The 144,179-nt window shown below is 39.7% G+C and overlaps 3 protein-coding genes, 1 long non-coding RNA gene and 1 pseudogene across 6 annotated transcripts; 1 reads left to right on the forward strand and 4 right to left on the reverse strand.

Annotated features, from left to right (window-relative positions):
• Positions 1-20,065: 20,065 nt before the first annotated feature.
• On the reverse strand, positions 20,066-23,394 carry LOC145444588 (cysteine-rich motor neuron 1 protein-like). The gene is made up of 3 exons (XM_080322601.1): positions 23,211-23,394; positions 21,290-21,458; positions 20,066-20,218 (listed from the first exon to the last, which is right to left on the reverse strand). The coding sequence occupies exons 1-3, from the start codon at positions 23,351-23,353 to the stop codon at positions 20,138-20,140; spliced, it is 393 nt and encodes a 130-aa protein (XP_080178727.1). The 5' UTR covers positions 23,354-23,394; the 3' UTR covers positions 20,066-20,137.
• Positions 23,395-36,003: 12,609 nt separating this feature from the next.
• Positions 36,004-42,223, forward strand: LOC145444583 (uncharacterized). Its single transcript, XM_080322592.1, has 3 exons — positions 36,004-36,191; positions 41,194-41,383; positions 42,057-42,223. The coding sequence occupies exons 1-3, from the start codon at positions 36,049-36,051 to the stop codon at positions 42,129-42,131; spliced, it is 408 nt and encodes a 135-aa protein (XP_080178718.1). The 5' UTR covers positions 36,004-36,048; the 3' UTR covers positions 42,132-42,223.
• A 4,369-nt stretch (positions 42,224-46,592) lies between these two features.
• On the reverse strand, positions 46,593-52,268 carry LOC145444658 (uncharacterized). Its single transcript, XR_013916742.1, has 3 exons — positions 50,978-52,268; positions 50,468-50,597; positions 46,593-47,908 (listed from the first exon to the last, which is right to left on the reverse strand). It is a non-coding gene; the product is annotated as an uncharacterized LOC145444658 (long non-coding RNA).
• Positions 52,269-61,673: 9,405 nt separating this feature from the next.
• Positions 61,674-102,215, reverse strand: LOC145444637 (uncharacterized). 3 transcript variants are annotated; one of them, XM_080322665.1, is made up of 5 exons: positions 101,496-102,215; positions 96,006-96,129; positions 69,256-81,457; positions 66,405-66,534; positions 61,674-64,516 (listed from the first exon to the last, which is right to left on the reverse strand). In XM_080322665.1, the coding sequence occupies exons 1-3, from the start codon at positions 101,606-101,608 to the stop codon at positions 81,389-81,391; spliced, it is 306 nt and encodes a 101-aa protein (XP_080178791.1). In that variant the 5' UTR covers positions 101,609-102,215; the 3' UTR covers positions 61,674-64,516; positions 66,405-66,534; positions 69,256-81,388. The 3 variants fall into 3 exon arrangements, 2 of the variants coding, with proteins under 2 accessions (XP_080178791.1, XP_080178783.1); XR_013916739.1 differs by lacking the exon at positions 96,006-96,129; XM_080322657.1 differs by lacking the exons at positions 96,006-96,129; positions 101,496-102,215 and having other exon boundaries at positions 69,256-71,214.
• A 3,623-nt stretch (positions 102,216-105,838) lies between these two features.
• Positions 105,839-107,601, reverse strand: LOC145438258 (guanine nucleotide-binding protein G(q) subunit alpha pseudogene; annotated as a pseudogene).
• Positions 107,602-144,179: the final 36,578 nt, after the last annotated feature.

A 144,179-nucleotide genomic window follows, 5' to 3' on the forward strand; every position in this document is an offset into this window, starting at 1 on the left:
AAGACCATGGGCGAATATCCAAAATCGTCCTGCCCGAGCTATTTTTACAAAGCACTGACATTTTTAGGCGTATCTGCAAAGCAACCGACTATCGCTCAATGCGCAATTTTAGAAGTCAGCACATTAAAACTATGGGATTTTTAAAGGAACAGTGAAACCGATAAAAGTCTTCTATCCTCCGTCAATTGACATGCAGCTGCATAACATAAGTGACCAGATGGGATGCTAAAATTCCACTTCTAGTATGTTACGTCTGGCCTACTCTCTGTTGAAGATATAATTGTCTTACTTTGCTTAGCATACATTAGTTGAAGCTCTATCTTCTGATTCATGTGCTGTGTCTATCTGAATTGGATCGCAGTGAAGGCTGGATGAGTGGATATCTCTAATAAATATACCCACATTGCCCACGCATAGGTGAAACCTGCGATGACCGCGATGCGAATATTGGCCAAGAGGTCCATGTAAAATACGAAAACTTATTATATGGGATTTCATGTCTCAATCGCCTGCATATATAATGTTTGTTGAGGTAAAATTCCGGATTGGTCCATCTAAAAATGCAGATTTCGACCTAATGGTCTGAGGTTTCTGTTGGCGTGATTTGAGGTAGCCCGCACGCACAGTTAGGGACAAATCTTTCTTGAAATAACGCTCAACTGTCGGATAGAACCGGGGACAGACTCTGGCTCCAGCGACAGGCTCCGACAAAATTGCGATTTTGAAGTTCTTACTAATTACTACAGCACGTTTCTGCAACTTTTGATACTTTTTACAGCTTCCGGCAGCCTCCTAAATACTCAGAAGTTATGTAGCATGGTATTTTAGGCAGTTTGAAGAAATCTTATATTGCAATTTTTTGGAACTTGTCTCCATTTTTGTTCATGCAACTTTTTGAAGCTTTTTTGATTTTTCGTGCAGTTTTTTGTAACTTTTTCTCTTTCTCCTGCTCCTTTTGGCAACTTTTTTCGATTTTTCATGTAACCAACTTTTTACAGGAAATAATTGGCTTGATCGCTGTCGTTTAAATTTGAGGTCCTTGCTGATTTAACATACATTCAGGCGAGACCGCGGAAAATTATATTTTGACTTGGTATATTTTTCCAGGCTATTGATTGTGTTGAAGTCGCGAGCAGTGAGTTTTGATACAGTGCCTTGCATACAGATCCATTCAAGTGTCTCATACCCTAATAATTTCAAGGAACCTGCCAATAAATGCGACTTTTTAGTGCAAATTTCGGGAAAAATAAATGCAATTTCTTACTGCAGGTCTTGTGAAAAATAAGTGCAGCTTTCCCCGCATTTGACTGCAACAAATACTTGCCCAACTAATTACGCTTCATTGCCTCAAACGATTGCTGTGTCACTACTCACTCCATCTAGTAGCCCATATATATACACCATTGGAAGGGTGTAGTTGGCTATATCAATAGGGTATTTTACCAGTACCAGTTTCTTGAGCCCACGAACTTACAATAGGTAATTTTCGATGAAGTAATCAAACTAGGTCAAAGTTTTTTTTTTTGTATTTTGTCAGCGTGTGTCGTATATCAGGTGACTTATCGATAATGTCTCAGAAAAGTACCGCGAAGCAATTTTGATTGCCAAGTTTTCTATTGCGCAAACAACACGGGAAGCCGTATTCAATTCGTAATATCTACTCGAAAGATGACGCATCGTGCCTCAGGAGACTGAGCTGACAATTCAAAGTGATATACTGACACGAAACTCACCAAGCGAGATTTAATATTTTTACGAAATATCGCAACGCTACGAAATCAATCGTACAAAGCGAATACCGTTTCCAGGTATTTCATTTGATGCTGAATTCGAGATGGTTAATTCACCGCCAACGACACGATAATCTCGGCTGTAGGACGTTTCGCAGGTATATTTTGGCTAATACTCGCTTGACTCAGCGTTCATACCGTGACTTTAAAAGGGAGCCATGAGAAAGACCACTCGAAAGGCACATATAGAGAAGGAGAACGGAAGTGTCAAAATGAGAGACTACCGCAATTATCGGACAATGTGACTGGACATTACTGTTACATACATTTAGGCAAGGAGAGATAAATACATTGCGAGACTCCGCATTGTCGTTTCAACATCCTCCTATATCCCTTCCTTTCATAACAATGTGTAATATGAACTGCAATCTTCATTGTGTGTACAGAGCAGATAAAATCAATATTGTATTACAATGCCTTTCGACATGTGGATGGGACGCACTTGCACGAATAAAAAAATGTAGTGCGGATGGTAACCGTGGTGCGAGTGAGTGCGGATGAAAATAGAGTTTATGTCTACATTTTTGAAGCGCGATAAATCAAATATTCTTAACATGATATAAGGTACAATGACTCTCTAACTTATGTCAGTGCGAAGAATTTGTAAAAACCTTAATTTTGTGTCGCAATATAGTCGGAGTGAATTAATATTGGCGAAATATTAATATCGAGTAATAAAATGTCGACATGCCTCGAAACCCATAACCATCCCAACACAAGAATCTCTAGTACAAAACCTCACAATCTAATATTTGGCTCAAGTGCACTATAGTTGACGTAATAACGAGGAAAGGTGTTGTGTTCCAAATTATACACGTGATGACCTAATACAGGGCGCTTTGTAGCAAACAGTTGCGTGTAACTGGTTTTAACTTTTGGGAAATATTCAGCAAAAACTAAGTTTCATTGATAAACCGTTAGACTATATTTGTTGGACATTTTTATAAAGAAAGTGTTAACTCTCTTCCTTATATTTTTGTGTGATAACTTTCGGGTGGTTCATGCGTATGAAATTTTTGCGGTTGGTTCTCAAAAATGCTGAAAAGCACGGTTGTATTGTAGACATGTGTTATAACTACGGCGAGACCGATAAGACAGAACTAACACCACCACCGACAAACCCAGATATAAATAAATATATATTTTATCTGAAGGCGTATTTCTGAACTTGAGAACATATATTTGAGCATCTTCAGGTCATTTCATTGCTATAGTTGAAAATGAAATCTACTGTAGACTAGGGTTACCATATTTTTGTAATCTCAATTCCGGACGCTCTTGAGCGCCCACTAGCGGATTTCAAAATGAGGTTGATCAATATGACGTCACACAGGCAAAGCTTTGTCTATCGACTAGAGGTGGTAACGATCCGGTTCAGGTTGTGTGTTGTAAGTTGTGACCAGGGCTGAAGCTACATTTTTTCAGCCCCCTATCGCCCAAATAAACACTGATCTTGAGCCCACCGTAGGGTAATCGATGCAACTTCTGGGGGCTTACTATATGCATCTGGTCGTTAAATGATTTAAATGAATTATGTCAATAATATTGATTCTTCCATATATTATTATATAATTTGATCCTCTCTCCACCTACGTGATCAGCGTTAGCGGAAGAGCTGGTGGAAAATGATGACTTCGAAAATACAAGGAGCGTAATTGTACATCGTTAGGTCATGACCAAACGGCCTGAACCGACTCTATGAATATACGGTTATCTTGTATAATTGCGATAACAACGAGACTTTATTTCTGTAACTGAATGTTATTTTTATTTATTTTTGAACGCAGTTTGCGAGGGCAGTAGTCCCCTTATTAAAACCAACTAAATCGATAATGCGAATTAGTTAATTGGCATTTCAAAAGGACGGGATTTCTAGTTATAAATGAGAAACTCTCTGGCTACGCACATGGGATTTTTATGCCGGCAACGTGCTGGTAATATCAGGTCGGGGCCTACGGTCTACGTAGGCCCCGATCAGTCGGTCGAATTTGATCGTAAAATGGTGCGCTTTTAATTATCCAAGTGTTATTGCAGTAAGAGCAATATGGGCGCATGCCGATACCTTATCAATAGAAATACATATCCAATAGGTTTGAAATTCGATCCGCGATATGGTTGCGCTTGATAGAATCCGCCCAGCAATGAAGTTTATTGGGACATAGAAGGTTCCCGTTCACACTAATCGAATAAATTCATAATTTGCGCCACCGAGAATCTCGTGTTGCATCAATTTTGACAACGTAATTCAACGCCGTGCACTGCACAATGCGCAGTATTAATAACAAATCAAACGCGGACAAGTGACACCGAGGGAATACGAGTCTATAAGGCAGACAAGTAGCCTACAGATCATAGCAAACGAGAAAGCGCGCGTCTAATCAGTAACTTGGGTACAGCACAATCGGGTTCCAAGTCTGACATCGCGACAATTGTTTGCTCATTATAACGACGTATGAGCTGCGTTGTTGCATTCCCCGATAAAAATTGGCATAGCCCTGTTAGAGTAATGAATATGCGCAATGCGCACTTTGCGCAGGAATGACTTTCAATTCGCCATCGTACACAAACACACTGTCCTATTTCGCGATCCAAGCCTCCAATTACAGAAACTATCACGTAATTAACTCAAGAATTCTTTTGCAAACGATTATGGGCGCAAATAAAATTTAATTAGGAGTAAGGGGAACGTGAATTCGCTCGTCTGGTCGAGGAAGAAGACGGTGTTTCTCAGCCCATGCGTGTCGAAATCGACGTCGTAAACGAGATTGCTTCGATTTTCTGATTACTAATCGCGGATTACAATTTATCGGGGCGTTTTAAGCACTATAGTTCGTCGTCGCCAACGAAGCTGCGTATTCAGTTATTCGCGCCCGTATCAGTTAATGGTAAATAATTTGTATTTACGCGATATCATGGACTCGCTAATTCACAGCGCTGAAGATTTGAAATCGCAGACGGCGGGCGTTTGATTTGTTGTATGGGGTGCGCCGCCCAGCCACTCCGTAACCCGGCGCCTATGAATGTGATACTAAACCGCGCAGAGCGCGAAGAAAAATTTCATGTGGCATAAATGTGCCCCAAAATAATATTATTTCTGTCGATTTAGGTAAAAATTATGAGCTTACTTCAAAATTCCGGACATTTAGGCATATTTTAGAAATTCCTCCCGGACGCAGTTTTAACAGTGAAATTCCGGACATGTCCGGGAAATTCCGGACGTTAGGCAACCCTACTGTAGACTGCATCTGGACACCATGCAGTTTAAGATTACTGAGCGAACTTTTCATGCTCTGTACACGATTTCACCTTTTGATCAATAAAATTCTCTACGAGAATCTCAAACTATAACTCGAATAAGGATCAAATCTCGACACTCATGTTGCCCAATTCTGAACATAATCGTGAGATTATTTTTTTCCGATTGAGCAATATTAAAAATGTATCTTATATCATTACGCGTCGACAATGTTACGTTCCCGGTAGAATGCATGTCAGCAGTCAAGGTCGTCTATGCGGCCACTATTTTGTATTTTGGCGTGGTATTGAGTTCTGAATTGAGCTCTTCCTGACTTCAACGGTCTAGAGCCGATAAAGTCAGAAGTGAAATAAGTTCTGTGTAGAAGCAGTATATTCTAGGTTCCAGTAGAAATCAAACTAATCAATGCCACTAGAAAGATACCAATGCAAATGACTCGACAGTTTCATTCTAGTACAACAATCAGCGCAAATCACTCCAACCGAAATAATTTACTTTAATCCTCAGCCTATGCCGCTAATAATATTACTAATCATTCATAGGAAATGATGTAGTGGATTAATGAGTCAACCATGCTAAATTAAGGTGAATGTAATTACCACGGATCAGCGCCTTGCGAAATTCCCACACCGCAATCCTCATCGAATATTACTCGCATTTTATGTATACGTTCAAGTGGTAGTATCAGTACGAAGCTGGTTTTATAAACAACGCGGTCGAAATGTAATTACACATTTGCTGATCGTGTTATCATCGCGCTTGTACCGGCATTTCTTTCGAAGTTGGTTGGGAGAAAATCATTTTCGACAGTTCTCATTTCCATTCGGAAGTAATGGTGAGAAGGCGTGACGAGAGCGCAAATTTCAAATTCATTCAATATATACAGAATACAGCACAGCAATCATTGGAGATAAGTTGGGTTCATTACCTGATCAGCTAATAGAATGCCGCCGATACTTGATGATGAACAGAACGGTCAAGCACTGGCGAACTTTCAGTTTGCTTTATCGGAAGATATTGTGGTACGAGTATGCGTTATGTAGATGTGGTGGTCAGGTCATACAACTTACTGGTTATGGTTAAGTAGCTCTCCGATGCCATGTATGTAACTACCCGCATTTTATTTATTGGTAGTTGGTTACTGGTTAGTTTACTGTTCAACCCAGTGATCTACCTTGTAACCAATAACTATTATTTTTGATGTAGGGTTGTGTTGCAAACATGTTTTTATTGTTTTTTTCTAAGCCATGACGTCATAGGGTAAATACAGCTCCTTTGACGAAATAAGATTCCAACCTCTATCAGACCAAAAATATCTTTCATCAGGACTACTCAGTCTTGCAGCATTTTTACGGTCGGCGGTCATCATCATCAAAACATTCATTCCGTACCAACGATCTATATCTACGTACGGTAGATGTTGAACCGACTATTTCGCGGGTTCCAACCACGCCATATCGCATACGTCGGCTATATCGAGTGGTAATCGTCATCTTTAGGCTCATGCAACATGTCTCTGGAAAGAATTTACTAAATTATGGCAGAATTATACAACATAAAAAACACAATTTGATTTTTTCAAAAAGGCCTTTGTTTAAAACACTGTTTAAAACATGTTTTAGATAAAGTGTTTTAAACAACTGTTTGTTTTGAATGCAACCCTTAAAACTGGTCTACAAATTTCGAAAAAATATACGCGTCAAAAGTTTTAACGATTGAGTTATGCTAATTCAATGTTGTTGAATTCTGTGCTCAGAATTTCTCTATCACGTCAGATTTTTTCCGTATGGATTTTTTTTTCATTTTTATAATGCTATCAAATTTTGGCTTTCGTTAGTGACATCACGGTTAGCATACAACAGCAACAGATCAAAGATTGTTATTGAAATCATCCATCATGAAAACTGGATTGTTGTAGTACAGAATGATTGAGTTCTCGGTGCACTTGAATAAAGTGATTCTCTATTTTCGTTCGATCAGAAGCTCTTTTCGTCCCAAAAAATTACACTAGTCAACAAATTTAAAAACACTTTTGTCCCCAAAATTTTAATGATTTATAGACGCTAATATTTGGTTACTGAATCCGATACTGTGCTCAGAAATGCTCTGTCCCGTGAGCGTACAACAGCAACTGATCAGATATTGTTATTGAAATCATCTGTGATGATGAAACCTAGGTTGTTGTAGAACAGAGTAACTGAGCTTTCGGTGAACTTGAATCCAGTGGTTTCCTATCTTCTTTCAATCAGGACCTCTTTTCGACCCATAAATTTATATGTGGATGCAACTATTTTTAGTCGTTAGCAGTTACCAGCATTATCTAACCCCCTTCGTTTAAAGATTGTGATTATTAGCTTTGTACTTAATTTAGTACCATACATAATCTATCTTTATACATCTGTCCTGCACACTTAATCTGTCAATGCATTTTGTGACAGCATACTCCTCTTTCATAAAACGTAAAAGTTTGCTAACAACAAACATTGTATTGTTGGTATATTATATAGAAGAGAATTGTTCACTCTGGTACATGACCGATATGTGTGGCCCTTTAAGGGCTTTTGAAACATTAAAAGAAACAGGATGTCTCCTTTTCCAAAGAAAAAGAGCTTATCATGCTAACTTAAAACAAATTATCATCATTAATCCCTATCTATACTTATCACACTAATTCTTCTTCTAGAGCAGAGGTCTTCAACTCAAATGTGCTCGCGGGCCAATTTTCTGGTATTCGATGACGTGGCCGGCAGCAGCACTAATATTAGGGGTATTAAATGTATTTCCGAGTAGGCCTTATTTGACGGGACCTTGCAGACTGGCATTCCACATACATCGTGAAAACTTGATTTACAATTGTGAATTCACGCCTGGCACGTGAAAAACACATTTTTAAATATTTGAATAAACATGTTGTACTTGGTATAGTTTGTCAAAATAAATATAGTTATAGACATCATGCGATCATACAAATGCATCTTGACATCGTACGAGCCTATAATTTTGCAGCTAGCGGACATTTGACGTGTCACAATTATAGGTAGAATATCTTAGAATTTAACAAAGATTGATCTGATATCAGAGCATTAGAGCAGCACAGCCTAGTCCAGGGTTTCGGGCATACTCCTGATAACTAGGCTATTGATCATGTCATTACCAAAGTCTAATTTAAAAAGTAACCCAACCGTTAACATCGCTGGTCAGCCCGTTTTCAACACAGATAATGCAAATATCTCGGGGTTTTATTGGACTCGGACATGTCCTGGAAGAGTCATATTCAGTCCCTAGACACTAAATTATCACCGTAGTGCGGCCTGTTCTGCAGCCTTGGACTAGGGTTGCCATACGTCCGGAATTTCCCGGACATGTCCGGAATTTCATTGTAAAAACTGCGTCCGGGAGGAATTTCTAAAATATTCCTAAATGTCCGGAATTTTGAAGGCTTGAAGTAATGCTCATAATATTTTCATAAATCAACATAAACAAGATTATTTTTGGGAAGATATATGCTACATGAAATTTTTCTCCGCGCTCCGCGCGATTCAGCATCATATATATTGGTTTTAATAGGGGGACTATCACCCTCGCAAAAACGGCGATCAGAAATAAATAAAAAATACCATTCATTTACAAAAATAAGTGTGATTGCAATCATGTAATGGAAATTACAAGATAACGGAAAATTCATAGAGGCGGTGTAGGACAGGCCGTTTGGATGATATATTCAAAGATGGTGGTTCTAGACCTGAGGGGGATTGCCTTTTATCTAGGATTCGCGAAGATGTCCAATATAGGCCGTGAGTGAGTCTGGGCAAATGTACCTACCTTTAATTAGTAATCAGCTCATTTTAGCTGGGCCACGGCACATTTTCAAATTGGAAATGGAGTCGCGACCAAAAAAAGGTTGGAAACCACCGGATGTGCGGTGTTTATATAGCTCAGTGGTGCAGTGCGCACCGGCATTAGGCTGATAAATAATTTCATCGGCGTGACATGAACATGACTTGACGATGTACAATTACGCTCCTAGCATTTTCGAAGTCCTCGTCCTCCACCAGCTTTACCCCGCTAACTCTGATCACGTGGGCGGAGAGACGATCAAAATCATACAGTAATATATGGAAGAACCAATAATATTGACACAATTCATTCAAATCATTTAAAGACCAGATGCATATAGTAAGCCCCCAGAAGTTGCATCGAATACCCTACGGCGGGCCCAAGATCAGTGTTTATTTCTGCAGGAGGGGGCTGAAAAATGTGGCTTCGGCACTGGTTACCACTTACAATACACAGCCACGTACTCCTGAACCGGATCGTGACCACCTCTAGTCATTAGACAAAGCGTTTCTGGTGTGACGTCATATTGATCGACAATGATCTCACACCTCATTTTGAAATCCGCTAGTGGGCGCTGAAAAGCGTCCGGAATTTGTAAAACAAAAATATGGCAACCCTACCTGGGACGCGTCTTCTAATACTCTTTAAATCCTTAATCTAATCGAAGTTAAAATATGGCATCCTCTGTTGGGAGGCAGCCAGTAAAACTGCACTCGAGCCACTGCAAAAACTACAGCATAAAGTACTCCGTATCATAGCTATAGGGCCCCACAGGGGCCTGGCTGTCCATCCAAAATGTCGCTGCTGAAGAGATTCGGTGTCCTAAACATAGATGATATGCCGAAACAAGAAATCGCCAAGTTTATGTATCAGTTACACTGCGGTCGTTGCAGTGTTGGGATGACTCGAGTCATGACTTGACTCGAGTCAGACTCGAGTCACTTTTTCGTATGACTTGACTTGACTCGAGTCACTTTGCAAAAATGACCTGACCTGACTTGACTTGACTCGGTGCTTCAAAAATGCGGATTGACTCGTGACTCGGAGCAAAATTTACGAGTCAATTTCAAGTCATCAAGTAAACGATATCAATCAAATCAGTGTATTTTGTGCATATGTTCGTATTGTTCGCGATACGCTTGTGTCACTTGTGAGAGTAACCAGGCATTCACTGAATGCACGTTTGAATGATCCTCCATTATTGCATCACAAATATATTGACCACAAACGAATTGATCACAGGTTACATTGTCGTAGTAGTAGTAGTAGAAGAAGAAGAAGAAAAATGCAATAGCAATTAACGTATCTATGTTTCTTGGACAGCTCAGTGCTAACATTGCGCAGTGATCACCTTTATCAACCCTCTTATATGATTCAAATCCATAGCAATTTGTTACAACTTCTCGAGGCTTCGTATTCGATCCTATTGGTTGATATAATAACAGACTGCTGCATAGTTATACAGTTAGTCGCGTATTTTATTTGCGGTTCTACGTGTGCGTGATAGACGCCTTCTTGCATGCCCATTAAACTTTATATAAGTAATTTGAAGCAAGATAAATGGCAAATTATTCTGTCTTTCACACAGCTAGCAAAATGTAATGACTTTGAATCGTCGCTGATACTTCGAAAATTCAATTTGACTTGAATTGTGACTTGACTCGTGACTCGACTTGACTTGACTTGACTTGACTCGAGTCACATCCAAAAAACGAGTGACTTGACTTGACTCGAGTCATCTTCGAAAATCGGTTGACTTGACTTGACTCGAGTCAAAATGGGCAATGACTCGAGATGACTCGTGACTCGAAGGTAGTGACTTGATTTCAACACTGGGTCGTTGTCCCGAATATTTCAATGACTTTTTTACCTCGGAATCAAAAGCGCACAAGTACAACACACGCACGTCCACGTCGTCCAAATATCATATGATCGACCGAAAAGATCATCGCTCCATCGACTGACCTATCGATCTCGCATTCCATGACATGCCATCCCATTTGTTGCTACTTGCTTTTTCTATACTATCTTCTTTACTTTTCATTCAGTATGCATGGCTGCATGCCTCCTTGTTACATTGCCTAGACCAAGGTGGGTGTCTAATTCAATAGACTACTCCAAGTCGCTTCGACACCTTCCTATCTTTTGATTGTATCGCATGTTTGTGGTGTATTGAACTGATAAAATTGCTAATAAACCAATGATGATGATGATGATGAAACATGTATGGCTCTATGGGAGCTACAATTGATAATACTGGGTCAACATGACTCTTCGCTAAGAAAGGTTCCCGAACCCTGCTTTACATAATCATACTCGTGGAAACCGCCACGATAACTCAGAAATTTTGAATTGGTACTTCCTGCCAGATGCTCATAAATAGCATAATGTACATAATTGCAGGGGCGTAGCCAGGGGGTTGAGTTCGAAAAGTAGTTGAGTCTGATTAGTATTTAACACCTCCATAACGTTGCAGCCTTGCTCATTCTCATTTCTAATAGGCCATGGCCCCCGAACCTGTGGACGTACGGCCGCATAGACCAGTAAAAACGTATTATAACTATACGGCCGTTCACACATATTTATATTAACGTGTGTTGGCGGCAATCAATTCGACTTGAAAGTGCCTCACTGTTATGTTCGTGCATTTTACGTTGGTATCGTTTGTCTCTCATTTGTCTAGGACAGTGGTTGCCAACCTGTGGTACGCGTACCACTGGTCGTACGCTAAGGTCTTCACGGTGGTACGCGAGTAGATTCTGATTTCTTTCGACCGAAGGGAGTTATTAGTTCAGTTGGGGTTGATTTTGAGTTTTTTGAAGCCACGATCGTGGTGGGCAGGCGTAATCCCACCAATGGCGGCCTGCGGGGAAGAGATCTAGTCGTGAAGAATTGGGATTCTTACCTAACCAAATTACGTTTTAATATATTTGACCGCAATAATTCCAAATAAAACCACTACAGAAATCATATACTGTGCCTAAAAACGGGCAGTTTATGTTCCGTTTCGCTGACTTTGGCAGCTCAACATCATGGAAACATTTTGACCGCCTTCGGCGCGCGTAACTTGTGTAGGTGGTACGCGAACACTGCATAAAACCTCGAAAGGGTACGTGGGTGGAAAAAGGTTGGGAAGTGGAAGGTTGAAGGTGGAATGTTGGCTTCTGTTGTCTACGGGTCATTTTCGGTTAACTCAGTGGTTATTAACGTTTTTCTCTCCAGCGCCTCCTTTCAATAATCATCGTTTTTCAGCGCCCCCACCCCATACTGCAAGGACTGTGATAAAGACAATGATTTAGAGGGAGAACCGTCACAGCACTTCGTCAGCCCCCTAAAAAACGACTGTCTTGCGCACCCATAGCGTGATAAACCAAACCTCGTGAGGGCTTCGCCCCCGAAAACCCTTTGGCATGATTTCGATGGTCAGCAAAGTTTGTGTGGCCTGGTCGCCCTAGGTGCCAACATTTTTAATAATGCATGAATGGATAGCTGGTAATTGCATATATATGTCGCTATAAACTTTTTATCCTCTTATCCAACGTAATCAGATTTACCAGTAGCGCCGAGTGAACTGTTCTGTAGGAAAATGAAGGTCACGTAATCAATAATTGAACATATTCAGGCGTGCCCGCTGGTACATTTAATTCGTTACATGTTGTTATTTTGTTACCTGTTGTCCGCTTAATAGTCAAAACATATTGAAACGCATAAACGCACACGATTCCAAATTAGTATTTCTTCACTGGCAAATAATTTCCTCTGATGGATGTTATTTGCCCAGTGGGGTGCAGATTGCGACGACATGTTAATTCGGCACGAGCGATTTAAGCACCTATGGACAATGGACTTATATACATCGTAGTTTACGGTCAACATATGGGCAATCCTCTTCGGCTGAGGTTTTCTCGCTGACGATCTTTTTGACACACTTCTCGGAGTCCCATATTGATTCGTGCATCGTGGCGTGGTAATGGCCGACGCCGAAATGCCAATTTCTATTTTGTATATTTATGCGTATTCTTCCCTGGGGAGTCGTCAAAACATGATGTGTCATTTATGCTCATTCACCGAAATAATTTAGGGCACCCTTCGAGCTCACCGATTGGGGGTTTGGGTTGCAGCAGTTTCGGTCCTGGTATAAGGTCTTCGCGGGACTTTGGTATTGGAAATATTTCGCGCTTTAACCGAATGGCAACGGCTGCAATTTTCGAAAAATTTTACTTCAATTATCAAAATCGAAAAACTGTGCCTTAATGGGATTGGAGCCCGGTAAACAAGGTAGCGTTCGATTCAGAATTTCAACGCGGATCCGATTGCGCCACTCAAATCATTTCGAGCTCTGTGTCTGGCCACTTATATCAAGAGCAAGCCGTGAAAACGTTGGTTGGAAACAGAAATGCTAAATTGCGGACCTTATGAACCTTAGTATAGGTATTCGACGACCATACAGTCTGGTGTATTGTATATGCTCAAAATTCATCGTTCTAGACTCTAGAGAGCCCTGAGTCGACGGTCTACGTCTAGCAGGCGCTAATTTCTAATCAAAACAATGCCGACCGTTTTAGTCAGCTCGCGGCAGACCGCCGAGAGAGTGAGTCATGGCGCGTCATTCGCGCGCGTATGGTAACTTCGAAGGCTTCTAACTCCAACTGTTGTGACCCTATATTAGTCATTTTAGTGTTCGTAGACGGATATTTACAGTCCTTACCATAATGATTTACTGCAAATGCTTATCATTACTACAACGTAAGATATATATCGATGTACGACAGCTCTTTGTATACCCAGACGCACGCTTTTGCGTAGGTATAATGGCTGAGTAATATTGTATGTATTCCGAATTATACTTTACCATTAGCCGTTATTTAGAATCATATAGACAACAACAATTCACAGACACAATCTATGAAGGTGTATGCCTATTAGAACACGATATATTTCACGTTATGTGACGGGTATTCAGCCATGTGCTTGAGGCTGGTACGGTAGTCTGACGGAATTCGCTTCCCGGTTTTCAAATGAAACCTTGAGCGGTATAGAACTAACTAGTATCGTTGCTTTAGCACAATATAAACAGAAACTGACACTCGCTATTCATAGCAACAAACTACAGCTGGTTATGACGAATAAAATCAACTAAACGACGTGTATATGGCGGGTATGAGGAACGCGCGTGTCTGCGAAATGATGCTTCGGCGGATATTTTTGTCACGCGGCCTATCACATAGCTTTTGATCAGCTTAGATGTAACTAATATCAGATACGAAGATATGTGTGGACTTGTATGGACACTAGCTATTGACATAATGAAACAACTATGCCCGAAGGCGGCTAGAACGAAACATACAGAACGTTATCTGATTGTGGTCAATGACGCGCGAATTGCCGACACAGTGCATTTTGCAACATAATTATCCACGGTGTTTGATATACGATTTTGACGTCTTCGATATAATAAATATCAAATAACAAGGTATCAATGAACTTGTACGAACAATATCTATTCACAGAAATGAACAACAACGACCTAGCACGATTAATATGTAATATATCGTGGTTTCAATTACGGCACCTTTCTCTCGCACCGGCATGTCGAAAAATAGACACGCCGGTGCGAAACGGTTAATCGCGCTCGAGGACTATGCGAGTATAATAAACCGTATAATAACTGTGTGTGGTATATTCAGTGTCAAATCAAGGTTGGTATAACAGCAATCGGATACGGTCACATACCCTGTGATTCGAACCATCCCGAATTCACATCTGCGATTAGCAATACGGGTAAATTATTGGTGTTGGATTTTGTCTCAGTGCTTTGTGTAACTATGATAAGTCAACTGCGAATGGGATGCATACCTATATCTGCTAACATTGAATTTAGCACCGTACCCAGTTATTAATGTTAACATGAATGTATTCCAAACAAAGCAACACATATTATATAACGTTCCTGTGAGGTTGTGAACCACAAAACTAGATAGTATCATCCTTTATGATACGATGAATAAATATTCTGTCGATGTAATTTTGTAGCTCTCAAATACAAGTATATTTAGTTATTCATTTCCTGCACAAAGCTTCAAAAGTTATTTTATGTACCAGGAGCTCTCACTCTCAAAAGTGATGTACAGTGCCTCCAATTTCGATTTTCACACGCTGTGCGGTGCGGGATATAATCCCGAATTCTTAACATTTTGTTGGAAATGACCCTAGCAAGCGTGTCGGCATTGTTTTAATGGGAAATCGGCGATCTAAAAGTACGCGAAAGTCGTTTTACATGAATTATAATAACCTACTACATTCATGGAAACATGTAGCAAACATCGTCGCGTAGCGCGACCAAAAATTTCGGGATTTGACATGTTTTGTGGAATGTTAATTTGCTCTAAATACTTCTTAAGGATATGTCCTACTACCACATCATCTACTGCGAAGCCATTTTTCTTCAGCGCCCCTCATATCGCCCCCTGAGCCCAGCGCCGCCCATATCGCCCCCTGAGTGTTTCCGCCCCCTTCAAGATCAACAGCGCCCATTGGAGGGCGCTGGAGGCAAGGTTAAGAACCACTGGTTTAACTGCACTCAGGATTATGTCGCCTGTCATGAAGTTGTTCTGCTGATGATATACTGATTTCATATTGCAACCTCGTCGTATGAGGTATTTGTTCAAACAAGATCACGAACATAACACTCACCAGTCATGAACCTCACCGCACGTCACTGAGATCTGGTTTTCAGCTAGTAATGTGTCTCGCTAGACTCAATATCAATTACCTAGTCGCTGAAATGCGTTGTGAGGTGTCGTGCGCAAACCATTGTCCAAAGTAAAATGAAGTTTATGATCATAATACTTGTTATTTATTTGCATTTATTTGGTGATATATCACTTCTTTTGTGGTAACTGTGCCCATCGCCTATGTTAGAGTGCACAGCGTTGCACATATGTTAATATTTAAAACCGTAATTGAAAGGCGGCCGTGGATATCAAAAACATCCCAGGATTAAGGACTTACTACGAAATTGGTGTATAATATGGTCAGGTGTACGAGTTTTTAGTAAACGTTAAAAGGGTGTACCAAGACGACAAAGTTTGAAGAGCACCGCTGGGGACGAAGCTGTGTCCGTGAAGTTGTAATGGCTTTTGTATTGTTGCTTTGAGAATATGATATAGTCCTTGCAAAGATACTCATATATAATAATATTTCCTAAAAATGGAGGCAATACTGCACCTAACATTCCAATGCACTATTCATCTTTTCCAAACAAAACAACCATCATCGCGGTTTGGGATGACTCGATATTTCCTAAAAATGGAGGCAATACTGCACCTAACATTCCAATGCACTATTCATCTTTTCCAAACAAAACAACCATCATCGCGGTTTGGGATGACTGGAGCTCAAGCTTCGAGTTTTAATATATTTTTGATATGAAAATATTATTAGAATGCATATTAAAGTCATTTATAATGACATGACTTGACTGTAGCCGCTGTGCGAACATGACTTGACATCTCCCAGCCACTTCGAAAATTTGCCGAACTTGACTTGACTCAAGTCAATTTGCGGCGACACGAAGTCACTTCTGACTCGGGCGAGTGACTTAATCCCTACCTTGACCCATGTTATGTAATTTTTATAAGCAGTGAGTTGCGCAACTAATTAATCTGAATCCTTGTTTTTTTAGAGAGATGAAGAAATGATTATTGTTGATACATTTCGAACAGGTCGCAACGAAAAATCTGGCCAGTTGATATTGTTGAACACGATTATTAATCTTTCACCGATTGGAATTGCTCTGAAAGCACAGTTTACTACCACCAGATGGTACTCGCTGGCCAAATTTGCACCCTTCGTCAACATGGAAACCCGAATTGAATTGATTCAGAAGACGCCGATAATGATCACTGATCACCTATCATGGTGTATACATATGTAGAATTGTACACATTCCCAGAGGTGGTCAAAGTAGTCAAGAAAGCTACTCAAGTAGAAGTACCGACGAAAAAATCTACTCAAGTACTAGTAGAAGTACTTTTTTCATAAGCAACCTAAAACTACTTGAAGTAGAAGTAGAATTGACGGATTTTAAATCTACTCAAGTAAGCAGGGCATGGTATGGTATGGTATGGAACGAGAATTTTCCATACTCCATACTTGCCTTACTCTCTCCATACCATACTTGCAATTTTCCATACCATACCCACATTGTTTCATACCATACTTGATACATATTCCATACTTTCAAATACTTCAATATCATAAGTATAGTATAGGCCTACCTTTTCTAGCACCTATATTATTGATATTTCGGATGTCATTATTGTTTAAACTAGCCATGATGCGAATCTAACTCCTGGTAAAAGTTTCAAAGTGTCTGTTTTGGTGAGGTTTAGTTCACATTGGTGAGGTACCGTGTACCTCTACTCTACAGCTTCCGCGAGCAAATTGAGATAGTCAGCAAATTGTTATCTAGGACCGTCCATAAATGGGACTGGCAACATACGGCCCGCAACGAGATTTTGTCCGGCCCGCGGACAGTTTCCCGTCTAACATGATAATGTTGCCCGCGGCCCCAGTCTGCCGAGATTCCCCACTACTTGCCTAAACGTCAAATTTTAGTGACCGCATGTTATTACATAGGTCTGCGCACTGCGCAGCGTGCGAGAGTGGAGCTTACGCGTAAGTTCTTCGAAGCGAGAAGACTTGCATTATCGGCATTTACGATGTACTCAATCCTAATGAATTGACATATTGGTAAATTTTGGGTAAAGGGGCTGATCAAACGCTTTGAAATCTTAATTAAGAATTGCACCGTGTGTTAGTGGATCAAAGAGAAGCAGACATGGCGGGGCCTGTATGACAATGCTGTTCTCGAATCTACATTGTATTTTCATTATCGCCGAGAAATAGCTTTGAAGTGACATTGCTGTCGATAAAATACATTCAATAAATACGATTTATTCCTTGTATATATGGGCGAATAATTTATCCATTCAGCAATCCGGCCCTCCCCTGCTCCATAAGAATATCATCACATTTCCGGTACATTGGCATGAGGCACATGCAAGTTTGAAGTAAATACTCGCAAAATAATTTATAATATAGACGCACTCATAAAATATCCCAGCTGCAGGTGATCAATACTGCAGCGATCTGCGTGATTATTAATACAGTATTTGGTTGGGGTTTTAGTGTGGCGTACCCCACTCCCTGATCTATAATCCTAATACCTGAGCGTTTGAAATATGACTGATGAGATATCTCGGTATGTAAATAGTATAAATGTGCGGATAATGTTTAAGAAGAAATTTAATTATCAATCACATTGAGCATTAAGTAAGTTGCATCATGATTGCTTGTAAGCTCTCGTCACTCAAGGAATGAGGTAGTTGGAGTAGCCAACATTACCAATTATTGCGTCACATGATAGACTATGCTCGGAGACGTCATGTCTAGACTCAATAGAATATCGGATCAACATTACTGTTGTCATTATTACATCACAAAATCATGCCATTCCAAGTGCTCCGTTACACAAGCGTGTATTTGATCCTACACAGCGTTCAATAGTTCACGTTCACACATAACAAAAGCGATCGTAATCCGTGAACAGCGAACAACGTACGCTTCATGAAGATCACGATAAAATGTATAAAATACCAAAGTATGGAAGTATGGAAATGTCGTTCCATACCATAGATTGAAATCTTCCATTCCATACCATACTTGCATTGTTCCATATTCCATACCAAAATATCGATCCATACCATACCATACCATACTTCCATACCATACCATACCATGCCCTGCAAGTAAGTAAGTAGTTCTGAAAACGATCCTATTTCGTTCACATGGATTGTCAAAAGCTACAAATTTAACTATGCGAAAGGTGCCGAGCTCGATTCCTATTGATGCATACCAGAAGGCATCCAATTTTCGACAGCATAAGCCTTCGTCCGCATCATGGGATGAAAATGTTAGTATTGAAATGGAAATGCGATATTAATCCTCTGTTTCCTCGAATAGCACGTTTTGGAAAATATCATGGTATGGCGCCCTCCCCCATATTATAAGGCCTGTAGTTTAGTCGAAGAGCAATACGGAGAAGTTGTATAGGATACGGTGTAAACACTTTGCGCGATTAGTAAACGGTAATAAAAAATATGGTGGACCGTAAAATGCCATATTGTGTAGTTTCATTTCCGGAAATTACAGGCATTACTACACTTGATTTTATACTTCAACAATCAACATGTATGTTATCTCGACAAAAGAACTGATGTTAATTAGAACTCAAAGTATATGATACTGGGAATTGAAAGTGCAATATAATTATACCACTTCTAAAAGCGGAACATGAATTTCATGTCTTTAGTCCAGAAAGTTTCAAAGGTGGTGTGCTAAAACAGCTCTAAAATTAAAAAAAAAAGTCAGAGTCCACTTCCCCAGAATAGAACTCGTCATGGACGTGCCAGATTACGATATGATAAGTAGCCTAAATGCTTGCTAGTTTCCAACGTAGTGATGAGCCATATATACTGTCATAAAATATTTCATATTAGTGAAGAGCGACAATGTGGTGTGAACGGAACAACGCCAACCCACAACCTAAATTATATTCCCCGATACTTCTGTTAAATCATACTGGTGACTCCGTATCCACTGCGCGCGAAGCGCGACGAAAATTCTGGGCTTTTCTCAACTTTTGTGAAAATTAAATGTTAATACTCCGTGAAAACAGCTTCGAAATTTTTCAGGCTATCTTCCCGACTGGAGGATTGAACTACTTCCACTTTACAAACTGAATATAGCGAAAAGTAAGTAAGTAGATCACAAAATAATACGAAAAAGACGTAGAAGTAGAGAGAATCAGATCTACTTGAGCAAGTACCAGAAGTAGAGGAAAACTACTTGAGTGCTTCGAAAAAGTAGAAGTACTTCGTTACTGACCACCTCTTTGCACTCCCACTAATAATCTGGTATTTCCGCATCGTGACCTCATGACGCATGAATGTTGATACAATAAGGTCTCTATATACGTTCTGCCTCTTTCCTTATGGAGATCTATACCTCACGGCCCAAAGCGATGATACTACTTTACACAGCCGTCAAGTGCAGAAGTAGAATTGCGGAAATGATCAATCCCTCTGATTAGATGCATAGAAAAGTGAATTTCCACGAATTGCAGATAGACTTTCTTTATTATTTAAATCAGTCATTTGTACGCTGTATCCATTTTACGTGTTTCATTTTATTAGTCGATCCTAAAGAATGGAGGCGTTTTTGGCTTCGGACAGACCATTCCGGGTAGTTTGCAAAGTTTTTCCACGATGCCCTGAAAATAGATTGAAGACTTAAATTCTGCGCATATATACTATTACATAAATCGATATTTCACAAGACCGCTTGTGTATTGTAGCCTACTTGTTTTGAAATTATCATTTACATGCACATCGCATACTAATATTCACCGATGGCAACATTAGGGCATAACGACCGTTGGCGAAAGGGAGCATATACACCGACGTAACAGCTGAATGAAGTGTTACAGCCAGTAACTCTTGAATACATTCGACCATAATACTTATTCAAATTTTCAATTCAATAGTTTTTACAAATGGCAACTTTCAAAATTCCAAGATGAATCTTCATATTCAACGCGAAGCACTGATGACACTAGAAATAGCAGCAATTTCCTAAAATATATTTAGTGATCGTAATATGAGGTTACATCGCGCAGTTTTGACGATAAAACTGCACCCATAAGAGTGACGCAAAGTTATTTCAAAACTACCTCATTATATTTGAAAACTGGAGGGATAAAATTAGGAATCTTTGCCTAAAAAACTGCCACAGTACAAACTGGAAGGAGTCTCAAGATACCACAACTTGAGTAAATGGGAGCTGAACTTTGATCTAAGTCAAATGATAATTTGAAAATACTGTATACAATAATCAATTTCTAAATCCGAGTTCACTTTGGATGAAGCTGTGATTCATAATTTAAGCCAACTTCCATCAAAATCTTTGGATCTGAATTAGAATCAATGACCACTTGACCAGGTAGTCAATATGCTGAATTCAAACATAATTTATACATCGGGCACATAATATGGTACCAACCATACAATGCTACTATACGCAGCAGCAATAGGCAGGTATGTTACGTGGCTGGAACGGCCGTAACATTTCCACAGCGAGGGACATAATGCCTGGGTAATTTAATTATCTAGAGAATTCCGAGCGTAGATATTGGCAATTTTCCGACATAATTACAGTCTTTACTAAAATTGCATTCAAATTAATGAGGGTAATAATTACAGGTTACATATTTAGCTACTGGAGGATGCGCAGCGCAGATTTGTTTTCATGCAACTGACAATGCATTGAACTGGCTGAGACTAACCACGTCTCTCTTCCTCAGGCAATATCCATTAGCGGGGAACATGACCGAATCTTCGTCGCAAATTGGCTTCTCTACGCAAACCAGGCGTCTTTTGGGATCGCACGTACCGACGATACCGAAGGGCCCGCCGCATTTCTGGTAGAGTTGTTTCGAGCATACGTCACAGCATCTAACAGGAACAAAAATTGAATAGTTACATGAGTTGTAACATGAATGACAATTGTTGCAACGTACATACTTTTCTTATAATTGTGTCGCAAACTCGCGATAAGCGGCTTATGAGTAGACTTCGAAATTTTGAAGAAGCATGCTTGAACAAAACTAATTTCAGATTCAAGATTCAAATTAAATATCATCAACCATCTAATTAAATCATCACCCGAAGCATCGAAGACTCGTGTGGTACATTACTTATTTTGGTTACAAAATCGATAAAAACAAATCGAGGCTAAAATAAGCCATCAACTTGTATTTGCATTTTACTTGTGTGCGTGAGCATAACCAACTAAGACGTGTCCGGTATAATTAACGCACAACGCTCTCTAATAATAGGTTTAAATGCAAACCGTATAAGTTATGTGCATAAAATGCATGTCATAGTGCAGCCATACACACAAGTCGTGATATTCTTGTCGGTTAAGTGAGTTGCGTGGTTTCTCCAGGTTAGTATGCGTGCTTTCGAAGAACGCTCATTTAGTTCTTGTGCATGTTTGTCTATGACTATTTAGCTATAATAACAAGGGCAGTGGTTCACAGCCTTTTTGACCTCACGGAACCCTCTCATAGGGGTAAAAAGGTCACCAACCTGCGTCATGTCAGTGTTCAGCGACCGGCGAAAAAGGTGAACAACTTCTGCCGCATCTCAAGATCACGGACGACTGCCCGACTGTTGACATTTTGCTTAGTTATCACACTCTCAAATGCTACTTGCGTACTAGCGTATCCCCACCATCGACGGCGGAGGCCTCCGTTTGGTACATATCGGTAGCTAGTTCCAAAGCGTCAAAAGGTTTATCTGAGATTCTTCTCCCCTACATTGCTGTGCTCACAGCGTCTTTGCAGTGAGAATCCCAGAGAAAGACTCGCTTAAGGACAAATCCAAAAAAAATGAAAAGAGCGATGAAGCCTAAAAGAGATAAATAGAGATCGTGCACCGACATTAAGCTAATGGGTGTGCCAAACTGGTCATTTCGACATCCTTGTATCTGTATATTGATCGGATAGTACATTGTGCGTTCTGAGCAGGTAAAAATAATACAACGACCTATTGTGTCACACTCAGATTTTGGATTCCCTGATTTTGTTTTACTTCGATCTTGTTCACCGGAATTGCTTGCAGCACCCCTGCGCAGTCCAACTTATAAGCCGGTTGAGAACCACTGATCCAGGGATATGCTTCAATCAACGACGACTACAAACAAGACGTTGTGTTGGAGGTCTGTCTATAGGCTCCTCATCATCACGGGATCCACGTGAGCTGTGTTTTACAAAAGCCTAAAACGAAAGTGGGCCGTGCTACAAGTCAATAAATTAGGAATGTCGGTCAGTTGCAAATGTCGAAGCACCATGAATGTCAACGACAGGACGGTTAGAAGTACCCTAAGCGCTACTTCATCTTACCCCAAAGTCATTTTGGAATAGTCGCATATGGATTCACCCAACATTTAACCTGCTACGTTATAGTCAGTGACTTACTACATCTCAAGCTCTACTCAATTTACTTTACTACTGTATTGCAATTGGGCATATCTGTCTAAAAATCTCTCAGGATACAGTCGTTCACTATGAGTTTTTTTAGAGATTTTATTCTTTACTTTTTACGTTTTAGTAATCAAAAGTTATCGTTAAGCCGCCTGGATTCGAAGCGGAAAATGGCGCACTCATTAAATCCAATGCCCGTCGAAAACTTTTGCGTTCTCACCTGCACGCATCTTTAACTATGGTCACCCTCTTGCGACACTTGGGCTTTGGGCAAGGATAGGTGCCACATTCCAAGCAGCTCAGTGCAGACGTGAGAGCCGCGCAATACGCCAGCAACAACACGATGTACAATATTTTCGCCATATCTATATCAGATATGCTGCCAAGTCAAAAAATAGCATGAATATGGCTCGTTCCATCGAATCATCAAAAATTAGGTATGAAGATGCCGATACCAGTCTATCTTCACGTCCGTAGAAGTCTTGCGGTACAATTACGAGAAGTACTGTTTTTTCAACTTATTTTATAGGCCTCAAGGTGATAACCTCATTTTTTCGAATTGCGTCAGTCACAAATATCTCGTTTTTGTTCGAAACGCTTAATTGCAACAGTCTCTTGAGATATCCATGTTTTATTAATCAGGTAATTTACATATACATCTGCAGTTATCGGAAATTCAATCATTCGCATTCGCCGCGAAGTGACGTTTTTCTATACCGATCGACGCCACACTTGAGAAATTGCTAGCGCGTCAGGTGTGAATGTGTCGATCGTTCAAACCAGAATGTATCGAAACAGGCTAATGTGTGAGACACTATACTCTCCATGCATCGTCATTGTTATACTCGCTGTTTTGACACTTACAAACATGCCGGAATACCGCAACAAATGTGCCGCAACCAGATATGTTCAGTAACGCAATACTGCTGTATTTCAAAGTACTCGAGTGCGTTTTCTCTGCTTGCACCACTTGCTCATGTGGTTCTGTTCGGAATACCTCCACTTCTACTAGAGAGGTTCTTTGGGAAAACTACAGACATTTCACTAGGGAAGGTCAGTGTGGTGAATTCTTGTGCGCGATTGTCTCGTCCTTTACATTTAGTTAAACCAATTATTACTTGATTACCTGTCTTCTCCTCTATATATTGTCTCGCTCCTAATTTGTCATTTCTTGGTTCCTTATAGTTGCTGGCCTAGCTGTGCTACGTATAGTGCTCGTTTTCAATTATTAAAAGCCTTGGTTACTCTGTGAAATAAAGGTCATCACAATCAGTACCTATACCTTTGCTTCAAGTAGATTCTAGACACTTACGCTACGTTATGTTTCAAACTACTGCTACTTCATCTTGACAGTTTTTTTTTTAATTTTTTAGCCCTAGAATGCGTGGCGAGATAGCGTGATGGTACTTGCCACATCTGTTACACCAATGGGTTGCGGGTTCGAGTCCGACCGAGGACAACTTCATGTTTCCTATCTAATTGTCGGAGGTTTACCTAGGCTCCTCCTCGTCACATGATCAGCGTGTGCGGTGTCTTAAAAAAGCCTAGAAGTGGGCCCTGATATAAGTCGGAAAATACGGAAACATAATAAAGATTATGGGCCTGGTGTAAAATGGCCAATGTCGTCGAAACACCATGAATATGAGTATTATGAGTAAAAGCATCATAAAAATCCTACGAACTAGCCACCGAGCCGAACGAGATAGGGTAATGGTGGTACGTCCGGCTTCTTGATCGAGGTCATGGTGGGTCCGATCTCCAACCAAAGACTCAAAAACTGGTATTCGCGGCTATTCTGCTAGGCGTTCAGCCTCCACGGATCGCACGGAGGAGAAAAAACGGGGATGCAGACTAGGTGATCTTACGGCCGTATCGCTCCTCCGTCGTCAAAGCATTTCGATGGTGCAGGTGAAATCGAATACCGCCGTTCTCTCTCACACTGTTTCACGGTAACTAAATACGTATTTTGGGCTAACACCTATTTGTAATGTCATTAGTCAGTTTGCTTTATTCAGGCAGATACATATTGCAAATTCGAAATTAGGCACCGGTTGCGATTGACTGCTACATGCTGATTTACTCTCGACGAGCAAATCTCTCCGACAGACCAACTCACATCATATTGCAGGAAGAACGTCGTTATTAATTCAATCACTCATGTAATCGATGCATCCATTTTATCTGTTCAGTTTTTTTCGATTCGATAGAGAAACTGCGTGCGGTGTGCCGGACAGACCGTTCCACGCAGTTTGCCAAGTTATTGTACGATGCTCTGAAAACAGATTGAATACTGTCACAAAGTCACCTACGCACCTATATTCCAAACAAAGGCATGTAGGCTGTACTAGCCGAACACATTACATTGTGATCGAATTCAAACGATGAGGTGAATTACTTTTTAACAAATAAAGTTTTTGTGACTCCATTCCATTGCGTTGCACGGGGTAGATATTTGTTTCGTTTAAAAAGATGGGATCCACTATTATTCAGTTCACTAAACCCAGTTTATGTCAGCACAGAGGGTTTACGTATAAGTTATAGCTCTCCCATTAGTTTCCATTGTTTTGTGTATGTTGTCCGTCGTTATTTTGCCTGTAATGTAGATATTATTATTGACATACTTGAAACTGTATTGTCGGCATTGTTACAATGCCAATTCCATGGGCTGCAACATTGATTGTTACGTCATACTTTTTCATATTTGTCTTACTCTGAATCTGTTCGAATCCCTTTAGTGCAGTGGTTCCCAAACATTTTTTAGACACGGGCACTTTTATTTACAGTAAAAAATTCACGCACCCCTAATCGTCATATCACAAAATGCAACCAGAATGATAGCAATCCCAACGGATAGTTTGATGGCATGGAAGGTTATAGCTGTTGATGAGACAATTCTCAAATATGAATTTCGGACTATACGCAGAGCAATAACTATGAATTGAAGGTAAATCGCGCAGCTTCGCGCCACCCTTCATATGCTTTCACACCCTCCAGGGTGACGCCCCTTAGCTTGAGAACCACTGCTTTAGTGCGTGAATAACTCATGATGAGAGGCACCCGAACTGTCTTCGACTTCAAATATATCTATATTGTTGCAATAGATATCCGAGTTTACACTTTTGGTTAAAAGATTGTGTATACACAACCGTGTGCAACCCATGATATTCGGGTGTGAACCTGCCGTACACAAAACTGGAACCTAGCTCAGACTTGCACCACGGTACAAAGAAAACAAAACATATTATTCCGACTGATTTTTGCACGTAGGAACACAAGCAAAGCCGTATATGGGTATATCATACCCTGATTCAATCCTGATAATAATCTATCCAAACCTTTGTCAGTGATGTACGCATAGCAGCAATATGGAGTTATCTTGCGTGCATCAAACTGCGTCAACATTTCGATATCGAAGTACTTACTGCCTAAAATGACTGGTAATTATTGTCTCTGGGCCAGAGTTCATCAAGCTAATCTTCAAAATTTTCAGAAATAATTACGGCTTTTGCCAACGCCGTTCGCATCATCGAAAATATTAATTGTATGTTACATTTTAAGTGCGGAGATGCGGTCAAAGCGGTCAGAATTTCTAAGTTGAATCAACGCCGTAAATATATTATCGATGACAAGAGAAAATGGTAATATCAACTAATGTCAAAACTACTTCAAGTAAAAGTAGAGCATGAAGATAGGCAAAGCACACATGTAAGTAGTTGAAAAAAGTAGATTCGGTTGCTGGGTCGACTAACGCATAATCACTGATGACACGATAGATACGTGCAATCTTCGAAAACATATTCAGTTACCGCGTTTGCAAGCACAGCCCACAAACATCTTCTACGTCGAAAAATCAAAAGACCAAAAAGTGATTTATGATGCCTGAAAAGTGTAAAAGTAAAAGTAATCTAAAAATTTGAAGACTCGGCAAATGTTACGACTAAGGTAAAACTACTTGATTACTTACAAAATAGGCAACTACAGTGCTGACCACATCTGCATTTGCAATGGACGACGCAGTGGCAAGATAGCGCGGTGGTATAATCCACATATGCATCACCAATGGGTTGTGGATTCGCGTCCAGAATTACTAACCTAGTGCTGGAGGCTAATCTTAGGCTCCTCGACACCATCTGATCCGCGTAAGCGATGTCTTAAAAAAAGCCCAGAAGTGGGCCCTGCTAAAATTCAGTCGGCAAATACGGAATGAGAAATTGGGAATATTGGCCTGGTTTAAATGACCATCGTAGTTGACAAACACAATGTATGCGACAAACTCCATGAATACCACAAACAACAACAATAGGCAACGCGGATATGCTTTCATCTAACCTACATGACATTGAACTGTCCAAAACTCACCACGTCTCTCCTTCTCAAGCAATATTCGTGAATGGGATACAATAACAGAATCTTCATCGCCAATCGGTTTCTGCACGCAGACCAAGCGCTTTTTTAGATCACATATACCGTACATTAGCCAGGATACGGCGCATTTTTGGTAGAGTTGTTTTGAGCAGCGGTCGGGTCGGGTGTCAATTTAAAGCAGGAAATGCTTTAGAAGCAGCATTTCTAGCAGCGAACACAGGTTTCTTAGAACTGTAATGACAAAGGCAGCGGTCAAAGTGTTTCACGGGATTGTAATGACTCGGGTGGGGATTTTCGGTGACTCGACTCATGTTATTCACGAAAAACAAGCAAAAGACTCTACTCGACTTGAATCAATCTGTCTATTGACTTGACTGGCTCGACTCATTGCGCATAACTCGGTCCAAGTTGTGTGAATCGATATTAGAAAGGACAAGACCGACATTTCAATGCAATTTTAAAGTATAGTAAAGTTACCAAACTAGTATTCCATCTATTTATACTGGTAGTTAGAAATGCGAGCAGGAATCGTTAAAAGTGAGGAACCTTAGTACATTGTGTTTGCTAAGCGTTCGATATCACCCACAAGATTTTAACTGGAAACTAAACACTCAACAATGTGACTCGGACTTGACCGTCTGCGGACGAAGTTGGACTCAGATTAACTCGGTGGTGAATTTAAAATGACTCGAAAAGACTCGGAGTCACTCAAGACTATAAATGTGAGATTGACTTGTGACTCGGAACCTTGCGAATTGGTGACAACCATGGCAACAACCCAAGTTTTAGAGCCACTATCTTTGAATAAAGCATCCAAAGGGCCTCTATAATAAATAATAAATACCGTTATGTTGTAATTGCGATCACAATTACACTCATTTCTGTAAATGAATGCTATTTTATTATTATTTATCGCAGTTTCTGCGAGGGCGGTAGTCCCCATATTAAAACCAATACATGTGATGCTAAGTCGCACGCATCGCGAAGAAAATTTCATGTAGTTAGCCTAAATCGGCCCAAAATAATATTGTTTATCTTGATTTACGAGAAAATTATGAGCTTACTTCAAGCCGTTCAAATTCCGGACATTTAGGCATATTTTAGAAATTCCCCTGGACGTAGTCTTTACAGTGAAATTCCGGACATGTCCGGAAATTCCGGACGTATGGCAACCCTAATATTAGGCATTCTTTCGAATCGCACCAGTAACAAACATTTCGTTCTTCTTCCAAACACTTGATTGCAACAGTTTCGAAATATCGAAAATAAAAATAGCAAGTCACTTGGAAAATACGGAGTGGCGATTTTAAAAGCCTTGTTGATATTAGACTCACTGTCGCAATATGTTCTGTACTAACACATGGTTGTCGATGTGGCTGCACGGATGCAAAAATATGCCTAAAGGCGTCATATTGTATGGAGACCAAAACGGGGTATTTTTAGGCCGGGGATATCACTCTGAGCTTCCCGTGAAAAGGTGTTTAGAAAAAATAGAACATATATGTATACTTTTGAATGTAAAGACGTGGACAAAAACAGTACTGAATGAAGTAAGCCGAAAATACTTAATGTTGAAACCTGAATATATGTGCACCGTTACTGTTATTGACTTCGTGTTCGTGGTGTTTCTACTGCATTGGACATATTACACTAGGCCAATATTCATTTTCATGATTCCTGAACAACACACTATTGGCAAAGCCCACTTTCAGTCTTGGCTGGTGGCGAGGCGGGGCCAGGATAAACCTCCAAGACTTCGGTAGGAGTTCGGTCAGGACCGGGACTAACAACCCATTGCTGCCGTATCTTTGGAAAGTACCACTATGCTATCTCGCAACGATTTGTGTATCGTGTTTACGTACGTCGTGTGCGTAATCCAGATTAAAATTGTATAAACAACATAACAAAGCATGCCGTACAAGAGATTGTCACAGATAATGTAATTCGCAATGTGACAATGACATGGCAACAGACAATTTTGGAACTAGGAATTTTTCGTGTAGTTGAATACAACAAATACACACATAAATACATACAGAGGCTACATACATAAAATACTGATGTGAGATTTGCATGTTATAAAATAAAAAATTAATCGGCAACATTTGTATTTGTCAACCCCTAGGGGTCCGCGAAACGTCCAAATTTGGAACATGGTTAATAACCTAATTTGTATTCCTTTAGTGTAATTAGAGAAATCACGAGGCGGTTACGCTTCATAACTGTTAAATCTTCAGCACTCACATAAACAGAATGGCTTTCTGAGACGCAATATCAACTTGTGCTAACAGATTTTAATAATACCTATAGCGTACTGATGCAAGCATTGCTGTTTAGAGATGTTTTATTGGGGTTTGGAAAAGATTTGTTTGCAAAAATTCATTTTCTCATGTCATATAAATAACCGCTATTCCAGAAGAACTCCAATATGAGATGCTAGATAGAAAAGATTATAGGCTGGGCGTTATATGTTCATTAAAAATATGTTTCTCAAATTTCGTGCAATATCCGTTGCGATCATTCCCAAGAGCAGGGGTGGGCAATTATTTTCCTCCGCGGGCCAAATTAAAAGTAGAAACTACGTTGGCGGGCCGAGTGAAAATTTTTAGGTATATTCTCCAGCATATTTTAACTTTATTTCTAAATTACATTGTTAATAAATGTTGCTCAGTGAATGTGTTGATGTTCGGGAATGAGAAATCGACGGTTAATTAAAAATATATCCATTTGCCGTCATGATTCGAAACAATGTTACATACGGTACATTTTAACTCTCTGTAAACACCTATCCACGTTCTTTTATTAAGACTCTAAAACAGCGGTTCTCAAACTTTTTTAGGCACGCCTCTCTGTATGATAGTGAAAAATTTCGAGCACCCCTCATCATGATATCACAAAATATTAAAAAGTGCAACCAGAATGCTAGCAGCCCCAATGGATAATTTGCTGACATGGACGGTAATGGCTGTGGATGAGTGAAGTCTGAAATATCAAAGTCTGCCAATACACAGAGCAAGAACTATAAGCTGGCGGTAAATCGCGTGGGAGCGCTAAAGATTTTTTCAATAAACTTCAACTTCGCGCCCCCTTCTGATTCTTTCACGACCCCAATTCAAGAGCCACTGCACAGAAATGTATATGCAATGGTACAAAGCATATTTTATTGGTCGCTGCCTTCCGAGCAGTGTGCTGCTTAAATAGCCTTGATATCGAGCGAAGCTTGCAGTTCTTCTGAACCTCGCCCTCCCTAGCTTGACCGAGTGATTCGTGCTTTTGTTACAAGAACGACGTTAATTAAAATCCTTAATTTCGGCGATATGCTGGGTAAAAACTAAAAGGACTCCAGTATACAAATATTTAGTGCTCTAAAGTCTAAACCGTCTTTGAATTGAGTTTTTGGCTTTCTTTTTTTGACATGCTCGTTAATCCGTTATGGGTGATAACCAGGCCTGTTTATTTTTGGATTTCTCCAGAAATAACAAAAATAGCTTATTTTTGGATGTTTTCAAATTTTATTTTTGGAGGATCTCCAAAAATAAGAATTGAAGGTGTTTTGAGCCCTATTACTTCTGAAAAAATCCACCAAAAGTATGTTATTATCATGTATTCAAGTCCTCCAACACATAGATATCATCAGTGATCTTGATCTAACTTTCCAATACATTCTTCACAAATTTAGTCTTTGGCCAGGAGGATGCCTTCTAGAGAATATTAATCACTGCGAGACGCCCCCCCCCTTGATTTTCGAGATATCGGCCTCGGACGTCGCAATTGTGGCAAACATCGGGGTTAGGGCTCCAGAAATCGAGGAATGTCTAACTCTTCAAACTTTCCAATCTTCCAGGCCTTTGCTCCTGAGAAGCGCTCGTCAGTAATGCGCTTGAAACCTCTGATCCTCCACGAAGTTGCGTGCCTCATTGAACTTGACATCCCAACACCCTCTGACCAGAAAACCTTCCTTGTGGCGGTCCTCGTCCCAGTCCTCACCTGGACACAGGCGTTCGACCAGGCGCATGAGCTCCTGCTGCTCCATGATCAGAACATCAAGACCATGAAGCTTCGTGACGGTGGTGCTCAGCTATGTGCGAGCGTGACCATGCGATCGAGAACGATCAGGTGGATCCACCACAGCAGCGAAGTTGAACACGTCGGACTGTTTTCGTCCATAACATCAAGGAGTTTGGTACGGTTTCCAGTCAACCAAGAGGCCACCCTCTTCATTGACAATAAACGAGCGTCAACAAACTTGGGTCACACGCTTTCCATCTACACTGGATCAAGTTGTGTTGCCGTCTGAAGCATCAGCAGATGAGTCCCGTCATCGTGTGGGCGAAGTGATTGCGACAGAGGTGGCTGTATATGATTTCGCCGTTCCCTTTGCCTCACTCAAGCTGCCTTCCCGTCTTCTCCACGTGTCGCACTGTGAAACTTATAGGAGTACAAAGGCGGAGGGGCGGGCAGGCAGGCAAGGTCAGCAGAAACGTGAAGTGGATTGAATGGAAGTAATTTTAGCGTTTCGGTGACCCCTTCCCTCACATAGGTGCTGTTTTGTGTGTTCTATGAGTTTTCTGGTCGTTTGCATCGCTCTGACTTGTATATTTCACTGAAAAACATCATCCAAAAAAATCTTATTTTTGGATGTTTTCAAATCTTATTTTTGGAGAATCTCCAAAAATAAAACCCATTATCCAAAAATAAACAGGCCTGGTGATAACTGATAGATATGGTGAGTGATATAGTAATTGCGAGCACTGATTGACTTGTTTTACGAATTAAGGATTTGGAAACGTATCACATAACAATTTGAAGCACATGTCGTATAATGCGTAATGTGATAATGGCAATAAAGAAGGTTTGAACTAAACTATATGGAAAAAATGATTTCTTGTGACTTTAATTACTACTCAGACTTTACCATATTACCTTTATTTTGAATCTGGATTACGCGTAATCGTGGCATATTAATGAACATGCTTCAAAGTAAACGAATTTCGTGTTCAGTTGATACAGCCTATGATTTTAGTCATTCAAAAAGCAAATTTTATGTTTTGAATTCTAAGCAACCTTTCGCGGGCCGCACAGAATAGCTTCGCGGGCCGCACTTTGCCCAGGTCTTCCCAAGGGTAACGTTGGGCGCGTTACGAGTTCTCATTGCATTGCACCTATCACTGTGGAAATGGATTTCGGCATTCGTTCATATCAAATCAAATACGCTGATTTTCAAGACACGATAGTGTATTTCAAGAAATTCAGCTACAGAATTTCATTTAATATCATAAAATACTCCCCAATATCCACATAAATCGTATGATGTTATTTTTGAGTGAAGTCATTTAGTTGCTGTTTATCACTAGCCTGTACAGGTAATATTTGCATAAGACAGATAACGTTTGCACGATAATTTTGCTTACCTGGAACTAAATCTTGAGAGGTCCGCGGGGTACGTGACGGTCCAAACGGGGTCCTCGAAGAAAAAACGTCGAGAGCCACTGGACTAAAGTTTTGGCACGATCCTTCACGACATTTTCCCTTCTGATTTTGCCCCTTGGATAAAATAAATTTAGTGAAAGAACGGTGAAAAAAAGCCAGCCTGAAAACTAGGACGAATCAATTCGATTTTGTGAGATAATTTAATTAGCGCATAAACTAGTGTGATAGCTCTCAGCTCGTCCCGTCCACAATGGACCATATTCCGCTGCACGTTTGGTAACGATGGAATGGAATGAAATAGGCCTACACGAACTATTGCGGATGTTGATAGTTTTCACGGTGAGGGAGAGCAACGACAAAGTGCTTTGAATTAGAAAACAAACACATGACGATGACTCTATCTAGGCATTTCATCTGATGTGTTTGACTGCACTCACCGCAATTGATCGAGCATTTTACCGTCTTCCGATTATCTCTAGGCCGCAGGTACAGGTCGATTTAGCACACAATTTGTCTCTGTAATATGAGATGCATCTTTTTTTCCAACGGCAGCGAAGCTATTTGTTTGTTCCTAAGCATGGCAGGTGGAGGTGGCTTGGTGACGATATTGAATACGTCAATAGTCATCGTGGTTGTTGACGATAGCTAACAATGTAAAAATTATCCCTCTACTTCTTTCTCTTTCATACACCGCACAAACACTGAATACGGCGTCCACCTGATGGATATTCTGTGACGTCATAGTGGAAAACCATCCGTTCCAGACTCATCTCAAAATTACACCAAACAACAACTACATATTATTGGTGTATTGAATATATGCTTCAAGACCCACATCAGTAGCGAACGTCAGTAATACGGTGACTCAAACTCGAAATGTGGGGAATACTTTTTCAGTATCACGTAATAATATCGAAAACAGCCAACTAGTAGACATCACAACGAACACTATGATCAATTGTTCCATTTACCATATTATTCGACTAATAATTTTCGACTGACTCTTATCAGGAGCGAATGTCTGTAAAGGAGGTTAACCAATATTCATTTCTGTCGAAAAGGTCCGAAGGTACTAAACGTAACATTATCAACATATTTTTTGTGGCGATATTCAAATTTAGTACTTCTAAAGCAGGAGTGGCCAACCTTTTTGCTATTCAGGGCCACATTTCGGTTACCCATGTAGCCTACGGCCGCATTCCAGGGCATAGTCGTAATGAATTAGCTCGACGCCAATTATGCATGATAAATTGTCCATGTCCAATTGGCCATTACCGGTCAACTCCGAACTAATCTATTGATTTATAGCGGCTTACAATACGCACCGAAATCACGAGTTTATGGGATTCGTTATGGTCACGCGAAGCGCGAGAAGCTTTCAGAATATCGTCAATAATATAAGTAGTCTCACATGTCCAACATTTATCCTCACCAAGCCTACGTGGTCCGATCCACCGATAGAGTTGAAGGAGGCTGTGTTTTCGGAAATGTAGCTCACGTTTTAAATGATGATGGATCTTCGGATGGGCAAAGTGTTATTAGTCATTGTGTTGCTAGCTGTTATTTTTTGACCTCCCATCAAGATTTTCGGTATAGTGGAAATATATCCGAATCACCCAAATGTACCAAAAACCAATTTATTCTGTGACGAACACACGATTCCAAGTTGCTGTTGTATATTGGACGCATCATTTCCCTGTGCAGTCCAGCGCAAATCTGTTCTGTGGGGCTCAGATTGCAAAGGTCGATCCTATACTAAATTTGAAAAATGAAGTTACATTGAATCGCGCGCGAAGAAAATTTCAAGATTAATTAAAATCTCTCAAACGTTCGAGGGTCGGCTCAACTTGCATATCGTCGGCCTCCAACACATACATACTCCACATACATACTCCACAGCTGCAGATTGGACAACCATGACTAATACCTTGTATCCTACTCATCGATAATCCATTTATAGGGTGGTTACAGATTCTATGTATTGCTTAGGCTTGTATGCATTAGAAGTTTAGTAGAACTTTAGAAGTGTGTACCATTATGAAAAAGTCTAGACAAGTACTGATGAATAGTATTGCGGCATGTTAGGCCACCATATGTATTCTTTCTGAAAAATCCTAAAAATCTTTTCTCTACGTTGTCATCACACGATATGTTCTAGTCTGCCAGCATAAGACAGTGTCATGGAATTAAATTTTCGCGGAAGATGTCGATCGCCGTATGGTCCGTCGTTCTCTTGCTAATATACCTTCCCGTGCGCCATATGCCATTATATCCGGACATGCGTTATTCTAGAATAGGCGCATCAAAATCGGAGCAGGCTGCACCATATTGCATTCGCGCTGCGTAAGAGCCGTATAAAGACTTGAAATGTGCCTCTCGCAATTTAGTCTGCGATTATAGGCGACAGTGAAAACTCTTAGCAATAGAGGTAAATATTCAGCAATATGTTCAACAATATACTGCTGCGAAAATATGTCAATCTCCAAGTTGCCGCCTGGCACAGGTTTACAGGAGTTTTAGACGCCATTATTGCTACATGCCACAGATAATTCATTCTGCCCGCGATATCGTGATAGTATCGCGGGAAAAGTTGTCGTAAGAATACAACAGTAGGGATGGTGTGAACGTGAGGTTCTGTATGTGAATCTTAGAAATTTAGAAATTGACGTTCGCAAACGAACCTTTGCTGGTTCATCACTGTGAACCTTTCTCATATACTACAATTTTCCACGTCAATATAACATCTTTGTTTGGAATTATTTGCATTTCAACTTCAGGCCACTCTATGCACGACGCTGGCAGCATAAAAAAAACTTTCAAAATTTTACTTGCTTTGTTACAAAAGTTTGCTCGAAATATCCAGCTTTCCATTCTTGAATATTTTGTGTCTCTCAGCTGTGAGCTTGACCCGTAATCACACAACACCAAGAGTGAATTCCCCTACATATAAGTATAGTCAGCGATTGATCCTTATTCATCCAATCAATGAAATTAATAAAGAATACGCTGTATATTGTAAAAAAATCGAACAGGTGTAAGGGATCAATCTTGATTTTATCTACAATTAAACTCGATTAAGAAGTCCGGTGAACTAGAGGTACAACTAGTATTGATTCAGTTTTCACTCACTGGGCGTAATGGCGCAATATTGTGATATAGTTCACAATGCTGTTAGTTTTAGTAATTTGATCACTGACTGATCACTGTCCCAGTGATATGACATTAAACTTACCTTTTTTACAATAGATAAAGTGATCGGTAAAATGAATAGCTTCACAGTAAGTCTCATAGCAGTATTAGCGTGTGCTGTCGGTGTATCGGCACTCAGCTGTTTGCCCTGTCACAAGGTTACTTGCAGGAAACCGATGTGCAAAGCCGGCGTTACTGTTATCAAGGGTATATGCGGGTAAGGATTGTAGGAGATTATATTATTAAGGTGTTCCTTCCTGTTAAGTCTTAAACCGAGTAGTATGTTATATATGACGGATGGAATTTCGTACGTGTTGATATTGATTGTGAGATGAAATATGCGTATACCCCTCTAGTAGTATGGTTATATATTCTGTGAAAGACAAGTAACGAAAAATGAGATAATATACTTTCACATCCGGTGATCTATTTATAACGACACGTTTTTAAAATGTTAAATATCAAATATATCGCGTCAGGCCGATATTCCATAACTGGTTGCCTTTCTACATATACTGATGTTTGCCTGTCCGTATTAATCAACGCCAGTTTGGCATGTATAATGACTTTGAATTCGTGGTTCATTCGAGGTAAGTCCGCGATAGAACTTTTAATGCGATACCATCGGTAATCCATGAAGTATACCGTTATCGAAAATTTGGAATGCGCATGAATGTTAAACTGGTGATGTTTAACTTGTTACAAAAAACGATACTATTCTACTTAAACATTCTCCTAATCAGGAATTCACAATCTCAGTTTAGGCCCCATTAGTCGAACATTGGTAGCATTAAGATTTGGATATATCCCATAGGTAGTTTGTACCTTATAAAGTTCACCACGGTGTGTCATATAGTCGGGCAACTGCTTTATTCGGCCATAATGATCGAGAATGCGAAAAAAGCAAGAGTTACATAGATAAAACTCAGTTAATTCGGAATACTATCTGCTCAATTCAGGGGCTAGCAATTGCTATCGTTAGGTTATGTCGAAATACAGGACTTGGTTCGTCTAACCCAGGGATTCCCAAACTGGGGTGGCGACCCTAATGGGATCGTTTGCGTATTCTCTGGGGCCTCGGAGACAAAAATTAAATACTAATGATTATTACATGAATGACAATTAATAGCTATCAGCAGCTCATTTCTGTATATTTAAATTCAATTGAATAGTATATTCATATTGAAATGAACCCGAATATTTTCGACTGACACTCGTCAGGGGTAATCGTCAGCAACTAGTAGAGAATTCAAAAGAACAGCGTGTATCAACAATCGCAACACAAAATATGACGTCACCGGCACGAAATGTCGAATACGAGAGCGTTCAATGTACTATTTTTATTCGACATTTCGTGCTGGTGACGTCATATATTGTGTTACGATTGTTGATATACGCTGTTCTTTTTAATTCTCTACTAGTTGCTGACGATTACCCCTGACGAGTGTCAGCCGAAAATATTCGGGTTAATTTCAATATTAATATACTATTCAATTGTATATTGAAGTTCTGTACATCCAAGAAGCTGTTCAAATATTTCATTTCATTTTTCAAAATAGAGGACAACACTGTTTCTGAGGAATGCGAACCCGGCAAACAAGGTTTCAGATCAGTCGAAGTGTCATTTTAAATCACCCCCTGCTGTGACTTACAGTTGATGTCTGGCAATCCATGAAGAATAAAGCGTTGGGAGCGTAATAAAAATTAACGAGACGGAATTTTTCCTTGCAGGCAAACTACAAGTGACCAGAATTGTTATGTGTTAACAGTATGATAAATACACACACGTTCGGCACAGCCCGATAACTTTTAGATCGTCGTCTGTATTTCGCGGGATGCAGTATTTTGCGTAGCATTTATTGACTATACATCGATTGGATGAAGATAGAAATCGTTCCAGAAGACCTATATACATTGCTATAGTCTTTATAGAGTTTTTAATCTATAGAACGGAGGTTAAAAAGTTATTAATTGCTCTTATTGCGCACGAAAACGCCAGTTTCGCACATTGGCATAGGTTTGGCGAGGGTGCTGACCATTTTTCAGTAAACTGCACGCCAAATTGAGATGTGGGGTCGCGCAACATTTTCGAATCGAAATGTTTGCGAACCCTTGGTCTAGCGCAAGATGAGGAACTATGGTGAAACAATGACGATGCATTTAGTACCAATCCACTACGAAGTCATGTAAGGCCGTGCATGTTTCAAAGTCGCTTTTATGTCGATACAAGTGTGTCCAGAATGGTAAAGAAAAAGCCGTTTCAATCATTGTTTCATGGCTTAGTACTATGCTTGAAAATCACTTTATTATTCCCGGGTTGTCAGATTGGCCCGCTTGGGGCCAAATTCTATAAATTTGTCCCTTTTTAGCGGCAGTTGGCCCCTCAAAATACTGTTTGGCCCCTTGACCATTTATTTTCAATATTTGGCACTTTTCGAAATTAGTTGACACATGTTATCAAATAATATATTTAAATAAATCTCTGTCCGAAATCGAGCTGACAATGCTGACAATGTTTATGCCAATGCAAAAGATTCGAGTGGAAACACTGTGTGAAGATTTTGAGGCACAATATGAAGATTTGGAATTGTTGTTGTAGAATGTAGTCACTGTTGCAATTGTAGATACAGATTGGTGAGCATGTGGTCGAAAAAATCTCTAAAATGACTTGCGGCAAAGTAGCAGAAAAAATAACTGAAAAGGAGTATCCTGATAGTACTCAATGATTGGTAGAAAAAACTTCAATATAACTGGAGAGATTTTTGAAGAAAAAATACCTAAACGTTAGGTGTATAAGTGTCAAATGTAAAAAAGCTATTCTGGTAATTTTTAGTAAAAATATATATATTAATTGATTAGAATTTTAATAACACTCGTGTTAAGAACAAAAAGTTGAATTTTACGATTTTATATTCAGTTGGAAAGGGCTTCTAATATAATCGCAGTTATTGTAGTTGGATTCGGTGACCAACAGTACTATCAACAACATAAAACTGTAATTCCAAGTGATTGACAACATGTATATGGGTGATGTTACAACGTTAAAGACGTTGCCACCGTTATTATGTATTATTGACAACGGTATTAACGTTAATAAATGATTTGGCCCTTTTTTTCCAAAATCTGTCTGACAACCTTGCATTATACCAACCCTACATGAGTGTGATACAGAGCAATAGAGCATTTCTTGAATCGCTTAGCACTGGACAATACAATTAACATGCGTGTGTTATGAGATCGGGGCCAATTACGGCAATATCGCGCAACCTTAACTATTTTATTACACAACATTAGAGCATCGTTAAGGCGTTGTGTGCCTTTACGCATGACAACGAAACGAGAAAAGTGATTTTCCACTTAATTTGATACCGTACTTAGAGCCTTATAACGCAGATGCCAAAATGAGTCACCTTTTGACATCGCTAAATCATATATCACCATGACAATGCCACACATCCCTTGATCATTGACTATGGCTTTGAAGTCTTAACATTACCTTGAATCTAAGATATTGGTACTTAGATAGAGAGTATGCATTGGTTACATATGAGATATAGAATTGTTTTTAAATATAGTGTATTTAGTCAGTAAAATAGAATTCCGTAAGATGGTGCCATAATACTGTCTTAAAGTTGATAAATATGACAGCATGGTTGCTCAAATTAATTATTGACTGAATCTATAGTAGCTTTCTCGAGTAGAAATTAGGCATTGTTTAGTTTTCATGTCCAATTACAAGTAGAATTAGACATTTTCAAGAGTGAGTAGAAAACCAATACCTGTCTAACAATAATAATAAAGTAGTTTAAGGAAACAGACTGCAGCCTGGCGTTGCACAGTGATGTGGATCAAGCGCCGTTGACAGCTTTCAAGGTTGTAAATTGCATCTTCTCAACTGATGAAAGTCTAATAACGTTACAATTTGTCTTGAATTTCCGAAATTCTCCTCAGTTGCTTACAGAAAACGGTTTCTGAGACAATTTCTGTCGTAAAAATTTGTAGGAGTCTGCCGCAATACTATATTCTAGTCCAGAGTTTCTCAACCTTTTTGTCTTCGCGGACCCCTTTGGGACCGTCACGGACCCCGCAGACCCTCACGAAGTTTTTGTTCAAATTCAGCTCAATTATCGCACAATCGTCATCTGCCTTGTGTAAATGATACCTGTAGCCTGAGTGATAAATGTTTCTTGCTGTATATTGATTATGGCTTCCCTGTGCCATCAAACAGAGATGAGATAAGAGAAAAAGCGGTCAAGCACGAGTGATATGGTCATGCACAGTTAGGTAAGACCTGACGTCATACCTTACTACTCTACAGGGAAGCACCATCATAATTTATACAATAACCCACGTAACAATAAATCAAAATGACTTTTCTTGAAATATAAGACCATACGAAACATGTAGAAATTTGGTTGACTTCTATTATTTCAAAGCGAATTCTGCACCTGCATTTCTTGAAATATGTGGTCGTGTCTTGAAAATCCGCGCCGTCGATTTGACATGAACAAGTGCCAAAAATCCATTTCCCCAAATATAGATGGTGACGAATGTAATAATAACGCGGAACGCTTCCGACGACACATTTGGGTACAATCGCAACAAATTGGCAAACAAGCCCGGCCATTTTTATCTAGCAGCTTATACTGAAGTTATTATGGAAAAATGGTTATGTATCACAGGAGAAAACGGATTTTTGTAAACATTTCGAAGTCACCCGGTTGAGAACTGCTGTTCTAATCTAATGAATATAAAACAGAAAAAGTAGATATTTGGCTTTCCGTTGGTATGCAAGAGAAAGTAAGCGGAAGTAGCCACGTGAATAAGTAGCGTGAATGGGATAGCTGGAGTCTATACTTTCATGTTTCGAAATATAAGAAGTACTTCGCTACTCTGGGACTACTATCTGGATCTCATAGTGTTATTGCAAAACATATTCCTATATACTTGTTCTATGTTCGCTTATTTTACTTCCCATGCTGTTAATATACAAGAGGAAGTAAGCGGGCATAGTCAGTCGAGCAAGTAGCACGAATAGGTTAGTTGGAGCCTATACTTTGATGTTCCGAAAAAGAAGCACTTCGTTATTGTAGATATCCTGTCTTTGTGTTACTCCGAAGCATGTTGGCCATTCTTATATTTTTGCTCCATCTTCGCCCTTACAATTAAATTTTAATCTGTGGTCATTTACCAAAACCACATATCGCGTCTTTATTCAGATGTTGTAACGTGTGCTCGCAGCAACTTTATCAGAAGTGCGGCGGATTGTGGGGTACCGATGGACGATGCGACCCTAAAAAGAGCTTGGTCTGCGTGAAGCGGCCAATTTGTCAGTCGTATACTCAACGGCCTGCTGACCCCATTGCTATTCAACAAACGACTGGGGTTTGCATGAAGAAGTATCACGTGGTGAGCATTCCCATAGTATACACTGTCCTTCTCATACAATGGATCATCTTTATAACTAGTTTTTTACATACAACATTTACTTCGAGGATTAGTTCGAGATTCTCTATACATGCCGAGTAGGATAGTTCGAAAATTGGTATTTAAATAAAATTGCGGCTAATAGCTAAATGTTTTAGTTTGACTAAAATAACAGAACGCGCAAAATTTGGCTTTATTCCAACGAGTAGCAGTGAATCAACTTAGAGCTGGAAATATATGAAATTATTATAAAACATATTAAAAAACATAAAACAATTTCAAATACTACCGTCTACGAACGATATGAGCATGTATTTAAAAGGACCGAATTTAGTTATCTTAAGTAGTTCAACATCATGGGTCATCTTACACACCGGGTTGTATATCCCTCGTAATTGCTTATGGTTCGTTTTCGGCCCGCCAACTGTTATAAATGACAGCCTGTACAAACTAACTCACTATACCCTTGCCTATGCTAGTTTCGATCATGTTTTGAAGTTTGCGGTGAACTGTGACGTCATTAGATTTACCCTGCGTTTGAAATCATGACGTCATGTGCTCTCTTTCATAACGAGCTTTCTATCCTTCATGACCTTAGCACAGTTAGTATTTGGATATTATTCTAACTATCTCCGAAATTCTTCCTGTTCTCCAGGTCACCGTGTGCCGGATGTGCCAATCTTTTGGGATGGTCTGCCCGAACGTATACATGCAGATGACAGGAGCGTAAAAAAAGCAAACGTGTTTGATTGCGGTTGCGAAATGGTGGCCTAATGTAAACGAGTCAACACACCGCATATACAGAAGAGAATTGATCAACTACTCTTCGTCTGTATTTTTCAAAGGGGTATTGGGAAAAGTTTAGTTGCCGTAAGATACTGCAGAATAGCTTGTTGTTGTTGTGAAAGGGCGTCAACTGTACGTATGCAAGTTAAATACTGTCAAATAAGCAAAGCATCGTACCACGCGTGACTGGTGACTGAGTAATCAGTAATAATACCGAATCAATGTAGACAGGTGATGCCAAGTAAAACTTGTTGCGGACCCTATTTTTTGCAATCTCTGCCGTGGTTTCAGAATTAGACACATTTCAGTAATGTTAATTATGTTACAATACTCGTCGACGTTCTCATGTTGCGAGCTGCTATCTCGCTATAATTTATTGGAAGGTGAAAGGACGCATATTTCGCCGTATTGCGTCGCTTTCGCTATCTGGAATGCCTTTCTGTAAGTAGTGTGGTAACACAGCATGTTGTATGCCAGGGGTCACGGACCACTTTTCAAAATTGTTAGAGGCCGCAGGCCGCATGACTTCAACATCGAGATAAAAATAGGCAACGCAGTTAAGCAGCTACGTTTTGATAACTCTACGTCGGTACAACGCTGGGCTCTCTAACATGGGCGAAGGCCGAAGTTACCACAAAAGACATACTAACTTATTGAAGAAAATACAAATACAAAAAAAGTAATGATCATAAATTTCATTCTCTTTTAAACTATGAGCTGCACACGATACCTGACAACACTCGTCAGCAACTAAGCCTACGGCCGCATTCTCGTGCATAGTCGTAATGATCTAACTGGAGGCCAAATACCCACGTTAAACTGTATATGTCCATTGTCGGTGAACTGCGGACTAATGTATTTACACATATCGACGTACTATGCGCACCGAAATCATGAGTAGTCATGCTATGAATAGTGACATGGATTCGCTTTGTAGTCGCGCGCAGCACGAAAATATTTTTATAGTCTTCACTGAGGTTCGTCAATAGTAATAGTAGGCCTATAGTTTTACATATTACTATCAAATATTTATCATTTCTTAGCCCATGTGATCAAATTCACTGGTGGAGTTGATGCAAGGGGTGTCTTCGACAAATTAGGGAAGTTATTCAGGCTGCGCTGCATCTTTGGGTGGGCCAATTGCAATTAGTTCCCTTTGAGGCATGCTGTTATTTTTTCGACATTCCGTCAGGATTGTCGGTATAGAGGAAATATTTTTGATTCGCCCAAACGTAGGCTTACCAGAAATGAATTTTCTTCGTGATGAGGAGAACACGATTACAAATTTGTATTTCTTTTTGGAGCGCATCGTTTTCCTCGCTGTTCGTATCTGCACTGTGGGGCTCAGATTACAAAGGACACTACTATATTAAAATCGAAAATTAACAGGCATTGAACTGTGCGTAGCGTGAAGAAAATTTCAAGAAAATTTCAAGAAAATTTCATTCCTCTCATTATTTAATGAGTCAATTCGTAAATTCAATTTGCATATTGATGGCCGCCAACACATCCCAATCTAAATAATTGTCCTTGACGGCCGCATCATTTCCATTCCACTGCCGCAGATTGGTCACACCCGCACTAAAGAATCGATATTGGGGTTAGCTAGTCACTGTACTTGCTGCAAAACCATCTCCTCGAATAGCTTGGTCTTTTGGGGAGCCCGAATTCGTTTTCCAAGCTTCTCGGTCTTGGCAATGGTAAGCCATTGTACGTCAAGGTAATTTGACCATTCATATCAGCAAATTCTTCCTCCATGGCATGAAATTGCCGAAGCCGTATCAGCAAGTAAGAAATAGTGATATAGGGCACACGAGAATATAGCTTACTTTGAACAACAGCAACAACACTATGTTCAAACTGATATCAATTTCAACATTTCAAAATGGTTTACTAAGCGTTCTTCCGAAATTTCAAATCAGGTCGCGGGCCGCAAAATATGATCTCCCGGTGTTGGTGACCCCTGTTGTATGCGATAAATTTGAATCTTCGCAGAGCCTACATGTGAACACGTGAGAAATATTAGTGGATAATTTGGCGGTCCTTAACCTTCACTCGCCAGCTGAAGCCGAACGCAATTTTGCAAGCGTTTGGCCATCCCCAAAAACAAATCTGCACGGTACTGTACGTCTAATACAGGGGTTCCCGAACTTTTATGGTCGCGACCCCATATTTCTACAGGAAAACTTTGCGCGAACCCATCTCTCAATTTGACGTGCTGGTTACCAAAAATAGTCAGCACCTACGCCCAAACCCACTCTCGGCCTATGTGCAAAGCTGACCACTATGTGCGTAGTGATAGCAATTATGAACTCGTCAACCTCTGTCTGTAGATTCAGAAACTCTGTCAAGACTATAGCTAAGTATATAGGTAGGCTATTTAGGAACGATTTCTATTTGTTATGTTATGTATGATGGCAATAAGAAATTAGTATATTATCAGCAGTATGACTTTAAGACAGGCGACACGATCCAGAGTGCAGTTATAAACAAAAGAGACCAGTAGACAACAGAACACAGGGTATAAATACGAAGCACGACACACGAAGAAATAATGATTGGCGGTAATTACTAATCCTAGACAAATACGAGACAAACGACACCAACGTAAAATGCATGAACATAACACTATTCATATCCAATTGAAGTACTACGCGAAATACCGCGTCGCCAGTAATACAGATAAAGATCTGTAAGTTATTCGGCCGCGCCGAGCATGTGTTTATGCGCTATACCAGGGGTTCTCAACTTCCCATGTATAACCGGACGCATTTTAACAGCAAAAGACGCTGCGGGCCGCAGAACATTATGGTCATGTATTTTTGGGCCACTATTAAATTTACGCTACTCTAGCCTATATACCAGTCGTTTACGGGCGTTTAGTACATTTTTTATGCATTCAAAAGCAATAATTGGGCAGCGTTCGTAAGTTTGCAGTTGCTGTTTTTGTGAGAATATATATCTTCCAACGGCGCAAGTAAATCCCTTCGTGGAACTTGCATTGGATTCATTGCCAAGTCGGTATATCTACCTTCAAACCCGGTCAGCAAAGAACGGAACTCTATGTTTCAATGCGTGAGCGAGCAAATATTAAATTACGGTAACTTTTTCGTTAAAGAGGTCATTATCACTTTGAGCTCTCAGTGATATGAGAAAAAGTCTGGCGTTTCAGGGGTCATTTCTGAGCACACCAACCAACCCTTCTTTCCTTCAAGGGCCGTAGCCCTGAAGCAATAGTTAGAGAAGTCAGATTTGTCAAGCTGATGTTTTTCGCTGGTCCCCTCCCCACGTTTGCCTTGACAGCATTTCCTCTGCCAATAGGTTCACTCTGATAAAACGCACCCAGATAATTACAGCTATGCAATATCTGTAGAGTCGGTGGATTCGTCTAATGCTAGGCCAAAATATTCTAGGCAGCAACGTGTAGAACATGCGATAAAATATCGACTGACATTGCTGCTACTCTTCTGGTAGCGGTTGAATCAGACCACTGTAACTTCGAAATTTGTCAGGGGATGGTGTCAGTGCTGCTAAGTTCTGGAAACAGCGAATATACGCACAGTATGTAAAAGTTTTATTGATATCACACCTTCTCAAGCAGATTTCTTGGGTTTTGCGATATTACGAGGCATCTGTAACGTCGTCGGCAATTTTAACAATGGCTCGAAATATGGATTGCTGGGCTTGCCACCTATAGCAAGCACCAATTTTTAAAGATCGGGCGATATGCATAACTCCAGAAGAAACTTTAGTGGTATCATTTTAAGCTTCTACGTTTCGTTACGACAAATGCTCTTCGACAAATATGACACATCGGTTTTCTATTTATACCCGAGAAAGCAAAGTCATTGTTCCACGCAGAGTTACAAACCCAGTTTTCGCCGTTTTTCCTGTCCCTTCTTGTTTCTGTTCAAACTTTTCGCGGCGAGTGAAACACTCTTTTATAGTGTACTACGCAGCGATATTCTCTTAAACCAGAGGCCAGACGAATACCGATTCGAGACAATAACAATCTAAACTCGAGCATATATCAAGAAACCAGAACACATCAAAGAATGAGTATTCAAACGAAACAGTGACGGCGTGATAAGAGAGCCAAGTAGCTAAATTACCATGTAACAATAATGTGCCAGTAGTAATTGCGTTCATAATAAAATATGTCACGGGTTGAGAACCCATGCATTTTACTGCTAACACATAGCACTACCGGTCAATTGTAGTTTTTTACCCACTTGTGAGACGAATTATACCTATTTCCTTATCAACAAGGAATCCGAACAACTAATAGTTTGATGAGCCGTTGTAATTGGATTATTAAGTTTAAACTCGAGACATTAATATTACTTTGGAAATACACACTAATTATCACATATATGTTTATAACTATTTGCAACGCCTCAATATGTCCAATCGAACATCCACTTCAGTTCAGTTTATTATTACAAATCTCATCCAATCAGTGCACTGCTTGAATTCGATACCATGAAAAGATAGGAAGATGTCTAAAAGACTTGGAGTAGTCCTAGAAATCAGACACCCACCTGGGCGTAGGCGATGTAAGAAAAGAGGCATGCCCACCGGATGTGCTAGAAGATAATATTAAAGGACAAGCGACAACTTGAAATACAATACAATGGGGTTAACAGTAAATAATCACAGCTCATCCGAAGTATCAGAAATGGAAACCAATCTATTAGAACCTCAGAGCCTAAGCATGTTCTGTCATTCATTTATAAATGGCAAAATAGTTATAAATGGCAAAATAGTTCCGTTGTATAGCTAAACAGTTAAAGATTCGCAGGGTCCCAGCTTGTTCCGGTTGTGTGTTCACAATTCAATCGATTATGCATACATTTTTTCCCTTAGCTTTGAAACCTACGTGACAGCATTTCGCTGTCAGCTGCTGCAGAGCTGTCAAATTTGGTACTTTCCCTTTTCACGGAGACAGACCGCTAACAATTACATTTTTGCCGGTACGCAGCACGAAAACAACGCAATGAGGAAATTATTTTCCGCATAAATCAGAACCGCAAAGCGATAACTGATAACACAAGTCGAATACCACACGCTCCTTGGTCTAAAATCTTGAACCTAGGCATTGCAACAAAATCCAGTGTTAGCTACTTTAACAAAATAAATAGCCTGAGAAGGTGGCTAGTGATAATGTAATCTTCGGCCGTCTTGCTTGTGCGTCCGTCAAATGGGAAGAACCTCAAATTTAAACGGTACTGAATCAATCAAGCGATTTATTTACATAAAGTTCAGGCACTGCCGCGGTTGGCTGGGGTTGTTTAACTTCTAGCTTGCACGCCATTGCGTCACAGATAACATTGAGATGCAGCTAATCAATAACATACCTCTTTTGTAGGAAAATCAAAGAGAGAACCACACTAGAAATAGTTTCATGGCATGTTTTTTTAAATCACTCCATTACATTTCACGCAATAGCCTATTTCATAAAAGTTGCAGTGAAAAGTGGTATGAAAAAATAGAAAAGTTGCAAAATGTTGCACTACAAAATTCTTTCAAACAGCTTAGAACACCATACTACATAACCTATGCGTATTTAGGGAGGTTCCGGAGGCTGTAAATAAAAGTTGCAAAACCTTCTCGTAATTACACGTTGATCAGATGTCCATAACTTTATTTCTTTTTCCCATGCCCCGCTGCTTATTATCCAGTTTAACCAGTATATTGCGACAACTGCTTCTTGCAATTCATCTGAAAATACAAAATAATGTCCAGATTCACTTTTACTCAAGGAAAATAGTTTCGTTGAGTAAATGTAGGGTTGACATAAGGGACCATTCGGGAGCTGGACCGGAAGGTCAATGTTTTTTTTAGTCAACCATGTGAACGAAAAAACTGTATTTCGGGCGCTGAGCGCGAAAGTTGACCTTTTTTCAGTCAACCGACCACGAAGTGAGAGAAATTTATCATTCTCCGGATTTGCAAGGCTGAAAATTCTTAAAAAGTGTCCTCTTTTCAGATTTCAAAAATATGGTAACCCTAGGTAAATGGTATATTAAACATGCTATAAAAAGGTCAGGCTAACAACTGCCTAGTGCCTATAAGTCCACAATATCGAATCGTATATTGTGATGTCGTACGTTGTCAGCACTTTCCTATCCTAAGAAAACGGGATCTACTGTTTTTGTTGTTGCTGTCATTGGTATATGATAGTGTCCATGGTATTGTGTAATCTATGGTCATATAGCATCAAGATGGTGATTATATAAACTAAACCTCCTGAGGTGCCAACTTCGAGCACATCTCACTTTGATTTTAGGTCAGTGCATCTCAAACGTTCTTGACTCATCGCACCTGATCATGCTCCACATTATTTGACCCCTAACATTCAGAGGTGATTAGTAGAGAAATAAGTCTACCCTTCCGGACTACTCGAGTAGTCCTTATATACTTACATTACATAGTCAAGTAGTTTCATTTTCATACACCGAATATAGGCCTACTCACTCGAATTGTTTTGATGATAAATACTATTGTTGCGTTTCAAATTTTGCGAAGTAAAAGTTATTTCTTGGGTGCACTTCAATCGGTTTTATGAGTGACGAGTATAGGCCCATTTAGGGTATTTAGTGTATCTCCCGCTATGAAGTCAAACACTCACGAGATAAAAATGGATGGAAGGTTATCAGTTTAACATCAATGTCCATCGATCAAGAATTCAACTTCGCAAAAACACGAAAATGAAAGCATGAAGACCCGACAATATCGCGTATCTATCGACCCTCACCATTCCACCAGCCCTTGGTAACAATTGGTGTTGTAGCTGTGAAATGCACGCTGCAACATACACGGCGCCAGGATCCTAAACTTGATATTCTTTAAAAAGCTATGGTGCTTCAACAATCGATATACATTTCACGCTAGCCTTACATATGAATTATGCTAGATCTTGGTTAAATGTCTTCCGGATTAATATGAATCGCCAAGTCGCTGGTACACCACTGAAGAGCGGAATCTAGTTCGTTCGAATTCTACTGTAGTATATAGGTTTAACTGTATATTCGGTGTATCCTGGATTCCCAGTCACCCAAACTGTATAAATAGAGTATTATTGAAGCAAAGAGAGGGTATTGCTATAAGTTGATATAAATTTCTAAAAGTAGGAAATGTTCTAGAAGAATATGTCGCGACACAAACCTGGGTCGCGAAGGGTATAATTTTCGGTCGTGGGAACGCCATAGCGATCGTTTAATATGTATGTAATATTTGTCGAATTTCTTGCAAATATTAAATATCTTCGCGCTGGTAGCGATTTCTAGTGGATGGTTTGCACGTATAGCTAGGGTCAATCTGTGGGTGCGCTGATGAATAAGCGGGGCACGCACGAAAGTCGTAAAAATACGAGGTGGCTTGATCGAGGAAATTGGCCGAGCTTTGATACAAAAGTTGATTTGAATTCGTGAAAATGTTCTTTCGACATCTGTATCTCTTTGAAACACAATCGGAGACCGTTGGAATTCGTGAGAGTAGAGTTATACCTGGGTATGAGCGATGGCATTTAAAGGCGAGCCCCATTGCGCAAATGCGACGTACAGGGGGAAATGCACCCGAATTTGAAAGTCCGTCCGCCAGACATGTTTCATATGACTGCGGTACGTGCAGTTGTTGTTTGCACGGTCTCAAATTCATACATACCCGTGAAATCATAGCATACTAATATTGAGAATGCATTCTTCCTGGCGTATGCGGCTTGGGTCGCCAGATGCCAGTAAAACTAAATATATAGTGTGTATGAGTGTCCGTGATCACAAAAATCAGTTTATAAATACTGAAATACGATATTATCTGGTTAATTTGTAGCCTTTGTAGAACTTTGGTGATTGGCACAACGCCTTCAATTGCCCATGACTGACCATGAATTTTTCTATCTTATCATAATCATTACGAAGATAGCATATATGATTATGATAAGATAGAAAAATTCATGGTCAGTCATGGGCAATTGAAGGCGTTGTGCCAATCACCAAAGTTCTGACAAATGTTATATTAAAATCTCGTTGCATCACTGACTTCCGTATTCATTTCTTCGTTGCTAAAACTTTACTGATTACTAGTTTTATACCCGAATGTCGTCAAGGATACCTGGATAGTATATCCTAGTATGTATTAATTACTTCTGTGTGTCACTATATTTAGATACTAACAATGTGATGACATTGTATATGAAAACTATTTGAGAAAAAGCTGATCACTAATGCTTGATACCGTCTTATGTGTACTCGGAGATCAACAAGCACTGTTGTTATTTACCTGACATTGTCTCAAGTGTTTCTTCGTTTTCTTGCACTTCCTGATAGACGGTTTAATCCATCCAGACTTCGAACAGAAATGTTCCCGTTTGTTCAGCTTCTTTGACAAACAATATGGTGTACAGAGACCTCTGCAAGAAAACAGCACATGAATTTAGTATGAAGTGTCATCAAATCGAAACAATTACCAATGTATTGGAGGCAGGTGTACCAACTGCTGGCGATTCAGTTAATCAGAAACATTTAGAGACTGTCAATTATTTCAAGTTGGCACATGTACCTAAAATGTTCCAGCGTACCCACATATACTAAATATCAAGGAAATTAGGAGAATAATTATTTTTTCTTTGGCCATATCTGTTCGGTATTAGCGACAAATGCAATCTTACATTCTCGATGATATGTGTTGCCTGTACTTTTCCATTGAATTGTCTATCTAAGTTAGAAAGCATAGAATCCGAGTTGTTAGTCACAGATGTTATTTTCTATATGCATCGATATCAATACATACCTTTCCAGTAGTCTGACATTTTTCGATTTGTTCCTAGGCCTGCGGGCCACGGTGCAACGAATTTCATGACATATCAAGACGCAAGTCAATGCGGCGAGAATGATAGCTATTCTCATGTTGAAATGTTAAGTCCTGTAGACGATGTAAATGCAAATATTGATGTATTGTAAATCACGTTTTTATTAGGAATGTGATAAATAGCATCAAGTAGATATTTTACGAGGTGGAGTCGCAAATCTTTAGTTGTTGCTCATTGTGAAGTCATTGTTCATTGTTGAGTTACGATTCAAACGTTGATGAAATTAGTTGTTGCGGCAATTTTGCATTACGGCTATATCTCTGTATCCTCGCCAATTTCCAATGTCGGCTGTGGTAAGTTATTGCATAAATGTCATAAGATTCCGGCTACGAGGCATTTCCTGCATATTTTATGCTTCTGGATTTGAAATCATCTTAATTAAATATAGTAGATATAATACATATATCGTGGCTATGGGCTATCCATGGGGGCAATTATTAAACTCATGAAAATGCACAGATCTGGCTACATACATATCAGCAGAATAATATGGTTACGGAGGTAAAGATCCGCGTTTAAAAGTTGAAGCCATAATTATTTTACCAGCGCAATGTACCATTGTTTAAGATTCCGAAAACGAAAATTGTTTTATGTTGTGATAAGAATACCGCACACGATTCATGGTGACGTGATGCTCAGAACAAAGCTTTTCTACGATTTTGCTGATAATTTGGAGATAAATTACCTGGAGCGTAGGCTACGCCGCGTGTTATACCAGTTCATATTCGATTGACTGTATTTTAAGGTACCTGCGAGGCAAGCAATACCGGAAATTCTCCTCAGATAGCACGAAGTGCAACATTGCTTACAATCACTATGGCACTATCAATGGTGCGTTGGAAATTTGAACGCGACCTTATGATATTATATTGATGATTGTGGCTGCACTACGTATCCTAGACTCAAGACAAGAGGTCCCAAACACGCGGCCCGCGTCGTCATTTTATATTTTGAAATATTCGACAATATTTAACTGCTACACATATATTTCTGTAGCTCTGAGAAGTTAAAATTCGCCTTCTCCAAAACCCTGAGACTGCTCATCAAATTTCACCATCACATCACTTTAAAACGTTACCATGCGGTGGAATATATGCTTTTACGTCATATCAACCTGTTTATGATGGTGGAACATGACCCGCTGAGGATTCGTGGCAAAAAATTGTGATTGGACTTGGGCGCGACTTTTTTGTGGAATTACTCGAATTCGGAGTAAATGGGTGATAAAATAAAAATGAATCGACTTTAGTTGCATCAAACTTTACATTTGAAGAGTAGATTGCGACTCAAAACGCCGTGACTAGGTGCGATCACGAACACAACAAACTATCAGACTGCTATGGGCATAGGCACCGACTTTTATTTTTGCATGGGGTGGCGGCAAGCACGTAGCCGGGGGGGGGGGGGGTGTCAAAACCCCCTCCTTTTGAAACGCAAAACCCCGTCCTTTGAAAATCACCATTCTGACGCTAATGTTCAGTTGCATTTCAACAAGTCGTATTATCAGTGGTACGCGGGGCCGCGACCAACTAGCGAGATTCGTATGTGCACGCATATTGCATCGCACAATGCAACGCGACGGGATCTCCCGCTGGCATGATTGCGGAATTAGGTCATTGATTGCCGCGCACTCGGCATTCGTCGCTGGACTGAGCAGTAACACGGCGCCCGATAATTCTGGAACACGAAAGACAGACACAAATTGTGATTGGAAACGTGCACGGCCAATCAGTATTGATCCCTTACCGCCAACACAATTGGTTTTGAGTAGCTCGCATCGCGACAATTGGTTGCTGATTACAACATCGATTTTGACTGTATTGCTGCATTTCCCGATCTACGTTCGCAAAGTATAATTGGATTAATATTATGGGCACTGGAATAAATTCCAACTAGCAGGCATACGCAATAACACATTGTTCAACTTTGCGCTCCGATAATATTTATCACAAAAATGGTTCACAAAATATTTTTAACGCGGCTTGCGGCGCTCATCGATGCAAATAATGCACTTCAATTTGCAGAAGGTGGACGTATATTTGGTAGTCAAATCGCGATAGGAGATGGTGTTTCTCAGAGGTCGCTATGAAATCTACGTTTCTAACGATGAGGTCGAATCTGTACATCTGATAAGGAACGTAAGTTTGCTGAAATCAGCATCAGCACGCTGTGCGAAATACATAGTAGTGATCAATTTTATCGGACTGTACAATCGGCCGGCAAGTTGCGCTGATAACGAAATTGCAGACATGCCGCAAACCTGCAATAATTACAATTACAGGGTGCGCTGGTCATACCTAAATACCCAGATTCGGCAATGGCAACGAGCACAATTTGTTCAGACGCGGGCATACGTTTTAATCAAAACGATACATAAACAGTAAACACAAACAATATTACACTCTGAGATTGTTACTGTTTGGCGAAAGGCCTGCATGCGGACGCGCTAAATCAAACCACCGACGATAGTGCACATGAGATGTCGATGAGCCATTTCGCATACAAATGATTCTCACTAATTTGCAGTACGCAGCATCGATAATATGAATTAGTGAATTGGCATTTCAAAAAGGACGGTATTTTTAGTTATAAATGAGAAACTCCCTGGCTACGCACATGGGTTTTTTTATGCCGACAACGTGCTGGTTAATATCAGCCCCGGGCCGTAGGCCCCGATCAGCCAGTCGAATTTGATCGTAAAATGATGCACTTTTAATTTTCCACGTGTTATTGCAGTAAGAGCAATATGGGCGCATGCCGCGACCTTATCATTAGAAATACATTTCCCAAAGCTGTGAAATTCGAGCCGCGATATGACTGCGCTCGATATAGTCCGTTCACAAATAAAGTTTATTGGAACATAGAAGGTTTCCGTTGAAACTAATCGAATGAATTCAGAATTTGCGTCACCGAGAATCTCGTGTTGCATCAATTTTGACAACGTAATTCAACGCCGTGCACTGCACAATGCGCAGTATTAATAACAAATCAAGCACTGACAAGCTGACAAGTGACACCGAGGGAATACGAGGGCATAAAGCAGACAAGAATTGGTAGCCTGGATGATAGCAAACGAGAAAGCGCGCATCTAATCAATAATTCCCCGACTTGCCTACAGCACAATGGTGTTCCAAGTATGACATCGCGACAATTGTTTGTACATTATAACGACGTTTGAGCTGCATTGTTGCGTTTTCCGATAAAAGTTGGCAAAGCCTTGTTAGAGTAATGAATATGCGCACTGTGCGCAGGAATGACATTCAATTCGCAGGCATACACAAGCACACTGTCCTATATTTCGCGCTCCAAGCCTCCGATTGAAGAGACTATCACGGAACTAACTCAAGAATTATTTTGTAAACGAATATGGGCGCAAATACAATTTAATTAGGAGAAGGAGAACGTGAATTTGCTCGTCTGGTCGAGAGGAGATGGTGTTTCTCAGCGCAAGCGTGTCGAAATCGACGTCGTAAACGAGGTTGCACCGATTGTCTGATTATTACCACGGATTACAATTTATCGGTGCGTTTTAAGCACTAGTTCGTCGTCGCCAACGAAGCTGCGTATTCAATTATTCGCACGCGTATCGGTGAATGATAAATAGTTGACATTTACGCGCTTTCACGGACTCGCTAATTGACAGCGCTGATGATTTGAAATCGCAGACGGCGGGCGTTTTATCCTATTGTATGGGGTGGCCGCCACCCCATAAATGGGTCATGGGGTGGCTGCGCCACCCCGCCACCCGTAACTCGGCGCCTATGGCTATGGGGAAAAATATTATATCAAAAGGTCGTAGCTTGCGTTGCGTAGCGTATTTAGCTATCTAAGCAGGTCGAAAAGACAATTGCAATCGTTGCTATTCTGCTGCCTCCTTGACTTACATCCTATGCCATCTTGGGTTTGTTTATCCAAGTTATTATCGGCAATTAAAGATGGCGAGTGAGGTATTGGTACGCTTCATCGCTGTAACAATAATGGATTCCTCGGCGATTGGACTGTTTTATTACTATGGTACATTTATCATTATATTGAAGTAATTATTGATCAGTTCCGATAATAGAAGGCAAATCTAACTCCGATGCATGCACGTCACGATGCATTTGTACACTAGCAAGGTGTCTACAATTATTTTTTTGTTACAAACTATGCCAAGTACAACATAAATTTATTCAAAATTTTGAAAATGTGATTTTTTTCGTGTCAGGCGTGAATTCACAATAGTAAATCACATTTCCACGGTGTTTGTGGAATGCCAGTCTGCAAGGTCCCGTCTAATAATGCCTTCTTGGAAATACATTATATACTCGGGTTACCAAATTTTGAAAATCTGAAAATAGGACACTTTTTCAGAATTTTCAGACTTGCAAAACCGGAGAAGAATTCTCAGAAAACGGTAAATTTTTCCCACTTTCCCAACTTTCTCGCTCAGCGCCCGAAATATCGACAGGTGGTTGACTAAAAGAAAAGGTCAACTCTCCGCCCAGCTCCCGAAATACCCGCCAGAGCGTCGTTCGGTGCTGATTTAAGGCATATCAGTCTCATTTTGCTATAAATATGACCTACATTCTCAAAAAATAGGACAAAATCTCAAAAAGGAGGACAAAAGGGCGTCCTCCGAGGACACTTTCAAATAAGTCAAAAAAGAGGACAAATCCTCCTAAAAAGAGGCGTATGGTAACCCTATTATATACCCCTGTTATTGGTGCTGCGGCCCGCGAAGCCATCAAAAACCAGGAAATTGGCCTGCGAGCATATTTGAGCTCGAGACCTCTGCTCAAGGCCATGACACAGTTGATGTTACCAGTTAATATTACATCATAGGATGTCTGGTCGACCTAAGCTCAATTGCTAGTCAGATTGGAGCATCGGTTTGTACATGTGTATAAATTCTATAGCTCGTCAGTACGGTTTAAAATTCAATCAAATATCAAAGTTTTGCGTTTTGATTTTCAGCGCGACTAAACTTCATTTCACACTCCCGAATTCATGTTCAATCGTTACAGATTTCGTACAGATTAGGTACCGAGTCTAAAGCTTATAAGTCGATGGCTATGGATTCGAAACATAAACGTACGGGACTGAAATACATAACGATGGCGGCATATCGCAGCGAAATTGAAAATAAACCAATTACGTCACTAACAATACGTCATTTGTGGTATTAATTTATCTATCAGGCTATATGAGGTGGAACTGATTCATGCAATTACTGATATACGACATAGTACTCGTCAGTGGTTTGACTCGAGACAGCGATCTGTCGATATATTGCTTCTAGCAATGTCGTTAGGTCTGTCTTCTGCCATATTTTTGAAGCATAGGATTTACAATCACTGCATGGTAGGCTATGAGTGAATCATATATCTAAACTAACTGACAGAGTCGACTGGTTGAGGTGATTGCAATTCTGCAAAAAAAAGTAATTTTTCCGACGACACCACGTCAATTTCTCTTTAATGCGGGTTTGTCTAATTGACATTTGCAGGAGGGGAAAAAGGGAAATTGCGCACGTACTTCGCCCTGGAATTATTACCGGGAAAGAAACCAGAGCTGAGGCTGTTTCTTGGCGAAAACGAATGTTAAAAATAGAAAAGCCGATGCAATATTCAAGTCGGTGTGATAGAATTAGTGTTGCATTCAAAACAAAAATCAATTTGAAACAAACATGTATAAATCAAGGCCCAATTCCAAACATGTTTTTTATTGTTTTATTTTTTCTTATAAGCCATGACGTTCCTAATATTCGATTGTGACGTCAAAATGAATTGACATTTACAATCGAAAATGTAGGTTAAATATAGCTCCTCTGACGATTGTACTATTAATGTTGAAACGACTATTTTGAGGGTTCCGACCATCCCATATCAATAAACATCGGCTATATCGAGTGGTAATTGTCCGTAGGGTCATACAACATGTTTTTTTGAAAGTATTTACACAATTATGGCAAAATTTTACAACCTGGAAAATAAAAAATAAAAATTGAAAAGACCTTTGTTTAAAACACTGTTTAAAACATATTTAATACATGTTTAAAACAAAGTGTTTTAAAACACAGTTTGTTTTAAATGCAATCCTGAATAGGATACGTTCGAACTAGCACTTCGGTGGTAACATTGAGTCATTACTACAGCTCTAAAGTAACACTGATCAGATTAGACATATCATTTGATTATTGAAATAAGGCGATCGATCAATTTCTGGGGTGGTGATCTCGACGCCTGCAAAATCACAGATGACGCTACAAATACGAGCAATCTACGAACATTAACTCCGTTACCATGATGCGGAGGCTCTTTTACACAGTGATACTGACAATTCCTATTATAATTTTTTTGCAAACTTATTACCTTAAACCGTTTTTTACTTTTCAAAATCTAAATTTTACCAACTACTTAGGTTGGCCTGAAAAACTCTTCAAATAGTGGCTAATCCAAGTACCAGATGGCAAAACAGACCTGAGTACTGCTGTATCCAAAATTCGCTACCCTAAACTACAGCCAAACCCACGGGATCGATAAATGTACGTGACTAATTTGCGAACGCGATAACAGACTGGAGAATATAAACACAGCGTCTTATGTAAAAAGAGTTATTGACGCAACCAATCATGTTAGCCTATTCAGTGGCATATCCGTGACTTTAACCGGTAAGATATCTATAGTATTTTAGTATGTCTATATTTAACTCGGATCAAGGCTTGCACCTGTATTTATGTATGTATAAGGGGTTTTATGGTGCTCGACTAGTAGGATATTGTGCACCAGGCCTGAGGGAGCTTTGAATCAGATATGTCTACACAAAACAACATATTCTGCGGCCTTTGTGTGTGTGCAAGTGTGGATTCTATGTCTCTATGGCAGGGGCGGGCGGGCAATTTCTCCGGTCGGCGGGACGGTTATGGGAAAATGAAGCACATTAGATAATGCTATCGGAGGAAAAGTCAATGTCGATCAGTGTAAGAAGCGAAATAATCTTTTGACTGACTGAAATGACCAGATTTTCAGTTCTTTTTTTTTTGGTAGCTATTGGATCTTCATTTTCCATATCTTGAGAGATTTGTGTACATCTTTATACAAGGTGACCAGAAAGCCGGTGTATGATGGTTCTTTCAGTTAAGTCAGTGATATCAGTCCAAATCTCTGTAGTGAACACAAATATGCAATCATTCCATATTCGTCGATAGCCTATTCCAACTTGCTGGAATTTCTTTTCTTCTCTACAGCAGCACTCCCCTTCCAAAAGCATTATCTAGGAGGCATGATGGTATAAAATCCTCCACAATATGTGATTTGGCTTTCTCAACTTCATTCTAAGTAATTGGACCTTGGCATTACTTTGCTGCTTAGCAGATCTTTTTGCTTCTCACAAAGCATGACATGCAACATTGCCATTATGATCTCTTTTTGGATGCAATTTATCTATCTTTAATATGGGTGCATGAATGTGATGTGCCACTGAACTTCTCAAGTTCGAATGCGCCACCACAATGCTGACACAGTGACACAAAACAAAACTCAGAATCCAGATTAGTTACCTTCACAGGAGCGACTGAGCAAGGTAAAATTGTTCAGTATTCCATTTTCATTGTTCTTTATATCCTCGAGTTTCGGTTTCTCTCCTGCATAAGGAGCTTTATTTGCTTTCTTCAATAACGCAAGTCATTTTACTGCACAACAAGACTAGAATATTGAGGGTAAATGCCTTGTTAGAAGATCACAGTTGTGATGACTGTGCATAAATTCGGTACAATACTGTGGTTCCGTGAATTTCTAAATATGGCACGTTTATTTTCACACTGGCTTGGCGGTAAGTGACATGTGGTTGGTAGTTAGTAAGTTACAAAAGTCATGCTTATTGTTAAAGATTTTGGTTGCAGCAAAAAGTACTGGTCCGGCTCTGGCCGTATCAGAAAAAGTACTGATCCGGCTCCGATCCGGCCGAAATTGAAAAAATCCGGCAGGATATCCAATTCGGCTAGGTCCATGCTCCGCAGTAATCCACATATACAAGGAATAAATCTTATTTAATGTAAGCTTTAAGTTTAAAGCATAGAGACCAAAAACAGTATTTAATGAATTTATTAACAGTAGGCCTAGCTGTTGAAGTCTCAGACATGAGTTGTCAACATGTTCTTTGAGCTCTGGCTGCATGTCGTATGTAGAAAACCTTAGTAAAGACTGCACAGTGAACATGAACATCAGTTATATTGGACCGCAGCCTTGTCTCGTTAATGACCATGGTCGAAAATATATGTATACAATATGTAGACCGGAACAGAGCAAATAGTTTCATGTCCATCTTTCTCAGGTTGACAAACTTGGATTCATTCTGTGACGCATAAAATTTGTCCATGCTTACGGAATGGAATTTTACTTTCAGAGTAGAAACTCTCTGCATGCCTGTCAAAATCCTTTCACCAGCCGTATGTTGCCAGTCCCTGCTCCATGGCGTAACCAATGTGCATTATGCGCACTGTGCACTGTCAGACCAGACGCGACTAACTAGGCTACGCAATATCGCAATATCGATAGAGTACAGTAAAATCTAATATAAACATGACGTAAAGGATAAATTGAGAGTTTTGTTCCTGACGAGCTGTTTTCTATTGACGGTGGTAAAGCACGGTCAAGCGACAAGTTACAACCTATAGCGAGTTGACAGCTTTGACGCGTGGCATTTTACAAGCTGCCAACGCCTATATGTGAGCTGCGCTTTACATGGAGTCAGGCGTAACGACGCTAATCGTGAGTAAGCCCCAACAAATATTCAGCTCGATATCGTGTAGTAGCGTTAGCCACCTTCTCAGCCCAACATTTCTGAGAGGCCGAATTCAATAATTATTCAATGTGTTATTGTTTGTGTTGATGTTTCCGCGATTAATTCGACTGTAATCTGAGTACGATTATAAGGATAATATTTTTCCATCTATCCATCTGCCAGTTTTATTTTTCTGCGCGTTGATCTTCCGACGCCCGTGATCTCAAATTCCAACATCTTTTTGCAAGTATTGATTTTTAGCCCACTCATCTCGGTTGCTGTAAGATATGCTTGGACCATAAGAATGTACAGTAGGGCTGTTCAAAAATAATTTTTCTCTCTGATTACAACCATTCAGCGATTAAATAGTCAGGTTACCCTAAAAACGCTGCTCACTAAATTTGGTTCAATTCTAACAAGTATAAGGAGTCCACAGATCCAATTAAGAATATTAATTTATTAGTAACATTGAAAAAAAATTCAAATATTTCTGTCAACCCCATGAAATTGTTGAGTTGTCTTCAAAGACAATGCAAAACAAATTTGACTCAATTCCGACTATAGTAAAAGCGGCGTTATTTGAGTTCTTCGTTGATAATTCTCGGATTATGCAACAATCGATATCACCCAAGCGATTGCTTCGGGTTCGTTTTCGGCATGTCAACCATTATAATTTACATCATGTACAAAATAACTCACTTATACCCTTGCCAATGCTAGTTTCGATCAAGTTTTGGAGATTGCGGTGAACTGTGACGTCATTACGTTTACTCTGCGTTTGGAATCATGACGTCATGTGCTCGATTTTGCAGCGAGCTTTCTATCCATTATGACTTTAGCACAGTTGGTAATCGGATATTATTTTAACTAGCTCTTAAATTCTCTCTGTACTCCAGATCACCGTGTGCCGGATGTGCCAATCTTTCGGAATGGTCTCCCCCAACGTGTACTTGCAGATGACAGGAGCGTGAGAAAAGCGAAGAGTATATGATTGCGGTCGCAAAATGGTGGGTTCATGTTAAATATTCAACACATCCCATATTCCAAATTGAATTGATTAGCTATTCTTCGTCTGTATTTTTCAGAGTAAACGGGTTAAAATTTAGTTGCCGTAAGATAGGCTACTGTAAAACAACTGTTGTTGTTGTGGCGGGGCGTCAAATTTTTGTATGCAGGACAAATACAGTAAAATAAACTAAGCACCGCACCAGGCGCGACTGGTGAAAGAATAACCAGTATTATTACCGAATAACTGCAGAGTGTGGACCAGGGGTCGGCAACCTGCGGTCGTACGGTAGCATGCTGTCGTAGAATGAAATTTGTGAGGCCCTGGACACGTTATTCAATTAGTATAAGTTGGTGGTTGTCGACAGGAAAATTTATTTCACGAATTGACTCCGGAATTCTGAGAGAAAAAGTATTCTTTTAGGACAGTGATTCTCAAACGGGGGGCGTGAAAGCGTCTGAAGGGGGCGCGAAACTGCCCTCAACTGTGATTTTCGTGCTCCACGCACTTTGCCTCCAGTTCGTGCTTATTGCACTGTGTATAGTTAAAATTTCATATTTGAGAATTCTCTAATCAACACTCATAACCTTCCATGCCATCAAATTATCCGTTGAGATTGCCAGCATTCTAGTTGCGTTTTATGATATGGAGATAAATGGGGCACAAACATTTTACTATCATAAAGGGGGGCGTGACGAAGCAAGTTTGAGAACCACTGTTCGAGATTCAATTGATCTGTAAATTTTCTTCCTGCTTGCTGCGTTTCAATTCGACTTCATTTTTCGAGTTTAATATATAAATAGCTGGTTCGTGGTATAGAACTTGAATATAGCTTTCAATACAACATCCATTGTAGCAGAATATTTAATAAACTCCAAAACTTTTCGGGTGCCTCTTTTCAGGAGTTAAAGGCACACTAAAGGGATTTAAACAGATTTGAAAGCAGAACCAAAAAGTTGAAGTATGACGCAACCATCAAATCACATACCATGAGATTCGCATTGTAACAATGGCAACAATAACAAACTTTGACGTATACGGTACTATAGTAGCAGCATATGCAATTTGTAAATAAACAGTTACAGTACAAACACGAAACAAAATAAACTAATGAGAAATTTGTAACTTATAGAGGAAATCTTTTTGTCTACATAAAATAGGTTTGGTCAATTGAATAATGGTTGACTCCAACACTTTTAAATGAAACAAAGATCTTCCTCGTGCAATTACAGTGAACATATTGTCATTATACCGTTGTGCACAGGCGAGCTGTTCACTCAAATGTTGACCAATCGACGACGCATATGCTTGGTAATCGTCACAATCCCCAACTCGATCACAATGCAAATTTCTATGCTGATTTTGGGGGGTTCAAAGACCATGAACAGGATCAGACATGGGGTAATCGCGATTAGTAATCGTAATCGATTACGACGATTACAGCATTGTCAAGTAATCGTAATCGCAATCGATTACAGTCGAAAAAATCCCGAAGTAATCGTAATCGTAATCGACTACTTCCCATATTTAATCGATTTCTTTGTGAAAGAACGATTACTTTTTATTTGTACAAGGCTTGTGACATAAACTGAACACTCGTGAACAAGGAAGAGATATTATACCAGTTATTGAGAGCACAAACTTCTGATTTTCAAATGCCACTGCTCATTATTACGTCAGAGGTAGCCTATTAGCTTTGCTCGTCTTTGCGTATAGGAAGTGTCCACACATAGTAATTGGTGTTATTGTAAGAAAGCCCACCGTGCTGTATATCGGTTTATCAATACATTTCAGACGCCACTACCTCGCATCAGGATAATTAATCATAATCACCTCTCTGCCTAAGTTAAAATAGCAACTTTTATATTGATGTTTGGTTATGCTTAGTTAAATTATAGAATGTATAGTTCTAATTCTAGAGTTAAATGCAGTTTCACCGTTGCTGCTTGGCGTGCAGTAGGCCTATATGGTACGAACGTACAGCAGACAAAGGTTTAAAATTTTGTACTTGTCAAATAAAACATTACGGTTTCCACAACGAAGCATTAAAATCAACAGCTCCTGATATATATCTTAACTGGCCGTCGTTTTGCCGTTTCTCGTAATGACAGCTTGCATTACATTATCTGCATTAAGTTGAAGGCAGAATATTATGTTCACTTTCTGTTATTCTCATATTAGTCTACTCAAAACGGGCGCCAATCGCTATTTCACAATTCTTTACTGAACATTTGGACTTGCCGCCATAGTCATTAGCGCGGGTTGTAGCTAGAATCAGGATCAAAACAGCAAAAGCGTCCCCCGACCAAACTTTGGTCTTGGGCCCCCATAGGGTAGTCAATTCGGAACTTGAAGATTTAATTTCGTCAATAATATTGGTAATTGCATTATATTGCATTTTAATCCTATCTCATCGCCCGATGGTCAGATTTACCTGAAGAGCGGGGGGGGGGGGGGGGCGTAATTCATAATTATAACATCTGGTATCATGCAATAATTACTTTATTGTATGTTGTTAATTCGTGACCTCCGGTCTGTTATATAGCCAAAAGATATCGATTGTAGTGGCCCAAACAGGAGACTGAAAGAAAAACTTCCGTGAGACGCACACACAAATTGTCATGTCTAATGCTCTGGGTGGGTGCCCGGGTGGCATTTGCATCGTGGGCTCAGATTGGAAGGAATGGACTGTTGGTCACGCCCACCCAGCGCGGCTATTAACAGTGAACACATACCCTAAGTTTTGGCCAATGTCTTTTTTAATAGCACACTCATTCGTGGAGTCTCATGTTGGCCGAAACTGCATATGTCTTTTGATGTGTCGAGGAGTCGTACTGCATGACTGACACCTAAATGCCTATTATTATGAATTATGCATGCTTTATTTCTTGAGGGGGAGACGTATGCATTTCGAAATCAAGCTATCTAGAGACATTTAAATCGCAAAGCTCAAAGAGAAATTCCGAGGAATTGGGGGTGAGGCAGTTATGGACCTGGCAAGAATGCAACTCATTGGGTGTGATAAACCGTCCTCTATAAAATAGGCGAAAGGTACATTATGACGTAACAAGGTAATGTTCCATCTTTTTTAAAGACAGTAGTTATATCATTGGGCCTTTCCAGCGCAATCCATGTATTGTCTTCCAATATAACTACTACGATGCAAAATAAATGTAATCGTGAGTAATCGTGATTACTTTTCCAATGTAATCGTAATCGTAATCGACTACTTCCCGATTTTGCTGTAATCGTAATCGTAATCGTAATCGCGTGATTTAGAAGTAATCGTAATCGCAATCGATTACATTCATGAAGTAATCACCCCATGTCTGAACAGGATATAATTTATCTTTTCCTAATCAGTGCAGCAGCAGCTTTCCATTGATATCCGTTTTATCGAATTTGGCGCTCGGCAAGCCGGTCAAAAATGGCCGTAAAGTTGCGTTTGGTCAAATGGAAAGTATGACGTAACCCAAATGCAGTGCCTAGAAGTGTAGAAGTTTACTACAAGTTGGCATATACGGAATTAAAATAAAAACAATCTGCCTGGTTAAAATGACCATTTTAGTCGAAAAACACCATGAATACCTCAAAGCACAAACAAACACGTTGATCAATGTTCAAAACTTTATTTCTTTTTCCTGTGTGCTTGAGTAATAGTACCAACAGGATTCCTCCAATGGCAATAGTTCTGAAAAATAAAATCATTGGCAGATGTACTTTTACTTAGAGACAATAGTCGCGTTGGGTAAATAGTATATTGTGTTTCTCAAACGTTCTTGACTCATCGCCCATGATCGCTCTCCACATGTATTTACCCGCCTAACATTCAGAGGTAAGTAGTAGAGAATTAAATTCACTCTTGCGGAGGACTTAAGCAGTTTTTATATCGTTATGTTTCCTGGTCAAGTAGTTTTATTTCTATGCACGGCGCCAGGATGATTAGAGCGCGACCGATTAACGGTTCGTCGATAATGTCGAATCGATATTATACTTTGAAATAATTATCGGTATCGGCCATTGGAGGTGAAAAAATATCGGCAGTTTTCGTGACGTCACAGCATGATGGTAGAAGTCAGAAAACTAAAATCCTTCACCGCCAGACTTGGAATATTGCTATGTTTCATATAGCTTACATTTCCAAGGTGCCCAGATGCAGACATGCTAGTTTATTTCCTGTTCAAGTATGACAATGGCTAAAACGCTGTTGAAATAAATGCTCTCAAATTTTTAAAATGCGCCTTGTGAGGTAGATTCCACCTTATCGGAATATCGGCTGAATATATCGGTGTTTTCGGTGAAGGTGTTAGATATCGGCTTTATCGGTATCGGTCGGGCTCTACATAGGATTAATGCTAAATGTTGTCTAATGTAAAATTACAGCACGACTCTTCTTTCACTATTTACTAATTATGCGGTTTGGGTGACTGAGAAGCCAGGATACACCGACTACATTAAAACCGATAAATTACAGTTGAATTCGAACGGACTATAGAATCCACTTTTCGGCGGTGTGCCAGCGACTTGGCAACTCTTCTTTCTCCGAGCGTCATATAATTCAATAATTTCTTCACCATAGCGACATTTTAATATGTATGTAATATTTGTTGAGTTTCTCGCAAATAAAAAGTTTCTTCGCGATTCGCAGTGGATAGTTTGCACGTACCCGGGGTCAATATGTTGGTGCTATGATGAATAAGCGGGGCACGCACAAAAGTCGTTACAATACGAGATGGCTTCATGGTGAAAATTGGCCGAGCTTTGCCACACAAGTTGATTTGAATTCATGAAAAGGTTTTATCGACATTGGTATCTCTTTAAAACGCAATCGGAGACAGCTTGAATGCGTAAGGGTAGAGTTGCCAGGCTACGAGACACAGGTATTTCGAGGCGAACACCTTCCGTGCTAGGACGGAAATGCGACGTGCAAGTGAAAATGCACCCCAATTTGAAATCACGTCCGCCAGACATGTTTCATAAGGCTGCGATGCGTGTAGTTGTTGTTTGCACGGTCTCTAATTCATACATGCCCGTGAAATCATAGCATACTAATATTGAGAATGCATTCTTTCCGGCTTATACGGCTTGGGTCGCGAGATGCCACTAAAACTAAATATATAGTGTGTGTGTGTATGTGTGTCAGTGATCACGAAATCAGTTTGTAAGCATTGAAATTCGATGTTAATGATGGTAATGATGTAACCTATGCTATCTTCGTAATCTTTACGATACCATAGAAATAATTAAAGTCAGTCATGGACAATTGAAGGCGTTGTTCCAATCACAAAAGTTCTGACGAATGTTATTTAAATATTTCGTTGCATCACTGACTTTCGCATTCATTTCTTGGTTACTAAACCAATGATTACTCGTTTTATACCCAAATGTCGTCAAAGATACTTGGATAGTAAATCTTACAGCAGGTGTATCAGTTACATCTGTATGTCACTATATTTTGATACTAATAAGTTGATTACACTGTATATAAATACTATTTGGGGAAAAGCTGATTGATGACTCATGCATGGTACGGACTTGTGTGAAATCGGAGATAAACATGCAGCACTGTTGTTATTTACCTGACATTGTTTTAAGTGTTTCGTCGTCTTCTTGCACTTTCTGACAGACGGTTTAATCCCTCCAGACTTCAAGCAAGAATATTTCCTTTTACTCAGCTTCCTTGACAAACAATATCGTGTACAGTGACCTCTGCAAGAAAACAGCACATGAATTTAGTATAAAGTGTTATCGAATCGAAACACTTGGCATTGCAGGTGTACCAACTGCTGGCGAGATGGATAGGCCGCGAGTCACCTGTGAGTGCTTCGGCACTATTTGAACTAAACTATATACATCGCTCCCCTACAAACTTAATAAGTCGCATAGATGGCATGGATGAATCCTGCACTCTTAACACAAAAAGTACATTGCCACAATCCGAAAGCTGTTGTAACGTAAATATTTCCTACTTCACCACAGTGATATGCCTCCATAATAATTGGCGTATTTCATCCTTTTTTAACGAATATGTTTTGTCATCAATTCCGTCATGTGTCAGGAACAATCTCACGTGGACGATACAGTTAAGGCCCTAAGGTACTGCTGGACTGACAAAATTTTCAATTTTTTTTTTATTGCATAATCCTAAAGTATGAAACTAGTTCCTTTCAAAAATGTATTGCTCTTGTCTGATTTCGAATTAGAAGTATGGTAAAATGCGATTTGAAATCCCCCATTTTCGTAGAAAGTCACCCCCCCATACAATTTCATATATTTAGACTCATTCAAAATTGTCTATAATCAGTGGTGGCCCTACGAACGGGGGGGGGGGGGGGGGGCTGGGCGAGACTTACCGGGGGGCCCCCCTATAACTATCTATCCGTAACTTCTGCATCGGTTATTATTATCTATCTTTCACCAACACAAAGGTTTGCCCAGGTGCTGGCTTCGGCCATGTCAAGGATAGACAACATCAAAACTAAGTAAGTCTACCGCATGGAGAGACGTGATGATTATCGGGATACGGGACTTTTCTAACAAATGCAGTGATTTGATGATGATTGACACATCTGTACGGAATCATATTCTTGCTTCGTGCACGGATTTCCATGTTTATTCGTCATTATCCTTGAAAAAAGCGCAAAATCCAAATAGGGGGCCCCTTCGACCAGGGGGCCCCGGGCAACCGCCCTCCTCGCCCACCCCAAAAGCCACCACTGACTATAATCACTCTGCCGTGCTGATATTATACAATAAATGAAAGAGCCATATCTGTAATCGATGAAGCGTGGCTTTCACAACATTTAGCAGGCCAGCAGCTGTTCGCTCACCTGGGAATAGCTGCAAGCTGCCAATATTATGAGTGTTGTTTATCATATTGTATATTTTCAAGATTGCCTTGGCATATTTTGGTAGCTAATCGTTTAATTGACCGGTAAGACAAAGGCATACACTACGAAGGCATTTCGCAATAGGAAAAGATGAAACCATGCAGAAAAGTAAAGTGTACCAGTGGTTTCGGAACAGCTGAACTGAATAATCAAAGAAATCTTGTGAAAAAGATTGGAGCTTTCACCGCATTCAACATCTGCTAACGGTGGTTCGGATTCGGCGTAATCATTTTTCCTAGCAGTTTCTACATTTTGATGCAGTCGTTCCAAAAATACTGAATTGTCTGACTGTGGCTCATCTGACAAAGGATATTGGAACTGCATACAGACTACAGCATAAGGATTATGCAACTCAAATTAGTATCAGAATGTCATGATGAAATTGATGCTAAAAATTGTATGTTTGAAAGGTCTCGGAGGGAAATATGGATGTAGTATCTTCACCCATACCAACTGCAATAGGTATTTTGACAATGTCGAAGTATTCTTGATATGTTATTTCATATTTACAAGATCTAACTGGTGTCCAATTCAAGGTTTGCAAATTTTTCGAATACGGTATAGCAGTTTTGAGTAAAAAAATCATCAAATCACTCATACTTTATATGACTTATTTGGCATTTAGACACATTCAATTGTCTTCAAATTTGGCTATTTACTGATTTAAGCATGCCTGCACCATTTAAAAGCAACAGATTTCAAACACCTGCTCTACTTTCTCATCAAAATATTTTTCAATTTTCAAAGTTGATTTTCTCCCACTTCTAGTTTTTGGTAATATTGTGTCACGGGGACAAGAAATTTTGATATCAGAATACCTTCAATCCTAATCAAACTTGGCTCAGTACAAGTAGTAGGACTGTTCTACCTGCTAAGACTATTACTTTTGCTATAGGGGTTATAGTCAACTTTCTATGCTACCTATTATCTGATTTTTATGAAAAAAAATCGAAAATTCGGCACCGTACTACTACAAAACAAATATTTCGTAAAATCGGAAGTTTCACGCATTTCAGCAGGTGCTTAGAGGCCTCAGGACACTTTATAAAGCATTGCTTAGAATATCTCAGCATCCATCAATGAGACAGGGGTTTCCCCGTGCTAATCGTCCGATTCACCTATCTCCCCCTCAATTTGGGCCCAAGGAATCATTGTGAAATGCTGAAATTTATACAGCATATAAAGTTGAGTATGAACAGCTTACAGACCAATTTTTGAGAATCTAGCATTTACTGTTAATAAAATATCGCAATTTGAAAATTTTGTGGGTCTAGCAGTACCTTAGGGCCTTAATCAGAAGAAACAGGACTGGTAATTATCTTTAAGCATGCTCCCATGCTAAATATCAAGGAAATTAGAAGAATAATTAATGTTTCTGTGGCCATATATGTTCCGTATTAGCGACAAATGCATTCATACACTGCCGATGATATGTGTTCGCTCTGCTTTTCCATTGAGTTTTCTATCTAAGTTGAAAAAGCATAAAATCCAACTTATTAGTTACATATGCTATTTTCTATACATCGATATCAATACATACCCTTCAAGTCTTCTGACATCACTCGATTTGTTTCTACGCCTGCGGGCCACGGTGCAACGAAGTTCACAACATATCAAGACGCAAGTCAATGCGGCGAGTACGATAGCTATTCTCATATCGAAATTCAAAGTCCTGCACGAGATGTAAACGCCAAAATTGATGTTTTGTATGTCACATTTTCATTAGGGATGTGATAAATTGCATCGAGTACGTAGCTTACGATGAGCAGTAGCAAATCTTTAATTGTTGCTCATTATGAAGTCATTGAAATTAGGGTGTTGTGGGCAATTTTGCATTGCATTAGATCTCTATATCCTCGCCAATTTCCAAGGTCGACTTTTGTATTGCATAAATGTTACAAGAGTCCGACGGCGAGGTGTTTCCTGCTTACTTTATGCTTCGAGATTTGACATCAACCTAATTAAATGTAGTGTATATAGGACATAAATCGTGACTGTGGGCTTTTCTGGATATAAGTAATGTACTCAGGGAAATGCACAAATCTGGCTACATACATATCTACTATACTATCTACATACTATCATACTAAAACAAACTTTACATCATTCATGTTCTGGGCACAAATGCTCAAATAGGTGATAAGTGCCAAAGACTGTTCAATTAAGACTAAACATCAGCATATTAATATGGCTACGGAGGTAAAGAACCGCTATTAATAGTTAAAGACATAATTGTCTCACCAACGCAATGTAAGTAACCATTGTTTAAGATCTCGAAAAGTGTTTCATGTTGTAACAAAGAATACCGCACACGTTTCAAGGTGACGTAATGCTCAAAACAAAGATTTTCTACGATTTTGCTGATCATTTGGAGTTGCATGATCTGAAGCGTATGCTACGGCGCGTGTCTTACCACTTCATGTTCGCTTGACTGCACTTTACGGTAACTGCGAGGCAAGCAATACGGGACATTCTCCTCAGACAGTACGAAGTACAACATTGTTTACACCCACTATGACATTGCCAACGGTGCGTTGGAAATTTCCACGCGAACTTATGGCATCATGTTGATGACTATAGCTGCACCAACCTATACTCAAGGCCATGCGACAGGTAATGCTACCAGTTTTCTTATATCAGAGGTCGTGTCTGGTCGACTTAAGTTCAATTGCTAGTCAAAATGGAGCATCGGTTTGTACATGTGTTGTGTATAAATTCTAAGGCTCGTCAAAAATCAAAATTTGGCGTTTTGAGTTTCAGTCAGTGTTGGGATGACTCGAGTCATGACTTGACTCGAGTCAGACTTGAGTCACCTTTTTCGTATGACTTGACTTGACTCGAGTCACTTTGTTAAAATGACTTGACTTGACTTGACTCGGCGTATTAGAAATGTGGTTTGACTGGTGACTCGGAGCAAAATGCACGAGTCAATTTCAAGTCATGAAGTAATCGGTGTCGATAGAAATCACTGTATCTTGCACATGGTCGTATTGTTCGCGAAACGCTGGTGTAACCCGTGAGAGCGACCAATCATTCAATGATCGTGCGCTTTACTGAGACTCCATTGCTCTCTCACAAATAAATTGACCGCATACGAAGTGATCGAAGTTTACAGCTTACGTTATCGTAAGCTAGTTTAGTAAAGTAATGTAATTGCAAAAGGTCAATTTCTGTTCTCTGCTGTTACCTTAACCAAATATCTTGTTTCATTTTGAGCTTCAATTCGAATATACAATATAGTTTGTATGGTCCTCAACTATTGGCGCAGGGTCGAATTGTATCATATCAATTTAATACTGGATGATGTATTGCATCTTGTCTTGTCTATTCTCTATTTTGACAGGTAACTAGAAACTTACGTAGTTCAACAGTTCTACGTACAAGTGAGCGATACAGGGCCTTCTTGCGTGCATATTTAACTCTATCAGAATCAGTCACCACTTAATGTGTATTCCAGACAGCTCGCAAGATACAAAGACGTAATCATGCCTCATACTTCGAATAGGCAACTTGACTTGAATTGTTACTTGACTCGTGACTTGACTTGACTTGACTCGACTTGACTCGAGTCACCTGCAAAAATCGAGTGACGTGACTTGACTCGAGTCACTTTCGAAAATCGACTGACTTGACTTGACTCGAGTCAAAATGTGCAATGACTCGTGACTCTAAGATAGTGGCTTGATCCCGACACTGGTTTCAGCGCGACTAAAATTCATTTCACACTCAAGAATTCATGTTTAGTCGTTAATAACAGATTTCGCGTCCCCTGTTTAGGCATTAAATTGTCGAGAGCTTATAACTCGGTGGCTGTGGATTTGAAATATAAACGTATAAGACTGAAATACATATCGATGGCTGCATATCACAGCAAATTGAAAATAAATCAATTACGTCCCTAACAATACTCCATTTGTGGTAATAATCTATCAATCTGAATGTCTGAGTTGAAACGGATTCATGCAATTACTGATATACGACATAGTACTCGTTAGTTGCTTGACTCGAGACTACGATATTCCGATATATTGGTTCTAGCAATGTCGCTATGTTTGCCTTTTGCCATACTCTTACGGCATAGGATTTACAACCACCGCGTCGTAGGTATGAGTGGATCATATATTTGAACTAACCGACAGAGTCGATTGGTTGCTATAATGGCGATTCTGCGAAAAAAAAAAGTAATTTTCGCGACGAAACCACGTTAATTTCCTTTTATTATGTTTTTTTTTTTTCAGATGACATTTGCAGGTGTGGAAATGGAAATCGCACACATACTGGAATTATGACCGACAAAGATACCATAGCTGAAGCTGCTTCTGCGCGACAGCGAATATTGGAAATACAAAAACTGACGCAATATTGATGTCGGTGTGATAGGATACATTTGAACGAGCACTTTGGTGGTAACATTGAGTCATAACTACAGCTCTAAGGAAACGCCGACTAGATTGGAACTATCATTTGAATATTGAAATAAGGCGACAGATCCATTTCAGGGGCGGGGATCATGATGACTACAAAATCACAGATGACGCTGGGAAGCGAGTGGCGCAGTTCGTTAAACACTGCTGTCACGACACCAATGGTTGCTGGTTCGAGTCTCGGCTCTCCCCTGTTTCTATGTGTCGGAGGTTTATCTGGGCTTTTCAAGGCGCTGTATTTACAGCGGGATCGGCGATGAGGAGAGAGAAGAAGAGAGAGCTGAACTCTGGAAAGATGGCAGCTAAAGACCAGAAAAACGAAGCAAGAACGCAAAAGACATTGTGTTAATGCAATTGATGTGCTGGGCGCAAATAACCATATGGCGATAAGCGCCAATGTTGTGAATAAAACAAACAAACAGAGGTGACGCTAGAAATAGTAGCAATTTTCGAACATTCATTCCGTTACCGTGATGCAGAGGCTCTTTTACACAATGATACTGACCATTTCTGTTATAAAATTCATGTAATGTTAGAACCTAAAACCGATTTTTACTTTTCAAAATCTAAATTTTAACTACTACGTAGAAGGGCCTGAAAGCATCTACAAATAGTGGCATAGTCTGAGAACATTATCATGTGAGTAGTACCGGATAGCAAAACCGACCCGAGTACTGCTGTTGCCGAAATTCGCTACCCTAAACCAGTGTTGGGATCAAGTCACTACCTTCGAGTCACGAGTCATTTCGAGTCATTGCACATTTTGACTCGAGTCAAGTCAAGTCAATCGATTTTCAAAGGTGACTCGAGTCAAGTCAAGTCACTCGATTTTTGGAGGTGACTCGAGTCAAGTCGAGTCAAGTCAAGTCAACTCACGAGTCATGTCACAATTCAAGTCAAGTTGCATTTTCGAAGTATGAGGCATGATAACGTCATTTCCTTTTGCTAGCTGTCTGAAATACAGATTGAGTGGTCATTGATTTTGAACCGATGAACGAATGTAGAGTTAAATATACACGCAAGAAGGCGCTGTATCGATCACATATAAGTAGAACTGCTAATCCTCGGTTTATAGTTACAAGCCAAGATAGAGAATAGATACGAATTGATAAGATGCAATACATTGCGCATTGGCAAATCGATATGATACAATTCGAGCCAGCGTCAATGGTTGAGGACTATAGGGTTGCCATACGTCCGGAATTTCCCGGACATGTCCGGAATTTCACTGTTCAAGCTAGCGTCCGGGAGGAATTTCTAAAATATGCCAAATGTCCGGAATTTTGAAGACTTGACGTAGGCTCATAATTTTTTCGTAAATCAACATAAAAACATTATTTTTAGGACTATATTTATGCTGATGCATGATATTTTTCTTCGCGCTGCGCGCGATTTACAATAACATTCATTGATTTTAATATGGAGACTACCACTCTCGTAAAAACTGCAATAAAATATATATATATATAAACAACCTTCATTTACTGGAATAAGCCTAATTGTAATCGGAGAACGGTATATTCCTAGAGATTGTTGAGGCCGTTTAAATGCTTTATTCAAAGATAATGTTTCCGAACGTGGGGCTCGTTTGGCTTAATTCTGGGGTTTGCGAATAGGTTGAACGTAATCAGGTTCCAGAATTGCCCGTGAGGAAGTCTGGGAAAGGGTGCTGACTTCTTTTAGTAATCAGTTCGTCAAATTTTGATCTAGGCCACGGAACATTTTCAAATTGGAGATAGAGTCGAGACCATAAAAGGTTGGAAACCACTGGATCTGTTACCCAACATATAGCCACATACTCCTGAACCGGATCGTGACCACCTCTGGTCTATGAGCAAAGCTATTCTAGTGGGACGTCATAACTCATTTTGGAATCCACTAGTGGCCGCTGAAGAGCGTCCATAATTTGGGTCGCAGAAATATGGTAACCCTAAACTATATTCGAATTCAGTTTCACAATAGGTTTGGTTATAAAGGTAAAAAAAGAGAACAGAATTTACTTTACTATACTAGTTTACGACAACGTAAGCTGTAAGCTTCGATCACTTCGTTTGCGGTCAATTCATTTGTGAGAAAACAAGGCAGGCTCAGTAAAACGCACGATCATTAAATGATTGGTCGCTCTCACGGGTTACGCCAGCGTTTGGCGAACAATCCGAACATAAGCAAGATGCAGTGATTTTGATCAAAGCCGATTACTTGATGACTTGAAATTGACTCGTGAATTTTGCTTCGAGTCACGAGTCAATCCACATTTCTGATAGGCCGAGTCAAGTCAAGTCAAGTCATTTTAGCAAAGTGACTCGAGTCAAGTCAAGTCATACGAAAAAGGTGACTCGAGTCTGACTCGAGTCAAGTCATGACTCGAGTCATCCCAACACTGCCCTAAACTACAGCCAAGCCCTCGCTATCGATATATGTACGTTCCTAATTTCTTCCTTGCGAACGCGATAATTGGCTGAAGAATATAAACACAGCGTCTTATATAAAAAAGAGTTATTGACGCAACAAATCATGTTAGCCGATTCAGTGGCAAGTCCGTGACTTTAACCGGTAGGATATCTATCGTATTTCAGTATGTCTATATTTAACTCGCCTTAAGGCTTCCGCGCCGTTGTGAAAACAGGAGGGAGTTACTCACCTCACTTTACAGCAATGGCTTACCAACTTTTTTTAGACACGCACCCTTTATGATGAAGAAAATTCCGCGCACCCCTTATCGTCATATCACAAAATGCAACCAAATGCTGACAATCCCATCTGATAGTGTGATTGCATGGTAGGTTATGACTGCTGATGAGAGAGTTCCCAAATATGTCATTTGAACTATACACACAGCAACAACAACTATGAACTGGGGGTAAATCACGTCGAGCGAGAATATTTTTTTTCAGGTGATCGCAGCGTCATGCCCTCTTTCAGATGCTTTCACGTGCCCTAAGGGGACGCTCATCCAGTTGGAGAACCACTGATTTACAGTGAATAGTTGCGATTGTACACGGCACACGTGAAGACATGGTGGGTGTGTCATTTGGTGGAAATATGGGTATGTACCAATGCCGACCAATATTGATCGATCTGTTGAATGGCTTCATCCCTTCATCCACCGTGGTCTTTGGTCATTGCGGTTTTTGTATATTTCTTCCTTCAAGGAATTTGTTACAACTCTTTTTTAAAATCAAATGAGGATTCTATGCCTCTATGGCGCAACCATTATGGCGTAAACATTATGCATTACGCGCACTGTGCACGGACAGACCAGACGCGACTGAATACTGATAGAGGCTTATTTAAAGCTACTTCACGATAAGCGATAAAATTGCTAAGGTCGTACGATGCTTAGCTATTGTTTGAATAGGCAAAGGAAAATGCTGGTGCGTGATAATGTCGGAAAAAATCAAGGAATGGGAATTATTCTCTCTTTCCAGTTCGGTAGGACTGGTTTTAATGAAAACCATAGGAGTTAACTCATTAGTGAAAAATGAGGATGAATATTATTTCCTACACTGTCGCGCAATGCTAGATTTCTTTATTCTCCGTAGTTTTATTGTAGATAGTCAAGTTGATAACGGTCGTATGTTTCACATTGCTCTCACATATTATCGATGACATACAGTTAAATCCAATATAAACATTGCGTGAAGGATAAATTGAGAGTTGTGTTCCTGCGGATCTGTTTTCGTTCACCTTGGTAAACCACCGTAGAGCTACAATAGTGAGGTGGCAGCTTTGACGCGCGGCATTTCACAAGCTTTCAACGTCCTCACATGAGCTGCGTTTCGCATGGAGTCTGGCGTAACGACGCTAATTGTGGGTAAGCCTCAACAATTATTCCTTCGTGAATCAGCTCGATAACGTTTAGTAGCGGTCGCCGCCTTTCCTGCTCAACATTTCCGAGCGGCCGAATTCATTAATGATTCATGTAAAAGTTTCTGCGATTTTTTCTGCGAAGACTTGAAAACGATTTATGTGATTCGCTTCAAATGAATTGATATTTACTCAGATATACTTCACAATAGTTTAAGCCAAATCTGAAACTTGACGGAGACCAAATCTATTTTCTGAATGATTGTATTCGTGCGAAATTGCCGCTCCAAGAGGTTGGGGGTTGATTGGCACTCAAACTTTGCAAACTATAAAATAATGCGTTTTGTCAGCTACAATGTATTAAGGAACACTATAATTTTGCCTAATTAACTCAATATAGTACACTACTTTGGGCATTCAAATGATGCTGGTTTTATTTTTTACCCAGTTGAATTCTTGTTGTAATACGTGAAGGTGGTGCGGTATGTATTACATACATATTATATATAATTATACGCTTGACAACGTTGTTGAAGTCCGGTGAGAAATCACCAGAGCTCGTAAAGTCGCATCATCAGGTTACACTATAATATTTGGAATATAGAGTACTTGACAGATCAGTCGAGAGTTGCGTGGAGTTGTTTTCATTGAAGTTGAAGCTAAAGCAACAGCTAAAGTTAAGTTGCAGTTAACAGGAAATCTTTAGAGATTTGCACTGGAGAGGTGACGGCTTAAAAAGCGCGATATTACCTAAGCCGAAAGCACTGTTACATAAGCTGTGCTTTAGACACTAAGGCATAACATGGATTGGCGTGAGTCAAACACAAACTAATGGTCATGTTTCACACAGATCCGTTGCTTTAGTATCGTTCGCTGCCTAAACATCTCAACTTTAATCAGAGGGCGATATAATACACCAATTCTGAAGTAATCTAGGAATGAGAAAATACCGTCACGTATATTTATCAATTGAAAACTACTTCGCTTATCGATAGCCCGCTAACATGTGGTATAGATCGGAGCTTCAATTCATCTCAACTCATCCTTAGAGTCGACACTTGGGCTTTAGACAGTATTTTAACGACAATCCTTATATTACAGGACGCAAACGGTCATACATGGGAACACGTTTGTTCTGAATGTTCATTCATTCATTACATCGATATCAGTCCATGATTAATTCATATGTAATCTACGTGCGATAAACTGTCCAACTGTAGATAACATACAGTGATATAATAATAAATCTACCCATAAAAGCGTTCACACATTGTTTCGTGATCGAGCTGCTAACGACGCCGGTGATCTTTAATATCCGTTTCCCTGTGCAAATATCTACTTAACATTGCCTTCATCGCTACATCATATTCTTGCGCGAAATGGCTAGTATATTCGGCTCTTTGTAGTTTAAGCGAGTCCGAGTTTAATTCTTCTGGTAAATAAGCGGGGAACTACACGCTAGGGGAATCACCATGGAACTGCACGCGTTGACGTAAAAACATATTCACCTCCAATGCTCGAAGGTAACGTGCAAGATGATGTCGTGTCGGCTGGATTGCGCAAAGCATTTTTAGGCAAATGGAGGCGTTAGTAAAATGTGAATATGGTCTTCATCTCCATTCATAAGCCAAATTCGATTATATATTGTAATTCCATGTGTGTAATGATACGTCGTTAATAAAGTCCTCAAACACTGGGGGGTAATCAACAGAAATAGCGTTCCCGTTTTTCTAAATATTCCAATGGATTTAAATTTTGCCGACTTCGAGTAGCTGTAGAAACTAATAATCATACGGATTTGGCATTACACTGTTGAGAGGAGATGCCAAGATAACCGGTTGATGCAGATCCTGGGTAATGATAACACAATAAAAATCCACTGACCCCTACTCATCAGGCACCCCGCTATCAGTCACGAGAACGCATCTCTCTATTTCGGGGTCGGGAACCTTTTTCGTCAAGAGCCATAATGGCTCCATATTTTACCATTTCAACTAGCAAAGAGCCATATATGTCAATTTACTGTTACGTCACAACTGATAATTCGAAACGTCATGGTAGCACTAATTCCAATTATCGCTAGATAGGATTCGTCGTGTGCGCCACGTTTTTTTTCTGTAAAAACTCGTACTAATCATGGTGGTTGCCTTATTTGAGCATGCAAAACTTGAGTCACGAGAACGTAGATTCGTCGAGATAATCTATTTAAACACGATCGCACGCGTAAGTGCGAGCCAAACATGGTCAGTGCAGATGTTTATACCCACTCTAAGGTATGATATATCATAGTGACGTGAGATCAGGTGACGCAAGTGAGGCAATGACTCAGCTGTTGTCCGGATGCGCGAACAAAAATTGCAAAAATCTTCATTACTATTGGTATTTGATATCAATGTTCATCAATGACTTGATTTTGAACATTTTTCTCCCAAAATCACACAATTTGCATATTTATTGTTCGAATAAAATTTGAGTTTGTAATTGTGAATGTCACTTCCCCGGAGGTTCATTTCGGCCATTTCGTCAAAGGACCTATAATTACACTATGTTTTCAATTGTGAATATATCAATCCAATATGACGTCACAATTGAATATGCGTGACGTCATGGCTTATAAAAATTGAAACATCTTTTAAACAAGGGCCCTGTTTCAAACAAGTTTGTTTTTACAACATTACTGATAACGTTGTTGTATATAGCTATATATCATTTTAGAATTGACCTCCCGCTCACCCCTTCTACTGCGCGGATACCCGAGTTCCATAGACCCTAGGTTGGAAACAAATGCATTCAGTGGTAGAATTTGTGCATTGTAATAAGACCTCACCGCAGGTAATATCGGCATCCCCGGCAATCTTTATTTTTAATTCATTACGTCGGAAAGTCGACGAAATACAGTTCCTGCTCTCGGTTTTAAGCTCAATTGCGAACATTTTTGGTATTTTCCGGTGTCATATCATGCGGAACAATAGTCAAGCCTGGCCAAATTCGTGAAGTAATCTATCCGACTGATCTCTCGATTGCTAAATTATGCGGCAGGAAAATTGCGTCAGTAGGGTTAGGTTTTGGTTAGGCTGGGTTTTCATGTAAACAATTCCGTTCACCATTCCGTAAACTTGATTCCACCTTATTCATATCCACTAAGATTCACTGGAAATATGATTTAAGGAATCGCGTGACTTCTCAAATGTAATGTGCTTGTGCATATGCAAGGAAAGTCCATATTCCAACAGCAAATATATCCTTGATGTGCCGATAAACGGCGCTTCCTGTCATACTCGCTTCATTAACAATCAACCACACAATTGTCTCCGGACCTCGCATTTATACCTGCAAAGTCTCTCTGGGCTCCTCATCGCCGATCTCACTACTACGGTAGTGCATTGAAAAGCCCAGACCGAAAGTGAGCCGTGCTAAAAGTCGGCAGCTGAGACAACGCTGGGGGCGCGTGCTAGCGAGGGTGACTGAAGATTGACTGGGAGAAGAGATTGAAAGCCGTACCCAAAATTTACGAAAGGCAACGACACTATGAACATTATCACTATTCATGTCGTGGCAGCACATAGCTTGAAAAAAGCGATAAGCGCCACTGTGTTGCACCAATAATAATACCAATCATCGCGTACGTAGTGCAAACGACCTAATCGATCATAAGTGCCACTATCCGAGCTCCCTATATTCATATTGAATAATGCAAACACCGTAGCATCACCACTTCGACAAATAATTGATACGATTACAGTCCATAGCACCAGTGACAGAAAACGACCAAGTAAGAATTCTGTGGGATGTACCAGTTATAAGAGACCGCAGAATCAGGAGCAACCGCCCGTATATGATAATCAAACTAAAAAAGAAAAGTGAATGCTTATTCATTGAACTGGCCGTGTCAGCTGATCAAAACATATACCACAAAAGGAATCAGAAAAAAGCAAGATACGCAGAAGTCAAAGGAAATGTGAAAAAATGAGGCGATGCAAAATAAACGTTGTACCGATATTCATTGACGCTAAAGGAGTTGTATGCAAAAAACTCATGAGACATATCCAACAGATACCGGGAAACGTTCGATTCGACATGATAGAAATGATACTGATGCCAGTGTTGACATTTGGCATATTTGAATGCAAAGGATTGAAATTTTGGCACATATTCATGCTGGTTGGCACTAGACTTTGCGTTTGTCACGTTGGCACCTTCGACTTTCTTCAACTACAATAGTTAGCAGTAGCACATTAGATCCATAACAAGTGTTGTTTACTTGTGTACCTAACCAAGTATACAAGGCCGTTAAAAATTAAGTTTAAGTACATTGGTGGCTTACGTCCCATGAATCTTTATCTTGCATTACATCGAATTAATAAGTCACTGGACGGTGCATCTATACTGAGCATTGCAATTAGGCCATTGGGGGCCACCTTTTTTGCTATTCACGGTCGCATTTCGATTACTTAAGTAGCCTATAGCCGCATTCCTGGACATAGTCGCAATGAACTAACCGGAACCAAATACCCATGTTAAATTGCTCATGTCCAATTAAGGTGAGCTCCGGACTTTTCTGCGTTTTATGGCCTTACTATACGCAACGAAATCGCTTGTGGTCATGGAATGAATAGTCACTAGAAGAGCTTATGGTCACGCCAAGCGCGAATATTTGTTCAGATTCACGAATGAATTTCGTCATTAATATTAGTAGTTTCACATATTACTATAAAATATTAATCCTTTCGCAACTCATGTGATCAGATTCACCGATAAAGGTAATGGAGGTCGTGTTTTAGAAAATGTAGGGCAAGTTATAAATGATGATGAATTTTCTATAGTGGGCCAGTTGTTATTAGTAACTTGGTTGAATGCTGTTATTTTTTGACGTCCCATCAGGATTGCCGGTATAGTGGTAAGATTTTGGAATCTACCAAACATAACAGAGACTAATTTCTTTCGTGAAGAGCACACGATTCCAAATTGCTATTTCTATATGGGGAGCATAATTTTTTTCCATTGTAGAGCCGAGATTGCAAAGGATGCTACTATACTCATATCAATTAAATCTCTCAAAGGCTAATTATTCTCTCAAAAATTTGGGGGTCTATTTTTATGTCCACATGCAAATTCCATTTGAATTGCAAGTCCACAGCCGCACAATTTTCCTTTTACGTTCGCAGGCTTCCCACCCCTGGCCTACGCAAAGTAGAGAAGAGGCGTGCACATACACACTAAATGAAAAGTAAAGCAGATAATATAAAAGGCTACATTGAATGAGAGTAAACATAAAAGAATGTGCTATTTATAACATGTAATATACTACTAGTATGCTGCACACTAATATGTTGATCAAAACTACGGACAAATAATATCAGAAGATAAAGAATAGTCTCGTATCGACCGCATTACGCTGACGCAATGCTGAAACCGCACTTATTTTTAACGCCAGAATAAATGTCAGCCAATAAATCCGCCAGGGCTCCATCCAGTAGGTAAGCGACACTTAACCAGGTTCCAATTCTTTTTCTGCAAAATAAAACTGATTAGTCGCAGTTAATGTTGCATATAAATATAACAGCGATGTTGATCGGGTCCGTGAGATGTCGTCACATATAGGGGAGATGTGGTACCGATGGATCACTGGGACCGAAAATACTTGCAAAACTCTCCATGATCATTCCATGACTACACTCCGTGAATTTGTCTACAATTACATGCTGACAGGATTTTTCCTCACATGCAAAAAAAATCGACCTGCGTGAGTTATTGGGTCTGTGACGAATGATTTACGTTTTTGGGGGTGTAAAGTAAATTTGGATGGACATTTGCATTTTACTATATCACCTTTCAGACTAACAAACCCGCGATAATTTTTGATGTGGAGTATAGGGCTTGCATCAGGGTATATAATGACACTAATTTTTTGAATCAATACCATCATCGAGTGGACTATTTTCAAGTCAATTACAATATTTATGGGGTGGGGGACCTATGGTACTATAGCCAAATCAAGCAAAATAGATAGGGGAAATGTGGTACCAATGGATCAAAAATTGCAAAATGATCTCTGGCCCTCGAATCTACGGCCGAGAATAGCGGATCTTTTACTGTCTCAACACTTTGATACAAGCTCTAACTATCGCGGGCATTTACATGGATATCCTCCTTTTCAAAAAATATTTATAAACGTTTAAAATTTGTTGCTCGAACGTGTCATCGGCCCTCACCCGGTGGGTCCAATGGCACACGACGATGGGACTTTAGAGACATACGCTCAAAACTCAAATTTTTCAACATGTTTTGTTGTGTACTCTATAATCTAAAGCTACAGCATGCCCATGAAGAATGTATCGTCGTCACCTACAATAATAAAATGGATTATATGAACGTAAATGTTGCGATAAAATCACGTTTTGATTTCCGCCAAAATTTACAAAATTAATGTCACATACATATTACCGAAGAATCGTCATTTTGACTTTCAAATACCTCATAATAGCAATAAAAAAACATAGGTAATTATAATTTACAGCCTCTACATATGTAGGCGTGTTTCTGTTGATAAGTGATTATAGTTGGTCCGACTATTTTGCTTGATTTGGCCACGGTACCATAGCTCCCACTCCCTATAAACATTGTAATTGAATTGAAAATAGTCCACTCGATGATGGCATTGATTCAAAAAATATGTTCCATTATATACCCTGATGCAAGCCCTATAATCCACATCAAAAATTATTGCGGGGTTGTTAGTCTGAAAGTTGATTTGGAAAAATGTATATGCCGATCCAAATTTACTTTGCACCCCGTGAAACGTAAATCGTTTGTCACAGACCCCATGACTCGCGCAGATCGATTTTTTTTAATGTGAGGAAAGATTCTGCCAGCATGCCATTGTAGACAAAGTCGCGCAATGTAATCATGGGATTATCACTGAGAATTTTTCAAGTATTTTCTGTCCCAGTGTTTCATCGGTACCACATCTCCCCTACCCCAACTAATCACTTAACAACAGAAACTGGCCTACATATATGTAGAATTTAAATCATAGTTACCTGTGGTGTTTTATCGCTATTACGAGGTATTTGAAAGTCAAAATGTCGATTTGCGGGTAATATGTATGTGGCAATAATTTTGTAAGTTTATGCGTAAATCAAAACATCATTTTATGCCAACATTTGAGTTGATATAATCTATCTTATTCTTGAAGGTCGCGACGAAACATTCTTCATTGGCTTGCTGTAGCTTAGCTTATAGTACACAACAAAACAAGTTAACAAATTTAAGTTTTTGAGCGTATGTCTCATAGGTCCCATGGCCGTGTGCCTTTGGACCCACCGGGTGGGGACCGATGACACGTTCGAGCAACAAATTCTAAACGTTTATAAATATATTTTGACAAGGCGGATTTTCATGTAAATGTCCGCGATAGGTAGAGCTTGTACCGAAGTGTTTAGACAGCAAAAGATCTGCTATTCTCGGCTGGAGTTTAGAGGGCCAGAGATCATTTCGCAATTTTTGATCCACGGGTACCACATCTCCCCCTGCAGCACATGATTTCCCTTTCGTATTGGTATCACATTGTTCCTACCGAGCGACACAGAAAGCTATCTACTCGGTTAGCGGGGGTGTTGAATTCCATGTAAAATGGATTTTCCGATACGCGATACACGTTCACATCATACGATTGATTTTATTGATTTTATCAAAAGTTGCGTTTATGATTATTTAGATATCGCAGGGAAGAGGTGAGCTAATTCTCAGGTCCGCAGGCCGGATATGAGAAAATGAAGTACATCGCGGGCTGGATTACAGAATATACACATTAATCTCATATTTATACACACACGCAAGGAATTTATTTCGTTACTACATCGCCCCTACTTCGCGGGCCGGAGTATTGAATATATGCAATAATCGCGTACTTATCCACCTATACAAGGAATAAATCGTATTTATTGTAAACTTTTAGTTTAAAGCTTAGAATGAATTCAATACCAAAAGCTGTTGAAGTCAATCAGACATCTGTGGTCGGTCGAACTTGTCAACAAGTTCTTTGAGTTCTTGCTGCTTGTCGTATTTAGAAATCCTTAGTAAAGACTCCACGTGAACATCATGTATTGGAACGAGGCCTTGTGTCGTTAATGTTCATTGTTCATTGTCGAAAATGTATGTAGACTCGACCCGAGCAGGCAGTCTCATGGCCATCTTTCTCAGTTGGGCAAACTGGGAATAATTCTGTGACTCACAAAAATTGTCAATACCTTCAGAATATAATTTCTCTTTCAGGGTAGAAACTCTCTACGGGCCGGTGGCTCGTCCCTGTCTTAAGGTATGAGATAATCTAAAAGTTTAAGATTTGCAAGGTATCTGCTTGTTTAGGTTCTTTCTTCGCCATTCAACCGATCGCGAAAACCTTTTGATGTTCTTTAGGTTTCAAACCTACGTGAAAGTATTTCGCTGTCAGCTCCTGCAGAGCTGTCAACTTTGGTAGTTTCCCATGTCACGGACCATTACAGGTGTTGCGAGTACGCAGAAAGAAAATAACGCAATGCGATAATCATTTTCCGCATAAAGCCAAACAGCAAAGTGATAACCCATAAAAAACAAGAAAAATACCACCCCCTAATCCTCGAGTCCGACCGAGGTCGGTTCAAAAATTTCTACCAAGTGTTGGAGGTTTATCTAGGCTCCTCAACACCATCTCATCCTCGTAAGCGGTGTGAAACAAAACCAAAGAAGTGACCAGTGTTCGAAGTCATCAGCAACGGAATCAAAAATAAGAAATATAGGCCTGGTGTAAATGACTATTGTATAGTCAACAAACGCCATGAATACCACAAACAAACACCATAAACACGTCGGTATGCAAACTTGACCTATGGCATTGCAGCAAAACTCACTGCTGTGGACTTGGCCATCATTTTTTGCAGACAATTACACCAGAAGTCGAATTGCGACTGTTGTTATGAAAGTGATACGTCTTGTGCAGTGGCCAGATGTTGTCATCATCATTACTAGGGCATGTTTTACTTATAAGTAAAACATCTGGCCACTGCACAAGACGTATCACTTTCATAACAACAGTCGCAATTCGACTTCTGGTGTAATTGTCTGCAAAAAATGATGGCCAAGTCCACAGCAGTGAGTTTTGCTGCAATGCCATAGGTCAAGTTTGCATACCGAGGAAAGATGCATATATTTTTCACTAACTTTGCAGTAATCAGTTGCATTTAAGTTTCACAAAACTTGCACTTAAAGGTTGCAATTATGGTCAAATTCCTTGATATTATTAGGGTATGAGATACTCGAATCGATCCGTATCCAAGGGACTGTAATAAAACTCAATGTTGGTGACTGGAACAAAAAATTGACGCGGTGAAAGTATAACTTTTGGTGGTCTAGCGTGAATGTACGTCAAACCAGAAAGGACCTCAAATTTGAACGATAGTGAAATAATCAAGCTGTCTATTTTCATTTAGTGTCAAATATCTCCAGTAAAAAGTTGGTTGCTTCAAAAATTGGAAAAAATTCAAGAAAGTGGCATGAAAAATCGAAAAAGTTGCAAAAAGATGAATGAGAAAATGAAGAAAATGTGAGATTAATGAGATTAATCCAAACAGCTTAAAACACCATACTACATAACTTAAGTATTTATGAGACTGCCTGAACTTGCAAAAAAGTGACATAAGTTGCAAATAATTGCCTTAGTAGATTCGCTCAGAGACGTCGTAGCGTGCGGACGCATCGTCGTTTCAGTTCATTAGCTTAGCAGATTGGGTAATCAAGACAAGTGTCCGACTAGCAATTTACGCTTTGGCGTAGCCAGATATGGATTGGATATGGAGACAAGTTCCTACGCAAAGAGGAAGTCTTTAACTACCTTCAATTCTTCTGAGGAAGAATGAGGGGATGGGGAGTGGTGCGAAGTAAGAAGCAAAATACCTGCCAAGAAATTTGCACTGATGGATAATGCAGTTGGGAAGGAACGGGAATCTAATAGCCAAAAAGCAACAAGTCAACAACTTGACGTGCTGCTATCGGGGTCTGATGGAACACGCATGGGACACCAACATCCTACAAAGGTATGTGAGGCACTTAAGATAAACATTGGCAATTTTGAAAAAATACGTAGATTGCCTTCTGGAGATCTAGTTGTAACTTGTAAAACCAAAGCACAGGCTGATAAACTTCTTGTGGTGATTGTTGTGATTGTATAAGTGCTGATTACTGTAATTAGTTTACTTTGCTCTGTTCATTCCTTTCGTACCTCAGTTGCTTATATCTGTGTTGTCGAGTGCATGTCCTAGTTCCGTGAAGTTGATTGTAGCTGAATTTCAGTTAATAAAAACCTAGAAAGCTGTCAAGCAGTTTCGTCTTCGTCTAGCTACGCTTTCCTCGAAAGGTCACCACAATTTTATTAACTGCTATTGACACAATCGACTCTGGAATGACTTTCTCTCAAGAGAAGTATATCCGCGTGCCGGTTCTAGATTTATTGCCGAGCTCTCAAGACTCTTCGAAAGTATTCAACCACTGGGACAAAATGTTGTCTAGCTTCATATCGGCTGCAGAGTCTTCTTTACCATCGACCAGCAGCACGGACACTGGACAAGACTCTAGCAGTGGCCGTCCCGGGGCAGTTCTCGATAAGTTGGCTATTTTGATTGGTTATGTATCGCCAAGCGTGTACGCTTTGATCGAAGATCATGGCACGTTCGAATCTGCCATGGCACACCTAACCAAGTTATATCGGAAGAAAAAGAACATCATATATGCTCGACATTTACTCGCAACTGCTAAGCAAGACTCTGGTGAGACCGTCGCTGATTTCTCACAAAAGATGATCGCTCTGTCTCGTGATTGCAATTTTGAAGCTGTTAATGCAGAAGTGCATAAAATGGAGGCCGTGCGAGATGCCCTAATTACTGGCTTGCGGTCCTCTGGCATTAGATTGCGTCTTCTCGAACATGATGAGTTAACACTCGAAAAAGCCATGCAGATAGCAGACTCTCTTGAACGGGCGCAAGCGTTTTCCTCGTCCTATGAAATATCGCCTCCTACCGCTAACATGGTTCCGGGAAATCAGGAAATGCAGAAGACTTCACATACACCTGATCAATCGCCTGTGTTGTCCTGCAGCCCTGAATTGGCTGCATTACAGAAGTCTCCTGAAAAAAAGAAGTGCTTATTTTGCGGCGGTTTCCATACGATGCTTCGCAAGTTTTGTCCAGCCCGAAACAGCGAATGTTCGAGATGTGGCCGACGGGGTCACTTTGCCAAAGTCTGCAAATTCAATTTGGCTTCGCTAGCCGGTGTACCCGGTTCTTTAAGGCGTTCTTGTAGATTCGGGGGCATACGAATGCTACATTAGCTCATCATTCGCCAAAATTCTCAATCTCGCTCTTACTCCTCGGGATTACACTATTACCCTTGCATCAAAGTCATCTTCTGCTCGAGTTATTGGTCACGCATACGCGACACTTCGTATTGAAGATAAAGATTACGGCGCAACTCAATTTTGCGTCGTTGATGAACTGTGTGCCGACGTAATTATCGGTTTGGAATTCCTCAAACAGCATAAGAGAGTTATATTTCAATTCGGTGGGCCTAAGGGAGATCTCGTAATAGGACGCAAGCATTGTGCCGTAGCTGCCGCTAAAGTGAGTGATCCGCCTGAAATATTCAAGTTTGTCGACCCAGCTGCAAAGCCTGTAGCTGTGAAGTCGAGAAAGTACAGCTCAGAGGATCGATCTTTCGTACAGAGCGAGGTGTCGAAGCTCCTGGATGAAGGCGTTATAGAGAAGTCGGTATCTCCCTGGCGAGCTCAAGTTTTGGTAACCAAGGACCCTCGACATAAGAAAAGGTTAGTGATTGATTACTCGCGGACGATAAATCGATACACCCCTTTGGATGCTTATCCGCTACCAAAAATTGATGACATTGTCAATGAAGTTGCTAAAGGTGTTGTTTATAGCACGATCGATCTCAAGTCTGCCTATCACCAGGTGTCTCTCTCTGCGGCCGACCGACCCTTCACAGCTTTTGAAGCTGATGGTTGTCTGTATCAATTTCGTCGCCTACCCTTCGGCATCACCAATGGGGTCGCTGCATTTCAACGGTTCATTGATAAATTTATAGCGGACAACCACTTGAAAGGCACAATAGCTTACTTGGATAATGTAACCATATACGGAAGGAATCAGAAGGAGCACAATGAGAGGCTCTCTTCGTTCATGTCAGCCGCTGATTCAACAGGTCTGACTCTAAATAAAAATAAATGTGCGTTTGGGGTTTCGAAGCTCTCACTGCTCGGCCATCTGATATCCCACAATGATATTCGACCCGATCCGGATCATTTGCGACCCTTAACGCAAATGCCGGCTCCAAGCGATACTCGTAGTCTGAAGCGCTGTTTGGGCATGTTTTCGTACTATTCAAAATGGATTCCGTCTTTTTCCGACAAAGTGAAGCCCCTATGTGAAAATGTCGCGTTCCCCTTGCTTGAAAAACAGAGAAACGCATTTGAAACGTTAAAACAGAATCTACTTCGCGCCTGTTTGAGCTGCATCTATGATGACGAACCGTTTCAAGTTGAATGCGATGCTTCCGAAGTTGCGATCGCCTCTATTTTAAGCCAAAAGGGCAGGCCTGTTGCGTTCATGTCTCGAACGCTATCAAAATGCGAAATGAAATACCCCGCTGTAGAAAAGGAAGCTTTGGCCATTGTCGAGTCTCTTCGAAAATGGGATTATCTCTTGAACCGAAATGAATTTAAATTGATAACGGACCAAAAGGCATTATCTTTCATATTTAGAAAAGACCATCCGAGTAAGATTAAAAATGCAAAGCTCACTCTGTGGAAACTCGAGTTGAGTCCGCTAAAGTATCAAATAATTCACCGCCCTGGATCCGAGAATATCGGACCTGATACTCTGTCTCGGGTTTGTTGTTCGTCCCCAGGCCAGCCACACATGAGCCTTCAAGAGATCCATGAAGCGCTGAGTCACTCTGGGATTCGACGACTTGATCACTTTGTCCGATCCAAGAATCTACCTTTTTCTATGGAGGACGTTAAAAGAACTTGTGCTAATTGTCAAATATGTGCTAAATTGAAACCTCGGTTCTTCATGTCTAATGAAACGAACAAGTTGATAAAAGCTACTCGACCATGGGAACGTATTAGCATCGATTTCAAAGGTCCCGTTGATGGACCCAGAAAGTTTGTACTTGTTATTATTGACGAGTACAGTCGCTTCCCATTTGCTTATCCTTGTCGCGACATGACGTCGTCAACGGTCGTCAATTGTCTCTCATCCTTGTTTTCGCTTGTCGGTGTACCGGAATATGTACACAGTGACAGGGGTGCCTCATTTCTATCTAAGGAAATCACCGATTTCTTGACACGCAAGCGTATTGCCACCAGCAAGTCGACTCCTTATCACCCCACGGGCAATTCGCAATGCGAGAGGCTTAATCAGACTTTGTGGAAATCCGTCAAGTTGCTTTTGGAAAGTCGGAGATTGCCGGAGAGACATTGGGAATCGGTTTTGCCGGATGCTCTGCATTCCATCCGGTCGCTCTTATGCACGGCAACTAATTGTTCTCCTCATGACAGGTTCTTCAAGTTTGATAGGAGATCCATGTTGGGCGACTCCATCCCCGACTGGCTTCTTCGTGGCGGCACCGTACTTCTACGAAATTTTGTGCGGAACAAAGGCGACCCCCTCGTTAATGAGGTAGAACTATTGGATGCCAACCCTAAATACGCCTTAATACGTTACAGAAACGGCGTAGAATCAACGGTTTCCGTTAAAGATCTCGCACCCTACCCTGTTTCTACAAAGTCTTCTGAGGCGCTTGAAAGAAAGGAAAAAGAGTTTTCCGCTGTCTGCGATACAACGGAGCCGTCATCCGATGAACTTACCACCTCGTCCAGCAGCGAAAAAGATGGCGTTGCTTGTAAAACATTTTCTTCGCGTCGCGACGAAGTAGTGGAGCCCAGTAGCAGCGCAGATGTCGAGGAACCTCCACTGCGCCGATCCACGCGCATAAGGCGCGCTCCCGAACGTTACGGGCAAGGGACCTCGTAAAAGCTAGTCCCTATTTTTCTTGGTGGGGGTGAATGTGGTGATTGTTGTGATTGTATAAGTGCTGATTACTGTAATTAGTTTACTTTGCTCTGTTCATTCCTTTCGTACCTCAGTTGCTTATATCTGTGTTGTCGAGTGCATGTCCTAGTTCCGTGAAGTTGATTGTAGCTGAATTTCAGTTAATAAAAACCTAGAAAGCTGTCAAGCAGTTTCGTCTTCGTCTAGCTACGCTTTCCTCGAAAGGTCACCACACTTCTCACTATAGATCAAATAGGAAAGGACTCCAACCTGATCGAAGTCAAAACCTCATTATTTGGTGTCAAACCTTACGGAGCACGAGCAGTGATATCCGGTGTTCCGATGGATATCACAGAAGAAAAGATCTTGAAAGGGTTATTTGAAATTGGCGTCAATTTCGTTAAACGGCTAAAGCGCAAAGTAGATGGAAAATATGAGAGCAGCCTCTCGATTTTGTTATGTTTCACATCTGAGACATTCCCTGACTACGTGCATTTTTCATACCTACGGTTCCGTACCAAACCTTATAACCCGCCACCGCTGAGATGTTTTGGATGCAATAGATATGGCCACACAAAAGAGAACTGTCGTGGGAAACAATGCTGTTCAAAATGTGGGGGTCGTGATCACGAGGTTGATAAGTGTACCAAAGATTTATGTTGCATTGATTGTAAACAACCGCACAGTGCTGCTTATGGCGGGTGTCCGGTGTACAAAGAACAGGCGAAATTACAAATCATAAAATAACGTTCCAAGGTTACTCACTCCGAAGCTAAATCAATACTCAATTCTGAAACATCCGAAACACAAGCTACGCGTCTTTACAGTGAAGCGGCGCAGGATAGCGCAACGCGTGTCATCAATCAGCAACGATCAACAATCAACAACCCAAGTCACCGAGCCACCATCAGGAAGATTCCGCTACAAACAACCTCTAATCACATAAACAAAGACATTGAAAGCAACCGCCCAAACAATCATCCTGATTTGGAACAAAATAATCAATCTTCGTTAGCGTATATTGATCCGATCCATCTTATCGCACTACTGGCTGAAATAGTGAAGCTTACATTGGCGGCCTGCAAATCAGACACGGAGTGTGATGTATACAATATAGTATCCAAAGTTTCTTTGAAATATCTCGGTCGACAGGCAGATGTTGTCACGATGAGAAACATTTTCGTACCCTTCCATGATATCAATGACACCAAACCGATGACAAATCCCACAAACGATGGATAATATAGGACTAAACTTTTTACAGTGGAATTGTAGAGGATTATATAGGAAGCATCACGAACTAAAACACCTTCTCACGACTCTGGAACGGGCTCCAGATGCGATAATTCTCCAGGAAACACACCTTATCGAAAAATACTCTCCGAAATTTCCAGGATATCACTGTCACAGAAAGGACAAATCCCTTCATTCCGGTGGATTGACGATCTTTATTAAATCTTCACATAACTCCAGCATCGAAGCAGTTGCTACAACTGACATCGAAGTACTTTGTGTGAAGCTTCATGGACTATCATTGTACAATGTGTACATCCAACCCGACTGCCCTTTACCCGACAGTGATGCGAGCATTTTCGAGACGTTACCATCAAAATCCATCGTCTTTGGCGACTTCAATGCACATCATTGGTCGTGGAGTTACCAAACGAACCAACGAGGAACTAAACTTTTTAATGTCCTCGATCACGCAAACTTAGTCATGTTGAACGCTTCAACTCCAACCCATATCAATATCGCGAGCAATGCTGTCAATCGTTCTTCGTTGCTAGATTTAAAACTCGCTACTCAAGATATAGCCGCGAGATGCCAAACTGAAATATCTTCGTCGCTGCTAGAAAGTGACCATTTCGTAGTATTCACGAAGTATATGACAAACTCGGCGATATCTTATTTTTATCGACCACCATCGTGGTCTCTCAAGAAAGCAAATTGGAAGATGTTTTTCTCGAATTGCAGATGAAATGATCGATTTGTCCGATCAACGAGAGGTGGAGTCTGCAAATACTATTCTAACAAAATGCATAAAGACAGCAGCGAATCGATCAATACCAAAGATAAAGAATATGGACAAGAAATCTGTTTCTTGGTGGAGTCCCGAATGTGAGAGAATGATTCGGAGGAAAAGAGCAGCATATTTACGAATGAAGCGCACATTTGATATAATAGACGTTATAAACTTCAAAAAGGCCAGGTCCGCATGCAGGAGAACTATACTCGAAGCATAACGTCTTTGCCGGGAGTCTTTCTGTTCTTCGCTGAATAATAAATCACGTTTAAATCGCGTATGGCGGGTTATTCGTAGCAACGCTGGTACAACAGCGCATCAGCAAATTCCTGATATCCGAGTTAATGGAATAGATCACACCGAAGACACGTCAAAAGCTGAAATAATAGGCGAGCACTTCGCTACCATAAGCAGATCCGATAACTACGCTTCAAATTTCCTCCTTTCCAAGTGTCAACGTGACCAGCATTTACATCGTGTCTACCTTTCAATGTGAATCTGGAAGATCCAATCAATTTGCCGTTTCAGATGTCGGAACTTAGGGAGGCACTACAGAGTCGGAAAATCTCTTCTCCTGGGCATGATTCCATAAATTATCAAATGCTGCAAAATCTTTCGGCGTCAGCCCAGACCGAACTTCTTAAGCTATATAACATTTCATTGAGAGATGGAAGGGCGGAATCCTACAAATACAGTTTTGACAAGGCATGAAGCTAAGCAAGTCATATTGAAATATTGCAAGCAAATTTGGAACCAACATTACCTCGAAGAAGTTAAAGGCTCTCATTTCAAACTTTTTCGTGAATCTCTTCATCATAGTACACCACCTCTTGAAAATCGCATTAGTGACCGAATATTATTTCGATTGCGCTCAGGTCATTGTGGACTGAACGCACACTTGTTTAAGATTGGAATCGCGCCTTCACCACATTGTATATAGCTCCTGCAATGAACCTGAGACGGATGAGCACTTTATAATGAACTGCCCATCGCACGAATAAATTTGTACTCAAGTAGAAGTAAAAGTAGCGATTTGCAGGTAAGTTTTTGATGTGGTATGATATTCATGGTGTTTCTACAACATTGCTCATTTTACACATGGCTGATATTCGGCATTATGACTCCAAATTTACCGACTTGTAGCATGGCCCACCTCTAGGCTTCTCAAGTCACCGCCTACGCGAACTCCGTGTCGAAAGGAGACTAGGTAACCCCCAATACTTAGGTAGGAATTCTCGAGCCGAACGCGGTAGGACTCGAACATATAACCCATTGGTTTGCAGTTTCGGAGCATACCACTATGTTATCTCGTACACTATCTAGTTTTGTCTGAAAACCGCCATGTAGAATTATAAGAACTCCAAAATCATAACCACTTGAATGTACAATTGAATACTATATTCATATTGAAATGAACCCGAATATTTCCGCCTGCCATTCGTCAGAGGTAATCGTCTGTAAACAGTATAGAGAATTGTATAAGCAGGCCTACTGTTTTTGGTGTTGTCTACATGTATTTCTTATTCACGTGAGGCTGGTGGTCGTTATAGCCCATTTCTATGTATACCCTGACATTTTCTGCAGCCCTGTTTAAAATGTTGTGCCTGAAACTTAGTATGTGTACATAAATCGTCGTATTCACCAAACGATATGGCCGGTAGATAACGGTAGCGAATATAATCATGAAAGTGTGAGTAATATTGACAAAATTAGTCAGGGTGATGCAGCTCGTTCATTTGGAAGTTGTAACCAGCAATTGAAAATAAGGAGGATAATTTGGTAAATTCTTCCTGCCGTTGCTTGGGTGCCAAAAGCTGATGTAGTTGTTGCTGTTATAGTATTCATGGTATTTCGAGTACCTACCTTGATCACATTACATCAGACGGATTTACTTTATCATGATTTCTAATCTGCCGAAGAAATTATAGACAAGGTCGACTACGGTCCTAGATCGATTAGATAATATTTAAACTGCAACGCGTATGGTTCTGTAGCGGACGATGATCCCGCAACCCATCGTTTTTTCAGCTGTGGAACATAACACTACACCGAGCGAGATAGCGTAATGGTGATGCGTCCGCCTTCTCGGTCTGTAGGTCGTGGGTTATGCCTGGTCAGACCAAAGACCCGAAAACTGGTATCCACGGCTGTCCTATATATATATCGACTTTCAATTAAATGGAAGGGCAAAAAAAACAGGAAACACAAGGACATCAAGATAATCAGTTTTGGGCCATTGTTAAGCGCCTCCTGCGTGGGCGGTCGTGGGCGTCTTCGAGCGATAGCCCGCGTTGCGCCAGCTCGGTCTCTATTGGCTGTCGGCTGTCCTACTAGGCGCCCAGGCTTCCACGGATAGCAAGGAGGAGAAAACCAGGGGTGCAGACTAGGTAACCAATAACCATACGGTCGTATCGCATCACCGTCGTCAAAGCATCTGGATGGTACAGGCTAAAACGAATACTCCCCTTCTCTCTCTCTCTCTCTGCCACCTCAACACTATGACTGGATGGAATATTGATCAGAATTTTACATTGTCCGTGTTTTGTAACATGCCTGGTTGTCATTTGGATGTGCATTCAACATTACGGAATCCTATCATTTATGTCATACTTGGAACTAGAATCACGTAAACCAGGGGTGGGCAAACTTTTGAGCTCGCGGGCCGCATCCAACATCTGAATCCATTCGCGGGCCGCACTATATAATATTAAGAATAGAGACCAAAACGCATATTGGTATTTGATTATATAGTGAAGACATGGAGATATTATATGTGCTTGATGTTTAAAACAAACAAAACATTGCTTTGATAACATCGCATGCGCGTCAGAAACATATATGTGGCGAGATTTCACAGGCCGGTTTACCCCAATACCCAATTTGTTAAAACTATAAAGATGTAAGTCGGTTGTCCCGATTCTTAGAACCGGATTGAAATTTCAATCTGTGAGCAGCGATCTGATCATAGATTTACTAATTCCGCTTTTGGTTCAGTTCCAGGACACACAATGCTGACAGCATCATAACCATCTTAGCTTCAAACAAGCTTCTACTATGCGTATATAGAGATAGAATGGATAAAATATCAATAACCAAATTATACGCATACAGAGAACGAATCTACCCAAGACACGCGTGAATCGTTTTTTATAAGCTCACATCACTGAAATAAATAAAACTGGAGTGGCCAATATGATCTGAACTATGTCAATCTCGTTTAGGATTTCTGCGATGTTTAGCAGTTGAAACCTTTCAAACTACGTGAGCCTTGGGATCGGACTGTCGCGCCAGAAATTAAACATAACAAATTATGTAGGAACTATTTCCCTTAGAACAGTGGTTCTCAAACTTTTCAAGACAAGCCGCCGCCGCTTCCCCTCCCCCTTTATGATGATGAAAGATTTCGCGCCTCCCTTACCGTCATATCGCAAAACGCAAACAAGCTGCCAGCAAACCTAACGGATAGTTTGATCTTGATGGCATGGAAGGTTTACGAATGTGGATGAGAGATTTTTCAATATGAAATTCAGACTAAATACAGCGCAATTAATATGAACTGGATGTAAATCGCGCGGAACGCGAAAAAAAATTCCAGTTGAGCTCAGCTTCGCTTCTGCAGATGCTTTCACGCCCCCCAGTTTGGGAACCACTACCTTAGAATTATCATGGTTATGTGTACTAAGAAAACGTTTAATCAAGTCCTTACCCTAATTCGATTTTTAGTACGCATTTTATTATTGTTTTTATTATGTTTCTTTAGAGTCTCGCGTGCCGCACAGAATGGTGTTGCGGGCCGCATGCGGCCCGCGGGCCGTAGTTTGCCCACCCCTGACGTAAACCCTTATGAAATTCACGCGCTAATGAATTATTTTTGCCCGAACAAATCGAAGAGCACGGGGTTTATTTGAAAACGGGTAGATCACAATTTTGCATGCAGCACCTGGCACTTGTTAACGCGTTTCCGGATTCTTTTACATTGCTTTCGGCTTTTCCTGTTTGTATTAGCGCTTGGTCTTCCACATGTCGCCAGCTTTGTCCGCAATTTGCAGCATCGCTTGATCATTCTTTTAAAAAAGAATAACGTTAGTAGTGATAGACCATCAGGGCACGACCTGCGGTCCGCGTGTCGATTCCATACAGCCACCGGCGTGTTTCTCGATTAAAGTACTTAACACAAGCCTATCAGTAAAGGATGAAAACGATTTTTAGAAATGCACTGTCATTTCTATATATACTCTTGTGACTATTAGTTAAAATGCGGTTAAGTTGTGCTCGCCGCAGGGTTGTAACCAGACATGGGGTGATTACTTCATGAATGTAATCGATTGAGATTACGATTACTTCTGAATCAAGCGATTACTATCACGATTACGATAACAGCAAAATCCGCAAGTAGTCGATTACGATTACGATTACTTTAGAAAAATAATCATGATTACTCACGATTACATTTATTTTGCTTATTCTTAGAAGTTATCTTTGGAATACAACAATGCGTTGAAAAGGCCTCATGAGAGAAGGTATTTCTTTATAAATGAAACGTCATGACGTCATTTCCTGTGTATGACATAATATACCATTGCATGATTTACAGAAATAGGCATTTCGGTGCCCGCTAATACCGCGCCGAGACACACCATTGTGTGTTTTTCCATTGTCCATAGCCGCGCTGGATGGTCGCGACGAATAGTCTTCTCAATCCCAGCCCCACAGGCCACAATACAAATGCTACCCGGGGCACCCACTGAGGGAATGATGAACACCGTGTAGACTAGCAGACAGGAGGTCACGAATTAACAACATAAAATAAAGTTATAGTTGTAAATTACGTGCCTAAATATTTGCGCTTGGCGCTAATTGACAGCAAATTCACAGCCAATCCAGATCGCATAAAATCGTGTTTCAGGTTCTCATGAAAAGCCCGTTTGTTAAAGGGGGGTCTGCGGGACTTCGCCCGTTAGAAGCTCTATTGATCGCCTTATGTCGGAGGAGTGGGGGGGGGAGCAGGATAACCATTTAAGAGAAGGGGTGGCGAAATGCTGTTTCGATACTAATTCTAGCTGCAATCCATGCTAACATGGTATATGAGCGGATGCAAATCCAAATGCTGAGTATAAAATTGCGAAATAGAAATTGTTGCCCGTTTCAACTAGGGCCGCATGAGAATATGATGAGGTAAATAAAAACTTTTGCCTAAAGTCTACTCAATACAGATATTCCGAGCTGCCGTTATACGAGTAACGGAAAATAATGGCTCGGTTATGATTTTTATCAGCGGCTGTTGGTTTTAAATGCTTCGATGCAGAAATTGTCATGTTTAATTTGACGAGTACAAAATGTCACATCTTTTTCGGTGTATAAGTAAATAGGCCTACCGATCGCCAATCAGCAATGTGCTGATTATCATCCTGTTGCGAGGTAGTGGCGTCTGCAGTGTATTAATGACCTGACATAATGCATAGCGGGTCTTCTTACAATCACATTACTACATGTATATCGAATGTCTATTTACTATACGTGCGGATATTTCGTTACGCAAAGAAGAACCAAGCTAATACTTGTGACGCAATAATCAGTAGAGGCGTTTGAAAATCCGACGTTTGTGCTATCCAAATACTGTTTTGAATCGCACTCTTCATTGTTCACGAATGTTCAGTTTATGTCGTGGGCATTGCACAAATGAAAGTGATCGTTCTTTCCCAAAGAAATCGATTATATATATGATGTAGTTGATTACGATTACGATTACTTCAAATTTTTTTCGAATGTAATCGATTGCGATTACGATTATTTGGAAATGCCGAAACGATTACTAATCATGATTACCCTATGTCTGGTTGTAACAAGTCATACGTCAACCTAACTTTTATGATTTTGACTCCAATTAGGGTGAGTCATTTTCAAGTTATTTCTGGGTGATCAAATACGACTAAAAAATGACGAGCAGAGGTCCGAGACCGAGTCACAGCATTGAGAAACGGATCCGAGTCCACGTTATTGTGTTGACTGTTCCGTTTCCTATATTTCCCTTATGTTCCGAAGTACTGGTTGCATATTTACTTGACAGAAATAATCAGCTTTTCCAATTTTACGTTGTAGTTCCAGCGAAATGTATCCACAATGCGAGCATTTTTTTCAATTAATACAAGTTTATTATAATTCATGTAAAAGTTTAGACCGCAAAGGCCTTCTAACACAGTTTCACCGCACTAGATGGGAAAATATTTCGGCATTTTATCTTATTTCACAGGGTGTGTCGAAACCCGGTGAAACGGTCCCATGCTACTTTTGAGCAGACGTAGGCAAGTACGGCTTGCGGTGCTATTATTTGCGGCCCGCAAGATCATGCTTGGAATTCAAAACGTAAAACATGCTTTTTTAATGTTGGTGCGTGGAGTAAAACTATAGGCTGTATGGACTTGACAGGAAATTCGTTTACTTTGAAACCTGTTCATTAATATGCCACGATTACGCTGCCTACGTTCCTCGCATGCGTAACCCAGATTCAAAGTAAAGTCAATGTAGCAAAGCATTGGTAGCAATTAAAGTCACAAGAAATCACTCTTTCCATATAGTTTAGTTCAAACTTCCTTTGTTGCCATTGTCACATTGCGCATTGTGCGGTCTGGTTTTCAAATTTCTACGTTATAAGTTTCCAAATCCCAAATTCGTAAAACAAGTGAACCAGTCTAAATAACACTGTTCTAGTCTCGTAATGGTAGAACGTGGATACGGGTTTGAAGACAGGGAGAAATTGCATCATAGTTTGGAATCCTTACGGCAAATTGATATATTTTTAAAATTAACCGTCACTTTCTCATTACCTAACATCAACATATTATTCACTGAGCAGCATTTATTAACAATGCAATTCAGTATTAAAATTAAAATACGCTGCAGAATATAGCAGAAAAATTTCGCTCGGCCAGCCAACGTATTTTCCACTGCTCATTTGGCCCGCGGATGAAAATGATTGCCCACCCCTTCTTTTGAGAATCATATAGACCTCTGTATTCTTGTACCGGGCATGGTTATTCCACTTGATAACTAGATCATCGGAATATGTTCATCTATATTCTATATGTTCACCGCGTGATATCTAGAAGCGAAGTAATTTGGGCTTTTCATTAATAATCATGGGGTTACCCACCGTCAATGCTATGTTTGCAAATCCTAAACTTTCAACTGCAGTAACTTCGCGTCTACGGGAACTGTTAGGCGTCGTTCGACTCATGGCTACCTTATCAATATCGACTTAGATTAACTATTAGTGTATCAATTGTGTGGATTTCAATAAGATGTGGCAAAGCAGTTCTGTTGAATTCGTAACAATTCGCATATATCGGCTGTATGCTGTACAGTACAGTGGTTCTCAATCCTTTCGTCTTCGCGGACCCCCGCGGGCCCCTTCAAGTTCTCGTTCAAAATTTGCTCAATTATCGTAGGCAGTAGTCTTGGGAAAAACAACCACAAAATGACTGTCCGTGAAAATAAAATCATAGTATATGCATGGCAATCGGTAGACCTTTATTATTTTGAAACGTATTTTGCAGCTGTGTTTATTGTCTAGAAAATCCGCGTCTTCGATTTGATATAGACGAGTGCCGGAAATATTTTCAAAAAGATGGTGTGATCGCAACACACATGGCAGCAAAATTGTGAAAACAAGTTTGTTGATGAACGCCCAACCTAGTAATCTTTATCTAGCATATCATCGTGAAGTTATTCTGGAATATTGGTTTCGTTTATCACAGGAGAAAATGGATTTAGTGGCGTCGTTTCAATCCCTTCATTGGGACAGATTGGGAACAAAATTAGTAATTTATATGTCAAATGACCCAACAAAACGTCTCTCAATAGCAATATGTTTATATCTGTGAGCTATTGTCAATTTTGCAATCGAAAAGACTTTGCTCAGTAGAATATTTTATCTCAGACTACTATTCTAATGATGTGAGCCTGGAAAGTATTAGCAATTATGAAGCGAAACTGTCTCATGCTTGGCCTAATTTCAGGAGAATTACGAATTAGGTTATCGATCATTTTACAAATTTAGTGGTTTCGTGGACCCCCTGAAAATGCTTCACTGACACCTGGTTGAAAAGCACTGCTGTATAACAAAAACTTGACGTATTAGAAGTAAACTAGAAGGATTTTTTTGGAATCAGCACACCACAATTTGCCTAAATCAAGTGCCAAACCAGTGTTGTTAATAGGATACATTGTATGCTAAACATTATTCCTACATTATGATTGTTATATACACACGAGGACTTTCAGGTCAGGACAATTGATGCAACATATTTTATGGAACATGGGTTATCGTATTCATATGATTCCGAAATTCAGTGATCTGCTACAACCGCGCCTATTTGTGTAGTGCCTAAAGAAAATGTTGTGCCCACATCGGCTTCTAAAGTGAGAGTATAGTTACCGATGTTTCCAGAAGTCACACAATTGGAAAGCTGGAAAATGTTACCGAAGTAAAGATGCACATCTACATTGAGCGGTTTTGTAGGTCGTCGAAAATTCACGTATAGGAGGGGTTCTCAAACTTTTTGTTCTTGCGTAACCTTTGGAATAATATGTGGACGACACCCGAAACATGTATTTACGTTCATTAGAACACCACTTCGTTAGAGTGGCTGAGCTTGACGCGGCTCAACGAGGAAATTTATTTTTGAATGTGATATGGAACGGCACACGCATGAATTATGTTCAACGGATCGTATGGCACATTAAAATCTGTTCTACATCACGAAAATGCTTGACAAACCTTGCTTAAGAGTCGCAACTTTAGTGGAAGAGCGGACAAATAAATTAATCTCCACATTTTTAGACACTGGTGGATACGACATTACTATACTACGCTGGTCCTATTAACTATCGCCTGCTTCGCTTATTGTAGGCCTACATATGCACACGAAAAGTATTCGAGTGAATAAATTCCTACTGCAATGAATGTATAGTCCTGGCCGCAATATTCAAGTTAAGTAGCGCTAATCAATTATCTATCATTATATGCAGACGCTATGGTTCTGCTAGAAGTTGCTCGAGTAGGCCTACCGTTGAAAATTATTTTTTAGTAAGTCTAGCTAGGAAATTCAATGGTGTTAAAAATCACGAAAATAGCGCCAAAGAGATTAAGAATGGTTAAGATACTACTAGGGCCAGGAAAGAGTTGACGTAGAAAGCAAACGAGTGAATAGTACCCAACTTGAGTGAATAGTGATCTTAAAAGCAAACTATGGGAGCGTGGAAAAATTCGAAGTGTACGGTCAATTGCTCAGAGTACGGAGTTTTGGCAGCCCGTCTAGATAGACAGTCGATATGATTACGTGCTCGGAATCGCTATTCCCACGCTCTGTTTGTTTATTTTGAATTGGAATAGATTATTCTCAATCGTATACTGTAGCATAGTAATACATACCGATATGATATCTTCCCACGTGCGATGCCTATACTTTGAGACGTATTAGCGTCATGGATGATGCTCCACAGCAACATGCAAAGCAAAATGATGAATGTAGTGCCTTTGTTCATATTTAAATATGTATAGTAATGATGCCCGTGAATATCATCATAAAAATAATTTGTCTGTAAAAATAACAGACTGAGTTGTTCTTATACAGTAAAAATGAAACGTATAAATATTACCTATTAGTGGCCTGGTATCAGCTAGGGGGCAGTGGGGTGACCTCCCTGACTTTTGATTTCCAATTATTACCGTTTAAACACAAGATATGTACATTTTGCACTGTAATTTAACGACCAATGCTCACTTTTTAGCAGTGCCGATGACTACTTCGAGTAGCATCGGACAGTTTTGGTGAAATCCCCCACAATGAGACAAACAATTAGGTTCAGTCCCCCCCAACCTTCATTTAATTTTCTATTTGTATAATTGGATCGGTTCTGACAAACCAAGCCTCATATGTGTGATGAAGCGACAAGTATAGATGGTTGAATATGATTGAAGCACCATTATTCTTTTCAGTTCCCATGAACAGTTATTCATATTCCTCATCATGCGATGACACTCTTTTTAACCACCACAACAATATGTCTTTGATCGTGAGGAACAAACCCGAGTCTTTGTTCAAAGAGTAAGCTACCTCTCACAATCGAAATGTATTATGACCGTGTCCTACATGCATCGGCTTTGTTGTCAATCGTTAGGTTACAAAAAAACGTTCAACCAGTAGATGCCGAGGTTAGTCAAATTGAAATTTCGGTCATTTTCGAAATAAGAGTATTTACGGTGACCAATTTTTTCAATCCTACATGACCAAAAATCGTGTTCCAGGTATGCCTGATAACGCAGGGAAGTCTTTCCCACTTGTTTTGATCTTGGCATGGGCCTATGACGGAGTTTGGATGAGGACATCGCCGGTAACCGAAAAAAAGATCTGACAAGGATTAGCTGGAAATCAGTCCACTTCATTGAAATAGCCGCAATAAAAGGATGGTGAGAAAATTTTTAAATAGAGTACTTTGTGCACTGAAATTAGCGACCACGAAATTTAAATGAATTGAAAAGCGAGTAGAATACTGGTAAATATATTTTTTCAAGTGATAGTCAATATCTATATTCCTTGTCGGTCCAATGTAGATTGCTTCACGATACAATGTGATATTATATGATATTCTATCATTTGCTCTGCAGCAACACAGTCATAAAGTCTGGATTTTAGAGTCTTTAATTGTGACGTGAACAGGGAATGGCACTGGCAATTGAATATATGGGTTAAATACGGTTATTTTCAGGAAAAAGGCTTCTGATCTGTCTTAAACAGACCTAAAACATCTCTGACCAAGTCTACATCATTATGAAGCAGTTTTACGGTCGGCGGACATTATCATCACAACATCCATTCCGTTCCGAGTATCTACAACAGGGGTTCCTAACCCACGGCCCGCAGATGGTTATTGTGCGGCCCGCGACGTCTTTCATATGCATATGAATGCAATTACTACTAGCACTGTATTGTTACATATTAATTGTATTTGTAATTGGAATCGACTACTCATTCTTTGTTGTGTTCTAGTTTCTTGATATATGCTCGAGTTGATTTGTTATTGTTTTGAATCGGTATTCAGCTGGACTGTTGCTCCAAGAGATTCCCGCTGTTGTGTAGTACATTTTTAAAGAGTATTTCACTCATCGCGAATTGTTTGAACAGAAACAAGAACAAGGAACGGGACATTATTCAGCGAAAACTGGGTTTGCTTTCTCAGATATTAATGGAAAACCGATGTGGCATGTTTGTCGAAAAACAGTTGTTGCAACGAAGCGTAGAATCTTAAAATGATGCCACAACAGTTTCATCTGTATACACTGTTAAAAATATTCCATGCCAAATTACTGGTCTGGTCCTGGCAGCAGTTTTACGACTCTGAGACCGGTAAATTTGAAAAATATTTTCCCGTAAGTAATATTGACCGTAATTTATTTTCACAAAGACTGACTGTTAAAATTTTACGGAAAATTCCCGTTACCTGACGTAAAGGAAAACGGCTGTAATACCAAGTTACTGGTCTGGTCCAGTGCAGCAGTTTTACACTGATGAGACCAGTAAATTCGAAATAACTCTCCCCGTAATATGATTTTACATATGCTGACCGTAGGAAGTTTTACGGAAAATTTCCGTAACTAAAGGTTACAGAAATCTGCTGTAACATCAATATTAGGGATGGTGTGAACCTCTGAAAGGTTCAGGTTCGTGTGAACGTGAACCTTTTTGAAAAGTTCTGTGTGAACACGAACGTGAACCTCATGACGTCACGTGACGTCATATTGCTAATTTCAACCCCATATTTCAATTAAGTGATTGCCTATATTAATCTACAGTACACGATACCGAGCGACGACTCGGGGCCACATAATAGCTCAGTACTTGAGTACATATTGACGTTTTAAACGTCGCCAAATGTATCAACTGAGGCAATCAAATGATATAATGATCCCATAAAATCAGTATCTTGCGTCGCTTTGCCAACAATTTCGACCTGATCGGACAATGTATTCGGCGTCTGAGTATTGCCACATGGATATTGAGCAGAGTGTAAAATGGGTTTCTATACTTGCTACCGATATTACCCCATTAACAAGTTATACAGCAGTATAGCCAATACCCCAGTCGCACGGATTTGGTTTTTATGATACAGTATACGTATGTAGTCAAGATTGACCCCGTACGCCTGCTAGATTTTTACATCAGAAGACGATATCAATCTCATTGATTGGTTGAATAAGGATCATTCGCTGACAAAATACAGTGTATTTCGCTCTTAATGTCATGGGATTGCGGGTCAAGCTCACAGCACAGAGACACTAAATATGCACAAACGGAAAGCTGGATATTTTGAGCAAACTTTTGTAACAATACAAGTAAATTTTTTGAGATTGTCAAGGGCATGCTCGTTTAGTGTTGAATGTTTATGCTGCTAGCTCCATGCATAGAGTGGCCCGCAGTTGAAAGTCAATAAATTTGAACCAAAGATGTTATAACGAAGTGAAAATTGCAATATATGAAAAAGGTTCACAGTGCAGAACCTACCAAGGTTCTGTTGTGAACCCGAACCTCAAATTTTCCGAGGTTCACACACAGAACGCGAACGTGAACCTCGCGTTCACACCATCCCTAATCAATATACTCGTCTGGTCCCTTGCAGCAGTTTTACGTTCCTGAGACTAGTAAATTTGAATCAGGTTTATTTGGTGCGGGAACACGTAAAAAAAAGTAAGTGTGGATAATGACGAAAATCCAGTCTTTCTTGTGAAGATCATCGGTCAGCAACTGCCTGAATGAAGAGGGCTTCATCAAACTTCAGCAGCAGTTGAAGGACTGTGCTTTGGGCCATGCTCTTTTGTAGGTTCTTCTATAACAGTGGTTCCCAACGTGGGCGATATCGCCCCCCAGGGGGCGATTTGGCGATCTAGGGGGGCGAAAATGACGAAGGGGGCGATAGGGGGGCGAAAATGGACAAAGGGGGCGACGGGGGGCGAAAATAGCGAAGGGGGCGATAGGGGGGCGATGACGCGTCAAAACGGCTGACCTTTTTTTTTTTTTTTTTTTTTTTTTTTTTTTTTTAGTCAACTCGCCGGTGATTACAGTCTGTATGCCCAATTATCGGTGCACAAAATTTTGGGGGGCGATGATTGGTGTTGACCTTGAAAAGGGGGCGATGGGTCGAAAAAGGTTGGGAACCACTGCTTTAGTGTGTTTATTATGGCTGTGTAGGTTGTATTTCTTTGTAAATGCAGACCAGTTAAAAAGCGGTTTTCTGCGATAAATTACAATGATAGCTGACGAGAGAGAGTGAGCATCGGAGCCACAGGATGATGAGGTTCTCGCTTTACATCCTGGATACTTGTCATTCCATATCGAGCTGTAACCAAATCCAGAAACTCGACATCAAATGCATCAAACGCATCATTGCCACTTGAAACAGGATTAATGCGATCACATGACATTAGTGTAACAGTGATCCAATAATCGTGTCGTGTGTGCAGGAATCACCAACACGTCCTGCTACCTGCATGCTATATTGCCCCGTCTCCCATTGTCCCAGTAATTTACTGATAGTTGTAACCGGGTTACCATTTCGGAAGGTAACAGTTTCAAATTCAAATGTTCAAATTGAGGTATCGTCAAGGATTCACTTTGACGAAGTGACAAACGTTACGTCACTTAACCCTGGATGATAATTCGGAAAGGACAAAAGCTTGCCATACGTGATCCGCGTAAGCAGTGTCTTACAAACTCCCAGAACAAAAGTGGGCCGTGCTACAAGTCAGCAGATCAGGAATCATATTAAGAAATACCGGCCAGTTGTAAATGACCATATAGCAGTCGAAACACCATGGATACCAAAAACAACATGAACAAAACCATTGACTACGCCCCTGAATTCGAGCAGCTCCACTAAGACGAGGCAGTATATATGAGTTTCACTGCCCATTGAGCGCTACACGGGAATATCATCCAGGTTCGCGTTTAAAATTATATCTTTAACAACGTCAAATACAACTCGAATATTTTTCGTGTCCGTCGCGCATGTCGCGTGATGATATATAGCCCCATAATGTTCTGTTCGTGATTGTATAAATTTATCACGAATGAAATTTCGGGCATGCGGCACGCTTCTTCGCTCTCCCATATAGTCAGGGAAATAGTCTGCGAGATCTGTCACCATAATTTTCTCCTCAAACAGATCTTTTTTGTTTAGAAACAATATCACTGAAGTGTTCCTGAAGTATTGATGTCCAATGATTGTCTCGAAAAGGGCTATGCTTTCGGCCAGGCGGTTAACATGTTGAGACTCCGACAGTACCTGATCGTATTCACTTAACGCTGCTAGAAACAATATCGAAGTCACGTCCTCAAAGCAATGAATCCATTTCCGCCTCTCCGATCTTTGGCCCCCAACATCTATCATTCTGAAAATAACAGAATTAAGTTTAAAAGTGTATTCGTATATTCCCGTGGTCGGTACTCTGACACGTAAGATATCTTGCAGCGTCGGTATATAATCAACTGTCCTTATCCTATCAAGGTCGTTGAGGTAATATGCTGCTGAGTCTGACAGTTGATATTCATTCCTTCGGCCATAGCATTCCTGCATTCCTTGATCATTCCACAACGAGTGTATCGCTTCTACGTGGTGAGCAAACTGATCATGTGTTCGAACATCGCGTGTATCCAGAGCGACCAATACATTTGCATGCGAGACATTGTCTGGGTCCGCGTATCTAATCTGCAGAGTGGACATAGCCTGTATCAGATTTTCAACGGCGGCGTAAATGTCGGAATGAATCAAATGTGTAAATTCACAGCGCTCGGTATCACTGTATCCTTTCCCATGAATGATGCGCATTTGTTTGACAAATGTACTTTTTCCACTCTCTCCAGTACCTAGCATAAGTAGTTTAAGTTGTCTTCTGGCTTCATTTTTCGTATCCCGTAATTCATTTTCAATCCTTGAGTTTATCCGTCTCCTCTTCTTTTGTTCTTGCGTTAGACAGCAGATATTCATTCTATTCCAGAATATCTACTAGGCGTTTCGATTGGTCACGTTTATATCTGCCACATGAATATGTTTTAAAGATAGGTGTGATCGCTTGAACTGTTAGCCTATACGCTGTCTCAACTGCACAATGAAACCATTATATGCTGTGATGTTGCATCAGGCAACCCAATCGCCAAAGGCGCTAGTCAGAACTTACTTAATAAATCAATAGGCCTAACACAGGTCGCACGCGTTTTAGTGACAGTTTATGCCAGGGACGGGCAACATACGACCCGCGGAGAGTTTCTAGCCTGAGAGTGAAATTCTATGCTGAAAGTATTGTCAAATTTTATGCGTCTCAAAATGAATCCATGTTTTTCGACCTATGGGAAAGAGGGACATGAAACTACTTGCTCTGTTCGAGTGCACATATATTTCCGACCATGAACGTTAACGAGACAACGCTGCGTTCCAATATAACTGATATTTACATGCAGTCTTTACCAAGGGTTTCTAAATACAACATGCAGTCAGAGTTCAAAGAACTTGTTGTCAACTCTGACCGGCCACAGATGGCCACTTCAACAGCTACTGTTAATAAATTAGTTAAATAGGCTACTGTTTTTGGTCTCTATGCTTTAAACTTAAAGTTTACGTTAAATACGATTTATTCCATATATATAGGTGGGTAAATACGCGACTAATGTATACATACTGTAATCCGGCCCGCCAAGTGCTTCATTTTCCCATATCAGGCCGCCGACCGGAGAAGTTGCCCGCCCCTGGTTTATGCTGTCTGGCATTCTGTAGTGGCCTTGTGCCTAATAGTTAGAGTGTTTTTTTCTTTACGAGTCAAGTCTCAGCCATGACTTTTCTAAAATCTGATTTATCGAATAATATATGTTAAATCCGGACCATGATGCTGACAGGATATTTGACTTTGTGTGGTATTTAGTTGCAATTAAAAAAATGGAAATATTAAAACTATTCCATTCACAGGCAGGCCTAATTATAAATAATAATTATATATCTGAGCTGTACGCCGTTTCACCATGGACCACAATACCACAGAAAACACTAGGTTGAACAAAGCGGAAATCTGGAAATTCTCAAATCGGCACAGTAGCCTATCATTGATAATATTCATCAAATCTAGTGTGATATGGTTATCGTAACAGTGCAAGAGTCAAAATAACCTTCAAGCAATCCTAGCCATTTATGTATTTAAATAGATATCGCATTATTTTCATTGCCGTCATTGATTAAAACAAGATCACAAAGCAATACGGACTGTTGCAGGCGCACGAGAGTCCACGACTACTGTGTTACAGTTAAGGAATATATCATATTTAATATAAACGTCAAGTTTAAAGCGCAGAGACCGAAATCAATGTATTTCAATAACTGTTGACGTCAATCAGACATCTGTGGTCGATCAATATTGTCAACAAGTTCTTTGAAATCTGGCTGCATGTCGGGTGTAGAAACCCTTACCAAAGACTGCACGTGCACGTGAACATCAGTAAGACTCGAACACAGCATTGTCTTGGTAATATTCATGGTTAGAAATGTGCTCGCATATGTATGTGGACCCGAACAGAACAAGTAGTTTCATGACCATCTTTCTCAGGTTGGCAAACTTGATTTCATGCTGTGACGCATAAAATTTGTGAATTCTTTCAGATTAGAATTTCACTTTCACGGTAGAAACTCCCTGCAGGCCGCTCAAAATTCGTTCGCGGGACGGACCCGGCCCGCGGGCCGTATGTTGCCCGCCCCTGCAGTATATAAACTAAATTTATATCCTTTCATTTCTATCCCTTGTAAATTTGTCGGATTACAATAATTAGTTAACGAAATAAACGCAACTTTTCAGGCAGACATCATCATCATTACTTGTATTCAAGACAAATATACACAGCATAGATACGACAGTAAGCTATCGACGGTATCCTATGCCCATCTCATGGCTTCCACTTGGCTTCTATTTTGGCTGTTCTAACTTGAATGTGAACTAGCGATCGGCAAACAGTATTAGGTAACACTTGGAAACATAACGAGTAATTAATCGTCGGCACAACACAAAGTTGATTTCACCTAATGGTGAATAAAGACATATAGAATATCCGTCTTCAGAAGCACTACAAAAGATCACAAGTCATTGCGCTTGAGTAAATATTCAAGAAATATATAGTGGAAACCAAATAAAGACCCAACTTATCCCAATTCCCGGTTCCTTCAATGTTGACATCAACCAAACACACATTGTTTGTGTTCAATGAGATGGCATTATATTGACATTCAAAAGGGCGGGCCGTTAGTCGATTGTCAATTTCCATAGTTTCAAATAGGAAGAGGTTTATTATTCCAAGGCTATGGTATAAGTAGAACTGTTCCTTGTGTGGAGTAAACCCTCTGTCAACTTACTTCGGAATGCCCATCTTGGTATGATGGAATATCTCACAGCAATCTTCAATACACTAGAACCAAATGAGTACAAGATGTCCGTATAATGGATATTTACCGGTAAATGTAACACCACGGCAATATTGAAGTCTTTGAATTGATTATAATGAAGTTGAAATACTCAATTCCGGAAAACTAAATCCATTATTACAATTTTGTCACAGAAAATGATGAACGTTTGGACAATACTTAGAAAACTGGTGTGTATTTCTTGAGCCGGAATGCAGTTTTAAGCTTTAAGATCGCTGTAATTCAAAAGCATCATCAGCGTATCAAGGTTCATTCCCCGGGAGTTTGGCGCTTATCGATAATTCTGCCAGAGTAGGATAATGCATCGTCATCAGTGATGAGCATCGGAGCGGAGTCGGAGTGTATTCGGAGCGGAGTTTTGCCGATTTCGTGAAAGTCGGATTGGAGTCGGAGTTTACTAAAGATATTTTTCGGAGATTTTCGGAGTGTTGTAACTGTTATTCCCGATATCTTTGTACAGGGATATCTAGTCTAGATATCCCTGTCTTTGGGTAGCAAACCAAAACACAGACAGTTGACACCTTGTAAAAATGTAATATGGCGGGTAACATGCAAAAATGATTGCCAATTGCATAAAAATCAGCCATCTGCACTGCAATTGAGGACTGGAGAGTAGACAATACCATAGGGCCAACCATCACATTTATGTAGTAAAACACATTACCAAGTGTACCATGATTGCCACTCTAATGATATGGTTAAAATGGTATGATTGGCCACGAGCTATCTTAACCTAGTGATCTAGCAGGGCATTTTCGTTGAGCAGTGTCTGTAGTGTCCGATGTTTTGGATACTTGACGAGATTGTTCGGAGTATCTCAGAGTCTCGGATTGAGCTCTTCGGAGTCGGAGGGAGTTTTCCTCAGACACTAAAGTTGTCGGAGGGATTCGCAGTCTCGAAAAGCACTATCTGCTCATCACTGATCGTCATACAAGAGTAGTATATTGTTAGGGTACAGTGATGATTATTAACAGGGATATCTAGAACTCCAGATAGCCCTGATCTCCACACTCAAATACGACACAAATAAAAATAACAGCACCACAAGTTATTCTTGTGAGAAAATAGTATATGATGTCCACCATAAATAGGCCATGTCATTGAAATAAATATTCACGTGAAACTATATCACAAGTAGACTAAGTCGATATCTTTTTATTGTCAAAAAATTCAATAATATAGCTAGGGTTGCATTTAAAACAAAAATCAGTTTAAAACAAACATGTTTAAAGCAAGACCCTAATTTAAAACATGTGTTTTATTATTTTTTATGTTTTTTTAAAGCCATGACGTCACGAAGATTCAATTGTGACGTCGTAGTGGGTTGACATTGACAATTTAACATATAGGGTGAAAATAGCTCCTTGGACGAAATACATGTACTATTTCTGTTGAACAGACTATTTTGAGGGTTCCAACCATACCATATCGATAAACGTCGGTAATGTCGGGTTGAAATTGTCCGTAGGCTCATGCCACATGTTTTTTGTAAGGTATTTACACAATTATGGCATAATTTTATAACTTGAGAAAAATTTTTTTTTAAAAAGCTCATTTTTTATGTTTAAAACATGATCAAAACAAAGTGTTTTAAAACGCCGTTTGTTTTAAATGCAACCCTAATTGTAGCGTTAGCTCAAAAATGTGTCCAAATTGTTTACAAAGCAAAATATAGCCCGTTGTCAACATAGTATGAACTATAACGATTACCTGGAATAGGCTGTGATGGAGTGATAATCAAAACACATAAAACATGTGACGTTTATAGTAAGTATTGGCAGTTTGCAGCATCCTCATATCTTATAAGTGTAAGACTCAAAATGATTTGAGGATCGTATGGATGAGTCACACACCTTGGCACGGAGCGGACATAGCAATGAAGTGCCTGGTGTTGTTAGTCCATGCCGATAGAACAGCGACGCTTGCAGCCACTGGTATGGGTGTCATATTGCAGTTGATATTGGTAAGATATCACAAACTAATGGTACGAACGAACTTCGGTAGGATGGGTGTCAGTCTACATTATAGATGGTACATGAGAATAGTCAAGTCGACCCGAAGCTTAATACTAGATTCAGAAACAAATCTATCAGATACTTGATTTTAACCAGCCATAGCACGGAATCGAATGATCGTCTAATTGCGTCCGAAATATAGCAAGTGGTTTAATATGTGATAATTCGTGTACCAAAGTGTGCCGTCGACGAGGCGAATGGGATGAAATCTAATATAAATGACCATTGAATCTAACTCATTTTGTGAGAATATTTCTACAAACTTAGCTATGCTATGTTGAATACTTCACACAATCAAGTAGCGTTCCACATAAAAAAGCAAGCGGGCTCGCAACTTAATACCTAATTGGCGCGGATGGTGTGAACGTGAGGTTCACGTTCGCGTTCTGTCTGTGTGAACCTCAGAAATCAAGAGGTTCACGTTCACAAACGAATCTTGGTAGGTTCTACACTGTTAACCTTTTTCATATCGTACAATTTTCACTTCATTATAGCATCTTTGTATGAAATGTATTGCATGCCAACTACACGCCACTCTATATGCATGGCGGTGGCACCATAAAAAAATCATCACCAAACGAGCATGCACCTGCTTTGTTACAAAAACTTGTTGCCCGAGTTGATAAATTTAGCGACGTTTATAACGTCAATATAGGGTTGGAAGTAGCAATATGACGTCACGTGACGTCATGAGTTTCACATTCGCGTTCACACAGAACCTTTCGAAAAGGTTCGCGTTCACACGATCCTGAACCTTTCAGAGGTTCACACCATTCCTACTAATTGGCTACTGATAAGTGTTTGTGTGTTTCTTGCCTTTCTATGATCTGTCGTTCAATTGTTTTAACGTTCAAGTTCAACAATGATCTGTGCACTGAAAATATGTCAGCCCACCTGTTTCTGAGACGCCATACACCGCTGTCGAATTATTAAACTACAAAAAAGCAAATTTTGCGAAGGCTCAACTCGGGCAATCGTGATTTGTGATAATTCTCCTGATATGCGGGTCTGGGAGGATTACGGCACGTGTTGTGGTCACAGAACGTGAAAGCGCAACTTGAAAGCGCGACTTGAGAGCGTGACGTTCAGCTCTCCGTCGCGAGTGCAGTAGCACCAGCCATGTCGATCTGGATTGCGTGATTGACGCACGTGTAAGAAATAGAATCGAAGTTGGTCGTTGAAGAAGTTAGAATATATGAATTATAAGGAAATTGTTAGGTTTTTTATATAAATTGCAGTCTACGCTATATGTTCGGGGTTTATTGGATCATTTTTAATTTAATTACTAATTAACTCTGGTAAATGCAAGCAAGTTTCTGCCGGCTTATTACTAGTGTGTGCCTTTTCGGGTTGCCGCATCGATTTCTAACGCACTGTCGTCTATACTCCATCGTAGATCACGCCTCTTCAGCAATAGCTAAATTACTGCTACTGGCGTAAACTATTTCCCGTTGGGTGTACAATATATGGATGCATCTATTTATTACGTTATTTTAATGTATTAGCATGTTTCTAGGCCACGGTTGGAGTTGAGCGGGGTTTTGGGATGGTACTTGACTATGCACCATGTCGTTTCGATTACCTCCATTCTTGTACATGTATCACAATTCTAATGGTATTTTGGATCTACAAAAATATTCAAACGCAGTGCTTTTCAACCTGTGTGACGGTTCGCACTTGTGCGAATGAAAAAAATCGAATTGCGAATGACGAAGGTAGTGCGAATGGTGCGAATGAAAATCCGGATCAAGTGCGAACGAAAATCGGGATTATTTGTTAATTTTTTGTCGTAGAATAATTCATATAAACCTATTAGGAAAATTGACTGTCTGTGTAACTTTTATAGTTGCGACGCAATTGTAAAAACCTAATACGACGCAGCACTAATCGTAGCTCTTATAGGTTTAGCGAATTAATATATGCGCACTATAATTATTACGTAACCAGAAGCCTGGTTTGCAATCTGGTGTAGTGGCAGACATAAAGTATATCAGCCCGTCTGGGCCTGCGACAGGCTGAAAAAATGACGTCAAATTAACTCTCTGCTTTCATTCGCTAAACAATCGTCATATTTTCGTATTACCTGTTCGAATAGCGCGAGGCACGAGGATAGTAGTAAATACCATAATTACAGACTCACGTTTGCAAGTTACTGTAACGTAAATTTTTACCCGTTCAAGGGTTATTAAAGTCTGGACCGCAAATGGTATAATTGTGGATCGACACCTTGCCAGAGCTATCTGTTGATATGTGTGTAATATTTGTTGAATTTATTGCAAAATACTGCTATAGTTTTCACATATACAATGTCACTGTGTTGTGTTGTGCGAGACACGCAGAAAATATGGCTTTATCACTAGAATTTATGATACGAATTGTCCGACTGTTTTTTCTCGAAAACATGGTCGAAGACCGTTGGGATGAACTAGTGTAGGGGTGGGCAACGAGCGAGTTCAGGTCTATAAGGCTCATTCATTTCGAGGCTGACCCCTTCTGCGTCGGGCACATGAATACGTAAAGTTTTGGCCAACAAACCGCTGATAAAATGCGGTGCCAAAAACATAAGCGGCGACAAAACCTTAGTCTAAAGATGACCGATGCTAGATGGCCAAGCCTTTCGAGATGGCTTGGTATGCTCCGTTGTCGGCACGGAATAGTCCCGTTCTAGCAATCTGAGTAGACGCAGTAGTACAACTGCGACACGCAGAGGACTTTAATTTGCCCTAATTTGAAATTGCGTGCGTCGGACGTGTTTTGAGAGCTATGTTGGGTAGAATTGTGGTGCGCGCGATCTGTATGTCATACATGCCCGTAAAATCATAGCATACAACCATAACATTAAAATGAATTCCTTTTCATGGGTTAGGCTAGGGTCGCGAGTTGCCACAAAACTCGGATTTTGGTGGTAGTCCAAAAGCTGCTTTACCGTTATTATACTGTTATGAATTCTCAAGTTAGATTGAGCTAAAGAGTCGAACACACAGTGGCACAGTATCATGAGTTTATTTTTTCTTCTCATATACTCGCGAGACAGAATTTGGAGCAACTTATGACGTACAGAGCTCTAATGTGCCTACTCTCTTTCATCGATTTTCATCGTTTGTTCCAAGACATAAGGCCAAATCCTCAACACAAACATGTGGGTTTTTCATTCTTTCGACAAACTGGAGCCTCCGGGGCCTTTGTGTCCGCTCTCAAAAACGATTTCTGCCAACAAGCATTTTTCACTCGTGAAAAATACGCTGCATTTTGGATATGAGTGTTGAATAGATTTCAAGGCCTGAGAGACGTTCTTGTACAAAACCCAACAACATTGTTTGGTCGAGAAGGGTTTTAGTGATTAGTTGAAAGCAAAACGAGCGATTGCCTTTTTAATGACACACCTGATAGCTTAAGCTACATAGTTGCCAATTTATTGCACATCTGTAAAAAATGTTGTTAAGTATCGTCATCTTCTTTTTGTATCACAATTTTCGATTGGTTTGTGCGAATGAAATTTATTCTACAAAAAAAATGCAAATGGAACTCAAAAAGGTTTAAAAGCACTGTTCTAACGGAATGATGAGTTGGTGTCAGTAGTAAGGATAAGGAATTTTATTGCCCGCCAATCCCAGAAGGCCACGTCGCCTTAATTGCCACGCCTACATTGCCACATCATCCGCCCATTGCCGCACCTATAGGACGCCCCCTTGCCACATCATCCACCCATTGCCGCACCTAGAATTAGGCGACTGCAATGTTTTGTGAATTTCAATACCGATTTTCCATCTGTATTTAGCAATATGTATTGAATACCTTTGCGATTTTGAGCGCTGCGACTTGATAATATCAATCCCTACGCTTCTGATGTATGATTTTTTGTGATAAGGACCTTGGTAACATTCAGAGTGTGCAACGATTGTTTGGATATACATTATAGCAATTCCCTCACTAAACTATAGGCGGTTATATTACTCTATTGGTTAGAGATAACTCATCCGTCCATATTTTTAAACTTGATTTTATGTATACAAGTTACGGTCTCTGCAGGCTCCACATTTTACGACTTATTTTCATTAGACGCAGGCGAGCGATTCTCAAGTTCGGAGCTACGGAAACAAATCACTCGCATGTGCACGTTTCGAAGTCGTAACAGCTTAGTAGCATATACGCGAATCCCAAGGCGAAAATAATCGAACTAACAATAGCCGCAGGCGTGCGATTCGCAGGGCTTTATTTATACAAACACTTTCGATACCTGTACGCGAACCCCAGCGTCATAACGATAAGGTCTAATTAGCGCGTTCTGAAACCGTAAATTTAGTCAACATCACTGAGATAGCCCTGATTTAAAGATGATGATCGAGTGAGACGATAGCACTCACCAAGGTTATACTATCTTAACCTTAAACTACTCTCTACTTCACAAAATATAAAGTTATAAAAGTAAATAATCCAGTGATCTATTTTCAATCACTATATTTTTCATTAATCAAAACTAAGAACTGTTAGTAGGCAAACCCTAGGACCGATGCAAGACGGCGTGAAACAGCGCTTTCGCTCGATTCTTGTAGTGACCACATTTCATACGATTCAGTCCTTTTCATGTCACTAGAATAAGGGTGATTAAACCGACAGTGAAACGCCGCCAGCGTCTTATAACGTAATAATGTAAGCTGCGTCGGGTGCTGCTATAATGTTAGGAGCGAATATAGTAGAAAGTCCACGTCTGGACACCTGTATGCAGATGCGCATACTACCGTAGTAAAACGCATAACAGAATGCACGCAAAATTCGATATTACTTTGTGATGATTTTGATGTTGTTCCATACCGATTGGGAAGATAGGACTCCTAATTTCCTAACTAACTACATAATCCCTAGTAACATAGTCGGACGCATAACGGAATTTACGCAAAATCGGTATTGCTCTGCGATAATTTTGACCACTACGATTCGAAATATTGTTAACTAACCTATGTTTTCGACATAAGATAAGCGTGTAGTGTACAAATTTCGATGTTGCGCAAATACCACAGACATAAGATAAGCGTGTAGTGTACAAATTTCGATGTTGCGCAAATACCACGATTTTACATCGCATTATTCGAATCGACTACGTACATTGTATAGGTGTGAGGTGAAATAAAACGGATTTACGCAAAAGTTCGACACTAAAACGCCGACGGTGTCTTATAAAGTAATAATGTAAGCTGCGATGGATGCTGCTATATAATGCTAGTAGCGAATATAGTAGAAAGTCCGCGTCTGGATGAATGTAAGCAGGTGCGCTTAGTAACGTAGTAAATCGCATAACAGAATTTACATAAATTGCTACTTCTACCAACCCTACTCCCGCGGTCGGCCTCGAGTCCAAATTTTAGCGCTCTTACGAAAAAGATCATAAAATCCGAACTGTGGGACTTGAATCAACACCTAATATATCGTTGCAAGCAGGAAACAGCTGCCTAACCCACTGAGCCACTTGGATTGATCAGTTGAGAGAGCTGATACCGCTATTGGAAGAAGTGTTTCAGGTTTTGAAAAATTAGAAGAGAATTTTGTTACTGAATTTCCCACTACGTCATACACAGACGCTCTCGGGGTGAAATCATCGCCTGACTGATTTCACAGCAATATCACCTTTCTAAAATGTCCTGAGTGAGCTTCATACCGTAACACAGTCGAGTGTGAAGGCCGTTTATGTAACACGTGCTCAACGTCGCGCATCTTGCAAACTAGGCTCACACACGCGGCGCGCGTTGTTTTGATAGTCTGGCCGTCACAATATCATTGTATGTAATCGGTAATCGCCTATCAATCAGTTGTACGGTTTATTGCTATGCGTTGAAATAAACCTTGCTCTTTGAACAACAACAGATGAATCCATGGTGGTTGAATTGACAGGTAGTGATAACCTGCAACACCTACCTACATGCTTCCTCAGACACAGCTATGCCGTCAATATGGTTTATTGTGTATCGCATGCGCATCGCAGCATATATATTCAAGTAAAACGATATATTTACGCTTGGCACAATACAATACATTTCAATCACAAGTGGAATATTGACAAACTACACTGCTCAAGGATAGAATGAAGGCTTCGTATGGAAGGATGTGAAACATTGACGTCTTATATTGTTACAGAGATAGACCCCGCATACACTGCAATAAAATTTTGTCAATTTTGTTGCCAGAGTGACACCAACTTTTTTCGCCTCTTGTAGACGAACATAGCAATAGTGACACCTTCTTCTCATAGCTGCTGTGCATATCGGCATGTGCGGTAAAGACATATCGAGCCTCATTTCATTAGGACCTATCTGTGGTGGCAGGCTCCTTCTGGGTCTGATTGCTTGTGATTGGTGCGATGTAACCAGGGCAACTATGTGTATTCGACTTGATTGATACCAGCTGCACGCGTAATTAGGCTGCAACAGGCCGATCGCAGGCTAGTTGGGTGTAATCAACAACTATTCGTGGAAAACCGCGATGTCTACAACGGCGATACAAGATTTATGCCACGGGCGTTCATTCTCGTGAACGGCACAGATTTTTCTGAACTTCACAAGCATTTTAATCGAACAATGCGATAGTGAAATATGTTATCTATAGCTCATTGTATGCGCATTGACAATACCTATTCATAAATTGCAATTGTGACCCTTTATGGCCACTAAAACGCAAGATATCTTCATATGATTGATGCGTGTTTGTAAAAAACTGACCATGGATCCTATAGGATCCACCCGCGGCCAAAGGGTAATGGATTTATCTGAGATCATTGCTTTACTTAATCTCTCCAAAATGTGCATTATACAAGTACGTCACCATCGAAACCATCTACCTATAACTAGCTGGCAGTATAATTGTAGCAAATAGGCTACTCGAGTACTAATTTTAAAGTAACTTAAATATCTAAATGAGCTCTGAGTCGTTGTTATCTCGCATCTTGTACTTGTATTCGCGCTTTACCTTTACACGTCGTTTTTGTATAATGGATACTAATTTTATTAAAAATACACAAAAAGCACGAAAAATACATTTCATCCCGGAACGGAGCAAGAAAATGCGTATGAATTTTGTAAAGTAGATATTATATTCTATTATGTGTATTTAGGGCTAATGCAACATCACTATATTAGCGACAGGCCTGATTTGAACACACTAACTTTGCAAATTAAACTTATCACCCACCACGAACACTCAATGAAGAGCACCCTGGAGCACCCTCATAAATGCTCCACAATTCGTGACGTATAATATACTGAGCATATAATAAGCTGACAAAACTGACACTTGAGTACTCCGAAATGTACAAGTACTTTACCTTTACACGACGTTTTTTTGTAAAATGAATACTAATGGTACGCGAATGATCATAGACTAAGCTTGCTTTCAGAGTTGGAAACTAAATGCATACGAAAATTTAACTATGTTTTCCCCTCACGCATCAAATGTAGGCATACTCAAGTGTTTATGAGGCGGCGAATAGTTCGAAGGCTGTTGGTATGCAAGGACGTCACATAGTATTGTGGAGTTTTCTGTAAACTATAATTCAGTGATCTATTTTCAATCACTATACTTTTATTAATCGAAACTAAGTACTGTTAGTAGGCAAACCCTAGAAAAGTATCCTCTGATAAAAGCAGGAGTAATTCGTTATCTGTGAAATATATAGATGGCGCGCAATATGAGCGGTGTTACGAATATAACAGAATTACCATGCTAATATGTGACTCCTCACCTTGAAACTAGGTACGTAGTTGTAGGACATTGTGATTATGTAGAATACCAAATTTCCTCGTACATTTCATGATGGAACTTTAAAACTAACGCGGCTCTACAACGACTCTTTGCGTACATCTGTTTTGCGGGAGCGTATATAGCACGTACCCATACATACCCAACTTTAATAACGGAATTACCATGCTTAACATTGAATCCAAACTCTAAACTTGATATGAACACACTAATTTCGCAAATTAAACTTATCACCCACCACGAACACTCAATGAAGAGCACCCTGGAGCACCCTCGTAAATGCTCCACAATTCGTGACGTATAATATACTGAGCATATAATAAGCTGACAAAACTGATACTTGAGTACTCCGAAATGTACAAGTACTTTACCTTTACACGACGTTTTTTGTAAAATGAATACTAATGGTACGCGAATGATCATAGACTAAGCTTGCTTTCAGAGTTGGAAACTAAATGCATACGAAAATTTAACTATGTTTTCCCCTCACGCATCAAATTAGTTGTATCGAGTTATCGAATGATTTTTTTTCTTCACATCAAAATAACTAGAGTGTGTAACTACATTAAAAACGTATCTAAATGAGCTCCAGGTCATTGTGATTATGCGGCATACCAAATTTCATCACACATTTCATGATGGATCAACTTTAAAACTAACGCAGTTCTATAGCAACTTTTGCCTAAATCTGTTTTCGGTAGCATGTACATATCCATATTCAGCTTTAATAACAGAATTACCATGCTAATATGTGACTCCTCACCTTGAAACTTGGTACGTAGTTGTAGGACATTGTGATTATGCAGAATACCAAATTTCTTCACGCATTTCATAATGGAACAACTTTAAAACTAACGCGGCTCTACATCGACTTTTTGCGTTCATCTGTTTTGCGGGAGCGTATAGCACGTACCTATACATAGTCAACTTTAATAACGGAATTACCATGCTTAACATTGAATCCCAACTCTAAACTTGATTCGTAGTTGTAGGACATTGTGGCAATGCACCATGCTAAATTTCATCGCACATCTAATGATGGATCACCTTTAAAACTAACGCAGTCGAATACCGACTTTTAAGCATATCTGTTTTGCGTGCACATAGCATATACCTATGCATAGTCAATTTTAATAGCAGAATTACCGTGTTAAACATTGAATTCCCACCTTGAAAGTTGGTACGCGATTATAGGACACTATAACAATGCACCATACCAAATCCCATCACACATTTCATGATGGAACAACTTTAAAACTAACGCGGCTCTACATCGACTTTTTGCGTATATCTGTTTTGCGGGGGCGTATAGCACGTACTCATACATAGCTAACTTTAATAACGGAATTACCATGCCTAACATTGAATCCCAACTCTAAACTTGATACGTAGTTGTAGGACATTATGGCAATGAACCATGCTAAACTTCATCACACATCTAATGATGGAACACGTTTGAAACTATCGCAGTCGAATACCGACTTTTACACATATCTGTTTTTCGTGAACATAGCATATACCCATACATAGTCAATTTTAATAACAGAATTAGCATGCTAAACCTTAAATTCTCACCTTGAACGTTGGTACCCAGTTGTAGGACATAATAACAATGCACCATACCAAATTTCGTCAGGCATTTCATGATGTAACACTTTCAAAACCAACGCAGTTCTATACAGGCTTTTGGCTAAATCTGTTTTTCCGTAGCGTAGCACGTACCTAGACATAGTCAACTTTAATATCAATACATGTTTATCGTAAGTCCTACGCAGTCATGATATCCGGCCGAGTTTGACTTTTAGAAAACATTATACCGACATCGCGACATCTTACAAAATTGAAACCGCGGTGACTGCTTGAGAGACCTACCAGTGATATCGCGGTAATCTAGTTACTTCCACAAAATAGTATGTATTCAACTTACTTTCCACAAATCTAACGCGCAAAACAATTTACTTTGCTAACGAAAAGTGCTGAGTCATCATATCATTATCCATGCAACAATACACCTAAAACATACTATCGTACAAAATGGTCGCTAACCTCTTTGTGCACCAGCTGTAAATCTCACAAGCAACAAGTTTCAAGATTCCAGTTATTGAAAAAATGTTAAAGTGTTTCTCCTGCGCCAAGTCGTCATGTTGACGAAAGCGTATATTGTAATATCATGATCGATTTGCATTCGTTGGTCACAAACTGTCACTACTCTAAATAATTATTTTTCATTCAAACACAACAGCATACTTGTCGCCATTCGTTTTCATTAAGCACGAGTTCAATAAACTTACTTACTACGACATGAATTGGTATTTTTATGTTGTGTAAATAGGTAATAATTAATTTTAGTAACACTATACCAACATCATCGAGTTGTGCGAATAGATTTACATGTGGTGTTATGGTTTTAATCGAAGTACACTGCACGATCTAATGTAGAGTCATCTCTATTGTATAGCAACTCGGTAATCGAAATGCATGCATTAACATTTAAACAGCGATCGTGTTTCGTCACGCGAAAAATATGTTCACTACTGCGATACTCTGCACAGGGCATGCAAATCCTTTTCACACTCGTAATAGTATACCAACGGCTACCGGCGACAACGTTTAACAATACCAACGACACTAAACATACGATACCTACCCAATCTGCAAATTGTTTCGATTTATTCTGTCCGTTTCAATTTAAGATAAGGAAGCCCATTTCACTCAATGTATCGATGCCTACGGTACTCTACAAAATTTTCTGATTAATTCTCCCTATGCTTATTTATCACAAGAAAGATGATTTGACACCTAAAGTACGAAATACTTTTTCCCTTGAGCTAAGCCGCAGCGCCTGGAGTGGAATTTTACGGGGTATGTGGACTCATTTCGTAGGGCTCTATACCATAGGAGCATACTTTACGCTCCAATTCGATTCCCACACATTCCATATAATTACTAACAGAACCATTGAGTACCAGCCTTGACATTTTCCGTAGTACTAGATGGCATGTATACAATTTCACGACATCCGACATTACGACGAAGACTATCAAAATATCGAAAGAAGCCCTCTATTCTTTTCTGAAATAATCAAGGTTTTATCAGGACTTCCCTTCATATAAACTCCAGCAGAATCACTAATAACCTCTCAAGTGTACTCAATTTACTCTAATTTGATACTCATGTACCAAATCCCTATTTTCCGCAAGTATGATAGAGGCTATCGCTCGATACTCAACGATTCGTAATTTTGCTGGAATTCAAGTACAATTAGTTTAAAGTAGTCCGAGGTTACGTTTGTATCACCTTGACAAGTGCTATTATCAAAAAATGCTTTTGCTAAACTCTTACACTTTCACTAAACTTCTACACTGAATCTTGTAAAGTAGATAGAAAAGGAAAACTATTAACATAAGGTAAGTGAGAAGCACGCAAATTTCGATTGCATACAAATGCCAAAAACTGCGCTAACTTCCAGAGTTGTTAAGTATAGAAGTACTCGTACGTCTTGAGAATACCCAAGTAGTTTTTTTGCCTACGTGTACCAAATACTCTCAAGTCCTTATGATATTGGAGTACATCAACTTCATGATAGCTACAGTATTAAACAGAAATAGACCTAGAGTACTAACGTTTTTGTGCAGTGAGAGTTCGCAAATTATCGAAGTATTTTAGTTATTTTTATTGCGATAAGTCATTCTGCAGCGCAAAAATGCGTCGTAGGATATAGATGAAACTAGCACCACTCATCAAGACCGCTGATAACAGTACATTTCAACATTTAGTTGCAGTAAATTTCGAGTAAAGTACAAGAAGTGATGATTTCCGAGTGAGTTAAAAAGTAAGTATTGCAGGTATAGTTTACCTGAAAACCGAATACTCTGAAATAGAAGTAGATGCAGTGTAAATAGTTAATCACTTGATTAAGTATAGCGCAAGCAGATAAAACCTATACTTGAGTACTACAAAATACACGAGTACTTCGCTATCGACTCCCTCCACGTAATAAAAAACTACGGTTTAAGACTGCTTTTACCGATACTCGTCAGTTTCCGTTTTAGATAGAATTCGGAAACCAAATAATTTCATAAACATAAGCTAATTAAATGAATTTACTCGAATGTACTATGCCGCGCTGATAAGATTAATTATAATATACTTATCATGTTAGAGCGATTTTTCTAGCGTATAAAATCTTTAAAATGTAGTAAGCAGGCCAATATGAAGATATTCGTTGAGCTGAATAAACATAAAAAATACTCTAGACTACTTTATCGGTACTTTACAGTTTCAGTTTTAGATAAAATTTGTCCCTTTCACTCCTCGCTATCTAAACATGTTTAGAATATATTATTTGCGATGATACGAACCCGTAAAGTACTCAAGTAGCTTTTCGTTGGATATAGATGAAACTGACACCACTCACCAAGACCACTGGCCCACTGACAAAAAGTACATTTCAACATTTTAGTAACAGTAAAGTCCTACTAAAGTATAAGAAGTCATGATTTCCGAGTGAGTTAAAAAGTAAGTATTGAAGGTATAGTTTGCTCGAAAACCGAAAAACTCTGAAATAGAAGTAGATGCAGTGTAAATAGTCAATCACTTCATTTAGTATAGCGCAAGCATGCCAAACCTATACTTGAGTACTCCAAAATATACAAGTACTCCCTCCACGTAAAAAGCGACTGGGGTTTAGACTACTTTATCGGTACTTGACAGTTTCAGTTTTAGTTAAAATTTGGTGAGACTTTAAATTTTAAAGTAGTTTGAGCTTACGTGTGTATCACCTTGACAAGTATCATTATCAGACATGAAAATGATACTATCACCTAATACAGAAGTTAACACACGTCAATGTGCTTCGGAATTCACGAGAAATTGCTTACTAAGAGAAGTATATTCTTGTATACACAATAGTGGAGAGAATCTTTAAAATGTAGTAAGCAGGCCGATGGGTATTCATTGAGTTGTATAAGCATAAAAAACATTCCCGCGCGCTCCTAAACCTAACACTTCCTACCCTACCACCTAATACTAAGACGCGCGCGGGAATGTTTTTTATGCTTATACAACTCAATGAATACCCATCGGCCTGCTTACTACATTTTAAAGATTCTCTCCACTATTGTGTATACAAGAATATACTTCTCTTAGTAAGCAATTTCTCGTGAATTCCGAAGCACATTGACGTGTGTTAACTTCTGTATTAGGTGATAGTATCATTTTCATGTCTGATAATGATACTTGTCAAGGTGATACACACGTAAGCTCAAACTACTTTAAAATTTAAAGTCTCACCAAATTTTATCTGAAACTGAAACTGTCAAGTACCGATAAAGTAGTCTAAACCCTAGTCGCTTTTTACGTGGAGGGAGTACTTGTATATTTTGGAGTACTCAAGTATAGGTTTGGCATGCTTGCGCTATACTAAATGAAGTGATTGACTATTTACACTGCATCTACTTCTATTTCAGAGTTTTTCGGTTTTCGAGCAAACTATACCTTCAATACTTACTTTTTAACTCACTCGGAAATCATGACTTCTTGTACTTTAGTAGGACTTTACTGTTACTAAAATGTTGAAATGTACTTTTTGTCAGTGGGCCAGTGGTCTTGGTGAGTGGTGTCAGTTTCATCTATATCCAACGAAAAGCTACTTGAGTACTTTACGGGTTCGTATCATCGCAAATAATATATTCTAAACATGTTTAGATAGCGAGGAGTGAAAGGGACAAATTTTATCTAAAACTGAAACTGTAAAGTACCGATAAAGTAGTCTAGAGTATTTTTTATGTTTATTCAGCTCAACGAATATCTTCATATTGGCCTGCTTACTACATTTTAAAGATTTTATACGCTAGAAAAATCGCTCTAACATGATAAGTATATTATAATTAATCTTATCAGCGCGGCATAGTACATTCGAGTAAATTCATTTAATTAGCTTATGTTTATGAAATTATTTGGTTTCCGAATTCTATCTAAAACGGAAACTGACGAGTATCGGTAAAATCAGTCTTAAACCGTAGTTTTTTATTACGTGGAGGGAGTCGATAGCGAAGTACTCGTGTATTTTGTAGTACTCAAGTATAGGTTTTATCTGCTTGCGCTATACTTAATCAAGTGATTAACTATTTACACTGCATCTACTTCTATTTCAGAGTATTCGGTTTTCAGGTAAACTATACCTGCAATACTTACTTTTTAACTCACTCGGAAATCATCACTTCTTGTACTTTACTCGAAATTTACTGCAACTAAATGTTGAAATGTACTGTTATCAGCGGTCTTGATGAGTGGTGCTAGTTTCATCTATATCCTACGACGCATTTTTGCGCTGCAGAATGACTTATCGCAATAAAAATAACTAAAATACTTCGATAATTTGCGAACTCTCACTGCACAAAAACGTTAGTACTCTAGGTCTATTTCTGTTTAATACTGTAGCTATCATGAAGTTGATGTACTCCAATATCATAAGGATTTGAGAGTATTTGGTACACGTAGGCAAAAAAACTACTTGGGTATTCTCAAGACGTACGAGTACTTCTATACTTAACAACTCTGGAAGTTAGCGCAGTTTTTGGCATTTGTATGCAATCGAAATTTGCGTGCTTCTCACTTACCTTATGTTAATAGTTTTCCTTTTCTATCTACTTTACAAGATTCAGTGTAGAAGTTTAGTGAAAGTGTAAGAGTTTAGCAAAAGCATTTTTTGATAATAGCACTTGTCAAGGTGATACAAACGTAACCTCGGACTACTTTAAACTAATTGTACTTGAATTCCAGCAAAATTACGAATCGTTGAGTATCGAGCGATAGCCTCTATCATACTTGCGGAAAATAGGGATTTGGTACATGAGTATCAAATTAGAGTAAATTGAGTACACTTGAGAGGTTATTAGTGATTCTGCTGGAGTTTATATGAAGGGAAGTCCTGATAAAACCTTGATTATTTCAGAAAAGAATAGAGGGCTTCTTTCGATATTTTGATAGTCTTCGTCGTAATGTCGGATGTCGTGAAATTGTATACATGCCATCTAGTACTACGGAAAATGTCAAGGCTGGTACTCAATGGTTCTGTTAGTAATTATATGGAATGTGTGGGAATCGAATTGGAGCGTAAAGTATGCTCCTATGGTATAGAGCCCTACGAAATGAGTCCACATACCCCGTAAAATTCCACTCCAGGCGCTGCGGCTTAGCTCAAGGGAAAAAGTATTTCGTACTTTAGGTGTCAAATCATCTTTCTTGTGATAAATAAGCATAGGGAGAATTAATCAGAAAATTTTGTAGAGTACCGTAGGCATCGATACATTGAGTGAAATGGGCTTCCTTATCTTAAATTGAAACGGACAGAATAAATCGAAACAATTTGCAGATTGGGTAGGTATCGTATGTTTAGTGTCGTTGGTATTGTTAAACGTTGTCGCCGGTAGCCGTTGGTATACTATTACGAGTGTGAAAAGGATTTGCATGCCCTGTGCAGAGTATCGCAGTAGTGAACATATTTTTCGCGTGACGAAACACGATCGCTGTTTAAATGTTAATGCATGCATTTCGATTACCGAGTTGCTATACAATAGAGATGACTCTACATTAGATCGTGCAGTGTACTTCGATTAAAACCATAACACCACATGTAAATCTATTCGCACAACTCGATGATGTTGGTATAGTGTTACTAAAATTAATTATTACCTATTTACACAACATAAAAATACCAATTCATGTCGTAGTAAGTAAGTTTATTGAACTCGTGCTTAATGAAAACGAATGGCGACAAGTATGCTGTTGTGTTTGAGTGAAAAATAATTATTTAGAGTAGTGACAGTTTGTGACCAACGAATGCAAATCGATCATGATATTACAATATACGCTTTCGTCAACATAACGACTTGGCGCAGGAGAAACACTTTAACATTTTTTCAATAACTGGAATCTTGAAACTTGTTGCTTGTGAGATTTACAGCTGGTGCACAAAGAGGTTAGCGACCATTTTGTACGATAGTATGTTTTAGGTGTATTGTTGCATGGATAATGATATGATGACTCAGCACTTTTCGTTAGCAAAGTAAATTGTTTTGCGCGTTAGATTTGTGGAAAGTAAGTTGAATACATACTATTTTGTGGAAGTAACTAGATTACCGCGATATCACTGGTAGGTCTCTCAAGCAGTCACCGCGGTTTCAATTTTGTAAGATGTCGCGATGTCGGTATAATGTTTTCTAAAAGTCAAACTCGGCCGGATATCATGACTGCGTAGGACTTACGATAAACATGTATTGATATTAAAGTTGACTATGTCTAGGTACGTGCTACGCTACGGAAAAACAGATTTAGCCAAAAGCCTGTATAGAACTGCGTTGGTTTTGAAAGTGTTACATCATGAAATGCCTGACGAAATTTGGTATGGTGCATTGTTATTATGTCCTACAACTGGGTACCAACGTTCAAGGTGAGAATTTAAGGTTTAGCATGCTAATTCTGTTATTAAAATTGACTATGTATGGGTATATGCTATGTTCACGAAAAACAGATATGTGTAAAAGTCGGTATTCGACTGCGATAGTTTCAAACGTGTTCCATCATTAGATGTGTGATGAAGTTTAGCATGGTTCATTGCCATAATGTCCTACAACTACGTATCAAGTTTAGAGTTGGGATTCAATGTTAGGCATGGTAATTCCGTTATTAAAGTTAGCTATGTATGAGTACGTGCTATACGCCCCCGCAAAACAGATATACGCAAAAAGTCGATGTAGAGCCGCGTTTGTTTTAAAGTTGTTCCATCATGAAATGTGTGATGGGATTTGGTATGGTGCATTGTTATAGTGTCCTATAATCGCGTACCAACTTTCAAGGTGGGAATTCAATGTTTAACACGGTAATTCTGCTATTAAAATTGACTATGCATAGGTATATGCTATGTGCACGCAAAACAGATATGCTTAAAAGTCGGTATTCGACTGCGTTAGTTTTAAAGGTGATCCATCATTAGATGTGCGATGAAATTTAGCATGGTGCATTGCCACAATGTCCTACAACTACGAATCAAGTTTAGAGTTGGGATTCAATGTTAAGCATGGTAATTCCGTTATTAAAGTTGACTATGTATAGGTACGTGCTATACGCTCCCGCAAAACAGATGAACGCAAAAAGTCGATGTAGAGCCGCGTTAGTTTTAAAGTTGTTCCATTATGAAATGCGTGAAGAAATTTGGTATTCTGCATAATCACAATGTCCTACAACTACGTACCAAGTTTCAAGGTGAGGAGTCACATATTAGCATGGTAATTCTGTTATTAAAGCTGACTATGGATATGTACATGCTACCGAAAACAGATTTAGGCAAAAGTTGCTATAGAACTGCGTTAGTTTTAAAGTTGATCCATCATGAAATGTGTGATGAAATTTGGTATGCCGCATAATCACAATGACCTGGAGCTCATTTAGATACGTTTTTAATGTAGTTACACACTCTAGTTATTTTGATGTGAAGAAAAAAAATCATTCGATAACTCGATACAACTAATTTGATGCGTGAGGGGAAAACATAGTTAAATTTTCGTATGCATTTAGTTTCCAACTCTGAAAGCAAGCTTAGTCTATGATCATTCGCGTACCATTAGTATTCATTTTACAAAAAACGTCGTGTAAAGGTAAAGTACTTGTACATTTCGGAGTACTCAAGTATCAGTTTTGTCAGCTTATTATATGCTCAGTATATTATACGTCACGAATTGTGGAGCATTTACGAGGGTGCTCCAGGGTGCTCTTCATTGAGTGTTCGTGGTGGGTGATAAGTTTAATTTGCGAAATTAGTGTGTTCATATCAAGTTTAGAGTTTGGATTCAATGTTAAGCATGGTAATTCCGTTATTAAAGTTGGGTATGTATGGGTACGTGCTATATACGCTCCCGCAAAACAGATGTACGCAAAGAGTCGTTGTAGAGCCGCGTTAGTTTTAAAGTTCCATCATGAAATGTACGAGGAAATTTGGTATTCTACATAATCACAATGTCCTACAACTACGTACCTAGTTTCAAGGTGAGGAGTCACATATTAGCATGGTAATTCTGTTATATTCGTAACACCGCTCATATTGCGCGCCATCTATATATTTCACAGATAACGAATTACTCCTGCTTTTATCAGAGGATACTTTTCTAGGGTTTGCCTACTAACAGTACTTAGTTTCGATTAATAAAAGTATAGTGATTGAAAATAGATCACTGAATTATAGTTTACAGAAAACTCCACAATACTATGTGACGTCCTTGCATACCAACAGCCTTCGAACTATTCGCCGCCTCATAAACACTTGAGTATGCCTACATTTGATGCGTGAGGGGAAAACATAGTTAAATTTTCGTATGCATTTAGTTTCCAACTCTGAAAGCAAGCTTAGTCTATGATCATTCGCGTACCATTAGTATTCATTTTACAAAAAAACGTCGTGTAAAGGTAAAGTACTTGTACATTTCGGAGTACTCAAGTGTCAGTTTTGTCAGCTTATTATATGCTCAGTATATTATACGTCACGAATTGTGGAGCATTTATGAGGGTGCTCCAGGGTGCTCTTCATTGAGTGTTCGTGGTGGGTGATAAGTTTAATTTGCAAAGTTAGTGTGTTCAAATCAGGCCTGTCGCTAATATAGTGATGTTGCATTAGCCCTAAATACACATAATAGAATATAATATCTACTTTACAAAATTCATACGCATTTTCTTGCTCCGTTCCGGGATGAAATGTATTTTTCGTGCTTTTTGTGTATTTTTAATAAAATTAGTATCCATTATACAAAAACGACGTGTAAAGGTAAAGCGCGAATACAAGTACAAGATGCGAGATAACAACGACTCAGAGCTCATTTAGATATTTAAGTTACTTTAAAATTAGTACTCGAGTAGCCTATTTGCTACAATTATACTGCCAGCTAGTTATAGGTAGATGGTTTCGATGGTGACGTACTTGTATAATGCACATTTTGGAGAGATTAAGTAAAGCAATGATCTCAGATAAATCCATTAAATTAAGGTAGAAGTAGCAATTTATGTAAATTCTGTTATGCGATTTACTACGTTACTAAGCGCACCTGCTTACATTCATCCAGACGCGGACTTTCTACTATATTCGCTACTAGCATTATATAGCAGCATCCATCGCAGCTTACATTATTACTTTATAAGACACCGTCGGCGTTTTAGTGTCGAACTTTTGCGTAAATCCGTTTTATTTCACCTCACACCTATACAATGTACGTAGTCGATTCGAATAATGCGATGTAAAATCGTGGTATTTGCGCAACATCGAAATTTGTACACTACACGCTTATCTTATGTCTGTGGTATTTGCGCAACATCGAAATTTGTACACTACACGCTTATCTTATGTCGAAAACATAGGTTAGTTAACAATATTTCGAATCGTAGTGGTCAAAATTATCGCAGAGCAATACCGATTTTGCGTAAATTCCGTTATGCGTCCGACTATGTTACTAGGGATTATGTAGTTAGTTAGGAAATTAGGAGTCCTATCTTCCCAATCGGTATGGAACAACATCAAAATCATCACAAAGTAATATCGAATTTTGCGTGCATTCTGTTATGCGTTTTACTACGGTAGTATGCGCATCTGCATACAGGTGTCCAGACGTGGACTTTCTACTATATTCGCTCCTAACATTATAGCAGCACCCGACGCAGCTTACATTATTACGTTATAAGACGCTGGCGGCGTTTCACTGTCGGTTTAATCACCCTTATTCTAGTGACATGAAAAGGACTGAATCGTATGAAATGTGGTCACTACAAGAATCGAGCGAAAGCGCTGTTTCACGCCGTCTTGCATCGGTCCTAGGGTTTGCCTACTAACAGTTCTTAGTTTTGATTAATGAAAAATATAGTGATTGAAAATAGATCACTGGATTATTTACTTTTATAACTTTATATTTTGTGAAGTAGAGAGTAGTTTAAGGTTAAGATAGTATAACCTTGGTGAGTGCTATCGTCTCACTCGATCATCATCTTTAAATCAGGGCTATCTCAGTGATGTTGACTAAATTTACGGTTTCAGAACGCGCTAATTAGACCTTATCGTTATGACGCTGGGGTTCGCGTACAGGTATCGAAAGTGTTTGTATAAATAAAGCCCTGCGAATCGCACGCCTGCGGCTATTGTTAGTTCGATTATTTTCGCCTTGGGATTAGCGTATATGCTACTAAGCTGTTACGACTTCGAAACGTGCACATGCGAGTGATTTGTTTCCGTAGCTCCGAACTTGAGAATCGCTCGCCTGCGTCTAATGAAAATAAGTCGTAAAATGTGGAGCCTGCAGAGACCGTAACTTGTATACATAAAATCAAGTTTAAAAATATGGACGGATGAGTTATCTCTAACCAATAGAGTAATATAACCGCCTATAGTTTAGTGAGGGAATTGCTATAATGTATATCCAAACAATCGTTGCACACTCTGAATGTTACCAAGGTCCTTATCACAAAAAATCATACATCAGAAGCGTAGGGATTGATATTATCAAGTCGCAGCGCTCAAAATCGCAAAGGTATTCAATACATATTGCTAAATACACATGGAAAATCGGTATTGAAATTCACAAAACATTGCAGTCGCCTAATTCTAGGTGCGGCAATGGGTGGATGATGTGGCAAGGGGGCGTCCTATAGGTGCGGCAATGGGCGGATGATGTGGCAATGTAGGCGTGGCAATTAAGGCGACGTGGCCTTCTGGGATTGGCGGGCAATAAAATTCCTTATCCTTACTACTGGTGTCATTTAAATTTTGAAATCCGTCAAATAAGATGCGTGAATTTTTGATGCACTGCTTGACTGTTCTTGTTGTTGTTGGATGCAATTTGTTCAGCGATTTTAACTCAATGGTTTTGTTCGCTAGACTGTAATATATATTCATTGTATTTGGCTATGACAAATCTATTTATTTCGATCCGAGACAACATGCATCATCGCAGCAGATGAAACAAGACGGTGTTTGCCATGATTTCATAATTCAAGTCGAGAATGATGAATATCACACTCATCAAAAGACATTGTCTGATGCTTCGGATTATTTCAGAGCGATGTTCAGGCACGATACAAAAGAGAGTCGCGAAGAGCGGGTGATTTTGAGAGGTGTGGATTCTGAATGTGTACAAAACTGCATCGAATTCATGTATGATGGGGAATATGAAATTCCGAAAGGAAAGATGTACGACTTTCTCCACGTCGCAGTCATGATGCTGCTAGATGACGTTAAAATGACATTATGTGACGTTATGACTGAGTCGTTGACTGTCAGTAATTACATCTCCACGATGCATGCAGCCGACATGTATGGGCTTGATGACCTGTCAGCATAATGCAGATCTTACTTCCGACGGAACGTCTCGGAAATTTACAACCAACCGGGATTTGAAAACACCGAGATGTCCGACCTTCGTGACCTTCTGCGGGCGAAAGAATCAGGAATATGTGAGGAGGACAAGTTGACCTTCACGCTCATGTGGATTGAGAAGAATCCACGAATGAATTATATGCTGCGTCAATGTATTGATATGGTCAATTTGGGTCATGTCTCTACGGCATTTCTGCAAAATCTATTAGATAGCCATCCGATCATCAGCAACGACATTGATTTATACAAGCTGATTAATGGCCATCTTATGTCCCATCACATGACAATGGTCCGCAGAGATGAGTACTTTAACAATACCAAAAGAATGATACTGTTTGACTATGACGCGAATTGTATCCGGTCATTGCATTCAATAACAGGAAAAATCTCAAAGTTCCATGCTGCTAAATTTCGGCATTTCGGAGATTTTTCCGCAATATTACTTGAGTCCCACATTTACATTTTGTGTAAAGATAAATCCGTACACCGAATCAATTTTCGAGAACATAATTCAAAATGGGAGAAAATGAAAGATATGATATCCGGACACGGGATATGGCCCCCCTCTGTTGCTTTGCTGGGGTCAATATTTGTTATTGGAGGAAGCATGTCTGGATAGTCTAATATTGTTGATGGATTCAACCCGTCTTCAAACCGATGGTTTCAACTAAAGAACAAACCCACAGCGGTTTCCGATCCGAGTCTCGTATCACTGAATGGCTCAGTGTATTGTGTCGGAGGTAAAGGACCAAATTGTGTCGCAACTTCCTCATTCTGCAAATTTACTCCGTCCTCGTCAGAGTGGGTTGACCTCAAACCAATGAGATATCCGAAGTGGGGCAGTGGTGTTGTCGCGTTTGGCCAGAAGATATTCGCGATCGGCGGCTACACCTTGTGGAAGAAATTGACAAATGTAGAGTGTTATGATGTCACGTCGTCTCAGTGGACTTCACTGTCGCATATGAATAAATGTAATGGTTGGAATACCGCCTTGCGCGTTGGCAGCTGGATCTTTACCGTACCAGTGTTTAAGTCTATGTCCTCTGATCCAATTGAGAAGTATCATTCACTAAACGACATATGGCAGAGTATGGAACCACGTGTAGATCAATGTAGAACTTGCGCAGCCATGCTCGTATCGCAGTAGACTTTGCATAGGCTTACCATATTTTGGAAATCAAAAAAGAGGACACTTTTTCAGAAATTTTCAACTTGCAAAACCGGAGTGTAATTCTCAAAAGGCGGTTAATTTTTCCCACTTTGTGATCGGTTGACTTAAATAAAAAAAAAAAAAAAGTCATCTTTTCGCCCAGAGCTAAAATAACCGTCGGAGCTTCACTTCTGTGCTGATATGCGCCATATCACTGGCAATTTGCTCTAAATCTCAAAAAAGAGGACAAAATCTCAAAAAAGAGGACAAAAGGGCGTCCTCCGAGGACACTTTCAAATAAGTCAAAAAAGAGAACAAATCCTCTTAAAAGAGGACGTATGGTAAGCCTAACTTTGCTGTTCTTTAATAACATCAACAAATATTGATGATACAGTTTAGTCCTTTCTTGTTATTTTGTGAGGTTAACAGTCTGTGATCATGATCACCATACCCGTATACTGGTGCTTAGTGTTACTAGCCTTCGGTAAATCGTACCTGTCTGTGTATTCAATTATAGTATTCCTAACCAATTTTTAAGGAAATTATGACTTTTTATACTCTTATCACGTTCATTATGTTACACCATTGTATGCATAATTTTTAATCGTAATCCTGCTATCGGTCTAATTGCTTCTCTGGTTGATTATACTACCATATCTATACCTGCTACTGCAAGACAAACATGGCTTTCGTTCTGATTCTCCTTTCCGGTATGTTAACTGGTGATAATAAAGCGACAATAGCTACGCAAACATTCAATGTCGTGATAACAGAATATATTGCCGGGTAGATAGGTGATTAAATTAAACACCAAACAAAGTGGCTTCGAACCCAGGATCCGTCTTATCTTCTATGTGTCGAAGGTTTATTATTGAAGCTTCTCATCACTGACCTTCGTGCTAATGCAGTGTATCTACCAAAGCCGAGAGTGGCGGTGAACCGGGTCAAAAAAGACGACAGCAAAAATGAAGATATTTGCCCGCGAAAACAAGAGAAATGGGACCGTTGGTGGATGGAACCAGGACGGAAGTCGTACTAAATACATAGTCGTGGTGCACATGACCCAATCTCATTGTGGGTACACTGGGTACTGACTACCGAGTTGGAATTTCAGATGAATTGAAAATTATGGCTCACAAATATGGATTAATGTCTAGTCACTAGCGCTCTGCAGAATGCTACCTTTGGATTTGTTACAAAGCTTATGTTTTGAGATTCTGTAAATATATTGGTAACTCAAGAAGTTATTGATCGAGATTCACTTGCTCACCCGAAGTCAACTTCCAATAAGTCACATGCGACTAATCACAATCACCAATATGATCAACCAACTGTGCTGATAAGATCTGCTTGACGACAGTTGACCGCAAAATAAAACAGTTGAATATTAATGTATGACGCATTCGACACGCGGTTATGTGGCTCTTCAGACTCGCAGGCTTCATCCACAGTGTCTGGGAAGGGTGCTGAAGGTGGGGCACCAGGATGACATATTGAAAAGGTGCGGTTAGCTGCATTTACGCATTGAAATAGTGTGATCAGGTCGGAATTATCTGAACGTAAGAGTCAGCAATACATCATTCCATGCCACATTTACTGATTTCATGATTGCTAGGGTGATTATGTTCATATTTTGACTTCGGAATTTTTGAGTCGTAGTTAAGTCGGAATAATTAGGTCCCAAGATATATCCGATCATCATTTCCGAGCCAAAACCTCCAGTCCACATAGGTCGTTCAGGCGTCTCTGAAATGCTGAGATTCCTGGCAACATTTCTCCCGTATTTACCGCCGCATAGCGCCAGCTGGCGGAGTTCTTCTTCAAAATCCGTGGACTTTTCGAAAGTTAGAAAAAGTGTATTAAAAAAAACAGTTTTGTACCGCAAGTGTGTCTGGACGGGCCGTATATAATTACAAATTTGGTAAGATAAGGATCTCATCATCCTAAAATAAAGCGAAGTGGATCGAGTCTCATGAATTCGTTTCGACACCTTCCTATCTTTCATTGTATCGCAGTCGTGTGGTGTAGCCTATCGAAACGATGAAATTTTTAGCAATAAATTAAATTGAAATTAAACTAGAGGCCTACTTAAAAATGTTTGTAACATCCGCCTACAGTGCCGTAATGCCCATGAGAAGGTTTGTCGGAGAAGCGTCAATGCTGCATGTGTGAAATAAATATATTACCATACACATAAATAATAATTTTCAAATAGACCGTAAGAAGGGCTGGGCGGGGCCGTCCATATATGAAATCCATAACCAATTCGATTTCTACAAAGTTGAGCCGAATCCAATTATAATCCTATCAGAATCCGAGGGATTTTCATTGCTCATCACTGATCTGGGTGTCCCGATTCGATCGTGAGTTGGTCTGGGTGAAACTGCTAACCTTTTTTGTTGATCAGCTAAGTACATTTAGGGTGGAGATATTAAAGTTATATTAGCATTAAAAGTCGATTATCGCGTTCGTAAGGATTTGTCAGCCCAGGATTAACGAAACTGGTTGACCGCAGCGCATAAAGTTATAGTTTTAATCTCATGATTCAACGAACCGGAACGACCATTCATCCTGGTTCGTACCGGATTTGCACTGTTGCGACGAATAAATGATTGATTAGATGTTTATTTTATGTTGTAATTGTCAGGTTTCCATGAAGATGTAATTGAGATTGTAATTGAGCAAAATTTTGATCAAATTACAATTACCATTACAATTACACAAAATAGAAATGCTTCAATTACAATTACAATTACATGAGAAAATGTGATTCATTACATTCAGCTCAATTACAAATTACAATTCATCCAACTCTGGTGTGAACGTGAGGTTCACGTTCGCGGTCTGTCTGTGTGAACCTTAGAAATCTAGAGGTTCACGTTCACAAACGAAGCTTGGTATAGGTTCCGCACTGTTAACCTTTTTCGTATAGTACAATTTTCACTTCATTATAGCAGCTTTGTGTGAAATGTATTGCATTTCTCTCTATGCATGGCAATGGCAGCATAAAAAAATCAACACCAAACGAGCATGCACCTTGATAATCTCAAAAATGTTACTTGCCTTGTTACAAAAGTTTGTTCAAAATATCCAGCTTTCCGTCTGTGAATATTTAGTGGCTCTCTGCTGTAAACATACCCGCAATCACACAACATCGAGAGCGAAATACACTCTGCTCAATATCACCGTAGCAATACTCAAACCCCGAATACATAGTCCGGTCTGGCCTATACCGTTAAAGCGTAGCTTTTATTCCCTTGCAAGTCCTCGTCGAAATTTTTGGCAAAGCCACGGAGGATATTGCTTTTATGGGATTATTATTTGATTGCCCCAGTAGATACATTTGGCGACGTGTAAAACGTCAATATGCAGTGTTGGGATCAAGTCACTATACCTTCGAGTCACGAGTCATTTCTAGTCATTGCACATTTTGACACGAGTCAAGTCAAGTCAATCGATTTTCGAAGGTGACTCGAGTCAAGTCGAGTCAAGTCAAGTCAAGTCAAGACAAGTCACGAGTCAAGTCACAATTCAAGTCAAGTTGCCTTTTGGAAGTATGAGGCATGGTTACGTGATTGCATATTGATAGGTGTCTGATATACAGAGTGAATGGTCATGTCATTGATTTTGAGCCGATGAACGAATGTAGAGTTACATATACGCGCAAGAAGGCGCTGTATCGCTCACATATACGTAGAATTGCTAACCTACGTGAGTAATTGCATAGCCTCAGTTTATAGTTACCAGCCAAAATAGAGAATAGAGAAACAAATTGATAAGATGCAATACATTATCCATTTACAAATTGATATGATACAATTCGAACCTGCGCCAATGTTTGAACTAATAACTATATATTTGAATTCAATTTCAATAAAACAATAGGTTTGATTAAGGTAAGAACAGAGAACAGAAATATACATTTTGCTATTCAATTACTTTACTATACTATAGGGATGGTGTGAACGTGATGTTAACGTTCGTGTTCTGTGTGTGAACCTCGGACAATTTGAGGTTCGCGTTCACAACAGAACCTTGGTAGGTTCTGCGCTGTGAACCTTTTTCATATATTGCAATTTTCACTTCATTATAACATCTTTGGTTCAAATTTATTGACTTTCAACTGCGGGCCACTCTATGCATGGGGCTTGCAGCATAAACATTCAACACTAAACGAGCATGCCCTTGACAATCTCAAAAATTTACTTGTATTGTTACAAAAGTTTGCTCGAAATATCCAGCCTTCCGTTTGTGCATATTTAGTGTCTCTGTGCTGTGAGCTTGACCCGCAATCACATGACATCAAGAGCGAAATACACTGTATTTTGTCAGCAAATGATCCTTATTCAACCAATCAATGAGATTGATATCGTCTTTTGATGTTAAAATCTAGCAGGCGTACGGGGTCAATCTTGACTACATATATGTATACTGTATCATAAAAACCAAATCCGTCCGACTGGGGTGTTGGCTATATACTGCTGTATAACTTGTTAATCGGTAGCGAGTATATAGAAACCCATTTTACACTCTGCTCAATATCCATGTGACAATACTGAATACATTGTCCGATCAGGTCGAAATTGTTGACAAAGCGACGCAAGATACTGATTTTATAGGATTATTTTATCATTTGATTGCCCCAGTTATTATTATTTTTATTATAAGTAAAAATCGTGATAGTGGCGCTTATCACGGCACAGGTTTTGTGCGCCACTTCTATACTTGATTTGACAATGAATTAGCATTATCCAAATATATACAGCATCGTTCAGTTCTATGGGTATGCCAACATGCACATTCAATATAAGGAGCTAGCCGACAATATACAAACACTACATTTGGTTATACAAATAATGAATATACAACATGTATTAGCTATACTATATAAGTCGTCCGGAAGATATCACAAACTGTACAACATTATCCAATATCGTTGGATCTGTTAAAACGTCTTTCAACTCCCAATTTATTCGGCTCATTCGCGCAGCATGATGTAGTTGTCTCCTTTGATGTTGATATCTCACACAATGTAACAAAAAGTGCTCTACAGATTCCTCTGCATTGCATTGCTGACATAGTGGAGTCTCAGAACAACGGATCTTATGCAGATGTTGATTCAGTCTGAAATGGCCGCTTCTTAATCTAAGTAGAATTACGTCTCTTCGCCGTGTTCCAATTTGAGCTATATCGTCGGTAATTGATGGTCGCAGATTCTTATACGCTCTTCCGGTCTCAGTGCTTTGGTATATCTGATCCCATTCACATCTACAATAGTGTCTTAAGACGGACAGTGCATCACGCAGAGGTAATAAGTGATTGTTCCCTTCATCACTTCTTGACGCAGCGTCTTTGGCTAACTGATCGGCGATTTCGTTACCACGAATACCAGCATGCCCAGGTATCCAGATGAACGTGATTGATTTATTGTTATTTTGAAGTTCTGCAATATATTCTTATATATCGTTCACAACGTAGTCATTGACCGATCCATGATTGGCGATAGCGGTTAGGGCACTCAAACTGTCACTTACTATAGCAATTTTACTCTGCGTTTTCCTTTCAACCCACGATAATGCATCTTTGATGGCATGCAACTCTACATAAAATATTGAAAAACATTTAGGAAGCGTCGCAGACAATCTTACATTCAACCGAGGAATGTATACGGCATAACCACATCCTGACAATGTCTTTGAACCATCCGTATATACAAGTGTATGATCAATGTAGTTCGAGAAAATATGGTCCCGGAATACCACCTTAACAATTTCTGCAGGGGCATTTCTGCCAAATGATTTTGTCAATGATGAATCTACATCAGGTTCTTGAGCAATCCACGGAGGGTTTTTTAATACGACTTGCCCAGTTGCGTGCAAATCGCGAAGGTCAGCACCACTGGTTAAGGATCGAAAGGTTGAAAATCTCTCATTTATTAGGCTGTATATATCTTCCCATGATTCTTCCAATATCGAACTAGTTGGGTGAGTTTGTTGGGTGCTGAGACAATATCTATAATTTAAACACAGATACAAGTGCCGTAGGGATAGAGGCATATCATTGCATTCAATTTCAATTACAGAAATTGGTGTACTGACCCAGTTGATGCATTTGGCGACGTTTCAAACTTCAATATGTACAATGTACATAAGTACTGAGCTATTATGTGGCCCCGAGTCGTCGCTCGGTATCGTGTACAGTAGATTAATATAGGCAATCACCTAATTGAAATATGGGGTTTAAAATTAGCAATATGACGTCACGTGACGTCATGAGGTTCACGTTCGTGTTCACACAGAACCTTTCAAAAAGGTTCACGTTCACACGAACTTGAACCTTTCAGAGGTTCACACCATCCCTACTAGTTTGCAACCACGTAAGCTTCGATTATTGATCATTGAATTCAATAACAGGAAAAATTTCAAAGTTCCATGCTGCAAAATTTCGGCATTTCGGAAATTTTTCAGCAATATTACTTGAGCCACACATTTACATTTTGTGTAAGGATAAATCCGTACACCGAATCAATTTTCGAGACAATAATTCAAAATGGGAGAGAATGAAAGATATGATATCCGGACATGGGATATGGCCCCCCTCTGTTGCTTTGTTGGGGTCAATATTTGTTATTGGAGGTGGCATGTCTGGATCGTCTGATATTGTTGATGGATTCAACCCGTCTTCAAACCGATGGTCTCAACTAAAGAGCAAATCCACAGCGGTTTCCGATCCGAGTCTCGTATCATTAAATGGCTCAGTGTATTGCAGTGATGAGCATCGGACGGACTCGGATAGCATTCGGACCGGATATTAGGCGATTTTGCGGTAGTCGGATAGGACTCGGATATTATCACAGATTTTTTTCCGGATATAGTCGGATAGTTGTAACTTTTGATAGGATATTTCCGGATAGTTGTACCCAGATGTGAGATTTGATTACAGGCCTATAGAAAGAATTCATCAATTCAATAACCAAATACAGACAGCTGACACCTTGCGATATGACTAGTAGCAGTCTAAAAATGTTTGTCAAGAGTCCAAGATAATCTAGATTAACTATCGCCAAGATCAGCCATGATATCAAATTTATTAGCTAAAACACATCAAGTATACCATACTTGCCAGTCTAACGATATATGAACTGATAAAAGATGGTATGATTGGACATGGGCTCGCCTGACATGGTTTTATCATCAGTACGGTATTCTCGCAGAACAGTGTCTGAAGTTCGCAAAATTGAAAGTATTGTTTCAACATCAGTCACAGGATTGCGTTTGCTTCCCGCCTTGACATGCAGTTTTTGAACCCATTGCTGCTGAATGTCACAATTGGGCATACAATTTCTAGAATCCTCAACGTTGTTGTTGTGGCAGTCTTCTGTAGATTAATATACCGGTAAGTCAAATCCCTCTTTGCGTACTTGTAGCATGACTGACTTTCAGGCTGTCACAGTAGTTGTATGATACCTTTTCGATCAGCACTATACAGCGGTGCTTGTGCTATGGCACAATCTTCAGCTACCATCAGCCTTCCAGCAGTTCATGAACGGAATATATCCTGATGACGTTCAACAATGTAATAATTCCATTCTGTGAGAAGGTATTCCCAGTGTGGACATGGACTTTGTGTCAGCTTGGCACGTTGAGTTAACAGCTATTCACACACTTGCAGCCCGGCCAATCAAATAAGAATATGCATACAAACATGTACAAGTAACTTTCTGGAGTCAGATAATTATATAGAAAATTATGTAAGAAGATATATACACAGATAAAATGTATGATACTTTAATATAATGATGCCTTGACCATGACCATACAGTAGCCTACCAGCCTCTTTGAAATCATTCAAGAGACATGCATATAATACTAAGGCAAACTAATAACATATAACAAGGCTATACAAATCCAGAATTCCTATATATACCGTTACAATGAAAGCAAACCTATTCAACTCTCCTGATTACTCTTCCTTCCTTCAGCAGCTATATTTTCTCCAATATGATTGACGGAATCAATCATCCAGAACCATTGAGCCATACAAGAAAAAGCTGTTAGTTGTTTTTGTCAAGCATTGGTCTGCTCAAGTAAATTTGATTTCAGGTGAAGAATTGTGTAAAAAAGACTTTGGCGTGATTATGGTGCTTTTCCATATGATTTCAACGAGAGCCCATGTAAACAGTTTGAAAGTCAACGCCAATGAGTGTTGATCAGTGCGTTAGTGATGCGTCATGTCTCTTGAGTGGAGCTCCATCAACTAGTGTATTGTATTATTTGAAGAGTATGAAGACCTTGAATGTTGTCAAACTCCTTGTCTGAGTGTCGATTTGAGTGAGCTATGATTCCGTGCTGTCGTAGTTTCGTTTCTCCATGATAATGGATTGAAGAAAGTAGACGTTTTGAGAGATAGCACAGCAAGAGTGAAGTGTGGAGAGATTGCATCCGGATTTATGGGACACTGGCTCTGCTGAATGCTCTAATTACTATGTTCAAGTGAAACACCCCAAGTTTTCAAGTGGTACAATGAACCTTACAAACCATATCCGAAAGGCCAAGGATAGAGCACAGTTGAAGATAAGTTTCTTCTCTTCCAATAAAGAAGTCGGCAAGACAACTACTGACCAACTACCTGAGAGGAAATTTGGACAGGTAGAGGGGCATTCAGGATGGTGCTATTATTGACATTTTGGGTGACTCGACTATAAGCGTCATGCTCGAAGCTTTGAACTGATTGACCAAAGGTATTATAAGCATCAGCAAGTTGCTATTAAACATGCCTTCACGCCTTCCAGCACTTGTGGGCAAAATGCGCATTATCTGCATATACTATTGACCATCTCCGGATTGTAAAATTCCATGGTTACAACTTGCTACTATTACTTCTTGATATATATTGGGTAATATGATTAAATGCCTGATTGTTATATATGGCCATGCCCTAATACTCTTTGTCATTTTTGATTTGCTTTTAATCCGAGATAGCACTTAAATTCGCACACTTACTTCAAATTAGTAGCGTTGTTTCATTGCGTTAACCTTCCTATAATTAAAATTCCAATTTTTGTTCATTCCATAGATACAATTCGTGATCTTCTAGTGCAGAACTGTAACTAAGCTCAGCTGTAAAATTGATATTATGCGATATCATTATTCGATATGGATTTTCCGGATTCTTCTAAGAGATTTCCGGATATATTCGGATAGTTGGATGAGATTATCCGGAGTCGGACGGATAGTTCCGCAGACACCAAAACTGTCGGACGGATTCGGATTCTCAAAATTCAACATCCGCTCATCACTGGTGTATTGTATCGGAGGTAAAGGACCAGATTGCGTCGCAACTTCCTCATTCTGCAAATTTACTCCGTCCTCGTCAGAGTGGATTGACCTCAAGCCAATGAGATATCCGAAGTGGGGCAGTGGTGTTCTCGCGGTTGGTCTGAAGATATTCGCGATCGGTGGCTGCACATTGCGGAAGAAATTGATAAATGTAGAGTGTTATGATGTCACGTCATCTCAGTGGACTTCATTGTCGCATATGAATAATTGTCATGGTTGGAATACTGCCGTGCGCGTTGGCAGTTGGATATTTTCCGTACCAGTGTTTAAGTCTATGTCCTCCGATCCAATTGAGAAGTATGATTTTCTAAACGACATATGGCAGAGAGAAGATTCACGTGTAGATCAATGTAGAGCTTACGCAGCTATGATCGTATCGCAGTAGACAATGAAGTTCCTTAATAACAATTCAACAAATCTCAATGACGCATTTTGATCCATTCTTTTGTCAACTTGAGTGGATAACAGTCTGTGATCATGATCTCTATACCCGTATACTAGTGCTTTCGTTATAAGATATTGTGTCATGCCATTGTAATCTATGACATCTCAAGATATATACTTTTATCCCTACTATTACTGACTTTCAGTAAATCGTACCAGTATGTGTATTCAATCATAGCCTCCGTAACTATTTTAAGGAAATTATGACTTTTTTATTATATGTATTATGCTATAACGTTGCGAGCATAATTTGTAATCGTAATCCTGCTATAGGCCTAATTGTTTTCCTGGTTGAATATACTACCACAGTGCTTTTCAACCTGTGTGACGGTTCGCACTTGTGCGAATGAAAAACATTGCAGTGCGAACGACGAAGGTGGTGCGAATGGTGCGAATGAAAATCCGGATCAAGTGCGAATGAAAATCGTAATTAATTATTAATTTTTCTGACGTGGATTAATTCGAATAAACCTAATAGAAAATTTAAGGTCCGTTTAACTTTTGT

The sequence above is a fragment of the Botryllus schlosseri genome, chromosome 1 (genome assembly GCF_051294905.1).
Source record: "Botryllus schlosseri isolate E-star chromosome 1, Bs_hap1, whole genome shotgun sequence".
In the NCBI taxonomy this organism is placed as follows: domain Eukaryota; kingdom Metazoa; phylum Chordata; class Ascidiacea; order Stolidobranchia; family Styelidae; genus Botryllus; species Botryllus schlosseri.

Bases quoted from the DNA above. Each gene is read 5' to 3' on its own strand.
- LOC145444637 (XM_080322657.1), bottom strand. From the start codon at position 69,371: ATGAGAATAGCTATCGTACTCGCCGCATTGACTTGCGTCTTGATATGT. The intron at 66,535-69,255 runs GTATGTATTGAT...GTTTTCTTGCAG, and splicing joins GATGTCAGAAGACTTGAAGG to AGGTCACTGTACACGATATT. The intron at 64,517-66,404 runs GTAAATAACAAC...TTTATTTTTCAG, and splicing joins AACACTTAAAACAATGTCAG to AACTATTGCCATTGGAGGAA.
- LOC145444583 (XM_080322592.1), top strand. From the start codon at position 36,049: ATGAATAGCTTCACAGTAAGTCTCATAGCAGTATTAGCGTGTGCTGTC. The intron at 36,192-41,193 runs GTAAGGATTGTA...GTCTTTATTCAG, and splicing joins GTTATCAAGGGTATATGCGG to ATGTTGTAACGTGTGCTCGC. The intron at 41,384-42,056 runs GTGAGCATTCCC...CCTGTTCTCCAG, and splicing joins GCATGAAGAAGTATCACGTG to GTCACCGTGTGCCGGATGTG.
- LOC145444588 (XM_080322601.1), bottom strand. From the start codon at position 23,353: ATGGCGAAAATATTGTACATCGTGTTGTTGCTGGCGTATTGCGCGGCT. The intron at 21,459-23,210 runs GTGAGAACGCAA...TGTTCCTGTTAG, and splicing joins ATAGTTAAAGATGCGTGCAG to ATGCTGTGACGTATGCTCGA. The intron at 20,219-21,289 runs GTTAGTCTCAGC...ATCTATTTTCAG, and splicing joins GCCTGAGGAAGAGAGACGTG to GGCATCGTGGAAAAACTTTG.